This window comes from Nicotiana tabacum, chromosome 17 (assembly GCF_000715075.1).
Source record: "Nicotiana tabacum cultivar K326 chromosome 17, ASM71507v2, whole genome shotgun sequence".
In the NCBI taxonomy this organism is placed as follows: domain Eukaryota; kingdom Viridiplantae; phylum Streptophyta; class Magnoliopsida; order Solanales; family Solanaceae; genus Nicotiana; species Nicotiana tabacum.
In genome coordinates, this window is record NC_134096.1 from 6,292,894 (window position 1) to 6,435,814 (window position 142,921).

The 142,921-nt window shown below is 36.6% G+C and overlaps 12 protein-coding genes and 1 pseudogene across 23 annotated transcripts; 5 read left to right on the forward strand and 8 right to left on the reverse strand.

The window, feature by feature from the left end:
- The first annotated feature begins 12,136 nt into the window (after positions 1-12,136).
- Positions 12,137-13,131, forward strand: LOC142171671 (uncharacterized). The gene is made up of 3 exons (XM_075235358.1): positions 12,137-12,280; positions 12,392-12,601; positions 12,685-13,131. Exons 1-3 carry the CDS (start codon positions 12,137-12,139, stop codon positions 13,129-13,131), a joined length of 801 nt encoding a protein of 266 aa, XP_075091459.1.
- Positions 13,132-21,386: 8,255 nt separating this feature from the next.
- LOC107809402 (myosin-9-like) lies at positions 21,387-37,497 on the forward strand. Of its 4 annotated transcripts, XM_075233905.1 has the most exons (39): positions 21,387-21,734; positions 23,546-23,674; positions 24,429-24,572; positions 24,673-24,818; positions 24,901-25,057; positions 25,248-25,306; positions 25,410-25,569; positions 25,683-25,832; positions 25,917-26,053; positions 26,141-26,287; positions 26,377-26,478; positions 26,564-26,621; positions 26,706-26,807; positions 27,701-27,738; positions 27,865-27,991; positions 28,092-28,274; positions 28,408-28,539; positions 28,622-28,731; positions 28,868-28,928; positions 29,601-29,778; positions 29,883-30,088; positions 30,230-30,349; positions 30,943-31,041; positions 31,335-31,556; positions 31,682-31,821; positions 32,505-32,619; positions 32,695-32,724; positions 32,811-33,062; positions 33,164-33,319; positions 33,397-33,603; positions 33,709-33,855; positions 34,720-34,790; positions 34,895-34,994; positions 35,071-35,127; positions 35,856-35,912; positions 35,999-36,079; positions 36,386-36,468; positions 36,581-36,772; positions 37,186-37,497. In XM_075233905.1, exons 1-38 carry the CDS (start codon positions 21,732-21,734, stop codon positions 36,702-36,704), a joined length of 4,590 nt encoding a protein of 1,529 aa, XP_075090006.1. In that variant the 5' UTR covers positions 21,387-21,731; the 3' UTR covers positions 36,705-36,772; positions 37,186-37,497. The 4 variants fall into 4 exon arrangements, with proteins under 4 accessions (XP_075090006.1, XP_016489507.2, XP_016489508.2 ...); XM_016634021.2 differs by lacking the exon at positions 21,387-21,734 and having other exon boundaries at positions 23,540-23,674; XM_016634022.2 differs by lacking the exons at positions 21,387-21,734; positions 37,186-37,497 and adding an exon at positions 36,169-36,220 and having other exon boundaries at positions 23,540-23,674; positions 36,581-36,634.
- A 4,563-nt stretch (positions 37,498-42,060) lies between these two features.
- Positions 42,061-43,617, forward strand: LOC142171672 (protein FAR-RED ELONGATED HYPOCOTYL 3-like). Its single transcript, XM_075235359.1, has 4 exons — positions 42,061-42,251; positions 43,092-43,292; positions 43,356-43,414; positions 43,532-43,617. The coding sequence occupies exons 1-4, from the start codon at positions 42,061-42,063 to the stop codon at positions 43,615-43,617; spliced, it is 537 nt and encodes a 178-aa protein (XP_075091460.1).
- A 36-nt stretch (positions 43,618-43,653) lies between these two features.
- LOC142171673 (uncharacterized) lies at positions 43,654-44,271 on the forward strand. Its single transcript, XM_075235360.1, has 2 exons — positions 43,654-43,836; positions 43,921-44,271. The coding sequence occupies exons 1-2, from the start codon at positions 43,654-43,656 to the stop codon at positions 44,269-44,271; spliced, it is 534 nt and encodes a 177-aa protein (XP_075091461.1).
- Positions 44,272-47,063: 2,792 nt separating this feature from the next.
- On the reverse strand, positions 47,064-48,684 carry LOC142171378 (uncharacterized). The gene is made up of 4 exons (XM_075233742.1): positions 48,453-48,684; positions 48,125-48,361; positions 47,793-48,044; positions 47,064-47,697 (listed from the first exon to the last, which is right to left on the reverse strand). The coding sequence occupies exons 1-4, from the start codon at positions 48,532-48,534 to the stop codon at positions 47,507-47,509; spliced, it is 762 nt and encodes a 253-aa protein (XP_075089843.1). The 5' UTR covers positions 48,535-48,684; the 3' UTR covers positions 47,064-47,506.
- A 4,108-nt stretch (positions 48,685-52,792) lies between these two features.
- Positions 52,793-58,329, reverse strand: LOC107809396 (bet1-like SNARE 1-1). Its single transcript, XM_016634010.2, has 6 exons — positions 58,094-58,329; positions 57,842-57,921; positions 56,934-57,081; positions 53,238-53,294; positions 53,089-53,148; positions 52,793-53,002 (listed from the first exon to the last, which is right to left on the reverse strand). The coding sequence occupies exons 2-6, from the start codon at positions 57,853-57,855 to the stop codon at positions 52,913-52,915; spliced, it is 369 nt and encodes a 122-aa protein (XP_016489496.2). The 5' UTR covers positions 57,856-57,921; positions 58,094-58,329; the 3' UTR covers positions 52,793-52,912.
- Positions 58,330-59,567: 1,238 nt separating this feature from the next.
- On the reverse strand, positions 59,568-63,356 carry LOC107809404 (CDT1-like protein a, chloroplastic). The gene is made up of 7 exons (XM_016634026.2): positions 62,934-63,356; positions 62,147-62,266; positions 61,815-62,049; positions 60,692-61,426; positions 60,307-60,508; positions 60,121-60,211; positions 59,568-59,824 (listed from the first exon to the last, which is right to left on the reverse strand). Exons 1-7 carry the CDS (start codon positions 63,254-63,256, stop codon positions 59,767-59,769), a joined length of 1,764 nt encoding a protein of 587 aa, XP_016489512.2. The 5' UTR covers positions 63,257-63,356; the 3' UTR covers positions 59,568-59,766.
- Positions 63,357-63,812: 456 nt separating this feature from the next.
- Positions 63,813-67,695, reverse strand: LOC142171498 (CDT1-like protein a, chloroplastic). The gene is made up of 7 exons (XM_075233906.1): positions 67,286-67,695; positions 66,499-66,618; positions 66,167-66,401; positions 65,044-65,778; positions 64,658-64,859; positions 64,471-64,561; positions 63,813-64,170 (listed from the first exon to the last, which is right to left on the reverse strand). Exons 1-7 carry the CDS (start codon positions 67,606-67,608, stop codon positions 64,113-64,115), a joined length of 1,764 nt encoding a protein of 587 aa, XP_075090007.1. The 5' UTR covers positions 67,609-67,695; the 3' UTR covers positions 63,813-64,112.
- A 491-nt stretch (positions 67,696-68,186) lies between these two features.
- Positions 68,187-72,087, reverse strand: LOC107809403 (CDT1-like protein a, chloroplastic; annotated as a pseudogene).
- An 8,811-nt stretch (positions 72,088-80,898) lies between these two features.
- LOC107809398 (11S globulin seed storage protein 1-like) lies at positions 80,899-83,045 on the reverse strand. Its single transcript, XM_016634012.2, has 4 exons — positions 82,757-83,045; positions 82,390-82,541; positions 82,012-82,315; positions 80,899-81,469 (listed from the first exon to the last, which is right to left on the reverse strand). Exons 1-4 carry the CDS (start codon positions 82,988-82,990, stop codon positions 81,035-81,037), a joined length of 1,125 nt encoding a protein of 374 aa, XP_016489498.2. The 5' UTR covers positions 82,991-83,045; the 3' UTR covers positions 80,899-81,034.
- A 4,403-nt stretch (positions 83,046-87,448) lies between these two features.
- Positions 87,449-97,494, forward strand: LOC107809400 (putative E3 ubiquitin-protein ligase XBAT35). Of its 6 annotated transcripts, none has more exons than XM_075233909.1 (10): positions 87,449-87,725; positions 89,562-89,676; positions 90,949-91,029; positions 91,465-91,553; positions 92,256-92,347; positions 92,466-92,547; positions 93,992-94,094; positions 94,710-94,795; positions 95,859-96,856; positions 97,397-97,494. In XM_075233909.1, exons 1-9 carry the CDS (start codon positions 87,624-87,626, stop codon positions 96,822-96,824), a joined length of 1,716 nt encoding a protein of 571 aa, XP_075090010.1. In that variant the 5' UTR covers positions 87,449-87,623; the 3' UTR covers positions 96,825-96,856; positions 97,397-97,494. The 6 variants fall into 6 exon arrangements, with proteins under 6 accessions (XP_075090010.1, XP_075090009.1, XP_016489503.2 ...); XM_075233908.1 differs by lacking the exon at positions 97,397-97,494 and adding an exon at positions 96,987-97,261; XM_016634017.2 differs by lacking the exon at positions 97,397-97,494 and having other exon boundaries at positions 95,859-97,261.
- A 232-nt stretch (positions 97,495-97,726) lies between these two features.
- On the reverse strand, positions 97,727-111,181 carry LOC107809399 (putative lysine-specific demethylase JMJ16). Of its 4 annotated transcripts, none has more exons than XM_016634013.2 (10): positions 110,787-111,181; positions 108,354-108,418; positions 107,925-108,223; positions 103,409-103,480; positions 103,194-103,271; positions 102,411-102,884; positions 102,089-102,310; positions 101,686-101,844; positions 100,169-100,537; positions 97,727-98,554 (listed from the first exon to the last, which is right to left on the reverse strand). In XM_016634013.2, exons 3-10 carry the CDS (start codon positions 108,216-108,218, stop codon positions 97,868-97,870), a joined length of 2,355 nt encoding a protein of 784 aa, XP_016489499.2. In that variant the 5' UTR covers positions 108,219-108,223; positions 108,354-108,418; positions 110,787-111,181; the 3' UTR covers positions 97,727-97,867. The 4 variants fall into 4 exon arrangements, with proteins under 4 accessions (XP_016489499.2, XP_075090013.1, XP_016489500.2 ...); XM_075233912.1 differs by having other exon boundaries at positions 103,360-103,480; XM_016634014.2 differs by having other exon boundaries at positions 108,347-108,418.
- Positions 111,182-126,351: 15,170 nt separating this feature from the next.
- Positions 126,352-127,773, reverse strand: LOC142171674 (uncharacterized). The gene is made up of 2 exons (XM_075235361.1): positions 127,268-127,773; positions 126,352-126,496 (listed from the first exon to the last, which is right to left on the reverse strand). Exons 1-2 carry the CDS (start codon positions 127,771-127,773, stop codon positions 126,352-126,354), a joined length of 651 nt encoding a protein of 216 aa, XP_075091462.1.
- Positions 127,774-142,921: the final 15,148 nt, after the last annotated feature.

Sequence of the window (142,921 nt, forward strand, 5' to 3'; positions counted from 1 at the left end):
AATTTTTATCACCTTAATAAAAATTAAATCTCTCTCACTCAACTATGCTCCTAGTTTGAATCGATACACCATGTAGGCGAAATAAGACTAATGACTAGAAATCCTAGGAGAATATAAGTTTGATCCCATTGCTTCATTATTTGACGTCAATTCAATGCTTCACAAATTAAAGCATTTCAAGAAGTTTCTTTCTTGGATAGGGCGAAGCTAAAAGGTTCGGTATGAATTCGATCAAATTCTGTAATTTAATTCAAAATTTTATATTTGTATTAATAAATTCACTAAATATAGTCCTAAATTCGATTTACCTTTTTCTTTTAATCACCTGATATCCCTAACACAACTAACTCCACTAATTTGGATCAGAGCTGTCCATTAATTAAAGGGAGAACCTATATAATTTTCTCTCACATGGCTCGAAGTTGAAACCACTGCACTTTTATATGTGTCATATATAGTAATACTTCTTTAGTTAATCAACACATATAACATCTTGGATTATTTAATATGCTTTTATATTTATAGCTTTTGACCCTACTTTACCGATTTATTTTATAACAAACACTTCACAAACTATAGATACTTAATCTCTATTTTAAATCCTTGAGTTCAATTTGTATATGTTAATTTCGCTCAAAATAATACTCACTTATGTATTCGAATTTGTCTAACCCTCCATAGTACACAATCTTAAACAACAATTGCAACAAATAAATAAAGAATTAATTATAAGATAATGATATTATTAATTTTCAGTGCGTTATGAACAATTAGTACATTGGACATTCTTATTCCTCTCCATCTGCTTCTTAATTGATTGAAGCATGATGGTCGATACAGAATGTATACAAATGAATAAAACAATGAAATAAATATCCCATATTATATTGCACAATACTGTCAGTTAATATTATCTTCTCATGATGCCAATTTTTGTGGTTCTGCTGGATACCGACTATTTCCAATTAGCATAAATGTCGGGTAAGTCTGTCGATCAAGGCTCTAGAAGATGAAAAAAATTCACCTAATACTTTTTGTCTCTGTTGTGGATACTCGTTATTGGAAGGAGGACGTGGAAGAGGATAAGAAATTTCTTTACGACCTGCAAAGTTCCTTTCTGATATCTGACTTGTCACGACCGTAAAAGAGTTGGTGCCGGGATTTGATCTAGGAGGACGAACTGGACGCCATTGCAGAGATGGTAACAGAAGATGTTCTTCTTCATGTCGAAGTAATCGTACTGCTTCACTTATTTCCGTGCTTATAAACAGAGAAATTAGCAAGATTATACAGCCAAAAGTAGCAAAAATATTTTTGTTACTTTGTGTTGCCATGTTGATTTTAATTTGTTCAACAATTATAAGCTGGAAAAAGGAGGAGTACTATATGAATTTTGGTAATGAAAAAATGATGAGGTTTTTAGTGTATTTATACCCCTTTCATAACGTGTTGCTACGACTCTGATTCTTTCAAAAATGGCTATTTTCAATTTCGTGGTAGGGTTTTGACTGTTGACTACTGGGCATCATAAAGCAATTCAGAAATTGAATTGAATAAGTCTTATCGTGTAAAATAACAAAAAAAAATAATATTATAAATGAAGTAGTCATATGAGAGAGAAGCGACTCAAAAATTGACTTCCATAATATTGATTATGTCGTGTTGTTTCCGTGTGACCTATAGGTCTTGAGTTCGAGTCGTGGAATCAGTTATTGATACTTGCATCAAGGTAGGATGTCTACATCACACTCCTTTAGGGTACAGCCCTTTCATGAACCATGCGTGAACGCGAGATGCATACTTTGCACACCGGACTGCCCTTTCTTTATGAAAAGAAACTCAAGATGCGTTTGTTTATTATGGTAGAAAGCACTTCCCACTTCAATGATAATTATGTAGCATGAATATGGATTAGTCGAGGTCACAAAGCGGGTACTAGACAATAGTCAGGAAACCAAAAAAAAAAAAAAAGGAACTATTTGATAATTCGAATAAATTTTGTAATGTTTTTTCAGTTCAATCATGCTACCCAAGGCTACCCAATAAAAAGAAAAAGGCAGAACAAGACATTGTAACACATACTTCTGTTGTGATTTGAGATATTTTATAGATCTTTCTTCTTTCATATCTTGTCTAACAGAACCATATTGTAAGCTATAAATGGACATACTAGTGTCGCTTATGTGGTAATAACCTTTTTTCTATGTTGTGTAGATAAATTACCTTATGTTCTTTTAAATTTATGTTATTACTGCGGATGCATCCATTTAATTAGTATGTTTATACCACTCTTTATATAAACAAAGATTATAATAATGAAAATAAATAAAAAAACAAAGTAGATAACAATTTTCTTCTCTTGTATGTTTTTTTGTTGTTTATGTTTCATTATGTATTAATTGTGCGAATATTTGAAAAATATGAGAGGATAATGGTAGGACTATGGATTCATGATCCGATATGAAAATACGTTTCCTATATAAAAGATAGTACAAATAACAAGGGAAAATATTTGCCTGCCTGTACATAACGTATAATTTCGTTGCGTACATGTTAAAGAAACGTTTATGTAATATCTGAAATTATAAGAAATGTACGTTCCAAACTAAAATCTCGGAGGTATGTAACTAAAAGAATTAACCATCAGTTGCACGTTGGTAGGAAATAAATATTCGTCACGAACATCATATTTGAAATTGACTAGAACGTAACTATCCCGACTGAAACTTGTAATATTTCGTAATATATTAATTAGGTGTTTTCCAGCCCCATCCCCCACCCCCCACCCCCCCAAAAAAAACAAGAAAATGAAAATCATCAAAGGGCACATTATAGAGAAAACATTAACAAATTATTAATTAAGTTTACATACACTAAAATAACCGAGCAAAGAAATTTTTCTTTTTTACTTTTATACACTATCAGTCACTTAATAAAGTATATATATGTATTACTAACATGTAAGAGAAATAAGTTGTTGTTATAACATGTTATGTGTAAAAAGTATTCCTATTTTATATTGTCAGCATATATAAATTAAATCAAAGGACTCTCGATTAAAAACGTTGATAATTCCATTAATTCTCAATGTTAGACTTATTTTTCAATTTATTGGCACGCCAACTTCAAACTCATGCTTTAATTTCATATCCCTCGACTTTACAAGGAGGAGGAGCAATCATTTTCTTGCCGGCAAAGTTCATTTGGCCGACCATGCTTGGCGTTACGCCGCCATGTAAGCTTTTGTTGGTGGCGGGATTGGGTGACGGTGGCGAGATTGGACGCCATTGCAGTGACGGCAACAACAACATATGTACATTTCTCTTCCAAATTTGTCCTCCTCCTTCTTGATCATCAAGAAGATATCTAGTGGCTTCATATCTTGTGATGCTTGAAACAATAACTACTATTGCTAAAAGAATTCTAGGGCTTCTTTGAGGTCTCATATTGATTTTGCAACAAGCAATAACCAATCAAGAACTATAAACTAAGTTACAAAATAATGGATTTTGTGAAATAATATATTTGATTTTGCAAGCGGTTCAGTATAAATGAAAAAATTCAGAATAAATTAGAAGTCGGAACTTAGTGATATGAAAGGAGAGCTATATGATATGAAAAAAAGTATGAGAAAAGGATTGGATATTTATAATCATGGAGTTTGATTTGAGAGTTGTAAACCAGGATAACTTTTTGACATTTTTCATTCCTTAATTCTCCTTAAGGGCTTTGACTTTTGACTCAAAAAGTCTGAAACGGAACTTTATTGAAGAGAGAATTATTAGACAAACCGAAAGATATAATCGTGGAGTTATTAAACTGACATGCAACACGCCATGCACATGCTACGTCTATTTTAGGGTTTAGGAGAAAATAAAACTATACAAATTAAACATTAAATAAATAATCTTTTGTTACCATCAAGGCTTATATACTAATCTCGTGCTATCATTGTGATTTTCCGGCGAAAGAGGTTCTGATGAATCCACTACCGTCCTTCTACCTCTGCGGATAGTGGTATTGATGAGAATCGCACATACAATATAAAAGTATTTGATTTTCATTACCTTTTTTCCTTCTCCTTCACTGATCCTCCCATATAAGGGGAAAACAATTCTGATTGAATCTTCACCAAGAAGAAAACTATGCAATGGTTTAAATTGTGTATATATATTGATCATGTAAAATGATTTATATATTGATCACGTAATTACAAGTAAATCTTTATTATAAATATTAAAATTGTTAACCTCGTAAGAATTGTAGTAACGAACTTGCAATCATTAGTTAAACTACACTGGTAATGGAAAAAAATAGTGTATATAACCATAGGCGAATTTAGAATTTTAACTTTATGAGCTCGACCTTAAGGTTCTTAACACTAAATTTATTGTATATTTAACAAATTATACTTGTTTAAATTTTAGTAAATTTTTATATTTATATTATAATCTGTAGCAAATATATTGTGTTAAGATGAAGTTGTTACCTCGAAAGAGGTTCAAACAGATGGTGGTCGGCTCATATGAAACCACATATAGGATTTGAATACCAGAACTCGTGCTTGTGAACTTTTATTAAAACCATGTAGCCGTCCAATGAATTAATAGTGAATATTCCCTTTAGCAATTAAATAATTCATCCGTTCCAATTTATGTGAACTTATTTTGGTCTGTTTAAAAAAGAATGATCAATTTCTAAATTTGAAACAATTTAGCTTAAACTTTCAATTCTACCCTTAATGAGAAGTTTTTATAACCACACAAATACTCTGGACCCTTTTTTACTTGTTTAGGATTACAAATTCAAAAAAAAAAAAAATTAAATTCCGTGCCCAAGTCAAATAGGTTCAAACGGAACGGATGAGTACCAAAATTTATACTCTAAAGTGGAATAGTACTACCGGCCAAATATGTTTAGTAAGATTTGACTTTACCATAAATAGCAACAAAAACATTATATGTATGTCTTTACCAAATATACTTATTTCCCATAATTTGGGAGGTCAAAATACTCTCCTAATTCGAAAAGGACACACTGAGTCGCGTGCTAGAGTTGGTGCAACGCGCGACTTCTAGCATGCTCCCAGCTATTTCTTCTTCTTCTTCTTTGTTCTTTCGCGTGCCAGGACCAGTGCCAACCTCGTTGTTGTTATTATTATACATTCTGCTGCAGTTTGTTTAGATTACTTATTTAAATCGTAGCAGCTTGATCACACGGAGTCGGTATTCATTTATCCTGTTACTTTACGACTTTTATTATCTTAATAAGAAGTTAGTTCTTTTAACTTTTTTTTCCTTAAACTCTTAAGTCTGTGCAAATATCAGGTAAGAGTATGTTAAGTTTTTTTCTTACTTATTTTAGTGTATGTAATGATTCATATGAAGCACACCTACTCATCTACACTCTTATCATAACCATTTCACATGAGTACGTTAAGACAAATGAAGAATCTGCATATATATTGTTAGTCCCGCCAATATTGCTGTATTTGTAAATAATAATTCTGTAAAATATAAGTTATCGTAATGAAACAGTAATTAGTTCGAGCCCACTGAATTCACAGTGTTTCCTTAAGGAATTTAATCCCCTCCTAGTACCCAAGGTTATGGATTATTTCCTCCCAGGATAGAACGAATAACACACTGGTGTAGTGGTACCTCAAACCCCAGTGTTTCAGCGAACACAAAGTTCGGTAGCAAATCACACTTACAGTTGCTTTGTTTGAAGTTAAAACAATACAGTACGAAGGAGTAGAAACTCTGAAAATCGTATGGAAATGCTGAGAGGAAGGAGTGCAATGTATAGCCAAATCTGTTGAGCGATTTCAGTTTTGTGTCTTGTGTATTGTGTGTTGTGTGTGTCTTTCTTCAACAGCTGCTGCACATATATATAGCAGCCAGTGTTGTAGAAGAACAATCATCCACTCTCCATGGTGGAGCAAGCATTCATGGTGGGAAGAGCATTAGGCGGCTGCCAAATGGTCAAATATCCGTTATAAATGCGGATAATCTTACGTTAATATATCTGAATCCGAATCCGAATCTGAATCCGAAGCCGAAGCCGTAGCCGTAGCCGTAGCCGAAGCCGAGCCGAGCGAGCGACGACGACGACGACGCGAGGCTTGCTTTCTTCTTAACTCTTTAAGAGCTACAAGAAGAGCAATTATATATATACCCACCAAAAAAAATTTCCTCTTCCAATATGGGACAATGTCTCATTGTCAAGAGGGGGAAACTTAAAATTTACTCAAAAATTTCATTTTCCCTCCATTTTCCCATTCACCCTCATTTTAAGACTATTTCATCTTAAAAACAAAAAACCTCAACAATCCCCCACATGAATGGGGAATGGCTATATCACGGAAGTATGCATGGAAAAACTGTGTGATTTACAAGCAAGGATTAATCGCATCTGGATAAGTAGGTTTCCCTTTGAACTTTCCGTAGTAAACTTATGTCGGATATACTCGGTCAATCGGTAGATTTGATATCTTTGAACCGTCGATCTTTGGTGTATACCTAGACAACCATAATTCACACAATTAACCCTTAACCGTCTTTAGTTCTCATTGTTGTGTTCGTTTCAGCCATGAACACCGCCTGATTTCATAAGTGCGTAGAGAACTGACCTTACAAAGTTCTCATTGAAGCGGCTAACACTTCACACTTACATAGGTGATTCCTAAACGTGTCATCCTGTAGATACACTATTTGATATACCCCGTATCAAATTTAGAAATCATTAAAAAGCCTTAATGCATTATCCTTGGTACCGAACATTGTCTCATCACGAGAACGGACTAAAATTTTATTTAACAATGTTAAACCGTCATTAATGACTTTGTTTGATCTCCTTGAACCTAAATCTCCAGTCTTCTAGGTAAAGTTACCGCCACAATGACTTGTTCTCGGCCATAGCCCCATTCCCCTTGATGATTTCTCAACTACCTCTCTAGTTAGGCCTTTTGTAAGTGGATCCGACACATTATCACTTGACTTTACATAGTCAATCGTGATAATTCCTCTAGAGAGTAATTGCCTAACGGTTTTATGTCTTCGTCGTATATGACGAGATTTACCGTTATACATAATGCTCCCAGCCCTTCCAATTGCCGCTTGACTATCACAATGTATGCATATTGGTGCCAACGGTTTGGGCCAAAATGGAATGTCTTCCAAGAAATTCCGGAGCCATTCAGCTTCTTCACCGGCTTTATCTAAGGCTATGAATTCAGCCTCCATTGTAGAGCGGGCAATACATGTTTGTTTGGAAGACTTCCAAGATACCGCTCCTCCACCAATAATGAATACATATCCATTTGTGGACTTAGAATCAGTTGAACCGGTGATCTAATTTGCATCACAGTGTCCCTCAATCACCGCAGGAAATTTACTGTAGTGCAAGTCAAAGTTCTGGGTATGTTCTAAATATTCCAAAACTCGTTTCATTGCCATCCAATGAGATTGGCCTGGATTGCTCATATATCGAATCAATTTACTTATAGCACAAGCTATATCTGGTCGTGTACAATTCATGATATACATTAAGCATCCCAACACACGAGCATAATCCAATTGTGATATGCTTTGGCCTTTATTCTTTGCTAATGCAAGATTCACGTCAATTGGAGTCTTTGCAACTTTAAAGCCCAAGTGCTTGAATTTTTCAAGTACTGTCTTAATATAATGAGATTGTGACAATGCCAGACCTTGAGGAGTCTTATGGATCTTAATTCCCAGAATTAAATCAGCAACTCCCAAGTCTTTCATATCAAACTTGCTATTGAGCATACGCTTAGTAGCATTTATGTTGGCAATGTCATTACTCATTATCAGCATATCATCCATATATAGGAAAACAATGACTATGTGATTTGGAATATTTTTAATGTACACACATTTATCACATTCATTTATCTTAAAACTATTTGACAACATTGTTTGGTCAAATTTCGCATGCCATTGTTTGGGTGCTTGTTTTAGTCCGTAAAGAGACTTAACAAGTCTACATACCTTCTCTTCTTTACCTGAAACCACAAACCCTTCAGGTTGTTTCATGTAAATTTCTTCCTCCAACTCTCCATTTAAGAAGGCCGTTTTAACATCCATTTGATGAATTTCAAGACCATACACTACAGCTAATGCTACTAACATCTGTATTTGTGTTATTCTTATTATTCTGCAAACTAAAACCTTTGTGATTTTGTGTACTCCCATTTTGGAGAGTAAAGCCTTCGTGGCGTTTTGTTGGAGATTAAAATCTACGTGATTTTTACTCCAGTTTGAAAACGTGTTGTAAACGTTTGTTTGTGTCATTTTTTTTTCTCCAGAAAAAATGACGACTGAAAGCGAAAACCAAGTTGTTCCGATGGTGACTGCCAACGCATCGACAAGCCAAACACCGGCGTTGGCACTGGCAGAAAAACCCAAAAAAATTTCTGGGATTGATTTCAAGCGCTGGCAGCAGAAGATGTTCTTCTACTTAACTACGTTATATCTACAGAAGTTCATAAAGGAAGATGTTCCTGATCTGCCAGATAAAATTCCAGAGAATGAACGCTTTATCGTGATTGAAGCGTGGAAGCATTCTGATTTTTTATGCAAGAATTATATTCTTAGCGGATTGTATGATAATCTGTATAATGTATACAGTAGCATGGAGACGTCAAAAGAATTGTGGAATACGCTTGAAAAGAAATATAAAACTGAAGATGCCGGGATGAAGAAATTCGTTGCCGCAAAATTTTTGGACTACAAAATGGTAGATAGCAAGTCTGTTATTATCCAAGTTCAGGAATTGCAAGTGATTATTCATGATCTACTTGCTGAAGGTCTTGTCATCAATGAAGCATTCCAAGTAGCAGCAATGATTGAGAAGTTGCCTCCGTTGTGGAAGGACTTCAAAAATTATTTGAAACACAAACGAAAGGAAATGTCCCTTGAAGATCTCATTGTTCGGTTGAGAATCGAAGAGGACAATAAAGCTGCTGAAAGGAGAGGCCGTGGAAATTCAACAATAATGGGAGCAAATATTGTTGAAGATAACAAAAAGAGGAAGAAGGCTTCTGGTCCGAAATACAACCCAAGCAAGAAGCGGTTCAGTGGAAACTGCTACAACTGTGGGAAAATCGGACACAAATCTACGGAGTGTCGTGCTCCGAAGAAAGATAAGAAAAGGGGTCAAGCAAACATGGTAGTAAATCATGATGATGTTGATAACTTGTGTGTCATGCTTTCTGAAAATAACTTGGTGGGAAATCCTAAACTGTGGTGGTTTGATTCAGGAGCCACTCGCCATGTTTGTGCAATTAGAGAAGCTTTTGCTACTTATGCTCCTGCTGGACCCGGAGAGACAGTTTATATGGGAAATGCTTCAACAGCAAAAGTTGAAGGATATGGAAAGATATTTCTAAAAATGACTTCTGGTAAGGTCATGACTTTGAACAATGTCCGTCATGTTCCCGAAATGAGAAAGAATTTAGTCTCTACTAAGGAATTTAATCCCCTCCTAGTACCCAAGGTTATGGATTATTTCCTCTCAGGATAGAACGAATAACACACTGGTGTAGTGGTACCTCAAACCCCAGTGTTTCAGCGAACACAAAGTTCGGTAGCAAATCACACTTACAGTTGCTTTGTTTGAAGTTAAAACAATGCAGAACGAAGGAGTAGAAACTCAGAAAATCGTATGGAAATGCTGAGAGGAAGGAGTGCAATGTATAGCCAAATCTGTTGAGCGATTTCAGTTTTGTGTCTTGTGTGTTACTTTCTTCAACAGCTGCTGCACATATATATAGCAGCCAGTGTTGAAGAAAAACAATCGTCGCTTGTTTGTGGAGCAAGCACATTCATGGTGGGAAGAGCATTAGGCGGCTGCCAAATGGTCAATACACGGATTGGAAAATATCCGTTATAAATGCGGATAATCTTACGTTAATATTTACTATTAACAAATAAATTTGGTCCAAAATATTAATCAATCAATCGATCAAAATCCGAATCCGAAGCCGAAGCCGAAGCCGTAGCCGTAGCCGAAGCCGAGCCGAGCGAGCGATGACGACGACGGCGCGAGGCTTGCTTTCTTCTTAACTCTTTAAGAGATACAAGAAGAGCAATTATATATATACCCACCAAAAAAAATTTCCTCTTCCAATATGGGACAATGTCTCATTGTCAAGAGGGAAAAACTTAAAATTTTACTCAAAAATTTCATTTTCTCTCCATTTCCCATTCACCCTTATTTTAAGACTATTTCATCTTAAAAACAAAAAACCACACACATATATATATATATATATATATATATATATATGTGTGTGTGTGTGTGTGTGTGTGTATGTGTATTAAATATCTTTTCCACAGTTCCACCTATTTGGTGTTTCGCTATTAGCTAAGCAGTTTAAGTTTTATATTCTGAAAGTGTAAAAATAGCGGGAAAATGGTGTAAATTAAAAGTAACATGATATATATATGCACTCGAGTCTAAATTAATTTTCATATCGCAGTCGAAGATAGTTATATTAGTAGATCATCAGCTTAGAATTTTGATGGAGAAATAAAGTTAATAACTTAAGATCTTGCAATTCAAGGCATAACTCCATTAGATTTAGAGAGAACAATGGCATCGACATCAACAATGGTGGAGAACACACCGGCAACGAAATCATGGGCAGATCGAACGGAGGAAGAGGTAAGTGAATCGGAATTAATAGGAAAACAAAGCCATGCAAAAATACCAACAATAGGGGAAAATTGGAGTGGAATTGTAGGGAAAGGTGAATAGAGTGAAGGGTATATATGACCTTACCGGAAAGGGAAAGGAACAATTGAGGGGAAATGTGAAAATTACAATGGAAGACATAAAGGATGAGATAATCTACGGGAGATCTGCAGTAATTTGGTATGTCCTAGGGTCTAATCCACCGCAAACTGTTATGGAGGGCTACTTCAAAGAGTATGGGGATCATTGGAGATAGATAAAATAGCCCAGGTGAACAGAGGTGTGCTCATAGTAAGATTCCACTCACCGGAGAACAAGGAGAAGGTGGTGGAGGAAGGAATTAGAATGTTTGATAAAAAGCCAGTGGTGGCTAAACCATGGAGACCGGACATTATATTTGACAAGCAGGTGGTTGATAAAATTCCTGTGTGGATTAGACTGATGAATCTTGATATCAAATACTGGGGTCAAAATGCTCTAACAAAAATTGCAGGAATGGTAGGCAACCCACTGAAAGCGGACAGAGCAACAACACAAAAACAGAGGCTACAATTTGCAAGAATTTTGGTTAAAGTTGAACCAGATCAGAGATATGGTGATGTTTGAGAACGAATGTGGTGCGATCATTGAGCAAGAGGTTAGATATGAATGGAAACCAGTATTTTGTAAAGCATGTGGTAATTTTGGACATGATATTAGAGAATATAGGAAGTAACTAAAGCAGAACAAGGCAGGGGAGGAAATCAACAAAGAAACATGAAATAACAATACAAATGGCTACAAGGACAAGGAGAAACCAGAGGAACAACAACACAATGAAGCAAGGGACATTATCCTAATAGAAAACGGGAGTAACAATGACAAGCAGTAGGAAACACAAGGAAATAAGAACCAGGCAGGAAATAAAAAAAAACATGAAGCATGGCAAGTGGTACAAGGGAAGAAAACATGGAGAAGTCGAGGAAGCAATCACAACACCAACAGGATCAATGGAATGAATGAAAGGGAGGAGCAGTCTAAGGAAAGGTAGATGGAGCCACAAGGAAATGGTAACAAATCAGGGAAGGCTGGGGGCCTAAACCCCACCTCCCTAATGGATAGTATTGGGTTCTGGAACACCAGGGGTCTAAACAGGACAACCAAACAAAAGGAAGTGAATCTATTCCTTCAAAGACAGCATATTGGACTGTTTGGGCTCTTGGAAACAAAGATTAAGAGAGATAAGGCAAATAAAGCTGCTTTTAATCTTTGCACCGGGTGATCTTATACTACAAATCACTCTAAACATAATGCAGGAAGAATATGGATATTGTGGAGGCCTCAGGTCTTCACTATAAAAGTGAAAATGGTGACAAAATAACTCATTCATAGTATCATAACTCACAGTAGCACAGGAAAGAGGATTAATATGACAATGGTGTATGGATTCAATGACCCAACACTAAGGTCTGGCTTGTGGAGAGACATAAGGATGATAGCTAATCAAATGATAGGGGCATGGGAAATTATGGGAGACTTCAACTCTATACTTAGTCAAGAGGATAGAGTAGGGAGCAAGGTGACATATGCAGAAATAAAGGAGTTTAAGGAATATATGGAACAATGTGGACTTTAAGAACTGAAATCATCGGGGTGCTTTTATACATGGAGTAATAAACATGAAGGACAGGGTAGAGTGCTAAGTAGAATTGACAGGGTGATCACCAACAATGACTGGGTGAATAAATTTCCAGCATCTAAGGTTCATTATATGCCAGCAGGAGTATATGATCACAGTCCTGCAATGATCAAATGGGAGGGAATGGGTGCACTTAAGATGAGGATATTCAGATACTACAACATGTGGAGCATGGACAACTCCTTCATTGCAAGAGTGGAGGCGAGTTGGAGACAACCAATATAGGGGACAAACATGTTTAGAGTAGTGGGAAAACTAAACGGACTTAAAAAGTGTTGATAAAGTTAAACAAAGACAAGTTTGCAGAAGTAGAGAAACGAGAAGATGAAAGCATGAAGAAGTTGGTAGAATGCCAAGAGAAAATACAAAAAGATCCCAGGAATGAAACATTAGGCAAAGAGGAGAAGGAAGTGACAAAGCAATACATATACTGGAAGGAAGCAAAATTAAACAACTTGCAGAAAATGAGTAAAGTGCAATGGCTTAAATATGGAGACATGAACACAAGCTACTTCCACTCAGTGATCAAGGCAAAGAGAGCAGCAAGCAGAATATTCACAATCCAGAACATGCAAGGAGAAATAGTCCAATCAACAGATGCAGTAGTTGATGCTTTCAAGGAATTCTATACAAGTTTACCGGGCACTGACAAGCAGAACAAAGATCATGTGGCAAGCCACATAGTCAAAGAAGGACAGATTGTCTCAGAAGAACAAAGAAATCAGCGATAAGAGAATTTTCACAAAAGGAAGTTAAAGAAGCACTATGGGATATATAAGGGACAAAGGCACCAGGACCTGATCGGTATGGTATTCAATTCTTCAAGGATATCTGGAATATTGTAGGGGAAGATATCACTGCAGTTGTGCTGGAATTTTTCCAATCGGGGAAAATGCTCAAAGCTTTTAATAGTACAGTGATCACCTTCATACCAAAAACTTCTAATGCTGCAACAGTTGAAGATTATAGACCCATAGCATGTTGTAATGTGGTGTACAAGATAATCTCAAAGATGTTGTGTAACAGATTGAAAGTGGTGCTGCCAGACATCATCTCACAAAACCAAAGTGCCTTTGTGGCAGGGAGAACAATAGTGCAGAACATTCTGATTTGTCAAGATTTGGTCAGATTGTATAATAGGAAGCAAACTACTAAATGCTGCTTGATCAAGGTGGATTTGAAAAGGGCATATGATTATATTGAATAGAAGTTTGTGGAGGAAATGATGCATGCACTAAACTTCCCTAGTCTATTCATTAGGTGGATTATGGCATGTATCACAACAACCAGCTACAGCATAAATTTCAATGGAGGATGTCATGGAAAAATAAAGGGGAAAAGAGGACTAAGACATGAGGACCCAATATCCTCCTTACTGTTTGTGATTTGCATGGAATATTTTACGCGAATCATAGGGCATGTGGCTAAGCAGAAAGAGTTTACTTATCATACAAATGCAAAGAATTGAAGCTGACACACCTTTGTTTTACGAATGATATGATAATATTCAGCAAAGGAGAGTATGCATCAGTAATGCTCATGCTAAGGGGTCTCAAGTCATTCTCAAATGCATCTGGTATGACAGTTAATGTAAATATATCGAATATATTCTGTGCAGATATGAATGGAAAAGAGATAGAAGATATATGTGAGCTGACAGGATATAAGAAAGGGAAACTACTATTTAAGTACCTTGGAGTGCCTATATCCCCAAAGAAACTAAGTGTGGTAGATTGTGAAATGCTGATAGACAAGATACTGGTAAGGATAAAGGGATGGGGATCCAGAAACTTATCGTATGCATGGAGAACTCAATTGGTAAACACTGTGTTGCTGCACCTGCATTCATATTGGGCATCCATATTGCTTCTTCCAAAAAGGGTCATGAAAGATATTGTAGTTATATGCAGAAATTACCTATGAGATGGGAAAAGTGTCACGAACAAATCACCACTGGTAGCATGGGACCTAGTCTTCCAACCAAAAAGAGAGGGAGGATTAGGAATACAAGAATGTTTGGCCTGGAATGAAGCAGCTTTCGCAAAATACATATGGAATATAGAGAAAAAAATAATTTATTATGGGTTAAATGGGTAAATCACATATACATAAAGGGCAAGGATTGGTGGCAATACAATCCACCACAAGATAGTGTATGGTATTGGAAGAAGATATGTGATATCAAAACAGTTTTTGCTTCAGGCTTTGAACAAAAAGTGTGGAAGGGGAAAATGAATAGATACACAGTAAATGAAGGATACAAATGGAGAAGAGGAGCAGCACCTAGTGGCCATATGCACAATGGATTTGGAATAGATTAAATGTTTCAAAACACTGCTTTATAGGCTGGTTGATCATGAGATAGAGACTACTTACAAGAGACAGACTGCATATGATGGGAGTGAGCCAGGAGAGAACATGTCTACTATGTGGAATGCAGGATGAAACAGTACATCATCTGTACTTTGAGTGCCAGTTTTCCAGAAGATGCATCGAAGAACTATGCAGCTGGTTGGGAATAAAGCTAAAACAACCAGATATGCAGAGCATTTGGAGGAAAATAGGAAGATGTATAAAAGGGAGAATATGCCGAGGTTTTGTGACCTCAATCGTCACAACAATAATGTATAGAATATGGCGAGCAAGGAATGAAGCTCTATGGAATCAGAAAGTGCCAATGCCAACAAAGATGTGGAAAAGCATAAAAGAGGATAGCAAATACAGGCTGCAACTCATAGTGACTAACAGAAAGAATAGGATAGAAATAGAGTGGATCAATCATTTTATAGATAGGAAAAAGCAAAGACTATGCAAAAGTGTAGAACTAGAATTTAACTGGCAGACCTACCTAGTAGGGATGCTCAAGGAAGATACAGTTTTGGTGTTGAACTAGATAAAATAGCCTATAGATTATGGTAGGGATATACCACGTGTAAATAACTTTGTCTGGTAGGGATCAATAAAAAAAAATTCACCAAAAAAAAAAAGATCTTGTAATTCGCTAAAGTGATATTAGGAATGAGGTTATTCGCGACAAGGTCGGTGTGGCCCCCATTGAGGACAAGATGCGGGAAGCGAGACTTAGGTTGTTTGGACATGTGAGGAGGAGGAGCACTGATGCCCCGGTGAGTAGGTATGAGAGGTTGACATTGGAGGGCCTAAGAAGAGGTAGAGGTAGGCTGAAGAAGAAGTGGGGAGAGGTGATTAGGCAAGACATGACGCAGTTTCAGCTGACCGAGGACATGACCCTTCATAGAAAGGTGTGGAGGTCGAGGATTAGGGTAGTAGGGTAGGTGGTAGATTGTTCGTACCAGTAGGATTAGTACACACTCTCGCATTCTGTTGGTAGTAGGTTTCTATGACTACCCGTCATTTTCTTTCATTTTGGTCATCTTATTACCGTGTTGTTTCTATGTTGCTTTTACATAACTTTTTGGTGATGTCCCTCATTGTCTATCTTTTAATTAATGTGATGCTTATGTTTTCCTGATCCGAGGGTCTATTGGAAACAATATCTCTACCTTCACATGGTAGGGGTAAGGTATGCGTACACACTACCCTCCCATACCCTACGATGTGGGATAATACTGGGTATATTTTTGTTGTTGTTTGTATCTTTTCCACCAAAAAGAATTTGCTAAAGGGGTGTTTTCTATTTGTTTGAAAAATATTTTGGGGAAGCTTAGTTTGTTTAAAGCCTGACTGTTGACTCGAGGAGTTTTGAGAGAAATTGAATGAGTCATACAAGGGAAAAGAAAGAATGAGACAATTCACCATTTTTTAGCAAAAACTAATCCATCACTTTTTTACTCGTGAACTCGATGGGTTCTTTTCTAGGAAAATGATTTTGTATTGCAGCTCTCAAAAAAATAGCCGGAATATATATATGTACTTGAAAAAAGAAATTATAAATGATTTAGTTTGTTTTTATGAAATACTAGTATCTATGAACGTGCGTTGCACGTTAATAATGGCACGTGACGATTTAAACATTTATTTATATGAAGAACAATAAAATTTAATTAATGAGAGAAATTTTATGTATAATATTACAACAATCATCTAAATACCGAAAAATATTATTACATTAGCATAATACATGAATTTAAAATAAAAGGACATCATCAAAACTTACACAAATGATCAATTTGTCATGTTAGTTAGATAATTATATATTATAGTTTAAAAGTATTTAATGTGATGGTATCTTAACGAACACTTCTTTGTGGACAATATTTTTTGTGTATGTTTTCTCCTAATGCGTTGGTTGCTCTGCTTTAACCAGAACTCTTGTTGTCGATCTTTATATCCCTCTTGAAAGTTCAACATACAGTTGTTCGTGCAAGATAACATATTATGGTAAATATAGTCAAATATTTAAAATGTTTATCCTTATGCTATTTATTATATTTACAAAACATACTAAAAACTATTTTCATACAAATTTAAAAGGATATTCCTTAGTTTCGGAAGATAAAAGTTGAATTCAGGGATAAGAATATACTTAGAAGCATATTAACCAGTATCATAATTTTTGCATGTATGACGTTATTGTCAAAACTTTTATATACCATATGTGTGCTATTACATAACCTATTTGGTGTATCTAAGTTTTTCAGTAGCATGACATGCATATTTTTCTTCAAAATTAACTATATACAATGTAAGATCAATTTTAACTTAGTCTACTATAAATACGGTGACATTAACATAAGTAAGAAATAAGAAACTACAACAAACATATATGGTAGAAGGCCATTTGGTATTAAAGTATTTAAGTATTATTCTTGGTACTAATTATTAGTATTATTTTCTGCTAAGTCAAAAACTGAAAAATATTTTATTTTTACTATAAAATTTTGCAATCAACCTTTTATTTAGTTGATCAACATATTCATTTTTGTTAACTAAGATATCTTTTAAATTTTATCATGCGATTTGCACAAATTGCATTTTAATCTAATGATAGAAATATTTCTCATATTAAATGCACTACTATTACCATTGGGATTGAAAACCAAGTGTTCAGGAAGAACCAAATCATCTTTTATTGGATGCTCTTCTTCGTTTCCGACACGAAGCAAGAAGACATTGAATATTGGATTTGTTCTTACTTTATATTTCTTGTCAGTTGAATCTTTTTCGTTGAGGCTAGAAGTATAACTTTGGTAAGCTACCTTTTACAGTCTCTGCTTTTGTCGATTTTGGAACTACTGGTAGTACTTGACAAAATCACCTCTCAAACCATTAATTTTTCACCGAACGGTTCATTAATATCCAATATATCTCTAGACCTTGATGCAATTATTTCGATCGTTTGACACTTAACTATAAGTGCTTCATCCCATATTATCAATTTTGCTTTCCTTATAGATTTAGCACAATTGCGCTGCTTTGATATATTTGTGATAGTTATTTAAGTTGTTTGAAGAGGTATATCAAATCTAAAGTGGGTGGTCCCACAATAAAATCGTTGTTTGTACACCACTTGTTATTATTGCTAACAGTTTCATGCTTGTTGATATGATATTTGCAAGCAATGCATGACATAGAAATATTATTTCAATTCCGTCTGAAGCATCTACAAAGAATGATCCCGTTATACCAGAGTCGACTCTTTATAAAATAGTCTTGAAAACTTGTTCTTGTTTAGGATTTAGCTTTGATTGTGCTTCCTCAGACACTTGTATTACATTTTGATTCTTAATAATATATTAACTTTTTTACTTTGTGTTCTAACGCTCCTTTTATGGAATAAATTTATGTACCCGGAGATTTGTTTTAACTTGAATAAGAATTTTACTCATATGATGAATTCAAAAAATAATTGAATTGGATTCTCTTGCTAAATAATTAATTCACCGATTTAATTATTTGATTTTAACATAAAAAATAATTTATTCTATGTTGATTCAGATCTTAATATTAGTTCATCTCTTCTTTTGAATATTTAATCTTAATTATAATATTATCCACCATAAATTTTATTTTCAAAGAGTAAAAGATTGATATGACATTTAACTTTTAGATCTTTATGTTTATAGAATTATTAGTGGTATTGACTCTTACCAACCATTTTTTTCTTTTTCTCACAAATTTATATTCTTAAATATTTTCTTAATTGTTGTTTAATAATTGAGTATTTTTTAATATTACACAACAAATTGATAAAAAAATATATTATTTGAGTAGGAAAATAGTTCAAATATAATATAAAAATATATTATCGTGGGGATATTTTTTTCTCTCAATTTTAACTCTTTATGTATTCTATTTAATATTACTTTTATTTTTTCTTCGTATTGGACATTATGTAGTGATAATGTATTGCCAATACAGAGGATTCTTATAAAATTAATTTTATTAAACCTTCTTACATATTTTTAATAAGAATTTAATAGACAAAATTTTATTAATTTTAAAATTTTAAATATTAAAAATTAGCATAGAAGATATTGTAGTCCAAAAAATAGGTCATTGCAGTTATGTCCTTTCCCTATGAGTTCTTCCGTTTAATAGTTTAGGGCAATTTGATATATTAATATTATATTTATGCTTTTATAATAATATATGCTCTCATGTATCTTAATAGATTTTGACAATATAATACATTCTCAAATTAAATTAGTAATAGGACATTATAATACGTTTTTAAATTAAATTGGTAATAGGAATTTTATATGGATTAGACAACCCGAAAATAATTATACTAATAGGATTTCTAAAGCTAGTCATGTAGGATTCCTAACATGTAGTATTATGTCCTTAAACTAATAGGATTATAAGGCTAATATCTAGAATTCCGGTTATGTCCTTTTATTATGAGTTATTATGCTTAAAATTATAAGGTTATTTTTGTAAACCGACATTGTATTCATGCTTTTATAATAATATATATATTTGTATGTTATATATAAAAATATACAAAATTTATACACTTTTTTGGCTACCGAATGTATATAGTTTCAGTCGTAGGCTAAAAGTGATCTTTGCCCTTCTTTGTTAAGCCATGAAATTGAAGAGAAATTGTAGAATTGGATCGAAGAGAAAACCCCAATTGCCTAAGTCGGTGAGAGAGAAAACATATGAGACAATCGGGTAAATAAAATATGATCCATTAATTAAGAATAGAGTCAAGTGAATCTATTTATATGTACAAGTAAATGCGTCTAAAAGAGAAAGATTGTCGGACAAGGGCCAAATCCCTGAAGTACAAATAAAAGATGGCGCAATAGAAATAGGCCCAACTCTCATAAGCTCATCCCGCATCTGTGCTGAGTATTGAGTGTCTTATCATTCTTTTCTTCATAAATTACTCGTGAAGTCAGTTTTCTGCTCAATCAACCAAAAATTTCAGGCATTGACGAAGATTTTTCATATTTTTGGGGATCAAAATTCAATAGAAAGGTGAAAAAAGAAAGAAATATTTCATGTATAGAATAATGTCCTTATTTAAGGTAAGAATGAGGTACAAGAAGGTCATTTACATCCACCAACTATCTTACGGAGTTGTACATTTACATATCACTCATATATATCCACCAACTATTTTACCAAGATGTACATTTACATATCCGTAGGCATATAAATTTTATGAAAATTAAATTCATAAATTAATTTGGACTATATTTTAAATTCAAGATATATTAGTCTAAATAAATTTATTGGGCTAATATAATTGGACTAATGTATATAAGTCCAATATAGATGGACTTAATAAATTAATCCAAGTTCTTGGGCTACAAGTGATGAGCCCAATTCATTAAGCTCAAGATGCAATCTTCTTAGAGACCCAGTTTAGTGTCACGTGTCAAATGTCGTGGTATGCTAAGTTAAACGGAAGAGCCAATAGGATCATGCCACGTGTTAAAATGACAAGGCACACCAAGTCAAATTAAAAGGCCAATGAAATTGCGCCACATGTGCAAGTGACATGTTCTGGTCATTCAAATGCGGCCTTGGCACGCTTCAATGATTGGTCGAAAAGAGTTTGTTTTCATCACAACTATTCTCTTCCACAACTATAAATAGGAGTTTTTATAACTCAGAAAAAATAGCATAAGTCATAACAAGAAGTAGAAGAGAGCTCGTGGATCAAACGTTACAATTTCTCTACAAGCTTCAAGCATCAAACAATCAAGTTCAAGTCCAAGAAATCAAGCTCAAGCTTAAGAACGAAGAACAAATCAACATTCAAAGAGTACGAGTTCAAGTCAAAGTTCGTGCTAGTTGAATTCAAGATCATCGTTCGTGGCAACTTACATTGATTCAACATCAAGCTCAAAGACCCTATTGAAATGATTTACTATTGGAAAGAAGAATTAGAAGATTCATAGAGATTGTACACTACATTATTTGAAATCAAATACTATAATTGTTGTAATATTTTTTCCAATCTTAATTATTTTTATGACGCAAATTTATTACAATATTGTTCATACAATTCATAACCAACAAGCAGTTTGTCTTCCATTATAAGAAATGAAATTACGAAATTGTATTTTTGTTGTACATAATCTACATTTTAGTAGTTTTAATCTATTTAGAACGAAAAATACAAAACTCACACATGTGCTAGTGTTAATTCTAGTTAATAATTTTAGTTAAGAACTCTTGAGCTTGCTAGCCTAAGAAAGCCTGTCATTCTTTTTCTTCGACTTACCCTCGTCAACTACTTAATTATAAGAATCACAGACATAGTAAAGTGTCAGTGAAATTAAATTATCAATAAAAGTTTATATTAAAGTCACAATCATACCGATGCAGTAAACTCCCGATATGTGCGAGATTCGGGAAAGTGTCAGACCACAATGATATTATTAAGATCAAGTTCTATATATTCATGTTGCAAAAAAAAAATAAAAAAAAATTAATGTATATATAACTTCAATTCTTATTGCAATTGTGTGAGTGACAGTTATTTCACACTCTCGCGCCCCCGCCAACAACGTATACAAAGGACACATACACAACAATTACAGAACGAGAAGCAAAGAGCCACAAGAAATTCATAAAAAGCGGCGAAAGATTCAAACAACAATTCCTATTCCGCAGCATTGGGTTCTCGTCTCTAACAATGTCACATCCATTCAATCAGATCAACGTCAACCCATTCAATCAATTGATCGAACAATTGATGATCAACGGTCACAGACTTGAAAACAATTGCCGATTTGTTGATGTCTTTTGGGGGGGATTTCGTAACTCTGTTTTCCCCAAATTCTGGAATTTTACAACTCGGATTAGGGATTTGCTAATCTGTCAATGCCATGGATGTATAGACGAAGCATTGAATTTGATGTAGTCTGAGATTCCTCCTTGAATAGTAGAGATGGTATGTTAATTTTTCGATACTCGATTAACAGTGAACTGCATTGCTCTTTTCGTACTCTTTGTTCCTTTATTGAGCTGCTCTATTCTAGTTTATTTGGTACTATCACTATTGAGTTTAACTAATGTCCATCACTTAGGTAATTCATCTTATTTTCAAGATTATATATCTCACTTATAATGGAGGTTGGCTATAGATAATCTGTCGGTGTATATAAGAAACTCGTTACTATTTGGAAATGAAGGAGATTTGTTTACCACGACATTTTTAAACATTTTAAGAATATTTTGAATTATTAACTGTTGTGGCTTATATATTGTTTATGTAGTTTCTAGATATGTAAATATTGTAGTAGATAACTTGAAGAATCTATGTCAGAAATCACGCTGAAAATTAAGTAGTTTGACCCTTGTACTCTGAATCCCACACATAAAATGGAACAAAGGGAATATTTAAGATCATGGCATGTTTTCTCGAGTATTAATCTTTTCGTGAGTTATAGTGTGTTAATTTTTACTAGTTGAAATTTAAGGACTAGCGTTAGAGAACCCTAATCTATTTAAAAGACAAACATTTTGAGTATGGGAACGGGGTCGATATCGAGGATTCATACAGGGGATGCTGATTACTTTAGGTTTGAGACATAGTTGTTTGTTATTGTTTGTATACTGCTAATTGGTAAATGGTTTTATATTGGGTGGATATTGAGGATCCATATAGCCTAATCCTCACTAGTTTTGGTTCGAAACATAATTGTAGTTGTTTTTGTTATTGTTTTTATAGTACTACTAATTGGGAAATAGTTTATTCTTGCTGAATAACTTGCCAAAGTCATTGGCTCAATGCCCATGTATTTGCAAAAACTTCATGGGAACGTTAGATAATTTTGAGCTACATTAGGTAACTTAGAGGACCTCAATCCCTGATATGCAAAGACAAATTATTTAGTATTTGAATGAAAGGGCATGAATAAATTGGAATAGATGATTCATATAGCTGACCCCAACGAGTTTGAAATTGAGGTGTAGTTGATTTATGTAGCCACTAGTCAGGGATTGAGGAAGCATTGAGTGGAGTGTAATTTAAATTATGAAGAACAGAATTTTGAGTGTAGTAGTGAATTGAGGTGTTCAGGATAACTTACAGGACAAGTTTCAAACAAGGTGAAAAACTCAAAAATGTTTTTTCCAGATTAACATTTTATTAATTTTGTCTGAAAAGAGTGACAGAAATAGAAAGTTGGTGTCATTAGTTCGTTGAGTTGTATTTCCTTCTGTATAAGTCTGCACATCCGAATGGGTTGGGATTAGTTGGGGGTGGGGGAGCAAAAAATCAGGGAGAATCTCTTCTCCTTGTTCATTTACTTTAGTCTTCAGATATGTAGTCATCAACGAACTTCAGATACGGCAGTAGTTTCTTTTCTTATCTTTTTCGTCTTTGGAAAAAAGATATACAGGCGTAGTTATCCAGCAAACTAATTATAAGATGAACCTAATGAGAGCATATTTTCATGATGTTACAATCTCACAGTAGTATGGATATAGTGACTGATCAACAGGAAAATATGTGGTTTTATCCTTAACGGGATCCTCCAACACGTGAAGGAGCACTTTTTTCCCAGTGAAATGCTGGTCTGAAATTTTTAGCATCAACAGACACTTAATCTTTATAATGGAGCATGTGTTCCTATTCTTCAAGCCTCTATCGCTTGATAAGTAAATAACTATATTCTTTGTGTGCTGTTTTAAACAAAAGATAAAGAGAAGAATTTCTGCTTTTGGCTAAGTTCTGATGGAAAGGTAAACTGTATGCAGAGCACTCCAGTAAATATCATTGTAGGTTCTCATGTATGGATTGAGGATCAATCAGTTGCTTGGATTGATGGACAAGTGTCACAGATTAATGGACAGGATGTTCAGGTCCAGACATCTGATGGGAGGACGGTATGTCTTAGCTCTTTTACAGGGAACGGTATCTTATTCTTGCAGTTTCAGTTTACTTATTTGTCTTCCCATAGCAATTTCAATGTGTATTTTGGAATCCATTTAAGGAGATACTTAACTGACAAGCTGATTTTCTGACCGCTAACTGATTAATCTCTCTTTATTGACTTAGACGAATCTCGAGTGGGAAATCCATTGTCAAAACTGCAAATGAATGTATTCTGGATTATGAACTTCATAGTGTTATTCAAATACTTTCCAGTGCACAGGATCTTATTCACGAGTATCTCGACATTGTTTGTTTTAGAATTTAAGCATGATCTTGATTAGTAGTACAGCTTTGCATAGTTTGTGAGTTTAAGAGTGTTTGTCGCTTCCGCATTAGCTTAGAAGTTATATTATACTTCCTTGACAAGGGGAGTGCGAGGAGTATTGACATATATTTGAACTGTCTTTGCACTATATCCTTTCTTTCCACTTATTCTGGGGGAGTATTTGAACCAATATTTTGACATGCAGCAGTCTCAGCATCTGATAACCTTCTAGTGAAAGGCAGAAACATCATTGCTCTGATTTACGTCAATTTACTCTTTTTCTTTTTTCTTTTTTTGTTTAAGAATGCCTTAATAAAGTGCAGTCTAGTTTCCTCTTAATTTGTGTTGACACAAATTTCAATGCAAGAAACACACCTCTAAATTGGCAACGTCTTGGCTCGTAACAGTTTACATATATTTCCACTTTTCAATTCATCTAGGTTACAGCAAATTTATCAAAAATATATCCCAAAGATGAAGATGCTCCTGCTGGCGGAGTCGATGACATGACCAAGTTATCATATTTGCATGAGCCTGGCGTCTTGCAGAATTTGGCTGCAAGATATCAACTCAATGAAATCTATGTAAGTTTACGGTCCATATTCTGTAGATTGGTGAGAATGAATTGCTGCATCTAAGGGTGGTTCAATCATAATCTTGTATAATAATGTGACTTTATGACAGACTTATACTGGAAGTATTCTCATCGCCATCAATCCATTCCAAAGGCTGCCCCATCTATACGATCGCCACATGATGGAACAATACAAGGGAGCCCCGCTTGGCGAACTAAGTCCTCATGTCTTTGCTATTGCTGATGCCGCTTACAGGTACTCATGTGTTCAACTTCCATTCCACAAGATTTACCCTCAGAAAGTATACAATCATAACTGAGATATCAAAATGAATCAGGCAAATGATCAATGAAGGTAAAAGCAATTCTATATTGGTCAGTGGTGAAAGTGGGGCTGGTAAGACTGAAACTACTAAAATGCTTATGCAATACCTTGCTTATTTGGGTGGCCGTAAAGGCACTGAAGGGCGAACTGTCGAGCAGCAAGTTCTAGAGGTAAGTGGTATGATCTTGATGAGTTTAGCTTGTTTTAAACTCTTTACTCCTTAAACTTAGGTAGGTTAGCTAATGGCACACTTCACTTTTTAGGCTCAAGTCTTCAAGCTTAAGGGTCGTCTGTCGTTTTCTTAGAAGCCTTCTTTACTGGTTTTCTCATTCTTTTAGCTCTTTGTTGTTTTATCTCCAGTCAAATCCAGTACTTGAAGCATTTGGCAATGCCAAAACAGTTAGAAATAACAATTCAAGGTGAGATACTGTTTTGCTCATGCTTCCAATCAAGAAGTGACTCATTTAGTTGCTTTGGCATATGTTTTTTTCTTCTGAATGCTCATTACGTATGTTGTTACAGTCGTTTTGGTAAATTTGTGGAGATTCAGTTTGATAAAAGTGGAAGAATATCTGGTGCAGCGATTAGAACTTACCTCCTTGAAAGATCTCGTGTTTGCCAAGTTTCAGATCCTGAACGCAACTATCATTGTTTCTACCTTCTATGTGCAGCACCCCAGGAGGTAAATCAGATTTCATAGCTTCTCTCTTTGTTAATATCTTTCATCTCTTGGTGTAAATTTATTTGATAGTCATGATGTCCTTTTGAGTTTTGACAGTTTTCCTATCTTAACAGGAGGTTGAAAAGTATAAGTTGGAGAATCCTAAATCATTTCACTATCTTAATCAATCGAATTGCTACGAACTAGTTGGTGTAAGTGATGCTCAAGATTATCTTGCAACAAGGAGGGCCATGGATATTGTTGGCATTAGTGAGAAAGAGCAGGTAATGTCGTTGTTCATTTAGTTTGTGCTGCAACTTTTTATTTTGAATCAGAGTCTAAGAAGTTATTCCTTGTTTCTTTTTCAGGAAGCAATTTTTAGAGTAGTGGCTTCTGTTCTTCATCTTGGTAATATTAACTTTTCAAAGGGCCAAGAAATTGACTCATCAGTTTTAAAAGATGACAAATCTAATTTCCATCTTCAGACTGTTGCTGAGCTTCTGGCGTATGTTCTTGGACTTCAAATTTTACTTCTCTCTATTAATTTATTCTTTGTTCAAGAATGTTTGATGTGATTTAATTCTTCTATCAGGTGTGATCTTAATGATTTGGAAGATGCGCTATTGAAACGTGTAATGGTCACACCTGAAGAAGTTATAAAGAGAAGTCTTGATCCTAATGCTGCAGCAGTTAGTAGAGATGGGCTTGCTAAAACGATATATTCTCGCTTATTTGACTGGTATGATTCTATTATCTGGACCAGATTGTTAAATGTGGTTTCTTACTGATTATTTGACACTAAGGTGCATCGTTTTCTACTGTTTATAGGTTGGTGAACAAAATAAATAACTCGATTGGTCAAGATCCGAACTCAAAATCTCTTATTGGTGTTCTTGACATTTATGGTTTTGAAAGTTTTAAACTTAATAGGTATGCGTCAAATCGTTCTTGGACAGACAGGATAATTGTTAAATGTGGTGTTTTCTCATTGACTCATTTAACTTTTGTGTCCCAGTTTTGAACAATTCTGCATTAATTTCACAAATGAGAAGCTGCAGCAACATTTTAACCAGGTATTTCTTGTTGAAATTTTAGAGCATTTTCTGTCAATTTCATCTAAGCCAAAACTGAACTAGAGTGAAAAATTTGCATTTCAGCATGTGTTCAAGATGGAGCAGGAGGAATACACTAAAGAAGAGATTGATTGGAGCTACATAGAATTTGTGGACAATCAAGATGTTCTGGATCTTATTGAAAAGGTTTCCTCATTTAGTTAGCAGAAGAAGCTTTCCTTCATATGTACATGTATTTCTGTTTTTCTGAGTTCTACTTGTCATTTGTCTACAACACTAAAAGCAACTGGGCAAGGAGACTTGTGTAGTGAGTGGTCAGAATTTTCTTGGATCCTGACTTTCTAATACTCCCTTCGTTTCAATTATGGGGCGAGGTTTGACTGGCTAGGGAGTCTAAGAAAGAAAGAAAGACTTTTGGAACTTGTAGTTTTAAACATGCCATGAGATTTTTGTGGCCATAAAATCATGTCACTAAGGATACAATCGGAAGATTAAAGTTAAATTGTTTCAGGTAGCGTTCTTTTTGGAATGTTCTAATAAGGAAATAATGCCATATAAAATGGAATAGAGGTAGTACTAATTTGCATGCTTGTGTCTTGCACATAAATTTGGTGGTATAATAGGAAATCACTAGAATTTGTTCAAGTGATGCAACTCGACTTCTTAAAAGAGAATTTTTAATTATTTCATTTTTACTTATTGACACCGTTAGATCTTTTAGTTCCTTTGTCATGGTATTTCCTTTAAGTTAATGAGTTTTTGATTCATTTACTTGTATCACTACATTATCTTTAGTTTGCCGGTGGACTTCTTTATTTGGTTTATGTGTAATAGAACCTGTTTCGTTAAAGGAAACCAATACTATTAGGTTCCAATTAGATCCAAGTATGGTATTAGAAATTATAAAGTTAGTGGTGCAATGGAAGAAAAGAATAACTCCCGTAAATTCACCGTGCCTTTCTCAGCATTCACTGATTCTCTTGGTTCATCACTTTCCACTTTAAATAGCCTACCACTTTTTTTGTACTACACCATCTTGAAGTGGCATTTTGTAAATTGATTTATAATGCTTTTTGCAGAAACCTGGAGGTATCATCGCTCTTCTTGATGAAGCCTGGTAAGATGTATTAACACTTCATCTGTATCTATCATATATGAGTGTTATACTGCTATATGCGTTGCTCCCCTGCATTTAATGTCTGAATGATTGAATTGACATTCTCTTTGAAATGGAATCTTCCAGTATGTTCCCCAAGTCAACTCATGAAACATTCTCTCAGAAGCTTTATCAGACATTCAAGTCCCACAAACGATTTGTCAAACCAAAACTGTCTCGCACTGATTTTACCATTGCTCATTATGCTGGAGAGGTATGAGCTAGATTCTTTCAAATGTTCTTGTGTTGGCTATAGGGCATTACTAACAGTAAAGGTTTTGGTGTTGTAAGAGTTTCGCTTACTTTCTGTTCAGGTTCAATACCAGTCTGATCAATTTTTGGATAAGAACAAAGACTATGTTGTTCCTGAGCATCAAGATTTGTTAAGTGCTTCCAAATGCTCATTCGTAGCTGGCCTCTTCCCTCCTGTTGCTGAGGAGGCAACTAAATCATCAGCCAAATCGTCGAAGTTCTCATCCATCGGTTCTCGTTTTAAGGTAATTACTGACTTATTTACCTTTGATGGATTTTGGTGAACTGAGAATATTTTTCATCATAGCATAACAGGATTGCCGAACCCTTACTGCTTTAAGTAGGTGAAAACCTGATATTCTGATTAAACTGGTGCAGTTACAACTTACATCATTGATGGAAACTCTGAATTCTACGGAACCTCATTACATCAGATGTGTGAAGCCCAACAATCAATTGAAACCTGCAATTTTTGAGAATGTTAACATTTTGCAGCAACTGCGTTGTGGTGTGAGTAAAACCTTTGACATTTTTGGATGAAGAATTTCCTTTTGTACTCTTGAACTATATGCTTATATTTTGTTGCTCTCAGGGTGTTCTAGAAGCAATTAGAATTAGTTGTGCTGGTTACCCTACCCGTAAGACATTCTTTGAGTTTCTAAACCGATTTGGTCTTCTTGCTCCAGAGGTCTTGGAAGGACAGTAAGTACTGATTTTGAATTCCTACGCCAAAACAACCTGTTTTTAAAATATATAAAAAAAAAACTTTAATTCATGGCGTCTTGATTTCTTGATGGCGAAGTGACATGCTATCTTGATTTGACCTGCTTGTGGGCAGTGCCGATGAAAAAGTTGCATGCACAAAGATTCTGGAAAAGATGGGGCTCGCTGGTTCTCAGGTTAGTTAACAGTTTTCTTGCTTTTCTACAAAGCTCATTTTTTAGTTCTTTAACGTCACAATCGATAGCTTTACGTTATTCAGTTATGTGCATATATCTCTTTCTCGTCTAGCACTCTCTGTAGTTTTATACTTAAGTAGAAAATCAATGTAGTAGAACCCTCTTCAACTTGTTGATATGGCTCATCTCTTGTAACATATCTGTTATACTTAATTTGCAAGGTATAATCTCAGGTTGACCATTCTACATTGATTTACATTGTTCTCATTTTCAAGCAAGGAGCTAGGTTTTCCATTGCCAGTCTTTTTTCACCAAAAGAAAAGAAGATCATGTTTTTAATTTGAGAAGTCATTCATATCACGCTTATATCTAAACCATGGTTAATTTGTCTGTTATCTGCAACACTTTTATATCCGTTTTGTTTACGGACAGCTGGAGTGTAGGCTGGCATTGCTTACTATATCATTTTGTATGCTGAGGGCTAAGACTAGTACTATCCACTGTTCGCATGGTTAATATTGGTTCGTTGTTTGGGATAGTTCTCCACAATATTGTCATGTACAGTTTACATGCAGCATTCTTAAGGTTGATGCTCTTTTTTATTCAATGTAACATGATTTCCGAAATTTATGAATCAACTAATTTCTCAGAGAGGTCGGATCGGTTTTGCAGATCGGAAAAACGAAAGTTTTTCTCAGAGCTGGTCAGATGGCTGAGCTGGATGCACGCAGAGCACAGAAACTAGCCACTGCAGCTAAGACAATCCAAAGGAAAATTAGAACTCATATCGCTCGGAAATACTTTCTTGCTTTGCAGAAGGCTGCAATTTGCTTACAATCCTCATGCCGAGGTTTGTCTATCAGTATCTCTTGGCCCATGCTTTATAAGTGCAAAAACAAGTACCATGTAATTAGCTTACTGAGTTTTGTGTTCTCGCGTTATTATGTTCAACAGGAAGGCTTGCTTGCAAATTGTATGACAATATGAAAAGACAAGCTGCTTCTATCAGAATCCAGACAAAATTGCGCGGACACTTGGCCCGAAAGTCCTATACTAGACTCAAAATCAATGTCATTGCTCTTCAGACAGGAATTCGAGCGACAGCTGCACGAAAGGAATTCAGATATAAAAGACAAACCAAAGCAGCAATTATTATACAAGTTAGTTTACTTATGTTTTCTATTGATTCAGAAGGTTGACCATGCTTTTTGTTCTCTGCTATTACAACAACATCAGCAACAACTACGCCTCAGTCCCAAACAAGTTGGTGTTCTCTGCTGTTAACTAGAAAAAGTTTGCAGGCACATTGGCATGGACACAGAGCCTTTTCATACTACAAGAAACTCATAATTGCATCTATTGTAACACAATGCAGATGGAGGGGAAGGGTTGCAAAGAAAGAGCTTCGGAAACTAAAGATGGTAGGTTTAGGGTTGTTATCCCATTTATTCTGTATCACAATTTTACTTTCCTTTGACTTGCTCTGAGATGATGCTCTGTGACCTAACTAAAAATTTGCTAGCTAAGGCCTTTATTTAAGTGGTGGATAACAGAGGCGGAGCCAGAATTTTAACTTTATGAGTTCTGAATTTTAAAACGACGACTTCAAGTGCTAATAATTGGGTTCTAAATTTGATATTTGTACATATTTAATGAACTTCTTAACACAAACACATTGTTTGAGCAAAAGCTACTTGGTTCGGCCGAATCGGCATTCAGGCTTCTAGCTCCGCCCCTGGTGGATAATTTCACCTTTATTATTGTTATTTGCATAACAAAAGACTAAAGCTATTCTGCAGTATGATGGATCACTTAATCACTCCTCTGAACTTATAGTCCCCCTAATATTTTCAGCTAAGGAGTTGTCCTTCCACATGTCAAGAAGAATGTATCAGAATTGTTGTTTTCTATTTGATAGAGTAAATTCTATTTTGTGTCTATCACTATCTGATAGCCTGTCACTAATATTTCCTGTCACCTGTGGATTGTTAATACACATTTCCATTACCTTCAGGCTGCAAGAGAAACAGGTGCACTAAAAGAAGCAAAGGATAAGCTTGAAAAACAGGTTGAAGAACTTACATGGCGTCTGCAGTTGGAGAAACGTCTAAGGGTAATACACTTGCATTACATCGTGTATTTCCTTTTCCTTCTTGATATGTAAGAACAGTGGAGAATTAACCTGGATATCATCGGGGAACAAGATATTAATCAAAAGCTAAATATTCTTGCCACTTTTTGGATGTCGCTCGGACTCTCCGAAAATGTCACCAGGTGCATTTTGAGGATCTGGCACGGGTGTGGCATCATTTTGGAGAGTCCGTACAACACAGCTTTTTGGCTTGTGGATTATGATTAGTTTTCCATTTTTAGAAAAGGGACACTATTTGATGCATTATTTCACAGACGGACTTGGAAGAAGCAAAGGGCCAGGAAATAGCAAAGCTGAAGAATTCCTTGGAAGAAGTGCAAAGCAAAGTGGATCAAACCAATGCGCTGCTCGTCAAGGAACGTGAGGCTGCTCAGAAAGCAATTGAAGAAGCCACCTCAATCGTTGAAGAGAAGCCGGTTCTTGTCGAGGATACAGAAAAGATTGATGCTTTAAATGCAGAAGTGGAAAATTTAAAGGTAACGACACTGAACTCGTAAAGTTAACCCCGTGTGCTCTCAACATGACATTTCCCCCACCCTAGAACTAAGGAGAGACTGTACAGAATATGAGTGTAAATTCATCTTTTTCAACCTTTATATAGGTATTATTGCAATCGGAAAAGCAACGTGCTGATGATTCTGAGAGGAAATGGGCTGTAGCTCAAGAATCAAGTGAAGAAAAGCACAAGAAGTTGGAAGAAACTGAAAAAAAAGTACAACAACTTCAGGAATCAGTGAGCAGGTAACTACTCGAATAAATTGATAAATTGTTTTATTCCTTATCTACTTTAAGGATAGAGATTACCAACCTTTGAGACATTAAAATAACTAAAATACAGTAATGTCACAACCCAGCAGGGAGACCGTGACCGACACTAAGTAATGCTGGGTCATGATAAGTAACGGATTTCCTTTTTAAGAATCTACTTTTTCGAATGGGAATATCCTTCTGTTTGTTCTTCTAATTGATCTAAAGCTCAGATTCAAAGTCGAGACTAGTATCTGTGAAGAAGATTACCAAGTTTATCTTCCACCTCTTTCGTGTGAGGGAAAGTTCTTTATACAATATATATAAATAAACATGTACCCTCTCTCAGTTTAGGCTGTTAGATGAGACCGTTCACACACTCGGTTTCTTTGTTATATATGTACATACACCATTATGAATTGGTCCTGTGACTTGAAGGTTAATTGCTCAAGTTGTGCTTGGAAGTCAGTCAGTTAATGGTCCTCTTTCAGTGGTTAATGATTGTCATAGTCACCTCTGACCAATGTCGAGGAAATGATAGCTCTTGATCTAAACCTGCTTTGAACACCAAATATTGTCTATCAGTGATATCCTTGTACAACAAAATGTACATCTCGGAGAACCTTGGACATTTTCAGGATTTAATTGATGAAATGTTTTGCCCTTCTTACCAATAGGCTTGAAGAAAAGCTCACCAACTTAGAGTCGGAAAATAAAGTACTTCGCCAGCAGGCTCTGACAATGGCACAGAATAATAAATTGCTGTCTGGACGATCAAGATCGAGTATTCAGGTAATCCTGCAAACGTTGACTCATATTAGATGTTAAATCTATAACTTACTTTTCCATGTTCTATGATATTGGCAGAGGACCGAGAGCACAAGAAGTAGTAACATAGTAAGTCAAAGGCTTGCATATTAATTATCCTTTTAGTATATTGCTGACCTCTTGTTTTGGTTGACTAACAATTGAAATTTGTAAAGGATCTGCATAGCACTTCATTTTCAAGGGAAAGTTCCGAGGTTGAGGGAAGACCACAGAAATCACTTAATGATAAACAACAGGAGTATCAGGACTTGCTCATCCGGTGTATTGCACAGCACCTTGGCTTCTCTAAGGGCAGACCTGTTGCGGCCTGCATTATTTACAAGTGCCTTAGGCAGTGGCGATCGTTCGAAGTTGAGCGAACCAGTATCTTTGACAGGGTAATACAAACCATTGGCCAAGCTATTGAGGTCAGTGTTAATATAGTTAATACATTGTCATAGTGAAGGATGCAGATAAATAAAATAAAGGTTTATTTTCCACTTTAAAAACTAGTTTTTCTATATTGTAGACTCAGGACAACAATGATATGTTAGCCTATTGGCTATCCAATGCATCTACTTTGTTGCTTCTGCTGCAACGTACGTTGAAAGCTGGTGGTGCTGCTGGGATGACCCCACAGCACAGGCGATCGTCATCAGCCTCTTTATTTGGGAGAATGACACAGGTGAAAATAGTTCCATTTTTTACATTGATATTTATCATTTATGTATAACACTTTTTGCTGATAAAAGAATTTTTTAGAGCTTTCGTGGAACCCCTCAAGGTGTCAATCTTTCTCTCATTGATGGTGATTCGGCTGGTGGAGCAGATAGCTTGCGCCAAGTTGAAGCCAAATATCCTGCTTTATTGTTTAAACAGCAGCTAACAGCATATGTGGAAAAGATTTATGGAATGATCCGTGATAATCTTAAGAAAGAGATTTCTCCACTGCTGGGGTTGTGCATTCAGGTTCAAAGATATTACCTTAGATTTATCTAAATAGTTTAATTTAGTAGAGAACATTAGATGCTTGGTGTACTGAAACCTTTTTACATGTTTCAATGTATGGTTTAGGCACCAAGAATATCCAGAGCAGGTTTACTTAAAGGGACAACAGCACGTACACTTGCAAATGCTGCTGCTCAGGAAATTTTGATCGCTCACTGGCAAGGAATTGTCAAGAGCCTTGCTAACTTTTTGAACATATTGAAAGCCAATCATGTAAGAGCCACAGAAACATATTGCTGGGTTTATAACAGTGAGATTAATGGTATCTGATCTCTGCCCATCTGAATATTGGACTTCGGTGAACAGTAGAACAGGACAACAAAGAGAAGAAAATTGGAACCAAAAGCAGCTATAACGATAGGACTGAAGTGGTTTCGCAGGCAACTTTTGAGATTTATAGTTTTTACTTTGTTAAGGATGAATACTCAGTGTGCTCTGATCCTACTTAGATTACTAGTATCAATAGTTAATATCCTTGAGATTCTCGCTCCATAGTTCTTGTTGATTGAACTAAACTATACAAAATCCTAAGCTCCACTATCCTTTGCAATCCAACTTAGGTGATTTCGCGAAGCAATGGTCTTGGATAGCTCTCATCATTTCCTTCACCAAGTGACTAATATGATATAGGATTTGAGATGAATTCCATAACTTGATTCACAACTCACCTGCGGTTACTATTTTTATTTTAAATATATAGATAATCTGACAGATTACTGCTTTTTTTACTTGCTTTAGTGTGAAAGATATTATGGAACTCTGATCAGATTGATAAGCTGTCCGTTTAATATTGCTCTGCACTGTAGTTAATAAGAAGTTACTTTCATGTAATTTAAGTAATATATTCTAGATGAAGGAAGAATGACCGAACTCTTCTGAAACGCGTGGCCGTCTGTAAAGTAATGATGCATTGTGGCAGAACATTCTCTATCATAAATTAAGTCATACATATATGAAAAGAAGTGATATATTGGTTACCTCAAGATACGACTTTTAGACTTGGGGTAGATTCTGTCTTGCGAACAAGTACCTATTGGCTTTTTCGTAATTAGGGTTATTTTCTTTCTGGTATTTCAGGTGCCTCCATTTCTTGTACGCAAAGTATTTACTCAAGTCTTTTCTTTCATCAATGTCCAATTATTTAACAGGTTTGTTGTCAAGGGGCATCTCATAATCTTTTTTTACTTCAAGATTCAACTATCAACTAAACGTCTAAACCTTATATTTCTTTATTTGTGCCTCCTTGCTGTAGCCTTTTGCTGAGAAGAGAATGCTGTTCATTTAGCAACGGTGAGTATGTAAAAACTGGCTTGGCAGAACTGGAACACTGGTGCTACAAAGCAACTGATGAGGTACCTTGGTCTCCTGCCACTTGTTAAACATTATTCACCCACTCTTTTTTCTCACTGATGAAAGGAACTTGTTCAGTATGCAGGACTAGCTTGGGAGGAGCTCAAACATATAAGACAGGCAATTGGATTTTTGGTAATGCATCTTCTAATCTGGATTAAAGAGAAAATTGAATGTATAAACTGAAAGAGAGCAAAGGCAAAGGACACCGTTATCTAGTGCATATTTTTTGATAAAAAACAATAGCAAGATTTTGCCTAGTAATATAAAATAGAAGAAAATTAGTGGTAATGTTTGAGAAATACATTTGTGCCTCAAAGGGTTTACAAAGGAGTTCATAATGTCCAGGCTTCTCCTCCCATTGCCTTAAGGTTTTGGGTTTCGTTCTCTCTTCATCTATCGCTTTGGGCTTCTCTCTCAACTCAGCCCATCAGCTGCACTGGGCTTCTCTCTCTCTCTCACTCACTCTCAATTCAACCCATCGAGCAATAAAATCAGTCCACGTGTACACATTAGAACCAGATTACACATCCGGGAGGGTGTTAAAGCAAAACAGCTGCCCCTCATTGGTTGAGTAAAGGTTTCCAAAGGAACTTATAATGTCCTGGGTTAGTGCACCCATTGTGTTAAGGTTTTGGGTTGGATTTCAGATTCTTTCACAATTACAAATTTATGTCCTTGCCCTGTACTAACAGAAATCTCTTTTCATACTTATTGCTATGCAATATGATCATGATTGAAGATATGTGTCACAAAATTTGAGTGAACAAACCTAAAAACTGTAGTTCCAAAGAATTTGGAATGAGCCTTGTCCATATTTCATCAGCAGAAATCCTTAATTATGTTCCTTTTGACAATGCCAGGTCATACACCAGAAGCCAAAGAAGACATTGGATGAAATAAGTCACGATCTATGTCCTGTAAGTACTGGACAACTACATATTCCGAAGAGCTATATCTTGAGCCCATACGTTATCATTTTCATTAAGTTGTGAATTATGAACAGGTGCTTAGCATTCAACAACTTTACAGAATCAGCACAATGTATTGGGATGACAAATATGGCACACATAGCCTTTCGCCAGATGTAAGCCATAACTTATGTCCAGCAAATATTCTAGATGTTATTTTGGTACCAGATGGTCTATAATTTTGATGTTCCTTTGCGTCATGTAGTGCATATTGATTTTATGGCCATTCTCAAGTTAGATACAACAATTTTTCAATAGTATGTCCTCAATCCCTGCTTCACTAAGTATGAATTCATTATTTCTTGCTGGGATTGGCTTATGCAGCTTTGAACATTGTCTCCTGCTTCTTTAGTTGCCCCACATCTTCTTACTTTTGTCCTCTCCTAGCATATAATGAATAGAATTTATCAATTATTTGACAGGTTATTTCCAATATGCGTGTATTAATGACTGAAGACTCTAACAATGCAGTCAGCAATTCTTTTTTGCTTGATGATGATTCGAGGTTGGTTATGAGATTTTATTATCCTAAACTTTTGCCTCTTCCTTTCTGTGCACCACGTCCTGAGAATGAACTTTTCACTGATTGCTGATCACACTTGTTGATAATGGTGCAGCATACCGTTCTCAATTGATGACCTCTCTAAATCAATGGATCAGATTGATATTGCAGACATCGAACCACCCCCACTTATTCGAGAAAATTCAGGCTTCAGTTTCTTATTGCCACGTGCAGACTAATCGCCCTCAATAAGAATTCAGTCCTGGGAACTTGCAGCCCACGTCTTTGATTTGTGTGAGCTATGGAGGTGCGTATGGATGCGTTGATCAGGTCATACAATGTTCAATAAATGCAGAATAAACATCTCATGGATATATCTCTTATTGAAAATGAACCTTGATTTACATTTGCTTTGTGTGGAATTGAGTCTTTCAAACACAGTGGATAGCAGAGTTGGTCGATTCCTATGTAGATAATTGATTCTTTGAGGACATACCGTTCATGCTGAAATAGCTCGATTTATCTTGATTTTGGTTATACGAGTATCTCAGTTTAGACGTCCAGCTTCTTCTTTTTGTTCTTAACAATTGAATTTGTTCTACTAATGCCTGTTTTCTTTGTAACTACAGTATCTTTTCTATTTTTTCCCTTTTCTCTAAAGGAGCTTTCTATTTGGTGCATGACTTATTTTTCTTTGTGGACTTTTTAACTCTTTTTCAGGTTTAATTGAACAGCTAGTAAACTGCACAGAGCGGACGCGCCAATAATCATGTCCAACCATTGTACTATGAGGGGGCAGTGGAGAACAATACATACAGCTAATTTTTTTTGAAAAATATATATTAATTCTAAATTTGTATCCCCCACTACAAAGTAAGAGTGGATGCAGTGGTACTCTATACCACTAATTTTTAAAATCTTGGATTCGTCTCTGTGTGCAACCCTTGTTGTTTCTGTAAATTTGGGAGGACAACTTTTGGGAATTTCCCACACAAATCCATTAAGTGAAAGAGATCAATGCATTGCTTCAAATAGCAGTAAAATCTGTGAGCATATTTTTGCAACAAAATCACAAGAGTAATTTGGGATATATGTTGGTTTCGATGAAAAGGCTCGCGTAAACCCATTCTTCTTATACCTCAACGCCAATAATACAAGTGATTTGTTTTGTTTTATATGGTATTCAAGAACTTGTTTGTGTTCATTTTCGCGATTTGTGATGTGAATTCCGATTATTGTTTTCTCTCCAGATTTGAGGAGGTCCAAAGTAAAGAGGAAAAAGAAAGCAAGTTGTTTAGATTATTGATGATTTCATTATATAACATTAGCTCCTTATTCCTTAAGTTTTCACATATTTCTATGTCAATAGTTGTTTATCTGAGAGTGTTGTGAATTCATTAACGAAGTTAACTTAGTGTCAAATATTTAGTTCTCTCTAAACTCCAAAATATTTTAGACAAGAGTGGGTTGCTCTAGTGGTAAGCATCCCCCACTTCCAACCAAGAGGTTGTGAGTTCGAGTTACCCAAGAGCAAGGTGGGGAGTTCTTGGAGGGAGGGGGCCGAGTTTCTATCGGAAACAACCTCTTTACCCCAGGGTAGGGGTAAGGTCTGCGTACACACTACCCTTCTCAGACCCCACTAGTGGGATTATACTGGGTTGTTGTTGTTGTTGTTGTCGTCTCTAAACTCCAATTAATAGCTGCTATATTTTTATTCTTCCTTTTTCTTCTTTTCGTTGAACAACATATTATGGCATAGGTATAATTTTAAGTTATAAATTTGATTAGGAGTGGCAGGAATATATATTAGGCATTTGGTATTCAGAATTTGTTGACCCGACTAATTTGGATCCACACCGGATAAGTTCACTGAGGAGAGTAAATTGTTGCCCATCAAGACTATATACTGAGGAGAATATATATTCTCATTTTTCATGACTTGAACTCTAAATCTTTGGTTGTGGGGGATCTCAATAATTCTGCATACCCCTTGATGGTCAAATATTGACGTGTAACATCACATATTTTAAAATTTAGATATATCGACATATAAATGAAGTGCATTGTATTTTATCAAATTTGACTACATACATGAGAGATCTCATGTTTTCTATCATTATCTATGATATTGATAGCTTCATCTTTCTAGGCTAAATCTAGGCCAGAACATTTGTTTTCCTTCCTAGATTATAGTATATACAAACTATTCATTTTTTTGTGATAATATGCAATGAATGCATGAGTTATTCCTTTTTTTAAAAACAAAAGTACTTACAGATTTCGTATATTATAAATGATAAGTTCATACTTTGCTGATCGAACCCGTAACCCGCAAACCAGGACCGGCTCTAACAATAATAATTTCTTTCTATTATATTTCTTTCTTTCTCCAAGATTCCAACAAGCCAACAACTAGATATTTTGGAATCAAAGTCTTCAAACTTCTTGAATCAGTCAGTGGGTAATATCATTCTAACTTTCTCTAGTGTTATTTTCATTTGTTATTTATTATTTTATTAATTTTATTATGTACATATTGTTTAATTTTTTTTAAAATATAAATATGTCAACAAGAAAAAATGCATCTGGTTATTCAAAACCATCTTGGCACCAATAGCTAGATTCTAGGAGAATACATTTTAAATAAAAATATATATTATAACGTTCCTATAAATACTTAGGCCCATATTAAACTTTCGCCTTAGGCCTCACGTGTGTGGGCGATGTGCACAGATAGCCAGTAATAACACATGTATTTACTTTTAAGCCACTATTTTAAATGTATTTAGTCTTTAGCCACTGCTTTAATAAACTTTTACCCGCCCGGAAGAAAATACCCTTCTGCTATATAGAATTTCGCTGATACATACGCTCCTTATTCACGATCAGCAGCAGCTCAAACTTACGTGCAGAGAATTGTTGTGATCATCCAAAATTGCAGAAGCTTCTCTTCTGATTTTAAACTTTTTGTCTAAGTTCAGAATTCAACTTTCTCGTCCAAAATTCACCATAAAATTACAGTAAGTTCTAAAGTTTCAGATATCTCTATATGCTTTTGTGTGTTTATGTAGATTTTTATTTCGTTACTGAAGAATAAGATGCTAGGAATTTGATTTTTTTCTTTTTTGTATTGATAACGTTAAGGACATCGCGTCCTTAACTCTGTGATTGTTCTGTAAATATTGAGGACATAATGTTAAGGATTTGGTGTCCTTAACATGACTGTTATTCTAAAAAATATTAAGGATAAAGTGTCCTGTATTTTGCAACTTGTATTAATAAAGTTAAGGACACGATGTCCTTAACTTCATGACTGTTGTTCTAAATATTAAGGACATAGTGTCCTGTATTTGCAAATTGTATTAATAAAGTTAAGGACACAATGTCCTTAACTTTTTCACTGCACACATCAAAGTTAAGGACAGCTTGTCCTTAACTTTTACAATGCACACATCAAAGTTAAGGACAGCTTGTCCTTAACTTTTACAATGCACACATCGAAGTTAAGGACATCATGTCCTTAACTTTTACAATGCATACATCCAAGTTAAAGACACCATGTCCTTAACATTTGACTGCACACATCAAAGTTAAGGAGATAGTGTCTTGTTTTTACAACTTTTACTGATAAAGTTTAGGACATGATGTCCTTAACTTCATGACTACTGTGTAAAAATTAAGGATATAGTGTCCTGATTTTGCAACCTATACTAATAAAGTTTAGGACACCATGTCCTTAACATTTTCACTGCACACATCAAAGTTAAGGACAACTTGTCCTTAACTTTTTCACTGCACACATTAAAGTTAAGGACAACTTGTCCTTAACTTTTACAATGCATACATCAAAGTTAAGGACAACTTGTTCTTAACTTTTACAATGCACACATCGAAGTTAAGGACACCATGTCCTTAACATTTTGACTGCACACATCAAAGTTAAGGACATAGTGTCCTGTTTTTGCAACTTGTACTGATAAAGTTTAGGACATGATGTACTTAACTTCATGACTACTGTGTAAAAATTAAGGACATAGTGTCCTGTTTTTGCAACCTATACTAATAAAGTTTAGGACACCATGTCCTTAACATTTTTACTGCATACAGCAAAGTTAAGGACACAATGTCCTTAACTTTTTCGCTGCACACATCAAAGTTAAGGATTGCTTGTCCTTAACTTTTACAATGCACATATCCAAGTTAAGGACACCATGTCCTTAATATTTTGACTGCACACATCAAATTTAAGGACATAGTGTCCTGTTTTTGCAACTTGTACTGATAAAGTTTAGGACATGATGTCCTTAATTTCATGACTACTGTGTAAAAGTTAAGGACATAGTGTCCTATTTTTGCAACCTATACTAATAAAGTTTAGGACATGATGTCCTTAACTTTATGACTACTATGTAAATATTAAAGACATAGTGTCCTGTATTTGCAACTTGTATTGATAAAGTTTACGACATGATATCCTTAACTTCATGACTGTTGTTCTAAATATTAAGGACATAGTGTCCTGTGTTTTGCAACTTGTATTGATAAAGTTTAGGACATCTTGTCCTTAACTTCACGATTGTTGTATAAATATGTCCTGAATTTCTCATTTTCTTGACTTGCAGGATGGATACAATATGTATTATAGTTGCTTTTAATGGTAGATGGATTGCAGACTATAAGTATCTTGATCATCAAACAAATCTTGTTCTAGTACCTGAGGCAATTCGATTTGAAGATTTCATTAACCAGGTATTTGAAGTTATTGAATTGGACAGAGACAAGTTTGAAGCAATGATATGGTTTGATATCAATCTGGGAACAAGCAAGGGAATGCTTGTATCCAAAGATTTAGATCTTCACACATGTATAGAGTTACTAAAAAGTCATTCACTCTTCAAGGGCTGTCGTTTCATTGTTGATATTTCGGAAAGAGTTTTTGATTCTACAAGCACCTTTGAACATGTCAGTACAGAAACTCAACAAGACAATCAAGACAAATGCCAACAGATAATGGAAATAGATGTGGTTAAAGCTCAACCAATAACTGAAGAGGTGCTTCAAACATTTGATTCTATTCAAGTAGAAGGACAAAGCATTATAGAGATTGACAACGAACAAGTTTTGGGTATTCAAGTCTTAGAGAGTGCACCGGTAATAGAAGAAGTTGCTGAAAAAACCTTTACTAAACTAACTAGCCAAATCTCAAATTCGAAACAAAAAGAATCCCCAACTACGATATTAAGAGAAAATGCTTCGTTGGATAAAATAAAAGTGGGATCAATATTTGACAAAAAGAAGAGTATAATTAACTATTTTTCTAATATAGCAATTAAAGGACATTTTGAATTCAAGGTTGTTAGATCAAGCTCAACAAGATATTCGTTAAAATGCAATGATGATAGGTGTGGGTGGTGTGTGCGTACTTTCAGAATTAAAGATTCAACACTATTCAAGATAGTAAAGATTGAGAAAAATCATGACTGCTCAGTTAACACTATGAAAGCTGATCAAAGGCATGCAACTTCAAAGTTGATTAGTGGTTACATTATCGACAATCTTTGAGACCCAAGATTTGAAGTTACACCAGCCTTTGTCATGGCAGAAATGCAAAAAATGCATGGACTAAACATTGGTTATCACAAGGCGTGGCGTGCTATTCAACGTGCTTCAGCTTTAATAAGAGGAACTCCTGAAGAGAGTTATAAATTATTGTCTTCATACTTGTATATGATGAAAAGTAAAAATCCTGGAACATACACTAACATAAAGATAGACGACAACAACAGGTAAACAATCAAAAAGAGTTTATTAGTCTGTTTTATAAACCTTAGGACATGGTGTCCTTAACTTGGATGTGTGCAATGAAAAATTTAAGGATATTGTGTCCTTAACGTTGATGTGTGCAGTAAAAATGTTAAGGACATGGTGTCCTTAACTTTGATGTGTGCAGTGAAAATATTAAGGACATGGTGTCCTTAACTTGGATGTGTGCAGTGAAAAAGTTAAGGACATAATGTCCTTAACTTGGATGTGTGTAGTGAAAAACTTAAGGACATGGTGTCCTTAACTTTGATGTGTGCATTGTAAAAGTTAAGGACACAATGTCTTTAACTTTGCTGTGTGCAGTGAAGATATTAAGGACATGGTGTCCTTAACTTAGATGTGTGCAGTGAAAAAGTTAATGAGATGGTGTCCTTAACTTTGATGTGTGCAGTGAAAAAGTTAAGGACATGGTGTCCTTAACTTTGCTGTGTGCAGTGAAAAACTTAAGGACATAGTGTCCTTAACTTTGATGTGTGCAGTGAAAATATTAAGGACGTGGTGTCCTTAACTTTGATGTGTGCAATGAAAATGTTATGGACATGGTGTCCTTAACTTTAATGTGTGCATTGTAAAAGTTAAGGACATGGTGTCCTTAACTATGATGTGTGCATTCTAAAAGTTAAGGACAAGTTCTCCTTAACTTTGATGTGTGCATTCTAAAAGTTAAGGACAAGTTCTCCTTAATTTTGATATGTGCACTGAAAATGTTAAGGATATTGTGTCCTTAACTTTGATATGTGCAGTGAAAATATTAAGGATTTGGTGTCCTGTATTTTTAACCTTATGTTAAACTATATTTTCAGGTTTCTTTATATGTTTTATACATATGCATCATCAATAGCTGGTTGGAATCATTGTAGACCAGTGATTGCTGTTGATGCAACTTTTTTGAAGTCAAAATATCGTGGTGTTTTAATGATTTCAGTTTCAAAGGATGCAAATAACCAAATATTCTCACTAGCCTTTGGAATTGTAGAATCTGAAAATAACAATTCCTATGAGTGGTACTTTAGTGAGCTTCACAATGCAATTGGGAGCCGTGACAATTTAATTTTTTTATCATGCAGGCATCAATCTATTACACATGGCATTGCAAAGGTATATCCTGAAAGCCACCATGGGATTTGTATCTATCATTTAGAGCAGAACCTAAAGCGAAGGAAAGTGAAAAGTGAGGTCATAAAACTTTTTTAAAGTGCTGCAAGAGTATATAGGCGCAAAGAATTTGATTTATACATGTCAGATATAGCAAAAGTTGATAAGAAGACTTTTGACTACTTGATGGAAGAACCACCGGAAAGGTGGGCACGTTCTTGTAGTCCACGATGAAGATATGACATGCTCACAACAAACACAGTTGAGTCAATGAATTCTGTGCTATTAGAAGCAAGGGAGTTGCCTATATTAAGAATGATGGATTTCATCCAAGTGAAGCTACAACGTTGGTTTTATGAAAGAAGAAATGAAGCAGAAGGAACTTTTTATGACGTTTCTTGTTGGGTAGAAGAGGAATTGAAGAAAAAGATAGATTTAGCTTTTACTTTAAATGTAAGTATTATGTTCTTACTTTAGCTTATTATTTTAATGATAATTTAACATAATGTACTAACTTATAGTTTTTCAACTTTGAAGGTCTTCCCTGTTGATTCATGGCGTTCTAGAGTTGAGGAAGAAGGAATTACTTTCTTGGTGGACTTAAACAAAAGAACATGTGATTGTTTTCAGTTTCAATTTGATGAATTGCCATGTATACATGCAATTGCAGCTATCGAGAAGAGAAACATCAAGAAGTCTAATTTCTGCTCGGACTGGTACTTAAAGGAATCTTGGCTGAAAACATATGAAAGACAAATACATCCTGTAGGAAATACGGATTCTTGGATTGTACCAGAGAGTGTTAAGTCACAAATTATTAAACCTCCAGATTTCAAAGTCCCACCAGGTAGAAGGCAGAATAAAAGGCATATTAATCATCAAAAATAACATTCAAATATGGTCGTTGCAGAAGAATTAGTCATAATAGAACATCATGTATATATTCTCCGGCAGTCCATCCATTTTCAAGGAAGCATAGAGAATAATAGATATATCCACTTATGTTTATCTACTCTTTTAAGTTTTTGCTATAAATTGGATTCATTTAGATTGTTTTTATTTGAGCAAGTAAACATTAGCAGATGGTTATATAAAAGATGTCCTGAATTTTCAGAGTTTCTTTGCACTTACTTGCTCTTTGTTTCTTTTTCTTTTCTTTTTCTGGGAGTTTAATTTACCTTTGTCGGACCAATTATTGTTTATGGGATTTTATTCTTGTCATAAGTAAAAAAGAAAGTCCTTTTCTTTATATAATTTGACGCCTGCAACTTGCTACATCTTTATTTTTAAAATGAGATTGGTACAAGTAAAACTTAAGGATATAATCTTTTACAAGTCCTGAAAATTTCAAGTATGAATCTAATATTAAGGACATAAATTTCTAAAATGTTCTTAACTTCTGTATTATTATCTAGATTTCCAGAAGTTCAGGACATTTCAGAAAAATATGTCCTGAATATTATTTTCATCCTTCAACAAATCAGGACATTTATGAACATAATGTCCTGAAGTTCTACAACAATCAATGTATCTTTTGCTATATCTCTGCAGATTTAATAAAAAACTGGCAATTTAAAATGGACAAATCAGTAGTTATAAAATTGACATCTGCAGCTTGCTAAACACAACTTGCTACATCTTATTTTTAAAATGAGATTGGTACAAGTAGACTTCAGGACATAATTTTTTGAAACGTCCTGAACATTTGAAGTATGAATCTAATATATAGGACATAAATTTCTAAAATGTCCTTAACTTCTGGAAATCTCAGTTTATTGTCTATATTCCAAAAGTTTAGCACATTTAAAAAAATATGTCTTGAATATTATTTTCATCCTTCAACAAATAAGGATGTAGTTAACAGATTCTGAAGTTCTACAATAATCAATGTGTGTTGCTTTGAATTTCTAAAAACTTCAAGACAATTTAATCAAAGATTGGCCCTTTAAAACAGTGAAAAATGGACAAATCAATAGTTAACAGAAAGAAAGAAATTAATAACACGATGCCTTCATATTACTGCTAAAACTGTAATTTAGCATAGCTGTGACCAAAAAATTATGCTATGCAAACAAAATAAAGTGCCTTGTGACAATTTACAGGATATTTCAGAATTCATATGGATTCTTTACAATAATTTTATACCAATTTCACTACAGCTGACTTTCTTTACAACTACACTACAGCTCTTTTGGGCAGGAAGTTTCATTTTTACTATCATAGTCATCGCCGGCATTTTCTGGTGGTGTATCATAACCAGAATTTCTTTTCCACTCTCCATGTGCCCAAAGATTTGCTTCAAGTTCTTTTCTGAAGTTTGATATGTCCTCAGGTTGAAATTTCTCCACATCCTTTCCCCAACAACTCCACATACTTGATTAGGAATGCACCACAATCAGTCCTAAGAAAAATATGGAGTCAATTAAACAATATCTTTAATAAAATAAATCTAAAGTACATATAAATTCTATAGCAAATGACAACACGTACGATCCAGTTTGGTGTGGTGATCTTTGCCACTGAATATCAAATTTGTTGAATGCATTTCCAAAGGACTTGTGATTTTTCTCAAACTGTGAGAACTTTAGCAAGTGGGGGATCATGCGTGCATACATTTCAATGTGTTTCATTCCTTGCTCATATGGCTCACTATATATGGAATCGTACACATCAATCTTTCTCTCATTCAAGTCCAATACCCCCAAAAGAAAATGTGTCACAATATCATTATCTTCTGAAGGAAGCCGACATGGAAAAAAGATTTTGTCAACCTCTGTCCAAGCAATTCCACATCTATGATTGTCACCCCACACATATGGTGTGAGAACCAACTGATTATCATCACACCAAAACAAATCTAAAGCATCTTCATTGAAATCCTTATACACAATTAGCATATAGTTATCAAAAAGTATATATGTAGTTGTGCAACGAAAAGGATGGGCGCAAGGGTGGTAGCATTCCTTCTTTCTCAAATAATACAGGGCAATATCAATATGCTTCATAAAAAGGCAAAAAAAGAAAAAAAAATTCATCAGTCATAAATAAATAATAAACAATAAATTAAGAAGAAAGAAAACAAATGCCTTGTGAATTATCAAACCTTATCATCAAGTACAAAGCTACTATCTGCAAGCTCAAGGAAGAACATTTTTCTACTGATTTTTTTATGGTACAATTTATATGGATTCTTTCTCATACCATTATCCTCAGCATATATATCAGTTTGTCCCCTGAAAATTTTGAAAATATCAAAGTTAGAAAGTTTATAAGTTAGTTCTCAATTCCTAATTAAGGACTCTTGGTCCTGAAGTTAGAGTTGCAAATTCAAAAGTTAAGGACAGGATGTCCTTAACTTACATTTACAAGTTCAAAAGTTAAGGACACTTGGTCCTGAACTTAGACTTACTAGCTCATAAATTAAAGGACAATTAGTCATGAACTTAGAGTAACAAGCGCATAAGTTAAGGACAATTGGTCCTGAACTTAGAGTGGAAGTTCAAAAATTAAGGACACTTAGTCCTGAAGTTAGAGTTGCAAATTCAAAAGTTAAGGACATGTAGTCCTTAACTTACAGTTACAAGTTCAAAAATTAAGGACAAATGTAAGCAATTAAGAAATAATGAATACATTTAGGGACTTACACTTTTTTGCGACCTTTCCATTTCTCCTTGCCCAACCACCCAATGAATTTCTTCAATAAGTTTTTATCATCTTTGGCATAATGAAAAATACATGTACGAGTATATTTTGATTTTATCCAGCATGTGTACTTAGGAGTATTTTCATTGTGTGCCATCGATGTTCCTCTTTTTATTTTCTGTTCAAAAGGAGATTTCAATTGCCAACTAAGCTTCTTATTCCTTTTCCCTCGACCAAGCTCTTCTTCAACATTTCCTTCAACCTCCATAGACAAACCCTCATCAATGCTCATTTGTGTAGTCGAAGGAGTAGGAGTAAGAATAGCAAATGATGGACCATCAAAATCAATACTATCTCTCTTCCTTTTCCTAGTATATTGGTTAACGACTTCATTTTTGTTTTGCTCTGCAAGCAACACTACATATACATTAGTTTGCTGCAAGTCGTCAATTCTATGAATTGTCAAATGAAGAGACAAAAACTAAGGACATAATTTTTGAAATGTCCTGACAATTTGAATTATGAATACAATATTAAGGACACAATCAATACTTGTGTTGGCCACGCTGCCTTCTTGTATTTCTTTAACAGACAATAGTGTTGACATATTGCTTGCATTTTTTTTATCTTGCAACTGTTCTCCATGTTCTTCGATTGCAAGTTCACAAGATTCTGCAAAATATTTACAGGAGCTAACACAATTAGTACTTGTTACTAATCTTTTATTAAAACAAACATGTATAAGATGAAAAAAAACTCCGTCTAACCTTTTGCAACTGTCAAGATCATGCCAGTTAAATCATTATCTTGACTAGCATTTTTTTGACTTCCAATATTGTCTGTAAGAGAGAGAGGTGTAGAGATATCATACGTTCCTTCTATACATTTGCAAACAATATCACTTATGCTTGTTCCTTGGGTATTTTCTATGTCTTGAGATTGTCCTCCACTTCTCTCTTTTGAAATTTCATCATCATGATAGTCCACTCCATCTTCTTTCCTTGCAGTTTCAAAAGATTCTGTAACATTTACAATTAATACTTGTTACTAATAGTTTACTAAAACTAACATTCAACATGTCATGAAAATTCCATCTAACCTTGATTGGCATCATTTTGATTTCCAAATTTCTCTTTAAGTGAGAGAGGTGTAGATAGATCATATATTTTTTCAACACATTTGCATACAATCTCACTTATACTTGTTCCCAATGGATTTTCTAAATCCTGAGATTGCACTCCAGATTTACAAATTATGTCTGTTACACTTGTCTCTTTTGGATTGTCCTGGTCTTGACATTCCATTTCATCTTGAACTTGCACTCCATCAAAAGATTCTACACACATTTGTAATCACAAAAAAGTTTATATGTATTATGCTATTGAATATAAATTTCAATGATAACAAATTCAAAAACTGTATCTAACCTTTCCCAATTTCGATGTCAATATCAGTTTCATCTTCTAGATGTGCATCTCTATAATCGCGCATCTCTATAATCGCTTTCATAATGATCTTCTACATGCACATCTATATCATCACATTGATAATCAACTGCATCTTTGCTAATTGGAACACTAGGTTCTCTCTCTATGGTCCTTTCATGAGGTTTGTCAAGAAGCTTCAATAAAGTATCAATCTTTGATCCTAGGTTTTTCTTTAAAAACTGTGAGATAGTATTTAAAATAAGAATCAGAAAGTTAGCTGCTTATAAGTTAAGGACATGTAGTCCTGAACTTAGAGCTACAAGTTAAAAAGTTAAGGACAGGTAGTCCTGAACTTAGAGTTACAAGTTAAAAAGTTAAGGACATGTAGTCCTGAACTTAGAGCTACAAGTTAAAAAGTTAAGGACAGGTAGTCCTGAACTTAGAGTTACAAGTTAAAAAGTTAAGGACATGTAGTCCTGAACTTAGAGCTACAAGTTAAAAAGTTAAGGACAGGTAGTCCTGAACTTAGAGTTACAAGTTAAAAAGTTAAGGACATGTAGTCCTGAACTTAGAGTTACAAGTTCAAAAGTTAAGAATATGAAGTCCTAAACTGAGAGTTACAAGCTCAAAAATTAAGGACATAGTGTCCTTAACTTAGAGTTACAAACACAGAAATTAAGGATATTACCTTGATGTCATTTTGAATCCTTTTTTCTGATAAAGCTATTTTTTTTATGTATTCTAGTACATTCTACCTCCATATCCTTTTTGAACTTCTCCGATAATCTCTGAATCAAAAACCATAAAAACAAAAAAGTCTCTTAAGCAAAAATAAGCAAATAAAAAACTAATGGTATTCAAAGACAGAAAACCTACGTTAACAATTTCCTTAAGCAAGACTTCATCAAATTGTGTTGAAGGCATTGAACTTTGATCTTGAGACAATGGCACATGCACACTAGTGGGCTTCGCATCTACTTCAGAAGAAAGAAATGGTACCATCTCGAGCAACTGATACAACTATTATATAAGGAAAAAAACGTAAGTATTCAGAACTAAAACACATAAACAAAAAAATAGCTAGTAATCTTGTTAGCTTACTTTTTTATTATGGAAGTACTTTTTACATAGGGTGTCATAATGTGGAGATTTCCTATCTGAATAACATAGCATCCGGGGGAACCCACATTCTCTGACGTTCACAAATTATTTTTCTTGAAAAATTGGGAATACTTTCATAATCCAAACACAGAAGGCGAAAGGGAAGCCAAGTATAGTATAACTGTCCTTCTCTTTATCTTTATCTTTCTCTTTCTCTTTCTCATTCTCTGAAGTATTTTGTTTGGGCTTCAAGCAGCTCTTCAATGATTTTAGTAACTTTTCATAACAAAGAGAGCCCCAATTGAAAGAAGAGCAGAGGTTATCGTCATCTACGATTTTCATTACCCGCTCAGACACATTTCGATTCTTGCGCTTCCCCATCAACACAGATTCAACAAAATAAATTGTTGCCAACTTCACTGCATCGTCATGGCTGCCTATAAATGATGCAGTTGTACCATATGGGTGACTAGTAATAAAATGCCACAAATCGCCTAACTCGATTCTATCCTTTCCAAGGAAGTAGACTTTCGAAAGCCTATTCTCTCTTTCACCCAAAACTTTGAAGTCCACTGAAGAAGAACATTTCAACCCAGTAATTATCTGGAACGCTTCACGTGTAAACTTCACTTCATGATCAAAAACCTTGAATGTCATTGAATGCGAGTCATTGCTTATAATTTCTGAAAGCAACACACAATGAATAAGTCTACCACATAACTTCACACCTTGTAATCGGAAAAAGTTTCCGAAAACACCATCCCTCAACTTCTTCCATTGCGTGTTCGACAAGAAATTTTTTATTGTTTCCTTATACTGAAAATCTCTTTTCCAATAGCTCATCAAATTACGCCAATCATCAAACTCGAAAATACGATCTCCTTCCATTAGCACACTACAAAGAAGGAAATAGAACGTAAACATTAGGACTATTTTTCTGAAATGTCCTTAATATTTAAACTAAAAAACTAAAATCCATGACCTAAGTAGATGCATCTTTAATAGAAGAACAGTAAACTAAACTTAGCTTACAAATTCTTAGGACTATTTTTCTGAAATGTCCTTAATATTTAAACTAAAAAACTAAAATCCAGGACCTAAGTAGATGCATCTTTAATAGAAGAACAATAAACTAAAATTAGCTTACAAATTCTTAGGACTATTTTTCTGAAATGTCCTTAATATTTAAACTAAAAATCTAAAATCCAAGACCTAATTAGATGCATCTTTAATAGAAGCACAATTAACTAAAATTAGCTTACAAATTCTTAGGACTATTTTTCTAAAATGTCCTTAATATTTAAACTAAAAAACTAAAATTCAGGACCTAATTAGATGCATCTTTAATAGAAGCACAATTAACTAAAATTAGCTTACAAATTCGTAGGACTATTTTTCTGAAATGTCCTTAATATTTAAACTAAAAAACTAAAATCCAGGACCTAAGTAGATGCATCTTTAATAGAAGAACAATAAACTAAAATTAGCTTACAAATTCTTAGGACTATTTTTCTGAAATGTCCTTAATATTTAAACTAAAAATCTAAAATCCAAGACCTAATTAGATGCATCTTTAATAGAAGCGCAATTAACTAAAATTAGCTTACAAATTCGTAGGACTATTTTTCTGAAATGTTCTTAATATTTAAACTAAAAAACTAAAATCCAGGACCTAATTAGATGCATCTTTAATAGAAGCACAATTAATTAAAATTCCTAAACACAGCTAGCTTACAAATTCTTAGGACTATTTTTCTGAAATGTCCTTACATAATCAATATATTGATTGAACCACAAATACATTTCAATACCAAAAGGTTCTCAATAACTTTCTCACAAAAATCTGCACCTTATTCCTCAACGAATCAAATTATAATCATTATTTTGGACATCTCACACATACTTGATGACAAATACAGCATTGATCACGATTAGAGATATACAAAAAGAAAAATGCACAAAAGCAGAATCGAAAACATACCAGTACGTTGGTTCGCTGCAGAGAAGATGACAAATGAGAAAAGATTAAGTTGGACAAAGTATACGCAGAAAATTTTTGTGGGCTGGGCAGGAGCGATATTGAGGGAACGAAATTTTGGCTCTGAACTTCAATCGAGAGAAGAGAGTTGCATGCAGAAACGATATTGAGGGAGCGAAATTTTGCCTATAAATTTTTGGCTCTGAACTTAAATTAGAGAAGCGTATAAAGGAAGGGTTTGGGAATAAAAAAAATAGAAGAAAGGGTAAAAATGTCTTTTCATATTAATTTTAATAGAGTATCGACTATTTTTGCTCAACATTAGAATTGGTGGATAAAAAATAAATACCACCTTATTTAGTGGCTACCACACGCCATAATTACCACGTGCGCTTGAGCCGCCCCCGCCGCAAACTATAATGTTAGTGTTAAGCTGTTAAGTGTTCAGCGTCAATTTATCTTGAGTTGCAGGTTTAACTCTTGACTCGGCCTTGACTCAAATAATTTTACACTATAAGTGAAAATCATATACCATCTGGCTACCTGTAAGTGATTTTTGAATAACCTACACGACAAAATAGATAGTTATTTATAGCTAATTCCTTAAAAGAGATTTTTACACGGATAATCTTTTATTTAATAATATTCTCACTAATGATATTACTTTTTGTATATTAAATAACATTTTTTTATAAACAATTAATATAACATGTTTTAAATTTATATTTCTTTAAATTCACAATTAAATACACATTATACCATGCATATAAGTAAACACAATCATTTAGATATGCAATAATGGATAATGCATATAAATTTAGACAAATATTACAGTTGTATAATAATAAATCAAAATCCTTAATTTACACACACACATATGATAGAGTCAAATATTACACGAACGCAAGAACCACCTGTTTCTCATACTAGAACAGTTTTAAAAACATCATTTGGAAATTCGAGTTATGTAATTATTACACTCAACAATAAACTAACAGAGATTGTTTCAGTAAACGGAACTTCATCAACTTCCTTCTCAAAACTGTTAGATACAACAATAATTTGCATTCTCTATCAATTTATGTGTATGATCTCTAAATAGTATAGGCTTACACTGATTTTCCCCTCGGTATATTCAAAGATGCACCTCGTAAGGTTCTGGGTTCGAGTCACGCTGGAGGAGAAGTGTGAAAACACTATAGATCCTCCTAATTTGGGATGGGTTTAAAAAAAAAAAACATAATCAAATTTTACCCTCAATGAAACACTTTTACACAGCTAGACAAAGTCAAGACTTTTTTACAGTGAGACAGTAATGTTGACATCAGAATCTCAGCCAAGCATCTTTCAATCCAGAACATATATCTGTTCACATTACTAATTACCTAGTGAGATAGTATACCACCAAAAACAGAACCACAAATGAGGCCACGAGCGTGAACATCCTTCGGCTTGATTTTGTCTCTAATACCTGAAAATCATGGAAACGGCTCAAACCAGCAACACATTTCATCAAGCCAAAATGAAACAAATGTCATCTACAGTAAATAACGATACCATCTTAAATTTATCCATTGTTCCAGCTAAAACACCCCTTGAAGAATCCATATCATTGCCCTGAATAGGCAAACCAGAAAAACTTGTATAATAATCATACTACAAAAGGATAAAGAATAAGATAAGTTACTTTATTAAGCTAAGCTGACCATTCTATCGAGCATCCGGTTATGAGTCTCCACCTCCTCATGTATATCACCTGTCAACTGTTGGTATAAAGCATTATCAGGATTCAGGACTAAAAGAGTAAGTTTCACTAAGTTCAATATCTCATTATCGACTTCAATAGCGAGTTGTTTCACTTGATGTACACAATAACTCATTTAGAATGACAATAGCAGCAGGAAAACGAAAACTAAAAAGACTCAAATACTTAAGTTGCACCAGAAGAGAAGAACAGATTTTCTCTAACCTATTGAACAATCACCAAAAATTACACATTCTCAAGATAACTCGATGGAGAAATCAGGAACCTCTTAGTGCCAGCTTTTAAAGATTCGCGTGATTATCTTTATTTTCTTTCTGAGTAATTACACAAAAAAGAACGACTTCTAAGAGAATGTGCTCAAGGTGACAAATTCTAGGATCTTATAGAAGAATTTCTACACATGGTATAATCAAATTTTCCCAGTGGTGATCTTGAGAGAGCAAGATCCTCGACACCCAAAAGCATCAGTCATTATGATGAACAAAAATATAAAGAGGAAAGTGTGTGTATATGCATTTACAAATACAGTTGTCAGTTAAGTAAAGCAACAGCCTCCAGTTATCTCATCTCAAATAGTTGGCTTCCTAAGCTTTGCACCATTGAAGCCTCAATCAACCCTTGACACCCATGACCAAGGGTGTATACTTCAGTGAGGACTGTTAGTCCCGCCAATATTGCTGTATTTGTAAATAATAATTCAGGGAAATATAAGTTATCGTAATGAAACAGTAATTAATTCGAGCCCACTGAATTCACAGTGTTTCCTTAAGGAATTTAATCCCCTCCTAGTACCCAAGGTTATGGATTATTTCCTCCCAGGATAGAACGAATCACACACTGGTGTAGCGGTACTTCAAACCCCAGTGTTTCAGCGAACACAAAGTTCGGTAGCAAATCACACTTACAGTTACTTTGTTTGAAGTTAAAACAATGCAGAACAAAGGAGTAGAAACTCAGAAAATCGTATGGAAATGCTGAGAGGAAGGAGTGCAATGTATAGCCAAAGTTGAGCGTTTTCAGTTTGGTGTTTTTTTTTCTTCAACAGCTGCTGCACATATTTATAGCAGTCAGCTTTGAAGATGAACGACCCTCCACCCTCCATGGTGGAGCATGCACTAGCTTGTTTGTGGAGCAAGCACTTGGCCATGGTGGGAAGAGCATTAGGCGGCTGCTATTGCAGCTGGTGGTCAATACACGAATTGGAACATATCCGTTACAAATGCGGATAATCTTACGTTAATATTTACTATTAACAAATAAATTTGACCAAATCCAAATCCGAATCTGAAGCCGAAGCCGAGCAGAGCAGAGCGAGCGACGACGGCGGCGGCGCGATGCTTGCTTTCTTCTTTAACTCTTTAAGAGCTACAAGAAGAGCAATTATATATATACCCACCAAAAATCTTTTCCTCTTCCAATATGGGACAATGTCTCATTGTCAAGAGGGGGAAACTTAAAATTTTACTCAAAAATTTCATTTTCCCTCCATTTCCCATTCACCCTCATTTTAAGACTATTTCATCTTAAATAACAAAAACCTCAACAATCCCCCACATGAATGGGGAATGGCTATATCACGGAAGTATGCATGGAAAAGCTGTGTGATTTGCAAGCAAGGATTAATCGCATCTGGATAAGTAGGTTTCCCTTTGAACTTTCCATAGTGAACTTATGTCGGATATACTCGGTCAATCGGTAGATTTGATATCTTTGAACCGTCGATCTTTGGTGTATACCTAGACAAACATAAGTCACACAATCAACCCTTAACCGTCTTTGGTTCTCATTGTTGTGTTCGTTTCAGCCATGAACACCGCCTGGTTTCATAAGTGCGTAGAGAACTGGTCTTACAAAGTTCTCCTTGAAGCGGCTAACACTTCACACTTACATAGGTGATTCCTAAACGTGTCATCCTGTAGATACACTATTTGATATACCCCGTATCAAATTTAGAAATCATTAAAAAGCCTTAATGCTTTATCCTTGGTACTGAACATTGTCTCATCACGAGAACGGACTAAAATTTTATTTGACAATGTTGAACCGTCATTAATGACTTTGTTTGATCTCCTTGAACCTAGATCTTGGGATCTCCAGTCTTCTAGGTAGAGTTACCGCCACAATGACTTGTTCTCGGCCATAGCCCCATTCCCCTTGATGATTTCTCAACTACCTCTCTAGTTAGGCCTTTTGTAAGTGGATCTGACACATTATCACTTGACTTTACATAGTCAATCGTGATAATTCCTCTAGAGAGTAATTGCCTAACGGTTTTATGTCTTCGTCGTATATGACGAGATTTACCGTTATACATAACGCTCCCAGCCCTTCCAATTGCCGCTTGACTATCACAATGTATGCATATTGGTGCCAACGGTTTGGGCCAAAATGGAATGTCTTCCAAGAAATTCCGGAGCCATTCAGCTTCTTCACCGGCTTTATCTAAGGCTATGAATTCAGCCTCCATTGTAGAGCGGGCAATACATGTTTGTTTGGACGACTTCCAAGATACCGCTCTCCTCCACCAATAGTGAATACATATCCACTCGTGGACTTAGAATCAGTTGAACCGGTGATCCAATTTGCATCACAGTATCCCTCAATCACCGCAGGGAATTTACTGTAGTGCAAGTCAAAGTTCTGGGTATGTTCTAAATATCCCAAAACTCATTTCATTGCCATCCAATGAGATTGGCCTGGATTGCTCGTATATCGACTCAGTTTACTTATAGCACAAGCTATATCTGGTCGTGTACAATTCATGATATACATTAAGCATCCCAACACACGAGCATAATCCAATTGTGATATGCTTTGGCCTTTATTCTTTGCTAATGCAAGATTCACGTCAATTGGAGTCTTTGCAACTTTAAAGCCCAAGTGCTTGAATTTTTCAAGTACTGTCTTAATATAATGAGATTGTGACAATGCCAGACCTTGAGTAGTCTTATGGATCTTAATTCCCAGAATTAAATCAGCAACTCCCAAGTCTTTCATATCAAACTTGCTATTGAGCATACGCTTAGTAGCATTTATGTTGGCAATGTCATTACTCATTATAAGCATATCATCCACATATAGGCAAACAATGACTATGTGATTTGGAATATTTTTAATGTACACACATTTATCACATTCATTTATCTTAAAACCATTTGACAACATTGTTTGGAGCATGCACTAGCTTGTTTGTGGAGCAAGCACTTGGCCATGGTGGGAAGAGCATTAGGCGGCTGCTATCACAAATCCGAAGCCAAAGCCGAAGCCGAGCCGAGCGAGCGACGACGACGACGGCGCGAGGCTTGCTTTCTTCTTAACTCTTTAAGAGCTACAAGAAGAGCAATTATATATATACCCACCAAAAATCTTTTCCTCTTCCAATATGGGACAATGTCTCATTGTCAAGAGGGAAAAACTTAAAATTTTACTCAAAAAATTTTATTTTCCCTCCATTTCTCATTCACCCTCATTTTAAGACTATTTCATCTTAAATAACAAAAACCTCAACAAGGACAACCGAGGAAGTTCTGTATTGCAACTTAACCCATAAACATTGACCATATAAAGAAACATTGATCATATAAAAACTCAAATGCTGGCTGAAAAAACTAAGAGCTTTCAGGTATGCAAAACTTACTCTTTTGAGCATATTAACTCTATCTTGAAACCCATCTATTGCCCTCTCATTCTCGTGTTCATCAATTTCGCGCGAATCATATGATGAAGAAGCCCTAATACCACCTTCCTCAATTCCATCAAATAGAGCAGCTCTACTGCTACGTTCCCTGAATTCAAGGATTATCAATGAATTCCGAGAAAGCTGGATGCAAAGAAGATTAAACTACACATCACAAAAGCGGTTTCGATAGTAAGAAGGTTTCCCACCCTCACATCCATATAAGGAACAGGCACAGAGGACAGGAGCAAGGTAAAGTTAAAGGTAAAAAACTGGCCCGACCGACAAGGCCAATATGACATAGGAGAGGGGCTAGTTTATGCTGTGGACAAATGTCAAGGTACAATACTAAAATTGGATCAACCCTGAACCGCATATTTACATCTCATACCATTTAAAAAGAGATGTAAATATGTTGTAAAATTGAGTCGAGAGTCTTCGAAAACAGCCTTTCTATCTTGACAAGATAGGGTTAAGGTCCGCGTATACACTACCCTCCTCATACCCCACTTTAGAATTGCACTACGTGTGTTGTTATTGTTGTACCATTTAAAAAGAGGAAAAGGCGGGGTGATAAAAAGCCCCCACACACAAACAGGAATTCGCTCATAATACTAAAAATTTGCATCCATTTAAGGGCTCTAGAACATAGTATTTCAGAAATTCGGGGTTGAATGAGTGATAGCTAGCACCAATAGGAGTAGAAAAAGCTAAACCAACCTAATATTATATTATGACACATTCTAAAATCTAAGGCTCTTTTCCACCTCGAGAAACTAGCAAGTTTGAGCGCTATTATGATCTATAATGCACGAAACAATCAATAAAAAAAGCACATAAATAGGGTTAAAACTAGACGGTTCACAAACCTTCGCGAATTCATATCAATCTATTCAAGTTGAAACTCCGGCTGATATGAATTTTTTCCGGCGAATCAGAAGCTGCGAATCTGTAAGTTTATCGCAATAATTGATCACTAATTTTGCAATTAAAATTCAATGAAAAATGAACGATCAATTGAAAATTCGTGAATTTTAAATTCCTAGGTTGTGGAGGTAACAGATCAATTAAAAATTTGCGTGCTAATCACGAAAATGACAAAATCCGGCCGGAATATATACCTGGAGCTGAACGACAAACGCCGGAGAAGAAGAAGCTGATACAGTTCCAGTACTTCGCGAAGGGCAGTGAATGACTGAAAGGGAAAAAAAAATAACTGACGTTCTTTCCTTTCTCTTTTTTTAAAATCTTTTTGTTGATAAATTAGTTGAAACAATATTTGTTTCACGAGAAATTCCTATAAAAAAATTCAATACCATTTGAAATTGCTCAGTTTTTTTATCTGTTAATCCTTTAGTTTTTGTATATTCTGGTAATTAGCAAATCCTCTTGTATTTCCCTTGCCATTAAGGAAGCTTCAATACAAAATGGGTGAACTTGACGTCGACAAACAACAAAATTTAAATTTATCCCTCAGCATTTGACTATGAATTAAGTGTATCAAGTCACCTAATGATGTTATTTGAAATCATTTGGCTTAAGCTTAAAGAATTTTTTTTGAAAATCCTTTTGAATTTTACTACTAATTCATACGAGTTACCGTAGTTAGGGGTGTTCATGTTCGATTTGGATCAGTTTTTTTCCTAAAAAAAAACCAAATCAAGTAAGTCGGTTTTTTAAATATTGGATCAAACCAAACCAATTAAGTCAATTTTTTATCGATTCAGTTTATGTTGTGTTTTTTCGGGGTTTTCGGTTATTTATCATTTTTTTCTTAAAATGAGACATACACTACCAAACATATTCTGGCGACTACATTTTCAGCGTAATACTAGAACACTATCAAACCAATTGCTCTTTGACAAATATATCATTTACCAAGATATATCGATGATAATTGAATCAAATAGTGATGAATAATTTAATGACTCAATTAAAAATAATTTATTTTTAACATGAAATAGAGTCTTGTACATAGCATAAGAAAACTACCAATCAAACTAAAATGTAAAAGTAAAGAACTAGATTATTATAATAGCAAAGAACTAGACTAAAAGTACAAACTATTAAAATGCAACATACGATTTTAGAAACTTTGTATAAAAATATACATATATATATAGGTATAATAATAAATTTTAAATAACTAAATTTTAAATAGCTACTTCAATAGTCGGTTTGGTTCGACTTTTTCGATTGAAACCAAAATAAAACCAAATTTGATCGATTTTTAAATTCAAATCCAAAACCAAACCAAACCAAACCAAAAAAGTATCGTTTTTCTTGGTTGGTTTGATTCGATTTTTCAGGTTTTATGAACACCACTAATCGTAGTAACGGTGTTATCACAAATTCCTTATTATTATGATCATTTCAAATTTATTATTTTAATAAACCATAAAGCTAAGGCAGATTAAGGTTGTTATAACTCCAACGAAAAATGAGAAAATTAAAGGATTAAAATACCCCGATGATACAATTTAGTCGAGGGAAAAAAATATCAACAATGACAATATAGAAGTCACAAAAATCTACATTAAGAGTATTATTACCAAATTCTATTCCAAAGTAGAAGCATCATGGCTATATACAGGATAACAAAAAGGCCATTTTAACTCTATATTGCTGGCTAAACCAGTTAAAATGGCATTAAACTGTTCTAAACAGCAGCTTTGCAGCCAAATTCTGCAGAGTAGGTCAATGTATTGCAATAATCTAGTTAAACAAACTATCATTTACAAGCTCAACTTGAAAAACTCGGGCCGAATTCAAATTCCCTTGCACCTTGCTTCTCTCACTTTGCTTCAGCTATTCTTGTGCGTATTGATTTAGCATTTGATTCCTCGCTAACACTGCAACGAAAACAAAAAATAATGACATCAAGCTTCTAAGAATTACAAGACAGCATATAATACTTAAAAGGGTCGTCAAGCATAAACTTGATCGCTTCAACGTTTAAGGTTCTTAACACCGATTATATTGTACTTTTGAAATTATGGTTCGGATTTTTAACATGTCTTGAAATTTTAGTTTTATGTCACGCCCACAAACACATCCACCTCTTATCAAAGCCTCTTTTCAACCAAGAATGATGTGTGTGCGTGTTTGGTGGGGGGGAGGGGTAAGCCAAGGAAGAACCAAAGCTTACCACAAGAGAAGATCCCCACTAGATGCCACCTTTTCATGGATCCATTCAGGAGCTATTTTTAGCAATAACCGGAGTTGCTCTTCAACTTCTCCTGCAAAGAAAGAAGACAAAGGTTTCAAGTCAAAAGCAACTTCAAAATGTCAAAGCACTCCAAGTTTTTAAACGATTATCAACCACCAGACTTACTTCTATCAGTAATCTCTAGATGGCTTGAAAGTATTTTGTGCATAAGCTCCTCTTTAGTAATCACAGAACGTTTAATTGATTGAAATAGGAAGTAAATCATGTCGAAGAACTTAGGTAAGCTCGAAATCACTTTCTTGCGCCATTTCGCTTGGGATATAGCTGGATCTTTCTCCTCTAATTGCTTTTGCTCCTTTTCTCTGATCTGCAGATCCATGAAACATTTAGCCGCTAACCTTTAGAAGTAGACCAAGAAATATAGATTTCCTAATTTCTCAGTTCAATGGATCAATTTTTTTAATTTAATGATGCCATGCAAAATTAGTCAAAATTATATACTATCAACAAGGAAATGGTGTCTTGGAAGAAAAGTTCTTTCGTGTCTTACCGATTGCAGAAGATTCTCAGGAAGAATGTCAAAGATTTCATCATCTGTTGACGATTCTCTACTAGCAATGACTTCAGTAACTTTTGAACTCTTCACAGGAGTATCAAAGGTCAATGACCTAATACGAGGAGGGCGCCTAACTAGCTTTTGTGGTGATTCAGTTAATTCTCCATCCGGACTCATATAACATCTCTTGGTAGGTTGGAGCACAGGTGTAGAAGTCATCAATTTTGCTGGTGTAGATGTATGTTTTGCTGGAGTTTCGTCAGCACTTAATAAAGACGAACCGTCTCCACCCTTCATGTTTTTTAATGGAGTTGTGGGTAAAGGAGATGGTGGTAAAGTACCGGAAGAAAGAACCCCTCGTTCCGAGAATTTTGCTCTGCTAGTTTGTGTCGAAAGCAATTTGGAAGGAGTTTTATCGGCAGATGTAGAGGTGTGTCTCTCAGCGGAATTTTTGGCAATCTGGGGTTCTGAGACTGGACGAAGTGAAGAACGAGGAACTGTTTGAAGTTGCTCGGTATCTTCTGCTTTAGCAATAGATGCTCGATGAGAAAACGATTTCCTGAAAGATTGAGACAGGTGAGATGCAGCTGCTGCCTGCTTCTGCATTGAAGCAATCAGTGTCTCTCCCATTAACTGTGAGACTGCAGGTCGTGTTGATGAGTTTGTTAAGAGATCTTGCTTTGACTCACCGAATGCTCCGGGTAATGCTTCCTCAGGAATGTCATCTCCCTGAATTCAGAAATAGCATTTGTTAAGAACACTAGTTTTGTAGAGAAAGCAAAACATCTAAATATCACTTATTCTTTTCACCTTCTTTTGGAGGAATTCAGGGAGCAAAAGATACAAGGCAGTAAAGGGATATCGCAACACTAGTTTTGTTAATAACACAGAGGATTATTGGTACGCTTTGAATCAACATTGTCTCACAGAGCTCGCTTAACATTTAAAACAATGCTGATGGTTTCAACACAACATAGATTTTTAAATCTATAAATACTAAATACACGAAACACGTCACTTGGGCCTACAGGATAATAAAGAATGTACTCTCAACATATCATTGCAAAGAAATTTCTCGATTGTCAAAACTTGCACAAGTTAAAAATCTCTATCTTACCTCAGGATGGGATTTAAAGAAATCCAAAAGCCGAGCGCGGAAGACTTTCTCCAGTTGTACAGTGTCACTAGTGGATTTCAGCTTTTCATCAACTTTAACTGCATTAGCATTTAATGTAATATGAAGATCAGGCTTCATACAGTATGTGCGTTCGTCATGCACAAGGATCTTCTTGATCTCAATAGCCTCGGGTAAAAGAAACTTCAGCTGTGCTAAGTGATTGTAAGTAAACCTCCTGCACATTTAACACATAGCCACAGAATTAGGGAATTAGCAATAATTGATAGAGGAAATCATCAACAAAAATGTATTCAAAATATTCATTTGCTTACCTATCTGTTAGACACTCCACTTTGGTACTAATATTTGCAAATGTCGTCAAAGAACCCTTCAATCGCAGCAACCGAATCGAACTATTCAAGCTTCTGAAGAATTCTTCCAACAACTCATACCTACACAAACACACTAATGTTAAAAACCAAAAAACAGAAAACATTGGAAAATCCAACAACAACAACAACAAACCCAGTATAATCACACAAGTAGGGTCTGGGAGGGTAGTGTGCACGCAGACCTTATCTCTACCTGGTGAAGGTAGAAAGGCTGTTTTTAATAGAAACTCAGCTCAGCAAAGGTGAGAAAAAAGACATTGGAAAATCCCAGCTTTGAAAATCTGAAAACAAGGACAGATGGAACTTTATGCCAGCAATCTAGGCGCACCGTTAAACTTGCAACTACGCCTCAATTCAAACTAGTTGGGGCCAACTCGAACTATATATAGTTACAAAATTTTAAATATCTATAAATGTGCTTTTGCATATATACTGGAAAGCCAAAAATATAAAACACATCCTGGAAATTTATCCACTGCCTTCAACTCGAATTATATATCAACCTAGAAATTTCAGCTTCTGAATTTCGATTAATACAAAGGCCGGTGCATTTTAGCTTCACCAGATTCAACTAAACCCATGTATATATTAGTAAATTTTACAAAAATTCAACAAATATCTCATTCTGATTATTGCGTGTAATCCTAATCAATATACACTAATTTAAAATTCTGGATCCGTCTCTGTCCAATAACACATTAATATAGCGTATATAAAAAAAACTTACTTTTCTGGTAGCTTTACTGGGTCTACAACCTTCTGTGCTTTAACTGCCGGGGACTTCCCGGAGCTCAATGAGGCATCAGCCTGTGTAATCGGGTGGGTCGGGTCGAGTTTCCGGAGCTTCTGGGCGGCCTCTCGGACTTCTTTTAAAGAAAGCGCGGCACTCCGATTCCGAGTCCGGCGAGGAGGAATGATGGGCTTCTCAGGGGTTTTCGAGCTCCATGGATCAAGAGATGGAGCCCCGGAGACAACCGGGTCGGATCCCATTTGCAGTTTCTTCTTTGACTTGAATGTACCCAAGAGTGATGAAGAATCAGCAGACTCCATTAATGAGAAATAGAAAAAAAATAAAAACAATTTGTAAAAACAAATGAAAAACTGATGAGAAATTGTTAGAGCTTAGAAGGGAAAGTTGAAGAGATTGACGATGTACGGCGTGAGGAACTATATATTGAGTAGGATTTATTTTTTGGCGGGATTGCTGACGTGGCTACAATGCCAGGGTAGAATTGGCGCCAATTCCCGGGAAAGCTGAGGTGGAGGCTGATGTGTTTACTGTGCCAGGTCAGATTTAGCGCCAAATTTTCTTAACGGAAAAGGGACGTGGGCCGTGCTTTGTGTTCTTTGGATTGTTATAATTGGTTATGGACCGTTACAATTCTTTTCTTATTTTTTCCCCTTTTAAGTAACAATCTTTTTTCTTTCTTTTTATATTGGTTTTAGTTAGTTTTACTAAACAAAATAATACCTCCAAAAATTGTGGTGGGAAAGATAGATTCCTCTATCTATAATCAAAGGTCCGAATATGAATTTTGAGAACAAAATCGTGACAGGGAACAATTTGCAGAAAACCAGAATTAGTCGGAAACCGGCAGCATGCACGGAACGCCAGAAAGAAGTAAGTATTATTACCAAAATTCTCATTACAAAAGAGAAGCATCATTGCTATATACAGGATAAGGGTCCAAAATAAGAAAATGAGACAATGTCTTCACTAACTATCAAGTCGCTTTAGCTCTATATTGCTGGTTAAGCCAGTTAAATAATCTGTACTGAATAGCAACTTTGCGGCCAAATGGTGCAGAGTCTGGTCAATTTAGTGCAACAATCTAGTTATAACTATCATATTTACAACTCAAGTTGGAAAACTCAGGTCTAATTTAATTTCCCTTGCCCTCGCTTCTCACTTTGCTTCAGCTATTCTTGTGCGTATTGATTCGGCATTTGATACCTTGCTAACGCTGCAATGAAACAGAAATAATGGCATCAAGCCCCTATTGAAGACAGTATATAATACTTAAAAGGGCCATCAAGCACAAAGGCAGATTCAAAATTTAAACTCGATCAGTTCAACGTCTAAGGTACCTAGCTTTAATTATATTGTGCTTTTATAATTATGGGTTCGGATTTTTTTAACGTTTCTTGAAATGTTGGTGATTTGTCACACACAAACACATCCTCCTCATGTCAAGCAAGAATGATGTGTGTGTTTTTTTTGTGGGGGGAAGGGGGGTAACGCCAAGGAAGAACCAAAAGCTTACCATAAGAGAAGATCCCCACTAATTGCCAGCTTTTCATGGATCCATTCAGGAGCAATTTCTTGCAATAACCGGAGTTGCTCTTCAACTTCTCCTGCAAAGAGAGAAGACAAAGGTTTCAAGTCAGAAGCAACTTCAAAATGTCAAAGCACTCCCAAGTTTTTAAATGATTATCGACCACCAGACTTACTTCTATCAGCAATCTCTAAATGGCTTGAAAGTACTTTGTGCATAATCTCCTCTTTAGTAATCACGGAACGTTTAATTGATTGAAACAGGAAGTAAATCATGTCGAAGAACTTCGGTAAGCTCGAAATCATTTTCTTGTGCCATTTCGCTTGGGATATAGCTGGATCTTGCTCCTCTAATGCATTTAGCTCCTTTTCTCTGATCTGCAGATCCATGAAACGTTTAGCCACTAAATTTTTGGAGTAGACCAAGAAATATAGATTTCCTAATTTCTCAGTTCAATGGATCTTTTTTTTTTAAATTTAATGATGTCATGCAAAATTAGTCAAAATAATATACTATCAGCAAGGAAATGGTGTCTTGGAAGAAAGTTCTTTCATGTCTTACCGATTGCAGAAGATTCTCAGGAAGAATGTCAAAGATTTCATCATCTGTTGACGATTCTCTACTATTGATGACTTCAGTTACTTTTGAACTCTTCACAGGAGTATCAAAGGTCAATGACCTAATACGAGGAGGGCGCCTAACTAGCTTTTGTGGTGATTCAGTTAACTCTCCATCCGGACTCATATAACATCTCTTGGTAGGTTGGAGCACAGGTGTAGAAGTCATCAATTTTGCTGGTGTAGATGAATGTTTTGCTGGAGTTTCTTCAGTACTTAATAAAGACGAACCATCTCCACCCTTCATGTTTTTTAATGGAGTTGTGGGTAAAGGAGATGGTGGTAAAGTACCGGAAGAAAGAACCCCTCGTTCCGAGAATTTTGCTCTGCTAGTTTGTGTCGAAAGCAATTTGGAAGGAGTTTTATCGGCAGATGTAGAGGTGTGTCTCTCAGCGGAATTTTTGGCAATCTGGGGTTCTGAGACTGGACGAAGTGAAGAACGAGGAACTGTTTGAAGTTGCTCGGTATCTTCTGCTTTAGCAATAGATGCTCGATGAGAAAACGATTTCCTGAAAGATTGAGACAGGTGAGATGCAGCTGCTGCCTGCTTCTGCATTGAAGCAATCAGTGTCTCTCCCATTAACTGTGAGACTGCAGGTCGTGTTGATGAGTTTGTTAAGAGATCTTGCTTTGACTCACCGAATGCTCCGGGTAATGCTTCCTCAGGAATGTCATCTCCCTGAATTCAGAAATAGCATTTGTTAAGAACACTAGTTTTGTAGAGAAAGCAAAACATCTAAATATCACTTATTCTTTTCACCTTCTTTTGGAGGAATTCAGGGAGCAAAAGATACAAGGCAGTAAAGGGATATCGCAACACTAGTTTTGTTAATAACACAGAGGATTATTGGTACGCTTTGAATCAACATTGTCTCACAGAGCTCGCTTAACATTTAAAACAATGCTGATGGTTTCAACACAACATAGATTTTTAAATCTATAAATACTAAATACACGAAACACGTCACTTGGGCCTACAGGATAATAAAGAATGTACTCTCAACATATCATTGCAAAGAAATTTCTCGATTGTCAAAACTTGCACAAGTTAAAAATCTCTATCTTACCTCAGGATGGGATTTAAAGAAATCCAAAAGCCGAGCGCGGAAGACTTTCTCCAGTTGTACAGTGTCACTAGTGGATTTCAGCTTTTCATCAACTTTAACTGCATTAGCATTTAATGTAATATGAAGATCAGGCTTCATACAGTATGTGCGTTCGTCATGCACAAGGATCTTCTTGATCTCAATAGCCTCGGGTAAAAGAAACTTCAGCTGTGCTAAGTGATTGTAAGTAAACCTCCTGCACATTTAACACATAGCCACAGAATTAGGGAATTAGCAATAATTGATAGAGGAAATCATCAACAAAAATGTATTCAAAATATTCATTTGCTTACCTATCTGTTAGACACTCCACTTTGGTACTAATATTTGCAAATGTCGTCAAAGAACCCTTCAATCGCAGCAACCGAATCGAACTATTCAAGCTTCTGAAGAATTCTTCCAACAACTCATACCTACACAAACACACTAATGTTAAAAACCAAAAAACAGAAAACATTGGAAAATCCAACAACAACAACAACAAACCCAGTATAATCACACAAGTAGGGTCTGGGAGGGTAGTGTGCACGCAGACCTTATCTCTACCTGGTGAAGGTAGAAAGGCTGTTTTTAATAGAAACTCAGCTCAGCAAAGGTGAGAAAAAAGACATTGGAAAATCCCAGCTTTGAAAATCTGAAAACAAGGACAGATGGAACTTTATGCCAGCAATCTAGGCGCACCGTTAAACTTGCAACTACGCCTCAATTCAAACTAGTTGGGGCCAACTCGAACTATATATAGTTACAAAATTTTAAATATCTATAAATGTGCTTTTGCATATATACTGGAAAGCCAAAAATATAAAACACATCCTGGAAATTTATCCACTGCCTTCAACTCGAATTATATATCAACCTAGAAATTTCAGCTTCTGAATTTCGATTAATACAAAGGCCGGTGCATTTTAGCTTCACCAGATTCAACTAAACCCATGTATATATTAGTAAATTTTACAAAAATTCAACAAATATCTCATTCTGATTATTGCGTGTAATCCTAATCAATATACACTAATTTAAAATTCTGGATCCGTCTCTGTCCAATAACACATTAATATAGCGTATATAAAAAAAACTTACTTTTCTGGTAGCTTTACTGGGTCTACAACCTTCTGTGCTTTAACTGCCGGGGACTTCCCGGAGCTCAATGAGGCATCAGCCTGTGTAATCGGGTGGGTCGGGTCGAGTTTCCGGAGCTTCTGGGCGGCCTCTCGGACTTCTTTTAAAGAAAGCGCGGCACTCCGATTCCGAGTCCGGCGAGGAGGAATGATGGGCTTCTCAGGGGTTTTCGAGCTCCATGGATCAAGAGATGGAGCCCCGGAGACAACCGGGTCGGATCCCATTTGCAGTTTCTTCTTTGACTTGAATGTACCCAAGAGTGATGAAGAATCAGCAGACTCCATTAATGAGAAATAGAAAAAAAATAAAAACAATTTGTAAAAACAAATGAAAAACTGATGAGAAATTGTTAGAGCTTAGAAGGGAAAGTTGAAGAGATTGACGATGTACGGCGTGAGGAACTATATATTGAGTAGGATTTATTTTTTGGCGGGATTGCTGACGTGGCTACAATGCCAGGGTAGAATTGGCGCCAATTCCCGGGAAAGCTGAGGTGGAGGCTGATGTGTTTACTGTGCCAGGTCAGATTTAGCGCCAAATTTTCTTAACGGAAAAGGGACGTGGGCCGTGCTTTGTGTTCTTTGGATTGTTATAATTGGTTATGGACCGTTACAATTCTTTTCTTATTTTTTCCCCTTTTAAGTAACAATCTTTTTTCTTTCTTTTTATATTGGTTTTAGTTAGTTTTACTAAACAAAATAATACCTCCAAAAATTGTGGTGGGAAAGATAGATTCCTCTATCTATAATCAAAGGTCCGAATATGAATTTTGAGAACAAAATCGTGACAGGGAACAATTTGCAGAAAACCAGAATTAGTCGGAAACCGGCAGCATGCACGGAACGCCAGAAAGAAGTAAGTATTATTACCAAAATTCTCATTACAAAAGAGAAGCATCATTGCTATATACAGGATAAGGGTCCAAAATAAGAAAATGAGACAATGTCTTCACTAACTATCAAGTCGCTTTAGCTCTATATTGCTGGTTAAGCCAGTTAAATAATCTGTACTGAATAGCAACTTTGCGGCCAAATGGTGCAGAGTCTGGTCAATTTAGTGCAACAATCTAGTTATAACTATCATATTTACAACTCAAGTTGGAAAACTCAGGTCTAATTTAATTTCCCTTGCCCTCGCTTCTCACTTTGCTTCAGCTATTCTTGTGCGTATTGATTCGGCATTTGATACCTTGCTAACGCTGCAATGAAACAGAAATAATGGCATCAAGCCCCTATTGAAGACAGTATATAATACTTAAAAGGGCCATCAAGCACAAAGGCAGATTCAAAATTTAAACTCGATCAGTTCAACGTCTAAGGTACCTAGCTTTAATTATATTGTGCTTTTATAATTATGGGTTCGGATTTTTTTAACGTTTCTTGAAATGTTGGTGATTTGTCACACACAAACACATCCTCCTCATGTCAAGCAAGAATGATGTGTGTGTTTTTTTTGTGGGGGGAAGGGGGGTAACGCCAAGGAAGAACCAAAAGCTTACCATAAGAGAAGATCCCCACTAATTGCCAGCTTTTCATGGATCCATTCAGGAGCAATTTCTTGCAATAACCGGAGTTGCTCTTCAACTTCTCCTGCAAAGAGAGAAGACAAAGGTTTCAAGTCAGAAGCAACTTCAAAATGTCAAAGCACTCCCAAGTTTTTAAATGATTATCGACCACCAGACTTACTTCTATCAGCAATCTCTAAATGGCTTGAAAGTACTTTGTGCATAATCTCCTCTTTAGTAATCACGGAACGTTTAATTGATTGAAACAGGAAGTAAATCATGTCGAAGAACTTCGGTAAGCTCGAAATCATTTTCTTGTGCCATTTCGCTTGGGATATAGCTGGATCTTGCTCCTCTAATGCATTTAGCTCCTTTTCTCTGATCTGCAGATCCATGAAACGTTTAGCCACTAAATTTTTGGAGTAGACCAAGAAATATAGATTTCCTAATTTCTCAGTTCAATGGATCTTTTTTTTTTAAATTTAATGATGTCATGCAAAATTAGTCAAAATAATATACTATCAGCAAGGAAATGGTGTCTTGGAAGAAAGTTCTTTCATGTCTTACCGATTGCAGAAGATTCTCAGGAAGAATGTCAAAGATTTCATCATCTGTTGACGATTCTCTACTATTGATGACTTCAGTTACTTTTGAACTCTTCACAGGAGTATCAAAGGTCAATGACCTAATACGAGGAGGGCGCCTAACTAGCTTTTGTGGTGATTCAGTTAACTCTCCATCCGGACTCATATAACATCTCTTGGTAGGTTGGAGCACAGGTGTAGAAGTCATCAATTTTGCTGGTGTAGATGAATGTTTTGCTGGAGTTTCTTCAGTACTTAATAAAGACGAACCATCTCCACCCTTCATGTTTTTTAATGGAGTTGTGGGTAAAGGAGATGGTGGTAAAGTACCGGAAGAAAGAACCCCTCGTTCCGAGAATTTTGCTCTGCTAGTTTGTGTCGAAAGCAATTTGGAAGGAGTTTTATCGGCAGATGTAGAGGTGTGTCTCTCAGCGGAATTTTTGGCAATCTGGGGTTCTGAGACTGGACGAAGTGAAGAACGAGGAACTGTTTGAAGTTGCTCGGTATCTTCTGCTTTAGCAATAGATGCTCGATGAGAAAACGATTTCCTGAAAGATTGAGACAGGTGAGATGCAGCTGCTGCCTGCTTCTGCATTGAAGCAATCAGTGTCTCTCCCATTAACTGTGAGACTGCAGGTCGTGTTGATGAGTTTGTTAAGAGATCTTGCTTTGACTCACCGAATGCTCCGGGTAATGCTTCCTCAGGAATGTCATCTCCCTGAATTCAGAAATAGCATTTGTTAAGAACACTAGTTTTGTAGAGAAAGCAAAACATCTAAATATCACTTATTCTTTTCACCTTCTTTTGGAGGAATTCAGGGAGCAAAAGATACAAGGCAGTAAAGGGATATCGCAACACTAGTTTTGTTAATAACACAGAGGATTATTGGTACGCTTTGAATCAACATTGTCTCACAGAGCTCGCTTAACATTTAAAACAATGCTGATGGTTTCAACACAACATAGATTTTTAAATCTATAAATACTAAATACACGAAACACGTCACTTGGGCCTACAGGATAATAAAGAATGTACTCTCAACATATCATTGCAAAGAAATTTCTCGATTGTCAAAACTTGCACAAGTTAAAAATCTCTATCTTACCTCAGGATGGGATTTAAAGAAATCCAAAAGCCGAGCGCGGAAGACTTTCTCCAGTTGTACAGTGTCACTAGTGGATTTCAGCTTTTCATCAACTTTAACTGCATTAGCATTTAATGTAATATGAAGATCAGGCTTCATACAGTATGTGCAGTTCGTCATGCACAAGGATCTTCTTGATCTCAATAGCCTCGGGTAAAAGAAACTTCAGCTGTGCTAAGTGATTGTAAGTAAACCTCCTGCACATTTAACACATAGCCACAGAATTAGGGAATTAGCAATAATTGATAGAGGAAATCATCAACAAAAATGTATTCAAAATATTCATTTGCTTACCTATCTGTTAGACACTCCACTTTGGTACTAATATTTGCAAATGTCGTCAAAGAACCCTTCAATCGCAGCAACCGAATCGAACTATTCAAGCTTCTGAAGAATTCTTCCAACAACTCATACCTACACAAACACACTAATGTTAAAAACCAAAAAACAGAAAACATTGGAAAATCCAACAACAACAACAACAAACCCAGTATAATTTAGGCCAGTAATAAGCGCCCCATTAAACTTGCAACTACGCCTCAATTCAAACTAGTTGGGGTCAACTCGAACTATATATAGTTAGAAAATTTTCAATCTGTAAATGTGCTTTTGTATGTATACTGGAAAACCAAAAATACATCCTGGAAATTTATCCACTGTCTTCAATTCGAACTATATATCAACCTAAAAATTTCAGCTTCTGAATTTCGATTAATCGAATGTGCAGCCCCAGGTATTATTTCACACCGTTCCGTATATAAGCCTCTTCAAACCCGGCTTATTGCCATTGATTCGGTGATTGGGTACAGACTAGACCAGTAAAACAGCAGTGGCCACAGATATGATCTACATCTCAATTTATTAAACAAGTTGGAGTCCACTCAAATATATATTTCTGGAATTTTTTAATATATTTGTATATATACATACAAAGGCCGGCGCATTCTAGCTTTCACCAGATTCAACAGAATCCTATGTATATTTTAGTAAAATTTACAAAAATTCAATAAATATATCATTCTGATTATTGGATGTAATCATCATCAATATACACTAAGTTAAAATTCTAGATCTGTCTCTATCCAATAACACATAATATAATGTACATAATGCAACACCCAAAAATAAAATAAAAATAATAAAAAACCTACTTTTCTGGTAGCTTTACTGGGTCTACAGCCTTCTTTGCTTTAACTGCCGGGGACTTCCCCGAGCTCAATGAGGCATCAGCCTGTGTAATCGGGTGGGTCGGGTCGCGTTTCCGGAGCTTCTGGGCGGCCTCTCGGACTTCTTTTAAAGAAAGCGCGGCACTCCGATTCCGAGTCCGGCGAGGAGGAATGATGGGCTTCTCGGGAGTTTTCGAGCTCCATGGATCAAGAGATGGAGCCCCGGAGACAACCGGGTCGGATCCCATTTGAAGTTTCTTCTTTGACTTGAATGTACCCAAGATCGAAGAAGCTTCACTAGACTCCATTGAAGAGAAAACTGAAAAAAATTAAAATTAAAAGCAATTTGCTTAAGCAAATGAAAGTTGAAGAGGCCGAAGATGACGGCGTGGGGTATACTATATATATAGTAGGAATGTTTTTTGGCGGGATTGCTGACGTGGCTACAATGCCAGGTAGGAATTGGCGCCAATTCCCGGGAAAGCTGAGGTGGAGGATGATGTGTCTACCTTACCAGGTCAGATTTAGCGCCAAATTTCGTTAACGGGAAAAGGCCCGTGGGCCGTATTTAGTGAACCTTAGATTGTTGTAATTTGGATAATATGGACCGTTGCAATTCTTTTTCTTTATTTATCTTTTTTAATAAAATAATTTTTTTTGTTTGAAGCTAGAGTTATTGTTTATTAAGCAATTAAATATTTTGTAATTGGAAATAAATGAAAGAACGGTCTTTGAATTATAAAGTTTTTTTTATGTATGAAGTAGAGTTATAGATTATTTTTTAAAAATAAATCAAAGACCGTTCTTTTCATTCATTTGTAAATACAATTGATTGAGCACGACGGAATAAAGGTCGAAGCTCGAGGGCAAAAGGGGGTAAATACTTGTATGGTGAGCAAGGATAGTATTTTTTTTTTTAAATCCCTCCTAATTAGGAGGATCTATAGTGTTTCTACACTTCTCTTCTAGCGTGACTCGAACTCAAGACCTAACGGTTGTTGGTGGAGTTGCTTTACCAACTGAGCAAGGATTGTATAACGATGTTTTATACATGTAGCTAAATCAAAATAATAATCCTATCAAAATCTAACTACGTTTATAATTGGTATAGACTAAAATAAGAAAGAATGAAAAAATATGGCTTCCGACTTATAAATCGAAATTGCTAAATGCGAATTATAGATCGCATTTCTACATGCGAATTATAAATCTCTCATTCCCCAATAAGATTTATAAATCGCATTTCTCATCCAATGTAAAAGAGTCAACTTTTGTCATCCAATGTGGGTGATTAACTGTGAAGGTCAAAGTTGTTGCTTTACGTCTTATTCTGTAGCGATTCCCGAACGGGAAAAGCCATGAAAATGAACTAAGAAAGCAAGGAAAAGAAAACAAAGAAAACAAGAAGATAAAATTTGATTTTTCATTCAACATAGCTGGAAATGGACGAGTATAAAGGAATATAAAGAAAGCAGAAATAACTTCCTAACAAACTAGACACGTGGATGCTAATTACACTTCTACCTTGAGGAATTCAACAACAAATAACTAAGGATTCAATTTAACAATAAGTAAACTAATGATCTGAGAATTGTAATTAATTATACCTCAGATACTAAACCTATAAAGAAAAGTATTTATCTTCAAAACCACAATACGTCTCCACCGTTACATATTCATCTGATTGTTGCTAACATAAATCCATTTTTCTTTGATGATTATCAATACACGCATTTAATGTTTCTATTAAGATTGGTATCATTTGGCCAATCTGAATTCTCAATTCCAATCAACATATAACTTATAAGTAACAAAATGATAAAGAAAGGTGATGTTTACTGAAAAATTGCCAGTTTTTGGGGGTATTTGAATGAATTAGAGCAGAATGGATACAATTATTCAGAGATAGTCATCCCAATTTAATCAACAGGATACTTCAACACCAGAGATTACCACAAGACCACATAGCCTAGTAGGCTAAACCACTTATTTAGCTTATGGATTATGTCATTATTGTTACTCTTTGAGTTTTAATGATGACACTCTCGAAAGTAGAAATTACTCATATGATTCAAATTTGTGCAAGAAAATAGGAAGGAAAGAAATCAAGGCAAGACAAGAGGAGCTGGCTCGTTTAGATTCAAGAAATCAAGACAAGAGGAAGAGCAAACTAAAGTATGAGATACGAGATTATATGACAAATCAACGGAGCTTCAATCAGAGATCATAGATATTCGATGGAGCTTTAATCAGACAACTCAGTAGATGGAAGATCGAGTGATCAACTCTCAATCAACTAACTATCCGAAAATCTCTCCTGAAGATATGGCAAACATAAGGAAGGAAAGCGAGTTTGACATATGAATCCAGTCCATATCCAATGACTGGATTCAGAGGCATCCCTTGGGTCAAATCTCTTAGAATATATCTTGCCTCAATTAATGGATATCTTTCGAATCTCGCTGGCAAATAATGAAGATATTGGTGACAACAATAACTCAAGACCTGCCTATATGAATAACTCATAATAGTAGAGACGACTATATAACTTTAATATACAAGGTTCTACATTTTTCTAGTTCTTAGTTAAAATATTGTATTATTGAGTTTACTTGTGTCATAAAAGCTAGAAAGAGATAGAATACAGTCAAGAGGTTTGTCAAGTACTTGTGGAACATTCGACTTTACATCGTTGGCGGTGAACAAAAGAAAAACCACGACTATTGTAACAAGTTATTTTTGAAGAACTAAGAGAACCCTTGTGATCCAAGGGAACTGGATGTAGGTACCATACTGGTACACGAACCATAAAACTCTATGCCTCATTTATTTATTTTTGCATAATTATTCGTCATTATTATCCTGCTCTAACTCGGTGTTTGCGGGAAAAAAAGTTGACTAATATTAAAATTAGTCAACTAAATTATTTTGGGCACAATTCGTTCCTCCCCTATTGTGCTTCAACTACTAAGATATCTAGGAAGAACAACTATCATATATCAAACCATGTGAGTTATGACCACCTGACACCTGTCTCCAACCTATAAGTCATACCTACAAGCTTTTTCAGTCCTCACCGAGCCAACATCATACCAACAAGCTGCAACTGATCAGAATTGGGTACATGTAATAGAGCAAGAAATCAAAGCTCATGAAGATAACAATACCTAGGAAGTAGTGGATCTACCTTCAGATAAACAGGGTGTTGGATAAAAATGGGTCTATAAGATCAAATATAAAGCCAATAGTGAAGTAGAAAGGCTAAGTTAGTAACAAAATGATACACTCAACAAGAGGGTTTGGATTACCATGATACATTCTCTCCTGCGGCGAAAATAATGACTGTCTATATGAATAATGCCTTATTGCAGGGTGACTTATTTGAAGAAGTATACATATAGCTTCCACAGGGATTCCACAGTCAGGGGGAGTCCAAAGTATGCAGACTGTTAAAGTTGGCATATGCAATGCTTGAAGTTGGCTTTGTTCAGAGATTCTTTATTCACCAAGAAGAATGTAGCAAATATTGTAATAATGTTTTGTGTATGTGGATGACCTTCTAATATCAAGAAGTAACAGCAAACTGATAGAAGAAGCAAAAGACAGACTGCACAAAAACTTTAAAACGAAGGATCTAGGAGAACTTAGAAACTTTGCAATGTATAATAACAGGACAGTTCCTGTTGTGTAGAAGTGGTTTAGTTTCCCTTTTAGTTTGTATAATGTAACTCAATATCATATATATGGACTCAGAAATTAAAAAAGCTTATATGGTTAGTGTTTATCTCCATGGAAATTTATCAGTTTATGCATTTGAAAAGAAAAATGAAAATGCAAAATTGATTTATAGACTAAGGGTATCCCGATGCACAAAGTGATAGAATTTAAGGGTCCACCAAACTATATAGAGAACCAGGTTCTATATTAGTTCCCACAAAACACACGCACACTGCAGCAGGTAAATGACACAAAGAAATTTTATGTGAAAAACTCCCAACTCACGGGATTAAAAACCACGACCTACCCTTGTAGGATTTCAACATCACTATTGAGCAAACTTTAGATTACAACCTATTGTAACCTAGGAATTAACCTCTTAATCCTTCACTAACTTGTAACAACTCTATTACAAGCCACTTTGTAATAACTCTATTACAGAGACTTACAACTCGACTAACTCTAACCAAGACACAAACACAAGGGTTTATGATTTTACAAAGATTTCCTACACATTGCTTCTAACTAAGCTAAGTAGGAATTACAAGTAAAGTGCTTTAACAAAGGTGCAACACAACTAGGTACATGTAATGACTCAATATATGAAACTGGTCATTCGTTATGTTGTTCTTTGTTCTTGATGCTCTTGAGAATCACTCGCAAGATTGGCACAAACTTGAGAGAAAAAATGCTTCTTGGATTCTTGAATGTGCAAGTGTTTTGTTTTACCTTTGTTTGATGTAAATAACTCATTTGTGACATCACTTGAATGATGTAAGCAAGTTAGGTGAAGGGCATTCCCCATAAAGTTGACTGATGCACTGTTTTTGCACTATTGCGTGTGCAGGTAGCAACTTTACAGTTATGGGGAGTTGACTTGTACAGTCACCACGGGAACTGGTGGCCATGTGTTCCTCTGTTGTTCCTTTGACTCTAAAGAGTTGAACCACGTCCCCGAACTGAGACTTGTTGTTCTTTAAGTACTTGAGGATGTGTAATAGGTTCCTTATCTGGTTCTTATCAATAAGTTTGTTAGATCATCAAAACATAACAGGGATACATATAATGCCTTGTCAAGTTTAAACACGTGCTCGGGATGCTCATGGCACTCGAAACCAGGCAGTTGCTTGACGAAAACTTCTTCTTTCATAAAGCCATTCAGAAATACACTTTTGACATCCATTTGAAACAATTTGAATTCCATATGAGATGCAAAGGCAATAAGGATTCTGATGGCCTCCATTCGAGCAATTGGAGTAAAAGTTTCATCATAGTCAATTCCTTCTTCTTGATTGTACCCTTGAAATACTAACCTTGCCGTTTTTCTTGTGGTGTTTCCAAACTCATCAAGTTTATTTCTAAATACCCGCCTGGTTCCTATGACAATTCTATCAGCAGGTCGAGGAACCAGGTGCCATACACTATCCTCTCAAATTGATGAAGCTCATCTTGCATAATCGTAATCTAGTCAGCATCTTTCAATGCTTCTTTGATGTTTTTTAGGCTTGAAGGAGGATCTGACTTACTTTACTTTTACACATGCGTCGCACACCTTGTGATCCTTGAAGCTTGAGTTGGGCAAGCTACGAACCAGGTCCTTCTTAACCAACTTGTTTAGCAACATAAAGCTTGCATGACCCAATCTTCGGTGCCATAGTTCAGCATCATCATCTACAGCACTCAGACAACTGAGATCTCCATTTTGTAGAGATTCAAAGTTAGCAACATAGATATTTTTGTATCTTTTGGCCACCAAGACCACCTCACCAGTCACAAGGTTTGTGACCGTGCATATTTTTGACACAAATTCTACCTTGTTTCCCTTGTCATAAATTTGGGAGACACTTAACAAGTTGTACTTCTACCCATTCACGTAGTCCACATTTTTAATTGAGTGAGAAAGAGATTTTCCAATTCTTCCAACTCCTAAAGTGTATCCCTTTTTGCCGTTTTCAAAGGATACACTTCCTCCTTGCAGAGCTTTGAGTGAAAGGAAATCATTTGTGCTTCCAGTCATGTGCTTCGGGTAGCCACTATCCATGTACCATCTTTGGCTGCTTCCTTTCACTGCTCCTGCACCAGAGAATCAAGGATTAGACTTAGGAACCCAAACAAGTTTGGGTCCCTTGTAATGAGGAAACGGGTAAATCAAGGTTCTTTTTGTCCAAGCAGGCAATACACATTTGTTATATGAGGGAGCAGTTTTTTTTTGCAATAGTTACTTTTTCAGCAAAAACTTTATTTTTCTGTTGGGACTAGAATATGACTTTACATGTTTCCTTGAAATGTCTAGTGTTACCACAGTGAGTGCAGAACCAGTTATCAGGAACAGTAATGTACTTGTTGTGTGGGTTGTAAGGGGTTATTTTGTTTTTTGGAATCCGATTCCCTGCATGTTCCCCCACTGTTCGTATATATAGCAGTGATTGCATCAGAGGACTTGGTCCACTTAAGAGATTTTTCTAGGTTACTCTTCACTCTGCCTAGATCTTCCTGAAGTTTTCTGTTTTTCTCAAGCTCAGCACACAGACTAAATTTTACTGATTTTAGCTCATTTTCAAGCCTAAGGTGTGCCTCACTCGCAACTTCCTTTCTCTTTTGAGTGTTCATAAGCCTACTTTCCCTTCTTAGTTTCTCAATTGTTTCCTTTAGGTCTACAACTACTACCAATAGGTCATCTCTCTCATGCTCTATGTTTGCAATTCTCTCAGTCAAAATATCATTTTCCCTTTTTAAACTCTTAATGGTCTTTCTTAGATCAACCGCAACCACCACTAGATCATCTCTCTCATGTTCTATTTCTCCTAGTTCCGTGGTTAATACATTTTTATCATTAATGAGACTGTGATAAGCATTAATTAAAATATTAGCCAAAGATATAAGCTTCTTTTGAGAATAGGATTTCAGATTTCTTTGAACATCCAGAAAGTTTACCTCATCTTCATTGTCATCTTCCTCATCCTCATCTGATTTAGCCATTAGAGAAAATATGGAATCATATTCAGCTGCTTCACTTTCTACTGCCATCATGGAGCTGTCACCTTGATCATCATCATCTCCAGATTTGTTGGAGGAGTCTCCCTATACAGCAAGATCATGTTTCACAACATTGTCAGCGACATCTTTTCTCTTGAACTTTTTGTCAGGAACCTGGTTCCTTTTGGCTGCTTTGTCTGTGTTGTGTTTGTACTGATCTTGCTTAAGCAGGGGCAATCCTTTATGAAATGTCCTGGTTTCCCACACTTATGACATAGGTCATAGCCTTTTGTCTTGTTAGAGTTGCCTCTTTTTGGAATACCTCCATTTCTGCGAACCATTTTCTGAAATCTCTTTGTCAGGTAAGCCATGTCAGCATCCTCACCACTTGTGTCATTTTTGTATGTCTTGAGGACCAAGTTATTCTCCCTTTGGGGCTCTCTTCTCTCGTTGTCCTTCTTCTTCTTCTTCTTCTTCTTCTTCTTCTTCTTCATTTCATACATTTTCAGATTACCAATGAGTTCATCAATGGTCAGCTTCTGTAAATCTTTTGCCTCTATGATGGCGTTTACCTTGCTTTCCCAGGAACCAGGTAATACACTAAGTATTTTCCTGACAAGTTTGTTCTTGGGAATGATTTCTCCCAGTGAGTGAATCTCATTGATGATAGAGGTGAAGCGAGTGTACATGTCCTGAATGGACTCGTCGTCCTTGATTCTGAAGAGCTCATACTCAGTTGTCAACATGTCGATCTTCGACTGCTTGACTTGAGTTGTCCCTTCGTGTGCTATTTGAAGAGCTTCCTAGATCTCCTTAGCACTCTGACAAGATGAGATGCGGTTGTATTCATCTGGTCCGATGCCGCAGACAAGAATCTTTTTTGCCCTGAAATTCTTCTCAATAGCCTTTCTGGCAGCATCGTTGTACTCTTTTCTCGTTTTTTGGGATTGTAGTTGTTCCCTCATCAACTGTTTTCATGGGAACAAAGGGCCCGTCACAGATTACATCAAACAACTCTGAGTCCTCAGCCATGATGAATCATACATTCTTGTTTTCCACCAACCATAATATTGGACATTGAATCTAGGTGGTCTGTACGTTGATTATCCTTCCTCGAAGTTTGGTGGAGCAACCATGAGGATCCTTTCTAGGTGTTAACCTGATAAAAAGAACCTGCTCTGATACCAATTGATAGAATTTAAGGGTCCATCAAACTATATAGAGAACTAGGTTCTTTATTAGTTCCCACAGAATACACGCACACTACAGTAGGTAAATGACACAAAGAAGTTTTACGTGAAAAACTCTCAGCTCACAGGATTAAAAACTACGACCTACCCTTGTAGGATTTTAACTTCACTACTGAGCAAACTTTAGATTACAACCTATTGTAACCTAGTAATTAACCTCTTAATCCCTCACTAACTTGTAACAACTATATTACAAGCCACTTTGTAATAACTCTATTACAAAGACTTACAACTCGACTAACTCTAGCCAAGACACAAATACAAGGGTTTATGATTTTACAAAGATTTTCTATATAATGCTTCTAACTAAGCTAAGTAGAAATTACAAGTAAAATAATTTAACAAATGTGCAACACAACTAGGGATATGTAATGACTCAATATATGAAACTGGTCCTTCGTTATGTTGTTCTTTGTTCTTGATGCCCTTGAGAATCACTTGCAAGATTGGCACAAACTTGAGAGAGAAAATGCTTCTTGGATTCTTGAATGTGCAAGTGTTTTGTTTTACCTTTGCTTGATGTAAATAACTCACTTGAATGATGTAAGCAAGTTAGGTAAAGGGCATTCCCCATAAAGTTGACTGCTGCACTGTTTTTGTATTATTGCGTGTGCAGACAATAACTTTACAACTGTGGGGAGTTGACTTGTACAGTCACCCACGAGAACTGGTGACCATCTGTTCCCTCTGTTGTTCCTTTGACTCTGAAGAGTTGAACCACGCCCCCGAACTGAGACTCGTTGTTCTTTAAGTACTTGAGGATGTGTAATAGGTTTCTTATCTAGTTCTTATCAATAAGTTTCTTAGATCATCAAAACATAACTGAGATACATATAACCTATCACAAAGCATCTTGCGTTCACGTAGGGTCCGGGGAAGGGGCATATCCCAAGGCGTGTAATGTAGACAGCCTACCCTAACGCAAGTATTAGTGATTGCTTTCACGGTTCGAACTCTTTACCGTTGCTCCAAGTCTCTTGTATCATCCAAGATTATACCGGAGAAAAATAAAGACCTTCAAACTAACTATAGTTTATTTATAATGCTTGAATCTTAAAGAAAAGTAAAACCTATGGAGTTCTTGTTACGGAGTGCTTTATCCCCCAATGTGAAAATTTCAAGCGCGAATTCGGATTAGTAGGATCCTAATGAGGTACTGAATCCTAATAAGGTACTGGACACCGGGTTAAAAATCAAAAAAGAAGAAAACTAAGAAAGATGCACAATCAAGATTTCAAAGTACTTGAACAACATTCTTTTCATTCAGAAATTTATTCTTCATTTGCCCTCTTTCTCAATTACAGAAACATGCCGCAATTACATATTATTGCATCTGCGAACATAATTCCTCAAGTCCTCTTCTTATTATCAAGCAATACTAGTAGTATTAGTCTCATCAACCAGACCAATTACTCTCTCATAGGAACGCGGCGATCTTCTATTAGAACTGAAAATGAGCGTTTCGTCCCTGTTAAACTTAAGCCTCCGCGCTTCATCCCTCGATATCTGATAAGCATTGGCAATGACATCCAAGGGAAGCCCCCGAATGGCCGAGGTACGGCCACTCAGGGTGTTGATCATGGCATTGTCATTAGTGTTGAATGCTATCCATTCACATCCTTCATTTCCTGCTTGTTTTACAACTGCATAGTTCTGTGGCACTACTAAACATTGTCCTTCGCGAACTTGATCATCTAGCACTGCTCTTCCTCTGTGATCTACTATCTGAATTCTTGATTCCCCTCTCGTTATGTAGATTATGCTGTGTGCATTCTTATACCAATGTGGTGCCATCATCGAATTCTGCTCATTTTTAAGCCGGAAATTTAGTAACTTTAGAGAACATAATTGAGATTACAGAAAATAGCGAAAGCTTGAGGCGTGCAGTGACACGTTTCTAAAAGAGTTTAAGTTCTACGCACTGATGCTATTGCATGAAAATTTCAGAAGACAACACATTTACTATTTGCACTTGTATACAAAGTTCATAATCCAACACATTTACTAGTTGTACTAGTTAAATTGGTCTCTTTATTTATTCTAAAGTTACCAATATTCATTCAGATGCCATATGATAGTTAGCAGATTTTTTGTTGTCACTTCAATATAACTATAGAACTTAGACTACTACTAATAGTTTATTTTTTATTGGATTTAATTGTATTCACGATGAAAAGTTTTTTTACACTATCAGTGTAGTTTAACATGCAATAGTTACCGTATTTATTAAAATGTGACTAATCAATGCTTATCGTAGAATATACCTATAATTACCTCACGAGTGATGTGATTGCGTAAATATATAAAAAAAGTCAGTACATAGAACTTAAGCGGAAATGACTTACTCTGTAGAGAACTCCCCTAGCGGCACTGAGTCTGAGGAAGCTAAGAATGGGCAGAGTGAAACTATTGACAGTGCTTAAACGTCCTGCACGCGGGTTGTATATATCAGCACGAGAGGGATTGTCAATGTTTTCTCTAACCTTAGCAGTACAAATTGTCTCTTCAATTCCATTAGTCATAGGACCACGACCATATTGTCCTTGTTCTTCTTGTGAAAAAGGTGGCCTAATTACTCTAAGCCTTTCTTGAACACTAACAATGTGACCTCTCATGTCATCTTGTCCTTGTAGCCTCCTCGCCATTTCCCTAGAAACAACAGATGCAGATTCAGAATCTAAACATAATCGATGAATTTAACATTTAAGGTTCTAAGCACTGACCTACCAACACCAAATGCTTCTGATAGAATTTCTATGTCAAAGCCATTGAAAACATTGCCTGATCGAAATTGCTCCCTTCGCATAGTGCTGCCACCATACTGGCTCCCTTGTTGTTGTTGTCCTTGTTGCGGGTTTCCAGCAATAAAGAACCTCTGCATATAGTGAACATTCAAATATATTATGTAAAGACAATTTCAATAAGTAATCGACCACTTCAATTTTGATTGTATATTGGGTAACAATACGATTAAATAAATACATAATTTTATATGTGATTAGACAACTAAAAATCAGACAATGACAATGATAGAGCGGTCTGTGATTGAGTGATAAATTGATCGTGCTAAGAATAATTCTCTTAACGTACCCGAGAGGTTTGATCCAATTGATTGGCATTGTTAGAGGCATCTTCAAGAACAACAAGAACAACCTCTTCATTTCCTTCATTATATAGCCAATGTGCAGCACCTGCAGGAAATGCCATAATATCACCCTGCCTAAATTGTTCAATCTTTTGATGGCGATCTTGAAATCTTCTGCCTCTAATTCTCTGTTGAGTTTGTTGAGAGGATTGGAATGTCTCGGGGCAACCCGAGTTCATGATCCCATAAAATCCTCGGCCTGTTTACATACAATAAGATCATTTTGTAAACTGTTTGAACCTAAATTAAAGTAATAATATTGTCATATAAAAATGAAACAGAACAAATATTATATATAGGTTAGTATAGAGTTTGATGGATATATAAGAATTTTTAAAATCCCATTTAATAACATATATCAATATATATTTGAAAAATAATAAATAAAATAAATTAGACGAACAACTTCATGTGACTTATGCTGATGCACCTGTGTCGGTCCACCGTTAGATCCTCTACTATTTTTGGAGGATCTGACATGCAAAGTCTGAACAACATAGCACGTGACACAAGAGGAGACATAGACCTATTTGCTATTGACATAATTACCAAATATTTCAAAATCAATTGAAGTTTTAATTAATTAGCACCTTGAACAACATAGGCAAGCAGTGGAGAATTAGTATAAGAAGGCAAGAGAAGGCCTCTGGACTGAATAACATGGCGAAATAGTGAAACTCCAGCACATTGAAATTGCTGATTATTTGTGTCAAAAAACTCAGTAACTCCAGCTTCTGCTTGCATTCTAAAAGATGGCTCTTGTGGATTGAGTCTGTTAATTTGACACTGGCCTTGTTGCTGTTGGTACCTATTGGAAATTTAAATAAAATGCGAACAATTAAAGACGGGTCCAGGATTTGAAGTTTATTGGTTTTTATAACAATCTCAATTTAATATACAATAATAATTGAGGCCACTGTCAAGGCATCATGCGTTCATGCAGGGTCCGGGGAAGGGCCGCACCCTAAGGGGTGTGATGTAGACTGTCTACCCTAATGCAAGCATTAGTGGCCGCTTCTACGGTTTGAATCCGTGTCCTATAGGTCATACGGAAACAACTTTATCATTGCTCCAACGCTCCCCTTCATGTCAAACATTTATTGATATTTAATAAATTTCTTAAAATATACATTGCGTCCGAGCAAAAACTGCTAAATTCATGTAAACCCGTATTTACATGCTAGTTCCGCCTCTGTGAACACAATACAAATAAAGGCAAAGAGATCAGTAGAGAAAAAGCTGAAAACTGGCTTGATTTTATCATAAAATTCAGAAAAATTCCTCAACTACTAGCACTACTTGAGCATGTACTCTGCTGATTTGCAAAAATAGTCATTTTTATGGCCATAGTTAGCAACCTTTTCAAAATTAGATCAATGGCTTGAAGTTGGAATGTGGCCACCTGGTCTGAAGTTTAAAATTCAAAACAAACATTCAAACCACAGTTTGAGCAGGAATTCTGCTGATTTTCACAAATAGCCACTTTTATGTCCTTGTACTTACAAAACTAGACCAGTGGTCGGAAGTTTGAATGTGGTCCCTTGAAGTTTAAAATTCTAAACTGATATTCGGATTACTGTCTAATTTGTTTTTTAAAAAAGTGGACAACTTTTAAATACAAGACTACAAAAGTGACCACCTAATGTAAATAACATCCTTATAATTTTGACTAGAGAATTGTGAAAAATAGGAACTATTTTAACAAGAAAAAAGAACAGGTATTATTCAACAGTACCTTTGCTGAGCAAAGTTACCATGCAAAAGCAAAAGGAAACTCAAGAAAAAAGAAAACCATGTAGTGGCCATGATTATAAAATGTTAGCAGATAAAAGCAGAAAAATAAGAAGAAGAAGAAGAAAGAAGTATTATTGAACTGATGGGAAGTGAAGATCAAGTAGGAAATGAAGGTTATTTATAGTACAGAGGATTAGTTTTAAAGATTGACACATTGCAAAAAATATGTAAAACAAAGTTTTGTGCCATTTTGCACTTTGCATGGCTAGCCAAACCATTCTGCTTTACACATAATAAGTTTAAATTTTTTCATGCATGTTTTCTTTCAGTCTTCATTGTATAAGTGGCTTCATTTGTCTGGAGAATAGTACATGGTTATGCAGGGGAAGGTTTTGTTTCTATCTGATGTTTTTATTTAGGAGTTCCTGTATTTGTAGTCCATTATATTATCATTTCAACAACTGAAGTAATTCCAAAAAGAAATAATAATAATTAAAAAAAACAAGAAACCCATCACTAAAATAAATTAGTTTAGCTTCCGTGATTAGGGCAATCCGATGCACAAAATATCTTGTGTTCACGCAGGGTCCAAGACCGCACTTCAAGAAAGTGTGATGTAAGCGACCTATCCTGATGCAAGTATTAGTGGCTGATTCCACGGCTCGAACCTGCAATCTATAAGTCATACAGAGACAACTTGACCATTGCTCCAAAGCTTCTCTTCAACTTCTGTGATTAATATTGTACTAAATTTTTACAGTATCAAATTGAGATACGTGTTTTACATTAATTAATAATGCGTATGGTCTTAATTTTATAACTTTAAAGATGTTGTAGATAATTCTAATAAGAGTCTAAGCTCTATGTACAAATGATATAAAAAATATTTACACAATCATTATTCTAAGAATAATACTCCATGCGGTCCACAATAAGTGACCAAATGAAATTAAACTATTTAAGCAAATTTTTTAAATATTAAAATCAAATCAAACTAATTAATTCGTTTTTTTTGTCCGTTTGGATTATGTCGACTTTTGTCCATTATTTTTTGTATCGGCTTTGTGTCTTGTGTTAAGAGTACATTTCCTGCAGAGGCATTACTAAATTATTTTTGGTCATTTTAAAATGATCGAACTAATTATGGCTTGTTAGTCAGAAAATAAACTTGATCGAAAAATCCATTAAATCTGGCCGGAGAGCTAAGTAAGCATGTCAAAGCATATCAAAATATTTTGAAAATATTGTTTTTTTTATGGAATAGGATCAGTTTTTGAGAAAAAGTTTGAATTTTTCTTCAAGTTAATTCTAAAAACGGATTTAGGACAATTTTTGGATGAAAACACAACTTCAACTTCCAAAAATATTTTTTAACATAACTTCAAAGCTCTTTTTTCAAGTTTCAACCAAATCTATATCCAAACGTTGGCGTACTCACTTGTTAAAACACATTTTTATAAACTTCAAGTTTATTAATACTTGTCAAATAACTCGATCTAGAGGCCCAAATATTATATAAATAGAGTTTAAGTTATACGTATGGATAGAGTAAAGAATTTTCACACTATGAATATAGTTTAATATGTGATAGTAAATTAGTTACGTTACTATTTGCATCATTTATTGATTAATTCTTATATCAAGGGATGACTCACGCATGCTCAAGTTTATTTTTATTTTTTTGCGCTGACAGTATCATTCGCACAATGGGTCATCATCACGCTTGGTTGAAAAGCTAGTGGTGCGAAGGTACATCCGCTGGATTATGACTGAACGCATCTAAGTCAGAACCCGAGCTCCCTCTATCCTAGTTTATGTGTCATACTTTTATTTTTAGTCTGTTCTCAAAAGAATGACATACATCGTTATTTAGAAGGAATTTGAATTTAAACTTGCTATTTATTCTTATTGAGATGATTTACAGCGACACAAATTTTTATAAATTGGGATAGAAGGAGTAACTTTTTGTCCATTACCTTATTACTTGAAATCGTGGGAAAGAGGAAGAGCTGGCCAGTTGGGTGAGGTTGGGGGATTCTAACAGTAACAGAGCCAGGAATTTTACAAACAATAGTCAAAATTTAATACATATTTATAAAAAAGAAGAAGAAATTATTTACCTATATATAGTATAATTTTTTATATACCCAATTTAATATTTCAATCAAGGGTGTTTAATTGAATGTGGCTATGCCACTGGATTCTAAGGGGACGAAGAAGAAAGGTGGGGAGGGAGAGATGGATGGAGGTGGGGTTGGGGTTGGGAGTGTAGAAATTAGGCATTTTCTTTTTGGGTTAAATCAATTAGCTAAATACTTTTATAAGTAATTTATATTTTTTTAAACGCAATCTTTTTTTTAATAATTAATTTTCATCCAAATGCCGCATGTCTTAGTTTAATACGTCACTTTGTCATATCATTCAGGAGTGTATTTTTGGCACATTTGCTTAGGCTCGATAAAAATACTTGATTCTTGGACAAGTTATATATTTGGCCGATCGGCCAAAAATAATTACATTCGCTAGCAAATATAAAATAATATGCATTGATTATGTATAGAATATAGATGTTCTATCCATAACTTAATTCTTGATAGTCGATCAGTTATTATTTTATTGGTTATCGATTAACTCTTATGAGCTATCAAGGATGACACATACATTTTCAAGTTTAACTTTTATGTACCGATGACGAAAAATATTTACTCAATCACGTCTTTTGTTAGGAATTAAAAAAAAAATCTTTTGATAAATATTAATTGTTGCATAAAAATAATAATTAACTTGGCATCACAAATTAAAATTCATTGATAGTGATAATAATAATAATAATATATAAGTTAAATTTAAATACAATATTAAAATGAGTGTATATAAGCTAAAGTAAGTAATAAACACTATCCACTCTCTTTCTCTCCTACACGTGGATGTTTCCTCCCTTTCTGAGAGCCTCAAGAATTCTCTTTGAACAAACCTGTTTGGTTCAGTAGTAAGCTGTTCAAATTAAGCCACGTGTATACTAATAACAACTCATAAATCTTTCTTATTTGAAAGTGTGATTTATTTAGCATTTGATAAATGGGGCAACAGCAATCCAAAGATGACTTACTGTATCAACAAGTCATTGAAGGAAACATTGAAGCTATCAAAGCTATTCACAACAATGGTGCAAGTCTTGAGGTATATAAATTCAATCATTTACCATAATTTACTTGGAATATTTAACTATTTATCGACGCCCTTTTTGGTATATTTGAAAAAAGATTCAGTTTTTTGGAGATGCTATAAGTAATTCTTTCACTGGTTTCAAGTCTCGAGGTATACATACCCTTCTTGGTAAATATGAAAAAGATTCAATTTTTAGAAGATGCCATATTAAGTGGGCGATTGGACATAAGAATTGTGAAATTCTTGAAAAAGTGAAAAAAAATTCAATTTAAAATGATATTTGAAAATTAGAGTTGTTTGGACTTGGGACATGAATACACTTTGGAGCTGTTTTTGAATTTTTACGAGTGATTTGACGCGAAAATTATGAAAAGCAGCTTTTTGAATTTTTTAAATTTTCGAAAAATTCCGAAAATCAACTTCAAAGTGAAATTTGAAACATTCATAGCCAAACACTTATTTTGAAAAAATGTGAAAAAATTTCGGAAAAAAGCTAATTTTTTTTATGGTCAAACGGCCACTAAGTTTTGTCACTGGTAAAAGTTTTAAGGTAGTACAAAGAGCGAATATCCTAAAAAAACCCTAAGGCCTAAACTATCACGTTTTTGTTAGTTGCCTACTTAAACTATCCGGTGTCCCCAAAACCCTCCTTAACTATATACACCTATATATTAAAAAACCCTTGTCGATTTTTTAGTGGTGAGTGTGATACAGACTTCTATTTACTCAGCCTAATCTGATATATCAATTTAATTAATAATAAAAACAATTAAATGGGTAAATGTTTGGGGGTTAAAAAATCAAAGAAAGAGGGTGAAGGGATAAACACATGGTCATTTGTAAGAAAAAAAAAACTCTTCTATCTCCTCCGATAATGGCTACACCATGTCTCAATCGTGATCTTCACCATTATACTTCGACTAAACATTGGATTTTTTTCATTAACCTTCATTTTTCACCGGGAATTAGTTTAATACAAGATTTGGGATAAAAAATTAGGGTTTGGTTGAAAGAAAAAGACCTAAATGAAGAACAACAACAACGACCCAGTAAAATCCCACTAGTGGGGTTTGGGGAGGGTAGTGTGTACGTAGACCCTACCCCTACCCTGAAAGAGTAGAGAGACTGTTTCCGAAAGACCCTCGGCTCAAGAAGACCTAAATGAAGAAGAAAGATAATTTTAGAAGAAACAAGAAAAGAAAAAAAATTCAGATGAAACCCATAAGAATAAAAAAAAAGAAAAAAATGAAGAAGGCTAGAATACAAAGAAAATAGAGGGAAAATACAAAAATTAAATTTTTTAAAGAGGGTGACAGTAATTAACCATTAGAAATAGTCAATTGGGGTCATTTTTATGTATAATTTCATCTCCCACGCGTCTTTTGGCGAGTTACCTTACATATTTCATTAAAAAGTCGACGATTTTTTTTTTTATATATATAGGGGATAAAGTTAAGGGGGTTTTAGGGACACCGGATAGTTTAAATATGTAACTGACAAAAACATGATAGTTTAGGGAGGTTTTAGGGTATTCACTCTATTACAAATGTAGCCAATTTACTTGAATAATTTAACTTTTTATCAACACCCATTTTGGCGAACATAAAGAGATGACTTTTGGAGGTTATATGCGAGGATTTTCATTAAGAGATGTCAAAATTTAAAGAAGTAAATACACGAATAAGTCAAGGACACTCAATACATAGTATATATACATAAGAAAGTGATTTTTACCTATAATAGTGTAATTATCCGACGAATGGGTGCCTTGGAACTATGTGGCTCCGTCACTCGTTATATGAGTAATTTGTATGTACTAATTGTAGTTTTGTGGCCCCATTGAATCAGTGGATCGACAAAGAAGGAAAGACGCCATTGATTGTAGCGTGCATGAAGCCGAATGGCTTGAATGTTGCAAAAGCTTTACTTGAGCTTGGTGCTAATGTCAATGCTTACCGGCCAGGTATGCTTTTCTCTGCTAATCCTAATCGTATAATTTTTAGAGTCTTCACCAGAGACGGTCCCGGGATTTTAAGTAAGAAGGTTTGAAGTGCCACAACCAGGAGCGGATTTAGTGGGGCGGAGGGGTTCACCCGAATCCTCTTCGCCGAAAATTTACACTGTACATATAATGCAAAATTCATTTTGTGCCCAAAAGAATAGCTTAGTGGTCAAGGGGGTTCAAAACCTTTGTGAGGTTGCTAGTTCAATTCTCAGTGGTCACAACAACAACAACAACATCAACAACGTACCTAGTATTATCCCACACCGTGGGGTCTGGGGAGGGTAATGTGTACGCAAACTTAACCCCTACCTTGTGAGGATAGAAAGGTTGTTTCCAATAGACCCTCGGCTTAGGAAAGTATAAGCACCACATTAATGAAAATATAGACAAGAAGGGACAGTACCAAAAATCCATATAAAAACAGAATAATAACAACAAGACGGTAATGCGATCAACAATGGAAGAAAACAACGGTTAGTCATAAAAAAACCTACTACCAACAGAAAGCAAGACTGCGTGTCAATACTACTGTTACGAACACTTTAGACTACCTACTCTACTACCCTAATCCTCGACCTCCATACCTTCCTATCAAGGGTCATGTCCTCGGTTAGCTGAAGTTGCGCCATGTCTTAGCTAATCACCTCTCCCCACCTCTTCTTTGGTCTACCTCTACCTCTCCGTAGGCCCTCCAATGTCAGTGGTCACAGTCCCTTTTAATTTTTTAATCCCTTAACGGAAATCTTGCCTCCGCCACTGACCACGGCCCTCACTACTTCGTGGTAATTGGTGTGCACTAGCCACTAAGTATAAATGTATAGTTTGAAAAAATTTCAAATAGATATATATAGTTCAAGGCCCTGCTCTCACTGCTAAAGCTCTACATTTGCACCGCCAATCATTTCTTACAAGCTCAGCATATTTTCTTATTTAGAGAATTTAGTTAATATAGGATTAAGAAGCTGTTTTGCGCTAAGCTTGGGACTTACAATTTCGCGCTAATGGAATCTCGCCATATTTGTCAATTATCCGATGAAATCAATTAATATAGGATTAGAGAATATAGTTAATATAGGATTAAGAAGCTATCTTGCGCTAAGCTTGAGAGTTACAACTTCGCGTTAATGGAATCTCACCATATTTGTCAATTATCCGGTGAAGTCAATTAGTTATGTGGCATGATAATTGTGATAATCAAATCCACATTCTAACTCCTAATTTTGTTTTCAGGATATCATGCTGGAACTGCATTACAACATGCAGCTAAGAGAGGTTTGGATGATACTGTTCGATTACTTCTTTCCTATGGAGGTACATATTTATGGTTTTGCAAAGTGAATATCCTTTCTCCTTTTGCTCGGTAGATGTTTCCCAAACTGCTTCTGGATGATTCAGTATCATTTCTACTAGTTTTTGGTGAAGTGTGTAACTATCTCATCTAAAAGCTTAAACTGTTAGAGAGAACACACTTTTATTTACTTAATTATGTCTTCAACATGCCCCCTCACGTTCGGGCTTGATTCTTTTTTATGAGACAAGCATGTGAAAATTCTTTTTGACATTGGGTGACGGTGACATTCGAACGTAGGACCTCATCCTGCTTTGATACCATGTTGAAGTGTGTGATCATCTCATCTAAACTTACGTGGTTAGAGATAACACATTTTTATTTACTTAATTATGTCTGCAACAGTTTTCAACTACTCTAATGTATTGATCTAATTTACAATTAAATTTTTGCACTAGCAAATCCCTTGATCAAGAATGATGGTTGCCAAACTCCACTCGAAGTTGCTCGGGCAAAGGGTTTTAGCAATGTTGTTCGTACTATTGAGGTATAATACTTGGTATTAGTCTCACGCTTTAATTACATTAACATTGAATTCACATGATTATTTTATTTTTCTTGTCCTCTTCTTAACTTTGACTGTGTGATGTACTTTACAAAGAAGAGAGAAAAACAAAAGCATCTAAAGTTTTTCACAAAACTAGCGAAAGCGTTCTTCAAACTCACGTTAGAAGAATGTAAGATGAAAATAAACCTCACCCACACGTTCTTTAATCCCACAAGATTGCAAGAAGCGTTAATAAAGGAAGACCAGTGAAATAAAAGTAAATCACGTTTTTGAAGCAAGAGCTTAGGAAAACTAATCACCAATGTTTATTTTCAGCATATTGAGCCCTTTAAATAGCCCTTACAATGAGTAAAATTGATAAGGTTAAGGAAAACTAATCCTATTAAACTAGAATAAGAATAAGGCTAAGAAAATCAGTCCTAACTAAAATAGGTAAAAGAATTCTAGTAAGAATGGGATAACAACTAACAATCCTTGACTAGAACTACAAATATAATGGTACTAAAACAAGAATTAAATTACTAGGAAATAAGAAATAACAAATCCTAATCTTTAAGGAAAAGAAATCCTAATCTTGAATGGATTCTTGGCTTCTTGAATTTCTTGGATCCTTGGCCTTCTTGATCTTGCATCACTGTTTGTTTGCAAATTCATTGATTCTGGTTTTGCTTTCACTTTTAGAGACAAATCTGCATTTTCTCGGGCTGGATGAGGGAGTTCTATGGTCCAGGGTTTCTTGAAGCTTTAGCTCCTCAATTGTTATCTAGAAAGATGTCAGTATGATTCTCACTTATTTTTTCTATAATTGCCCCTTGTTTTTGCTTTGAATTCATTATAATGCTGTAAGTTTCAAAACTTTTCATGCTTGCTGACCAATGATTAGAACTGCAGTTGGGTTGTAGTAATACCTTGCGGTATAGCTGATCCTACGAAGCCTATTAAATTGGAGCTGGCGATTTACTCATCCTTAGAGGTAAATAACTCATTATTGGCCAACATTAGTTCTTTACAAATTCCATTTGCAATATTGCTAGGTACCTCGCGTTGAGTTTGTAGTTGTACCATTTTTCTGAAAATTGTCAAGAACTCACCATAATATATATATCAGGCTAGGATATGAGGTTATCGCTGTGAATGATTTAACGAGCTATACGCAATACTAGAGGAGTAGACATAGCTCTTGTTATGAAAAACTCGGACCTAAATGTATGTACATTGTGTCTTTGTACAGTTTGAGCAGAATCTATATATGAGCCAGCATGCCATTTTTACATAACCAAGAATGTAAAACCTGTGTTTCTATCATCTTGTCACTTTATCATGCTGTTGTTACTGCTTGTTGTATCTACTTCTCTTTTATTTTCCCTTGAGCCGGGAGTCTATCGGAAACAACCTCTCTACTTTCACAAGGTAGGGGTAAGGTCTGCCTATACTCTACCCTTCCCAGAACCACTTTGTGGGATTACACTGAGTTTGTTGTTGTTGTTTGTTCTATTTCTTTTCCGGGAAAAAATAATGAACTTGGGACTTCCATCCTAAGCTAAATCATAACTAAATAGAACTTCAAGTGAATTCAGAATGATTTTACTGAGTTCTAAACCGTGCAGTATTGGTCTTCGGAGATTTTTTGGTTATTTAAAAAAAGATCTCTACTATCTTTTTTCAACGAGGTAATAGTTTCATTGACTTGTTGGGACAGACTCCTAATGTATAAGTGGAAAACCAAGAGTGGAGAATTTAACAGAAGTGCGATTCTCCATAAACGGAAGTGTGATTCTCTACAAATAGCACCCAATCTTCAGTACTACATGGAATGTCATAGGTGCACAAATATTTACAGAATTCGAGGACCCCCTCATTTCTACAGAAGAGCCATTTACCCCTTAAAAAGCCCTCCTATTTTCTTTTCTCCAGATTGTTCTCATATGATCCTCAGTTGTGTGGATAAGCCTCTCGCAGTTAGCCAAATAAAGCAATAAGCATTCCTGATGCGCTAGGCGTTATACTGAGTAGAAAGTAACGGTATTCTCCTTCCTCAGTATATTATGTGGCCGAGTTACATTAACTGAAAAGAAGTCCATTTCCCCGTTCATACCACTTCAAAAGTGCTCTGATTCAGTCGGTGAAATCTTCTGCTTATACAATAGTGCATTCAGGTTTTGAAATTTTCCGACTCCCCAATCCTGCAAATTTCTCCTAAACCTCAAGTGCCAAAGTTCTCCTTCCTATATACAGTGTTCTCTCCATGCTCAAATATGCTTGATTAGTACTTCAATGAAGCAACTATTACTACTATTACTACTACTATGCTCCATCCTGAACTAGCTAGAGCCAGCTGACAATTCAATGAAGTGTTCGTGATTTTCTTCTCTTCTATTAAATTGGCGGATTTCCTGAAATTGTGTTTTGATGAACAGGATGCCCAGCCTCGTAATGTTATCGCCTTATGGAAGGCTAACGTTGAAGAGATAAGGTGGCAACAACCAGATCCTGTGCTGACTATATTTGACAAGTCCAGTAGTAATACTCTTTTTCTGAAATTCTGTTCTATAGTTGATCTTGTTAGATGGAGAATTAAGAAAAAGCCTTTTCCTCTTATCCACATTTATCAATGAACCGTCAATTGACATGCCTCAAGAGAAATTCCTCTACAAGGCTAAGCTTTTGGGACATTCTTTTTATTGGTTTGAGCTACTTATGTGCTTACTGCTTCGAGAAAATGACAAAAATGCTCCCTTATGTTTGAGGATAGGTTTAAAGTTGTCCTTTAAGTATGCACTGAGCAGTTTTGGTCCTTTAAATTTGTCAAAAGTTAACATTTTGGTCTCCGCAAATATTTAATGAACTAGTTTTATTTAAGGGACTGGAATTAATATGTAGATATCATGCTCAGGAATAGATGAAGCTGCATATTAGTAGTAAAATTTAAAGGTTTCAGAATTCTGTTGCAAAAAGCAAATTCTCATTTGCTCTTTCTACTAAATGTTAAAATATAGATTGTGATTGTTATCTCCTAGAGAAACTTTTCGTAATTGCGACCAAAAAATTGACTTAGTTTTATGTTATTTCATCTACAAAACTCCTTTTTGGATAAGCGTTTATAGTAGTTCTTTCATTTTGCTTTTTTCACATCAGATACTCGATATAAGTTTACATCAATGAGCGATTCTGAGCAGCAGCAGCTTCAATTATTACTCAAAGCATGTAATGCTGCAACTGAGGTAATTACCACCTCCAAACTGAAATCATACTTTTTACCAATCTGTATCTGTTGCTTGTATCCCTGACTCAAAAAATAATTGAGTAAAACTATCCAGTATTTATTCATCAGATGAGTTTGTACGATGCATATATATTACCTAACCTAATGCAAGCATTAATAGTTGCTTCCAGGGTTCGAACCCGTGACCTATAGATCACACGGGTATGAAATACGGGTATAAGATGACTACGGGTATAGAATACCAACTATGAACTGACAAAAGTGTTGCGTTTTTTGTGTCCCAAGTCAGCTGTAACTTAAAAGCCGGAATATTGTGGGTTAGTTAGATAAATGGTATTCTTGAATCATAGATTTGATGCTTTTTGAAACTGAATGAAACAGTGGCCAGCTAAATATCTAACATGGTATTGTGCAAAAAATCCTATGTTGCACGGACTCTTCAAAATACTGTCGCATCCCTTGTCGGATTCTCCAAAAATACACTGTTTTTGGAGAATCCGACACGCACCCGGAGACATTTTTGAAGAGTCCGAGCAACATAGGTAACATCAGCTGAATTTTCTTTAAACATAGTATTCATCTCTTGTAAGGTTCCTTTTCCTGAGGTGCTATGCATGTTCTTCTATTTATTTTAGGGAAACCCAAATTTATCCCTCCACTATACGAAATATCTTGGTTTTACCATCCGGTTATACCTTGCTGTTAGTAAATCGTCTTGTGTTTGCTTGAAACTTTAATGGAGCTCCAACATGGACTGGGTGGATTCCACGTGTCAAAACACTGCGAGAAAGATCCAAATTTACCCCTGTAATTGTGACTATGGTTTAAAATACCCTCCGCTGTACTTCAGGTTGGAGCTCTTTTAGGGGGTCAAGGAAAAATACGAGACGATTTAGGCAAGGGTATGAATGACCGGCTGACCGCAAAGTGTAACGGAGGGTAAAATTACGATATTTCGTATAGTAAAGAGGTACTTTTGATCCTTCTCCATTTATTTTATGATACACTAAGAGGATAGAGCAGAACCACCTCTGGGGCTTGACTGCATATTAGCATTTCAGGTTCTGCCTCCCCGTTTATCACAAAATAGCCAAACTACAGTGCAACAATCTGAAAATGCTGCAGAAGCAATGGAATTAGCAATTGGAATCAATGCTTCTATTCATACTGCTAAAGAAAATAATGTTCTCCCTCATCATGGACAAAGCTCTGGTGTAAAAAATGAAAATGATTGGTGTAATACCACAGATGATTCTGCTCACAACGGATGGGGTTCACTTGTTAGAGCCCAGCCTACATCTGAGATTACTTACCGTGGGTGGACGGATGACCAAATGAAGGTTCAAGAAAATGGATGGGGAAGTACTGCAGATGTATCCCGTCAAAGACGACAGCACTCGCTTCCTAGATCGACCTCTTCTGAACTAAGCTGCAGTGGATGGAACGATAAGCCTGCTGTAGAAGAGTACAATGGCTGGGCCGTGCCCCAACCTCGGCCGGGACATAGAGATGCCTCCGCCGAAATTCATTATCAAGGATGGGGAAAAACTGCAAAGGACAGCGTACTGCCTTCATTAAGCAACACAACATCCTCAGGAGTCAGTAGCTGTGAAACGATGGACAAGACAAACAATGCACCTGAATATACGCCCATTAACAATCTTGTTGAAAATACTGAAACTCAAGAGGGCAATTCTACTTTTGATTTTGTGGCCCCTTCAGCTCCACCAGTTCCAGAAGAGGTTGTACATGAAGAGGTGGTTCATTATCCGGTTATAGATCTTAGCCCGTTGAACTTGTCGATTCCTCCTGGAGAGCAAGCAGCTTCTGTTACAACTGAAAGGGAAAATAAACATGAGCCTGCATTGTGTATAATATGCTGGGAAGCTTCTGTTGAAGGAGCTTGTGTACCTTGTGGTCACATGATTGGCTGCATGCAGTGTTTGAACCAGATTAATTCCAAGAAAGGCGAGTGCCCTGTTTGTCGAGTAAAGATTGACCAGGTTATAAAGCTCTACAGTGTTTGAGGTATAGATATTGTTTCCTGCCTATGAGCAAGGTTAGAACCCTGTGAATTTTAAGTGCCAGTTTGAATACCATACTTGCTATAAAAGTTTCATTTTTGGGTTGGGAAAACACATAAGTTACACTTGTCCCAAAAAGTTATTTACACACTCTTAACTTTACAGAGGAGGAGAAGATGCCCGCCATGATAATATTGATGGTGTATTATTGCCCGGCAGTAGAGGAGACTGCCTCCCCCCCCCCAAAACAACGGAGATATCCGTGTTGAATTGTTATTATGTCAGTGTCGTATTAGTACTCCCAGTCTCAGTGTAAAGTATAAGAAACTTAAAATATGTATTAGGCCTAAGGAGTCGAAAGTGATTTCAACAATTTATTTCATATGAAATGGTTATGATTTTATTTAAGTTAGTATTCTATATTAGTTATTTAATGTGTATATCAGGGATTTCAATTGCACTGTACATGTTTTTGCCAAAGGCTTGTCCCACCTCTTGAAGGGAAAGTCGACAATACTTGCTGAGTTATGTCGGTTGCCCGTTCCTTCTGGCTTCCTCTTCCTTACCTGTTTCAGGATGAGGTATAGCATGTCATGAGCAGACGAGCTAGTTCGACTTTTGCTCTCCAGTATATTATGGTGAAGCTCCATTTTATGTTCGTGATAGCATTGTATCTTACACATAGGACATGTTTGAAAGAAATATTGCATATATTTTATTTTCATTATTTATATAAGGAACCTCCTAAACTTGTTCGGACGACTTCAGGTGGTATTTATAATAAAAAATGCATTAAATATGTTGCAAACTCGGTAACCAACACATGCTATGGGTACCAAGGGTGCCACCAAAAGACATGGCTTTTTCTTACCAAGTGATAGACAATGCTGAATATACAACAATTATACATGAATCAAAGTGCCAAGATTGAGTTGAAAGAGTCATTTAGCAGAACTCAAGCTTAGTAGTCGTACAAATTTACAGCAGAGAACCAACTTACAACAACGTATTAACGCACCACTAATGCTCATTTCAGTTTGTGGTTACTAATTCTCGTCATCACTAAGAATAATCACACTTCTCTTAGTAGACGAAGACTCCAGTGCAAGATGCTTCTTGAGAACTGTATTGGAAGAGGAGGTCATAATATTTTTACCAACAGTAGCATGCTGTGAAATTTTTGGGAATAAAACTTCAATCTTATCATTAATAATTCCTTTTGATTGTGGCCGATGACTCAATCCATCCCACGAACCAGATACCCGATTCAAATTATTTGTTCTAGCACTTGGACCAACTGAAGGAATAGACACCTCTTCTTTCCTATCCTGTTCAATATCCAATGACTGTCCGGACTCTGATTTCACCTTCATTCCATCCTTGCTGGAATCTTTAGAGATGTCGGACACAGGCAATCCAAGTTTTTCTTTTGCCCACTTATGAACTGCACTTACCTTCCCATCCAAAGCTTCAACCATGATGCTCAACTCATCTATTTTGTACCGTATAAGCAAATACTTCTCACTCCATGCACAAGAACATAGCTGCTTGGCATGAAGAAGACAAGTATATTTATATGGAGAACATTTACAGCCAATGGCGGAAAGGTATAGATCATAGTAGCATATAGGGCACTCCCGTTTGACTGTCGCACAAAAGTCATCCTCCATCTTTTGCGATTCAAGAGAAGCACACATATATTTGCGTCTTCTCACTTCAGTGGCAAACCGTGACTATACCAATATAGAAATAATCCAAAATTACTTCCAATAGAAATGAAACAATAATCATTTTCTACATGAATATATTTCTAGACAATATACTAGTCAGTAATGATTGCTCACACACTAGAAACAGAAGCTAAGTCTCAACCTCCGGAACAAGGAAATTGAGCTGCTCATGGAACATGCATACCAAAAAGGGAGAACTACAAAAGAGCCCAGTTAATTTTTCCTAGTAACATCTGAAGCATGACTTAATGTTGAACGTGCCTTTGAAATGCTCAACCCGAAGGTCAGAAGTCTGTAAGACATCTTTTACCTTGATAAAAATAAGTTCTAAGGACTAAAGAAGGGAAAACAGTCGCGGATGATACCAAAATCAGAAACATAATGTAACAAGGAAAGGAAGAAACGACAATGTCTTGATTCATAGAATAGGGATAATTACATTTTTGGGCCCCCCTAAAATATAATAGCCAGCAAATGTATATGTTTTGTATATTAAGTATAAATATACATATAAGTTACATAAAATTTAAATAAATATTACATAGCTAGTTTCAAGTACCTTGGGTCTATTATCCAAGGAAATGGGGAGATTGATGAGGATGTTACTCATCGGATTGGAGCGGGGTGGATGAAATGGAGACTCGTATCCGGTGTTTATGTGATAAGAATGTGCCACCTAAACTTAAGGTTAAGTTTTACAGAGTGGTTGTCAGACCTATCATATTGTACGGAGTAGAGTGTTGGCCAGTCAAGAACTCTCATGTCCAGAAGATGAAGGTACCGGAAATGAGGATGTGATAGATGTACGGACATACCATGATTGATAAGATTAGAAATGAAGATATTCGGGACAAGGTAGGAGTAGCCTCGGTGGAGTGCAAGGTGCGAGAAGCGAGGCTTAGGTGGTTTGGGCATGTGCAGAGGAGAAGCACAGATGCTCCAGTGAGGAGGTGCAGGAGGTTGGCCTTGGGTGGTCTGAAGAGGGGTAGAGGTAGGCCAAAGAAGTACTGGGAGAGGTTATTAGGGAGGACTTGGCGTTGCTTCAGCTCACTAAGGACATGACCCTTGATAGAAAGGTGTAGAGGTTGAGGATTATGGTAGAAGGTTAATAGGTAGTCGAGTGTGCGTCTTTCCCATATCGATAGTAGTAGTTAGTCATCCTTGTATTTCGGTTATTGAGAGCCTTGATTACTACATGTTTTCTTAATATATTGTTGTTGATAATGCTTGTTCTCTTACTATCCTGTTATAGTTAATGCTTGTTTTCTTATTATCTTGTTGTTGGTATTGCTTGTTGTTACTGCTTTCTTTTTCTTTCTTTGAGCTGGGGTCTTTCGGATCAAAGTAGGGGTAAGGTCTGCATACATACTACCCTCCCCAGACCTCGTGGAATTATACTGAGTTTGTTGTTGTTGTTGTTGTTTACATAATTTATAATTAGTGTATATATTTTGTATATTTGGGCTAGCGCCCGTAATTATTATTGGCGGAGGGGATAAAAATGAAAAAATCCCTAATAAATAAGCAGAAAGCCTGTTAAAATTGAAGTTCAAGAATTTGGAAGGGCTCCTTATAGGCTTATATAAATAGTGAAGTCATGAATAATAGAGGGCTTACCTTAAGTGCTTTTGTCAAAATCCCAGTGCTCCGACAAACTGCTCTCCATTTTAAATAATCAAAAGATTTCTTGTGTAGCAGCGGAAGTTCCGCTAAAGCCCTAATTCCTTCTGTGGCTGCTTCAAACAACAGCTTATCATAGGAGATTGATGTCTTTCTGCCCTGCTCAGAATACAGTTCTACAGCATTCTGGCCGTGTGGTAACCAGTCAAAGGGAGCAAAATTTACTGCTTCGGAACAATTAAAGCCGCTATCAACATGTGCATGGTATGCTCCAGGGAGAATGAGAACAAATTCCTTTGGATTTTGCACACAACGATAAACAGGTATTCCCTCTGAAGTCAATATAGAAGGAGAAAACTGAAAGGCCTGCATTTTGGATATGAAGATTGATTGATCAAATGGGAGGTAATAAACAAACCTTTCATATATGATAGTTCATCTCTTCTGAAACGAAAAAGAAATTTTAGACAGTCCTTATCAAACTTAAATCATATACTCCCCCGTCTCAATTTATATGGCACTTTTTCCTTTTTCCTTTCCGTCTCAATCCTGAAAAGGTTGTCACACCTTTCCTAATTTAGAAACAATTTATCTTTAGAATTCCTACTTTACCCTTAATGAATTGATTTATAGGCACGCAAATATTTATGGTTTGTTTCAAACCATAAGTATTAACAGTCTTCCTTTCTTTATTAAACTCCGTGCAGAGTCAAACGGCACAACATAAATTAAGACGGAGAGAATAAATGATTAATAACACCATAAAAAGATTCAGGGAATACATGTCACAAAATAGAATGCTAAGAAGGATCGAGTCTTGTTAGAAACATACACATTAAGCACTAACCAAAATATGTCCTTAAGGTTGAAAATCTCAAAATATTATGCTCAACTTCTTCTGGATAACTTTCGACTAACCAAAGACTACTGCCCAGGGGCAGATTTAGGGGGCGGAAGGGTGTTCACTCGAATCCCCTTCGCCGAAAAATTACAATGTATATGTAAGGCAAAATTTATTTTTTACCTCTATATATTATGTTTTGAATCCCCATGACACAGCCCAAAAGCATAGCTTAGTGGTCAAGGGAGTTCAAAATCTTTGTAAGGTCATTGATTCTATTCCCACTAGGCCACTTTTTCCTTTTTTTTTTTGAACCCCCTTGGCGGTATTCCTGCCTCCTCCACTGCTACTGCCCCACACATACTCATTCAAACCCACAAAAAATAAGAGAAATCAAAGCAGCCAAAGTCATCATGCTTGCAATATAAATTACCAAGAGGATTATTATTCCATAATTGCACCAAATACTTCCCTTTTTTTTTTGAAAAGGTAAAGAAATACTTCCGAATTTCTTTAATGGGCACTTTTATTTTTTTTTCTGGCTATAGAAATAGGAGAGGGCAGTTTATTGGTAAAATTGAAAAAGGAACCAAGTCAACATGCATCCCTCTCTTTCTAACAAGCCTTTCCTTCTCAAAATAATGAAAAATAATTTCACGGATTTGAAACTCACAATGTTTTGAAGCAAACAAGGATGCGCTGACAACTGCGGCAGATGCTTCTTGACAGCTTCCTCAAACTTGCAACGATAACTCCCGGGAACCCCATAAAATATTTTCGGGGCACCAAATTGCATGTAAGATAGTAAATACAAGTGGTGCTCCTCAATTCTCTATTGCAATTTGCAAGATGGAAAAAAGCAGAAAATATTGGCAATTAATCAACATAATAAAATAGGTAATGCTAATTGCTAACAAATAGACCAATGCTCATTAATACTTTCGGCTTCCAAGAGATACCGCCCAAGAACGATGATGCCCCTTACCAAAAAACAAAGATGAGATAGAATATGCCCAAGAATAATTTGGATTATAGGAATAAATGTCATTGCTTAATAAAAAAACTCTAACTCTTACCCATAGATTTGATGAGAAACACATTCCAATGGAGAGGCGAGGAAGCAAAATAGAGGAACTCTCACAACTTCCAAAACGGAGAAGAGAATCTTGAAGCTTAGGGGTATTATTCAAGTTCCAACCTGATTCTACATATTGTGGACGACGACGACTAGTTACATCCCATTCATGTGGGAAACCGCTTTCAGTTGCTTTAATTTCCGCACTAGTTCCCTGGAGAACCTAACAAACCAAATTGACGACGAAAAATAGGAAACAATGATTAAGGGAAAATAGTTTTGACGGATCCCTAGAAAAGATAATTGCAGTTCCAGAGAAAAACCTCAATTTCTTCAGTTGGATTCTCAATAATCCTCCAGTATTCCCCTTCGATATCCTGAATTGATGGTTCTGACGCCGTAATCTGATCTTCCTTGACAAAGTACTGCTTCTTGAAATGATCAGCGTAATGCTTGAAATATTTCAGCATTAGCTTTGGCCCATTTTCAAATTCAAAGTGTTCATTACAGCAGCCAAATTCTTTACGTTCAATGCCGTGTCCAAAATCTGACTTCCTACTTAGGATTTTCTGCTGTTTATTATTCGTCCTTGTACAGGCTGCCTCAAGCCTTTTCTTGAAAAACAGATTCTGGAGGTCACTAGTGCGCTGGATATGGGTGTTGACTCCATATACCGTGCTCGGTTCTTCAATGCGGCTAGGTGGTTTCCAGGAAGAGGGAGGAACGATACGACATATTCCATAGTGCTTGATATGTGGAAGGATGCTCGCTACATACTTCAGAGTATCTTCAAATTCCTAAAATAAGATTTAACATCATGAAAGAAGAGTCTGTCAGGATATTAAGATGTAATAGAGGGCATATATGACCAGAGGCGGACCAAGATTTTAACTTGATGGATTCAATCTTCATGTTTTTACCATTGAACTTATTACAAAACTAATATTAAGGGTTCAAAATATTGTATTTATTGAATTTTGGTGAAATTTTACATATATAACTAAATCCCGTTTAAGTTACTGGGTTCAGTTGAACCCTTAGTTGGGTAGCTACATCTTCCCCTGCATATACCAGGCTGAAAGAGAGATGGGACTGTCAAGGAATACCTCTTCACTAGGATGGAATACAGGAGCCTCTTCAAGTGAAGGTATGCGTGCCAATTCTGGACGACATCTTGCAATAACCTTTGAAAAAGCACACCAGAAACATCATAAGCTCAATGGAAACAATAAAAAAATACGATCCAAATTAACTTTTGGGTAGAGAACATACAATCCTTGCCTTGAAACCAAGCATTATACAATATTAAGGAAGAAGGAACCTTTTGGCAGTTGTGGCAGCTGGAACATCCTCGAATCACTCCTTTGGGAAGAAAAGCACTTGAAGACAAACTCTGCAAAAATAAATCGAAACCCAGAAACAATGAAATCACCAAACCACTATTTCTCACTAGCAGCACTACATGCCAACAATTACAGTCTATATTGCTCGGACTCGGGTGATCGTATCCAATCCGGGTGTTAATCTAGAGGTTGGATGCTTCATCACATAAGTTTACGATTTGAGGGTATGGACCCGAATGATACAGGTGCTCGGATACAACCAGTACATGTATATCACGAACTATAAAGTATATATTTTGATTAGTTAATTACCAATATTTTATTCATAAGTTGACCGTCTCTCTCTCTCTCTCTCTCTCTCTCTCTCTCTCTCTCTCTCTCTCTCTCTCTCTCTCTCTATATATATATATATATATATATATATATATATATATATATATATATACATAAAAAATTTATTAGGTCTAATCCATACAAAATTTGGATTAAATTCAATTGGGTTAAATAATTAATTTGGGCTTTACAGGTTAAATTAGTTCATTTTATTATTTTCTAGCGCAAGATTCATTTCATCTTAAAGCCCAGACTAATGCCATGTGTCAAGTGACATGGCATATCTAGTCAAACTGCAAGCCAAAAAGATGACGCCACGTGTTAAATGATGTGACAATCCAAGTCAAAAAGCAAGAACCAACCACAGGTCGCCAAGTGGCTAAAATGACATGGGCCAATCAGAATCAAGCAAGAGAGTTCATATGTAGCTGGACTGTCCATCCTCTACAACTATAAATAGAAGGGTTACATAACTCTCAGGACATGGAGAGTTGGAGAAGAACACTCCGCAATTGGTGAAAGCATCCACAAATAGAGAGATCAATCATAAAGTGCATAGTTCTTCAACAAAGGAGTGATCAATGGAGTTCTTCCCGGAGATCAACCCATAACAACAAAGTGTTGCTCGGCGTTCTTGGAGATTAAATACATCACAAGAAGGTCTGCATCGTCCTACATTCGAGAAAGACGTTTCTCAAGCCCTCAAATCACGGAGAATTTTAGAGAAGAGAATCAAGGGATACATAAAATTGTACTCACAAATATTTATCAATAAAATCTCTTTTTCTTCATATTGTTTTTGTTGCAGTTTATTTTCCGTACTACGAAAATTTGTTGCGAACAAATTTTGGCTCGCCCAGTGGGACCAAATCTGCCCTTCATCTCTTCTCTCAAGGTGAAAAGAATGTGGTGTCTTCTTTGCTGGTACTTCAAGCCTCGTCTACGACGATCTTGTAAATCTACGCCCCGACAAACCTTGAAGTAAGGGGCATTTGTAGACATTAAAATTTTATCGTATCAAATCCATATGAAATTTGGGCAAAATCCTAAATTTAAGATACTATAAGTAGAGTCCATCGAGGTTTTCGTGGAGGCTACTCTATCTGAAACCCTAACTTGGAGGCTACTCTACCTGAAACCCTAGCTTGGAGAATACTCTACCCAAAATCCTAGCTACACCTATAAAAAGGGACCACATATTCCCTTTGAAAGCATCTCGAAATTCCATAAAAATACATGGAATATTTACAAAGAGATCAAAGACATCAAATATTGTCTTTCTCAAAGTGGTCGAAGTGATCAACGGATGTTCTTCCTTTTCATGGAGATCAAATACATCCTAAGGAAGTTCGCATCATCCTACGTTCGAGAAATACGCTGGTTAAGCCCTCGAATTACGGAGAACGATCTAGAGAGAAGAATCAAGGGAACAAACAGAATTGTATCCGCATCATTTTATCAATAAAATTATATTTTTTTCATATTTATATTGTGGTTGCAATTTATTTTGTATCACAAATAATTTGTTGCAAACATATATATATATATATATATATATATATATATATATATATATATATATATATATATATAAAATTAACATAAACCCAAAAATCAAACCAAATACCCAATCAATCTATACTTCTCTGTCATAGAATGTAGTCAAAGTACCCAAGATAAGTTGACCAAATCCGGTATAGATCCCACGGCCACAGCCAGCCACACCCATGTTGTGTCGACACGGGGGTGGCGAGGATTTTGAAAAGTCCGTGCTACATAGATTACAGTACATAAGCCCTTAACCTTTATCCAAGTGATGCCGGAGACAATCAAATGGAGAAGAGAATACACGTGGAAAAGAAGAAAAGAAGATTATCAACAACAACGACCCAGTAAAATCCCACAAAGTGTGGTCTGGGAAGAAGAGCAAGATTATCCTTGACCAATAATCAAACCAACCTTGCCAGGATATATGTTTTTATAAAGCCCATTGGCACTGTTAGAGTGTCACACATTGATTGGGGAAATTGGTTGTCCCCTTACATGGTCTCGGATAATACTTACCTAATGAGCTAACTTTTGAAGTTGAGTTAGGTTCAAAGTTCAATTTTCTTAACATGGTATTGAAGTCAGACTCATCTTGTTGTTGTATTTCCCACTATTGGGCCCCATATTATGTTGTCCACGCTCCAAATAACCAGATTGAGCACAAACAAGAATGTTACTATGCCACATGGGTTGAGGAAATGGGTTGTCTCGTTGGTGTTGGACGATTTTCATCCCATTAACTTGCTTTTTGAGATTGAGTTAGGCCCAAAGTCCATTTTCTCAATGGATATGTCATTTAGGACTGGTTAGTTACTCTCATTTCAGAATCAGAGAGAGCCTTATACCTTCATGGTGTAAGCTTTTGAGGAATATGTTCGCCGGATAGTATGGGTGAAAAGGCCTTAATATCCAGAGTCACTAGGATTCAGATCTAAGGCTAGGGCCAAGTATATACGCTTCTTCATTTCTACTTACATATACTAGTTCCTTTATTGACAAGTAAAGGAGCAAAAAATTTCATCGTTGGCCCTTCCCTTGTACAGTGAGGGGCAAAGAGCATTAGTGTGCACCAAGATGATGCCAAGGGCTAATAGGCACAAATGCTCGGTACAGATCGCCCAATAAAATCTATCAAGCTATTTACAAATAAAGGATACTTTTCTTTACACCAAAAGTTTACGTAAACGACAAGGGAGCTTTTGAGCTTCCAAAATGGTCTTTCAACCCCTTTAGCCATCCTCTTGAATTTTTACTCTCAGTCATCAAAAAAATGCATAGAGGTGCTATTCCCCAAAACTTTCTTCCTTTTTTCTTATTTTGCTTAAGTTCCACATCGCAAGGGCATCTGTGACTATTAGGGGTAGCATCGATGATATTTACACATGGAATACACCAAACTCCAACTCGCCTGCCTTGTGAAAATGAAGATAATATATTACTAGAACCCCCACCCACCCCCACCCATTTTTCTGGCACATACAACACCAACCCACGATTATACAAACCTCCACCTTCCCAAATTGCGCACCGTAATGATAGTGCCTCGTGCAGCACACTATGCAAAGAATACCACCTTTTGTTTTTGTCTACCAAACATTTCTCCATATAGGTTTTGTTCCTCCTCTATCATCCAGACACTTATAGCAAGATTTCACTGTGAAGCATTCACATTTAACTCCTGGACACCATCCTATCCTGTCCTTCCTATAGCACTGGGCCATAAATCTCTTCAACAAGATTCTTCATTTCGCACCCAAGGTTGTGCCCAGTGGTCAATGAAGTGGGTTGAGAACCTGAGATCTCAAGTTCAAATCCCAATGGAGGCAAAAACACTAGGTGATTTCTTCTCACTTATCCAAGCCTTAGTGGATAGAGTTACATGGTACCTGTTGCTGGTGGGAGGTAGCAGACATCCCGTAAAATTAGTCGAGGTGGCTCGGACACCACGGTTATCAGAAAAAAAGATTCTCTATTTCTTCCTATTGCAAACCACCTGCCAGTTAACACAATGTTCTTGTTCAAAAAACACAAGGATGCTTATGGTCAACAGGAATAACCCTCAGCAGCCAGTATAGCACAAAAATAGTGTCCCTAGATGTATCTCTCACCAGAGTCCAGATATGTTTATCTCATCCTCTCCAACCAGAGGCACCAGCTATGGTCCTTGCTCTTCTTTTCCTGCCTTTACAATAAGAACCGCAAGGGGAAATCTAGCGAGACCTTTTCTTTTACAGCAATATAGATATTAAAAAGCTACACATAGTCAATACAGTTTGATTAATTAACACTCCCTCCGTCACAGTATATGTGGCACCATTTGACTTGACACGGAGATTAAAAAAGAAAAGAAGATTTTGAACTTTGTGGTCTAAAATAAGCTTTAAACATTTGTGTGGCTAGAAATCATCTCATTAAGGATAAAATAGGGATTTTAAAGTTAAATTATTTCTAAATATAGAAAAGTGTCTTTCTTTTTGGGACAGGCTAAAGAGGAAAGAGTGTCACATACATTTAGGACAGCCGGAGTAGAAATCTATGGTTAATTTTTCGATACTGGAGATGGAAATAAAAAGTATATTCATGAGAAATTTTATGAAAATCTTCCTAAATGACCTTATCAGCTTCAAATTCAGAATCGTCTTCAATGTGATCAACATGATCATCAAGAATCCAAGGCCTATGCCTAACGGAACTCTTAAGCTTTCCTGTGCTAATAATTGTTGAAGTAGCAGCAACCTGGCTAGGACATTGCGCAAACTCACTCCCAAGAGCCACAGAATTACAGGCTTCTTCACTATTTTTCACCTTCTTTAATGTGAATGACATTAGCGATTCAAAACCGGGTGGAACTGAAAACTTGTGACCATCGTCACTTTCACCATTCGATCTTGTGCGCTTGGCCCCCATTAGCACTAAAACAAAAGAGAAAGTATTAGTGGACACGGAATGTGGCATGGACATATTTTGCCTTTTAACACTAAGGAAGAAAATAACCAAATATAGGCATACTTCATCAATGTCCATATAAGTAGTACCTCTTACCTTCACCTTTATATCTCTGTCAAGTACAATCAGACATCCATCTGTTAAAACTTCAGAACTGAGATCTGCAACAAGAGAACACAGATAAGTAGGTAATTACTATCCATTAGCCAAATATGACATTACCACAACAACAACAACAAAAAACCCGGTGTAATCCCACAAAGTAGGGTCTGGAGCGTAGAGTGCACACAAACCTTAGCCAAATACGACATTATAAGATTAAATAATCTGTATAAGATACAAAAGACTAAGTAACCGAAAATGAATTTGGTTGTGACTGTATTGTAAGGTCAATAAAAGTGGGTGTAGTACATTCTAACCAAATTCTTCATAAACTTGTTTTTTTGTATGTAAGGTCTATAATAGGCACAAATTTATACATATCCAAATCCAAGGGCAAGTGCAGGGCTGTTTAACGTAAATGGTTGGACACTCTCTTCGTATAACATCTTAGCTTGGTCAATCTATCAAACACTCCTAGCAAGTTCCAGTCGAATGGGATAACAAAGATAGAATATTTACGATGGATCAAATAGAAAATCACTCGTGGTTATAAAAAGCCCTCTATCTCCTAGCAAATGCAATTTACAGACCCGACATCTCTCTCCTTCAATAATGCCTTCACTTCACTTCAAGAAACTATTTTCCTTTTCTCAGAAAAATAATCAATCAATCAACTACATCTTAATCATAGTCCAATTAAAGTCAGCTATATGAATCCTGTGTATCCTTTTTGCTCTGTTCGGATCCATTTCATTCTTTGATACTAAATTCCCAAAAAGAACAAGTCTCTGAAAGCATCAAAACTAGCACAAAACAATTCATATTTCAGCACCATGACAAAGATCAAATAGAAATACACACATATCCACACATCTATTGTCTATACGTGAAAAATCGAACCTTGAATCAAATATTGCAACTGTAAGTAAGACATGTATGAAGCAGTATAAGAATGAAAATATGCTGAAGTACCTATAAATTAGACCGCAAAAAGGTGATGGTAGTTTTGCAGTTACAGGGTCTTAAGATTCTAATTAAAGTAAGCTATATGAATCCTATGTATCCATTTTGCTCGATTCGGGTAATTTCATTATCCATTACTCCCTTTGTCCCCATTTGTGTGGCACACTTTTCTCTGTCCAAAAAAGAATGATACATTTCTATATTTAAAAATAATTAAACTTTAAACTTCACAATCTACCCTTAATGAGATGATTTATAGTCACACAAATAACTATAACTTGTTTTAGTTTTCAAAGTTTTTCTATCTTTCTTAAACTCCGCGCCTTGTCAAACACCGCCACATAAATTGTGACGGGGAGTACTAAGTTCCCAAAAAGAAACAACCCCGTCTCATATTTGAGCACCATGACAAAGGAGAGATAGAAATACACACACATCACACGTCTATTGTGTGAAAAATTAAATCTTCAGTTGCAAGTTTTGGTTCAAGCATTGACATTCTAAAAATTTAAATTTAACCTTCTCATTTTACTGCAAATATCTATAACTTGCTTCAAAATCCACCTTTCTTTCTTAAACTTCGTGTCATGTCAAACACTACCACATAAAATTGGATAGAAAGAGTACTAAATTCCCAAAAATCAACAATCCCCTTTCATATTTTAGCACAATTACAAAGAATAAATGGAAATCACACATATCACGCATTTATTGTGTGAAACAGCCTCTTGCAGTAATGCAGGGTAAGGCTGCGTACGATAGACCCTTGTGGTCCGGTCCTTCCCCGGACCCCGCGCATAGCGGGAGCTTAGTGCACCGGGCTGCCTTTTTTATTGTGTGAAAAATTGAAACACCAAAACTTGCAACTGTAACTAAAAACATCAATATTCTAAAAATGTAATTCTAAACTTCTCATTTTACCGCAAATATCTATAAGTTGTTGTAGACCACAAGTTTCAAAAAAAACGTACTTTCTTAAGCATAGTGCCCTGTCAAACATAGCCACATAAAATTGGACGGAAAGAGTACTAAATCCCCAACAAATAAAATAATAATCTCATTTACCATTTCAGCGCAATTACAAAGAACAAATAGAAATGCGCACATATCACATCTATTGTGTGAAAAATTGAAACTTGAACCAAAACTTGCAACTGTAACTAAAAACATCGACATTCTAAAATTTTAATTCTAAACTATAGACCACAAGTTTGAAAAACCGCCTTTCTTTAGTAAGCTAAGTGCCTTGTCAAACATGGCCACATAAAATTGGATGGAAAGAGTACTAAATACCCAAAAACCAAAAAATCCCATTTCACATTTCAGCACGATTACAAAGAACAAATAGGAATACACACATCACACATCTATTGTGTGAAAAATTGAAACTTGAAATCAAACTTGCAACTGTAACTATTAAGACATTTACAAAGCAGTATGAAAATGAAAATGCGTTGCAAGTACCTAGAAATTAGACGGTAGAATTGATGGTAGTTTTGCATCAAAAGATTCTCCCAATTTTTTTATTTGACTGGAAAAGAATGTGTTAGCAGAAGTTGCATTGAAAATGGAGAAAAAAGTTTGTCCAGTGAAGAAAACCCAAAACCCTAGAGCTTAGATAAAACTTGAAGGAATCAACTATGGGGGATTTTTGTCTGCCGTTTAATTGTATGTGCAACCTAAATGTCTCGAGTTGGAATCGCACAGGTAATATGCCAATTCTTCAAATATGGATTTGATGATGTTAGGTTGTCTGTCTCCAACTTCAAAACTTCTATACGTGCTGAGTATAAAGTTAGATTTTGAGACGATTACAGTTCAAACTTCAAACAGCGGTTGATTCCACCACTCACATATGGAGACAACTTAGTGGGCGTTTGGACATATAAATTGTAAAATTCCAAAAAACAAAAAACAAAAAAAGTGAAAATAGTATTTGAAAATTAGAGTTATTTTTGAAATTTTGTGACTAATCTGAGTGAAAATTTTGAAAAATAATTTTTGAAATTTTTAAAATTTCGAAAAATTCCAAAATACATTTTCAAGTGAAAATTGAAAATTTTATGAACAAACCTTGTTCGGAAAAAAGTGATTTTTTTTTATAAAAAAAGGAAAAAATTTCTTATGTCCAAGAGGGCTCTTAGACATCAGTATGGGATTAAATTTTTATATCATCAATCAAATATGATATAAATTTAATTCTAGTTTTAATACAGAATATCCCACGGATATTTGCATTAGGTGGTTTGTCTACCTTACACCCCCTTAGATTGCAACCCTTTCACGGATTCTAGGTATCGGGCTACCCTTTACACTTTAAAAAATAGAGAAATTTTCATAAATCAAGGTAAAATATAAGGGTGTATACAACATGTATCGAATACAATCAAAGTGAAATAAAGAAAAATAAAATGTTCTTTTTGAGAGGCGAACTCAAAACCTCTGCTAACTAAGCGGACACTCTAACCAACTAAAGCTACGAGAGCTTGTTGCTCTCTTATTTCAGTTCAAAATAATAATCTTTTATTTTATGGATTTGCTATAAAATTCAAATAGCTACAGATGATAAATTTGTTGAAAGTATAGTTATGAATGATAAATACAATATATATGTTTGATGTGTCCAGTAATTTTCCCAAAGAGAATTGCACAAAAATATAGTCTTGTTTACCCGTAAAACGATACATTTAAATTTATACGTGGCTTCTAGACAAGTGAATTAATTTGATCCTGAAATAATAAAATAATTGAAGAATTATGCAATACTTAGCCTTGAGATGGAGACGAAATAACAATTTCGAAAATAGGGTTTTCGGGCATAACAACAATGAAATAAAAAAGCAAGAAGATAAAATTGTATTAAGCTTTGAATAGAATGTTGCACGAGTTTATCCGGAAATTCCCCTCTACAATGATAATTGAGCTCATTATTTATAGCTACGTATAGGGAAGGAGGTCCTAGGATCGTGCCCCTCTTTAATGTCAATTATGAGGGTCATTGATGAAGATGTAACAGTGAACATAAATGCCAAATTTTCTGTAACGGACAATCGTTCTTAATGTCACGGAATATTCTCTATTAAATGCTACCGGGTGAAGAGTATTCATCACATTTTTATGAGCGTTATTCTTTCCGGTGACAAACATAACAATTGTCTTCGGTCTTGGCCATCCCGTCGTCTTGGGTTCCATGTGTCCCTCTTTTGGGCGGCCACATGTCATAGCATATTTTACCCTATACAGATAGCCCCCTGCTTTTCCGGTGACATAACTTTGTGTTATCGAGAAGTTGGTACAAATACTCTTTTGGCGGGAATTACTATAACTCCCTCTGAAGGCTTCTGACGGTTGATTAGACCCACATCTCTCCATATTTAATGCCCCGAACATTCGTCATCCCACGATTCATCACAACTTTTGCCAATTCTCGAGGTAATTATGGCCATGAATTTAGCCGCCAAAACTTTTACTTATACGCATCAACCTTCTCATCTATACTTCATAATTTTACAAGCTTCTCTTCTTCAACTTGCATCCTGCTCTTCATATTTTCTCTAATTATCTTCAAGCAAAAACCTTTTCTTTCTTCCATACAATGGCTTCTTCCTCAAAGCGTACCAGTTTTTCAAAGAACAAGAACAAGGTCGAGGATTCTGCTTCTCCATCAGTGGGCTCCATCATCCCTAGAAGCCTTGTTACTACAAAAGACTTTGAAGAGAAATATCCTACTACTAACTCTCGTACATGGGCCATCAGTAACTATCATTCTTCCATCCATCCTTCTAGCATTCCTACTGTGAAGGAAGACTGCCTCTGTCATGATTTGGACATTATTGCTCCTGATCTATCGGAGCAAGTGACCCTACCCAATGAGGGTTTTACATATTTTTACATGTATCTCTTTACTTTGGGTGCGTTCTCTTTGAGTAAAGAGCTTGACTCCGTTATTGCGGAATTTTCCCTCCACTACAGGTATTTTTGGCACAAGTAAGTCCTTATGTGTAGAGGACAGTTACTTGCCTTCGGCGTTTCTGCCAGGATACGGAAGAAGAGCTAACTTTAGCTCATATGATGAATCTCTATTCACCTAAGATCTTCCGCGGAGGAATGATAAACCTCTGCAAGGGTGGACACCATGCTCTGTTGTCTAGCATAGGTGACGATAACGACCGTAGATGGATGGAACGGTTCGTTGCAGTTGCCACCAACGATATCATTTCGACAACGGCTTCATCCTTCCGGCCACTTGGAATCGCACTCGTAACCTCTTTGTTTCATATTTCTTTTATTAAATATTCTTCTATACCAGTATTGATCCTCAATCCTTCGTCTGTTTCAGCAACCAGATGGATCACACCGGCGGTTGAAGGTTTGGGCCGGTAGGTCCAGAAGATCTTGGATGTTACGACGCCTGAAAATACAGGTGGAAGGCCAAAACTCATGGTAATTCAAACTCACTGTGTTTCAATTTTTCATGTGAAGAACTTAATTTATCCCTTCTACCTTGTCTATGAAATCAGGTCTACCTGTGGGCTTTGTTGTTGTCCCCGAGGAGGACATCTTGGCTGATCCTGCTGATGTAGCGAGGCTGCTTCAAGAGGTGCTTACTCGAACAGGTATCTCCAGGCTTGTTTCGGGTACAAGTGTATCATTACGGAGTCCCCGGCCGGAGGACAAACAACCAAAAAGAAGACGCTCCTCCGCGGCAGGGGAAAAGAATAAGAGGGCGAAGACTGCTGCCCCCGAGTCATCTCCGGTAGTGATAATGATTGGCCCTCATTTCGGGACGGTCGTAAACACCGTGATAATCGATGATGATGAAGAAGCTAGTGATGAGGGAGCTTTTCTACATAAAAGACGATAATACTCATCATCTCAATAGGATGCTCGACCCGTTGAGATTGTTACACCAATCGAGGACGATATTTTGACACTTTGGGGAGAGTTTGATTTGGTAGATAATGCCAACTCACGTCTTTGGGCCCCAATTGTTGTGCCCGGTGCTGTGGGGCTGAGTATCGGGTCGCTGCCGTCTTTGGTTAGCGAGCATCCAATAACCAACACTGCATTTGATGTAGTTGCTTCTCACTCTTCAACCCCATCAGCTTCATCTCCACCTTTGCATACACCAGCAACTGCTTCATCCGCATCTATTCTTCCACCAGCAGCTGCCACATCACCTCCACCGGCCATACTTGGTCATGAAGGAAGTGTTACTCTTCCCCAGTCCTCAGTTCATGGGAATTTGGGGCAAAATTATGCTCCCCCCTTCGGAGATCTGCAAGGGAGGAGGAATGTTACTCTTTCGGGCTCCACTTGATGCAACTTGCTATCCCGGCCGGTGGAGCTTGATAATTACCTGAAGCCTTTGGATTTACAGAAGGATTGGGAAAAGATTCATGCTCTATCGGGAGAGTGCTTGTTGAATAACACCATGCACAAAGCCGCAACAGTATATTCTTTACTTATTTTGTTATTTCTACTATTTTTGTATAAACACATCCTAAGTTTGTTTTTCTCACTTTATAGTCCAACTTTCTTGCTTTCGAGGGCCTTCAAAGGTTGATTAGGGAAAAAGAGGAACTTACCTCCGAGCGGGATCAACTTTTGGTTGAACGGGACCAGCCGTTATTCGCCTCTCAAAATTGGAAATAAGGTTGTCGAGGTTGTTGTGTTGGAAACTCGTTTGCAGCAAAGTGAGCAGGAAGTGGAGACCCTTAGCCAAGATATTGCCCCGTTGAGGGTCTAATTTGAAGAGGCTAGGGCCAAATGGGTTGAAGTCCATAATGCCATTCTTGATGCATCTGATTGTGAGGCTGCCTCTGCTGAAGATTGAACAACTTAGAGGCAGCCTTGAATTCCAAGGTTGAAGAACTTGTTGCTGCAGAGGTGAAATATGCCTAGCTGGAGGAGAATGACAAGAGGACCATTGAGCATAATAATATTTTCAGCTCTACTGTTCGTGAGCTCGATGTTAGCCTCAAGTCCGTTAGATGCGCCCGGGAAAACCTTTCTGCCGAAGTCACCCAACTCAAAGAAGAACGCAAGCGTCGAGCGGTTTCCCTCATTGTAGAGAAAACTTACGCTATGTACAGCACGAGGAGGAAAACCTTGGAAGAGGCCAAAGCTGGTATCATTGATTTTGATGCTGAAATTGCTAAGGCCCGTGAGCTTGAGTTAGCTACTAAAAGTGGTCTCCCAACGAGGTCTGATGCTCCTGGTCCTTCTAGTTCCGGTTTCGAGTTTTCGAAAACTGAAAAAGAATCGGAGGATGATAATGCTAAAGGCCAAACTGGTGAAGATCAAAATGTTGAACCATCGATGGATCCATCTACTTCTCCCGGGGACGCGGACACCATTCTTCCTACGGGTTCTGGAGATACTGCAGTTTAGCTTTTCTTTTTCTTTTTCTTTTTCCAATTCTTGTATCTGTGCCGTTTTGGCATGTTATTGTAAATAGAAACATCGTTTTGCTCAAGTTTTTGTTTGAGTCTTTCTTTCGTTTGAATACTAATGCAAGTCTTTAAACTTTGCATTTTCTTCCTTTTACTTAAGAGTTTTGCGCAAATTTTTCTGTTTGTGTCTTATTATGTAAAGCCTTGGGTGTATTTTCCCCGAAAGTATTTTGATTCCAGGCATAAATTCTTCTAAAATCAACCTTTTAACGTGAGGGTTTTTATAAGAGAGGGCCCTCTTATGTTTACGGTGCTCTTGAAGAGGATGTCTCCTGTTCATTACGTCACTAGCATTTGAAGTACTTGTTTTACTTTCAAATGACAAAGTTAATTTATCGTTCAGACAAGAAACATGATAAAAACAAAAGGATTTCATTTCACTTTATTTCTTCTATTTTCAAAAAGTACATAAGCATTTGCTATGCTGAAAAGAAATTACCATTACTTGTGGCTAATTTGTACAACTTGTTTCTACGAGGTTGTCCGCGCAGTCCCTGATCCTTATGATACAATTATGTTTTCGATTTTTATTTCCCGATTGACGTGGCTTGTCATTGAATCTTCATATCATCCCCCCCTCCAGTGTTCGAATACGAAGAATGCGAATTAAAACACTGAAAGTCTTGTATCTTCGAGGATTCCACCAATGAATTGCTAGATAATCCTTAACTTGGTAACCTACTTTACTTTCCCTCAGGAATTTATGCTATCGAGCGAAGGACCATCTAACAATCCTCTAGTAGTTTGCGCTCATGAACAGTCGGGTAACCTTTGCTCAATAGCAAACTTAACTTCCCGGTGGGAATTTGCCATAGAGCAAAAGATTATCTAACCGTCTCTGAATGGATCTTTGATTATGTGCCTTGCTATTAAAGGTCTTATTGTTGCTGTCTTCGTAGTATGATTTTTGCTGTTGCCTCATTAAAAACCTTGACAGAAAAATCCAAGTGGGACAAAAACTGAACAAAGGGAAAAAGAGTGCAGTTACATACTTTCCGCTCGGATAATGTTCATCAACAATAATATCTTATGAGGTGCGCCACGTTCCAGTTGTTGGGCAACTTTTATCCATTTTGGTTCTCCAATTCTTATGAACCTTTTCTGGTGACAGCTGAAACCCGGTAGGGGCCTTCCACGTTGGGCCTAACTTCCCTGTGTTGGGCTCCCGGGTTTTTTGAGTTACTTTCCTTAGGATCGAGTCTCCTACTTTGAAATAATGGAGATTAGATCTTCGATTATAATACTGCTTCATTCTCTGCTTTTGGGCTGCCATTCTTATATGAGCCAAGTCCCTGCGCTCATCATTTAGCTCCAAGTTGACTAACAGTGCTTCGTTGTTTGATTCTTCTTCTACTTGGAAATATCTCAAGGTAGGTTCCCCTACTTCTATAGAGATTAAAGCTTTTGCACCGTACACAAGGAAAAATGGAGTTTCTCTTATGCTCGATTTGGTCGTTGTTCGGTATGCCTATAGAACTCCGGATAATTCCTCGGGCCAATTACCTTTTGCCGCTTCCAACCTTTTCTTGAGGGTTTGAATAATTACTTTGTTCGTTGACTCCGCTTGGTCGTTTGCGCTCGGATGATAGGGTGGAGATGTGATCCTCTTTATTTTTAAATCTTCGAGGAACTTTGTAACTTTTGCTTTGATAAATTGTGGCCCATTATCGCATGCTATCTCTTTTGGTATTCCGAACCTGCAAATTATATTTTCCTACAAGAAATCCACCACTTAGCTCTTGTCGATCTTCTGATAAGGACCTGCTTCCACCCACTTAGAAAAATAGTCACTCAAAGTCGAAAGAAATCTTACCTTTTCGGGAGCCGGCGGTAGTGGTCCGACGATGTCCATCCCCCATATCATGAACGACCACCAGGACAAAATTGAATGTAAGTGCTCTGCCGATTGATGCACCAGTGGTGCATAGCGTTGGCACTTATCACATTTTCGTACAAAGTCTTTGGCACCTTGTTCCATGCGGGGCCAATAATATCATGCCCCTACCAATTTCAGCACTAAGAAATCTGCGTCCGAATGATTACTGCATATCCCTTTTTGAACCTCTCTCATGACATAGTTAGCTTCAGATGCCCCTAAGCATTGGTACAGCTGGCCTTGGAAAGATTTTCTATACAATTGGTTTATCTTGAAACTATATCGCGCTGCTTTGGCTCGCAGCGCACGGGATGCTTTGGGTTCTTCGGGTAGCTTTCCGTGCTCGAGATAATAGATGACTTCATTTCTCCAGTCCTAGATAAAATTAGTCGCATTTACCTCATAATAAACATTTGTATCCAGGACTGAGTTCATCAGTTGTACTACCATCCCGGATTCCGATCCCTTTATTCCCGTCGATGATCCAAGGTTATCCAATGTGTCTTCTTCTACATTATCTTCCCTCGGGATATGAATAATCGACCACTCCCCAAATCGCGCTAACAGAGCATGTACCTTTACCACGTATTGTTTTATGCGCTCCTTTTTGTTTTTGAAGATCCCGTAGACCTGATTTACCACCAGTTGTGAGTCACATTTGATTTCGATGACCTCGTAGTCAAGTCCCCGGGCCAATTCGATCCTTGCAATCAAAGCTTCATACTTTGCTTCATTGTAAGATAAAGAGAATGTTCTAATGGCTTGTCTTAGGGTTTCCCCCGAAGGCGTGATTAAGACTGTACCAAGACCGGGCCTTTTTATGTTGGAAGCTCCGTATGTAAATAAGCTCCAAACCTCTGATATTGATTCCGACACCATTACTACCTCCTTGGTTGCCAGAGGTAGTAATCTTGGACTGAAATCGGCCACGAAGTCAGCCAAGACTTGCTGCTTAATTGCAGTCCTTGGTTTATATTCTATGTCAAACTCACTCATTTCGATGGCCCATTTGTCCAATCTACCCGAGAGCTCGGGTTTATGGAGGGTGTTTCGCAAAGGGAAAGTGGTCACCACGGCTATCGGGTGGCATTGGAAGTAGGGCCTCAGCTTCCAAGTGGAGACTACGAGAGCTAAGGCCAGTTTCTCCAAATATGGGTAGCGAGTTTCTGCTCCCGTTAAAATTTTACTAACATAATAAGTGGGAGATTGCATTCCTTCGTCCTCACGGACTAAAACCGCACTTACCGCGACTTTCGAGACCGCGAGGTAGACTAACAACGTTTCACCTTCTTTGGGTTTTAAAAACAATGGAGGGCTTGGCAAGTACTTTATCAAATCACTCAAAGCCTACTAGCACTCCGGGATCCATTCGAAATTATTTTTCTTTTTGAGCAGTGTGAAGAAACAATGACATTTTTTTGATGATCGAGAAATGAACTTGCTCAAAGCTGCCAATCTCCCCGTGAGTCTTTGGACTTCCTTCACGTTTGACAGTTGGTCCGGGATGTCTTCTATGGCCTTAATCTTATCGGGGTTTACCTCAATTCCCCTTAGGATGCCAAAAGTTTCTTGTGGATGTTTAAGGTGATCACCTGCTTTCAAATACTTAACGAGCATATCGTCTATATAAACTTCCATAGTTTTTCCTATTTGATTTTCAAACATCCTTTTCACGAGCTGTTGATAAGTGGCTCTGGCGTTTTTCAACCCGAAAGGCATCACATTGTAGCAATATGTACCGAAATTCGTTATAAACGAAGTCTTTTCCTGATCCCATGGGTTCATCTTAATTTGTTTGTACCCGAAATAAGTATCAAGGAAACTTATTAACTCGTGCCCGGTCGTGGCATCAATCTTTTGATCGATGTTTGGCAGTGGAAATTAGTCCTTTGGACATGCCTTATTAAGATCTTTATAATCTACACACATGCAAAATTTATTGTTCTTCTTACGAACTACTACTATATTGGCTAACAAGTCTGGATATTTTACCTCTCGGATCGAACCGATATTAAGTAAGTCGGTTACCTCTTCTTTGATGAATTTATTCCTGGCTTCGACAATATGGAGTTTCTTTTGTCTTACCGGAGGTATGGTAGGATCCAAACTTAACTTATGTACGGCTACCTCTGTCGGGATACCTGTCATATCCTCATGCGACCATGCAAAACAATCAGCATTAGATTTAAGGAATTTAATAAAGTCAGACCTGAGCTTCCGGTGCAGTCCTGTCTCCAAGTGGAACTTCCTTTCTAGGAATTCTTCGAACAATGCAACATGCTCAAGCTCTTATGTTGTGGATTTCGTTGCATCCGTCTCTTCTGGAACCTGAAAATATCTCGGCACCTGATAATATTTCGATGCCTTTGCCTCCGGGCTAACTTCATCTAGTTCGGGAGAAGGTGCCAGTTCCTGTAATTGCTATGCCGTGTGCTCCTTTCCTTTGCTACTGGAGACAAAAATTGCATTTACTCCATTGCCGCCGGTTGGTCACCCCTTATCTGCTTAATTGTTTCAGGTGTTGGAAACTTCAGTAATTGATGATATGTTGATGGTACAACTTTCATCTCGTGCAACCATGGCCTTCCTAAAATGACGTTATATCCCATATCACCATCTACCACTTTGAAGAGAGTTGTTTTTATTACTCCTTTAGCGTTTTTAAGTAATAAAATTTCTCCTCGGGTTGTCCCGCTCGCAAGGTTGAATCTGGCGAGGAACTTAGTGGCCGGAATAATGCTTTCGGTGAGTTTAGCTTGCTCCAATATTCTTCATTGTATGATATTAACGGAACTTCCTGGATCCATTAGAACACGTTTAATATTTAAATCTAGCACATTTAAAGAAATTACTGTCACACCTCCCCTTTTTCCAATTTAAGTGATATTAATCGAAATGAGATTTATTATATTTTAAAGAGTCTCCACTTGGGATAAAATTTGGTGTCCCAAGTCACCGGTTTATTTTAAACCCCAAATCGAGAAAATTTGACTATGTTTTACGGTCCGCGAATACAGAAGACCGGGTAAGGAATTCTGTTAACCCGAGAGAAGGTGTGAGGCACTCTCGAATTTCATGGTTTTAGCACGGTCGCTTTAATCATACCTGGCTTAATTAAATTATTTAATTATTCATTTTAGAACCTATGTACATTTACCTTTTTACCGTTTTTAATTGCTTGATTATTCATAATTATGAAATTATCTTGAAACGAATCACGCGTACGTGTATTCATTTTGTTTGGTGTGTCAAGAATCATGTCACGCGTACGTATACATAATTAATAACACTTTATTATTATTAAGATTGCTCGGTCAAAGTCGCGCGAACGCGTACCTTGGTTTTAATTTTGAAAATCGTAATTATGTCATGCGAACGTATACATAACTATGATTATTTGATCAACTAAGAACATGCCCAAAGCATCATAGTGCATTTATGAATTAGAATATTAATCACAGATGGATTAGTTTAACTCATATCTTACTATCATTAAACTCAAATCACTATCACGTCTTATTAGTGTAACAAGCTATAATTTTTAAGGCAACTTCTGTATCACAGTATGGTTTTAATAAATTAATCTATTCTCTTATATTAACAAACTATAATCTCCAAACATGTATCCTTCTGTTACTACTCATTATCTTTACATTTCATCTAACAAACAAAAGTAAAGCAAAATATACTAAGCTGGGAATTAATTACACCTATTCAAGATAAACCCATTCACGTTAAGAACAAAATGTATTTGAATATAAAATCTAATTCAATGACCAACCAGGAAAATTCGAATAGGCCATTTAAGTACTCAACGTCAATAGTACCAATAACACCATAAGAGAGGTAAACAAATCAATTCACATGTAAAACACAAAAGGGTGGGAAAATATTGGCAAAGAGGCAATGAATCAGTCAAAAGTATTCATCAAACTGGCAACTTTGTCGAAACAGAATGAAATCTAAAACAAGAAATGGAACCTTTAAGAGATTGTTTAGCCGGAGTCTGTTCCAATACTTGATTCAATACAAAACCTCCAAAGTGAACTGTGTAACAACAAAGAATAGGGTCGATATTGAACCAATGACGGGAAACGAACAAATCCTCGAACCCGACCTCGACTTTTAACCAACAGAAAACTCTACTTCAACCAAAATTTTAGCTATTGGGCTATTTTGTGGTGGTTTGGTGCTGATTTTGTGGCTGCCCAGTGTTGGTTTTGGGTGAGATTTAATTTGCTTTCTTTATCCCTTCCGTTCTCAATTTTCACGTTATTTCTTCTTATTCAAAGATACCCCCCCCCTCTTTTTCTTCGTGAGTTTTTCCTTTTATAAAGAAGAACAATGGTAGTTATCAAGTCTTGTGCCAAGGAGTTGAAGTGAAGATGTGGGATTGAGGTTCAAAAAAGAATTGAGACGTAAGGTGTGGGCTGGAGTAGATTGACGTGAAGGGGAAGGGAATTAGGGAGTTAGTTATATTTTTCTCTTTGTGAGAGCAAATTAGGTGAATATGGAGGTGTATATGAGAGTCATGGGGTGAGTGGAATCTCTTTTAAGTTAAAGTTTATTACTAAACTTTTGGCAAAGTTACGTGAACTTAATTGCTTCTTCTTCTTTCTTTCTTTTTTTCTTTTTTGTTTTCTTTTAGAACTAAAATTCAATTAAAATATTTATACAAAAATATTAATTAACTATGTCTGACTATAAAACAATATAATATATATATATATATATATATATATATATATATATATATATATATATAATTTAATTACACTAAAACAAATACCACAACTTATTCAAATTCTAATTAAAAGAAACCATTTATTTTTGTAAATTTTTTTTCTCTCTTTACAAATGGAAATAAAATTTGTACTACAAGCATGTGAATATTTTTGTATATTTGTTTTTAATTAATTTTTTTTAAAAAAAACTAAAACCTATTAAGAGTAAGATAAAAGTTTAAAATATTAAGATTAGACCTTAAAGAAATATTTACACTAAAATAGTATAAAATTCGGGTGTGGTAAAAAATTAGTTGTTCACAACATGCCCCTCTTTGCTTGGAAACATGAAGAGTTTTCAAGCAAAGAAAATGAACAAGGTGACTAATTTTTGACCTCACTATTATTTAAAAAAGAAAAGAAGATAAAAGAAAAGATGTGACCGAGCCTTGATTTTAGGCAGCCTACATATCCCGGGTTATAAGGGAATCAGGTCACGTGTAGTTCCAATGAAAAAAGAGTGACGGAGTACGCTTAGATAGAGAGCCGAGTGAAGTTCCGTCGAGGTTCCGATCCGCGGTTCCTACTATTACATCAAAATGAAAAAAAAATTACATACTCTTGAAATCTAAAAGTTACAAAATTCCTATCTAAATGCCATATGGAATCTTGTCTTGATTCTTGACTTGCTTCCCCATTGACTTTAGACTGAAACTTGAAGCTCTCGGTGTAACAGACTATGAAATATTCTCATAGGCTTGTTTCTTGATCAGTTGATGAGAAGATGGATCTTGAGACCCTATGTCTCTGCATGCATTACGCCAAAGCTGGTTGTGGCTGGTATTGAGATCAAATGTTCCACTTTCTCTGGCAAGAGCTGAAATCTTATTTTTGCACATCCAATTCGTGCTTTACAGAAAAACCTACAAGTCATCACGAACAAACAAAACAAACAAAACTTTTCTGCCCCAGTTTGCACTAGGAAATTTTTTTGAGTTATTGAAAATATATAAAACTATCTTTGCTATTGCACAATAAAGTATTCAAAAAGACACGAGTTTCTTCCCTCCTTTTTTTTGATAATAGGGGATGTCGTACCCTATGTTAATAAGATGGATGGAAGCCAAGGGATGTAGTATGCTGGCAATAAGATGAGGCTCGTGGCGCTCTCAGATGCTACTAGGGAATGTCGTACCCTGTGTTGACACTAAAATGTAACCAGGGGATGTAGTACCCTGTGCTTGGAAATAAGATGAGGTTCGTGTCTCTCTGAGATGCTACTAGGGAATATCGTACCCTATATTGGCAAAACGTAATGCAACCAGGGGATGTAATACCCTGTGTTGGCAATAAGATGAGGCTCGTGGTACTCTAAGATGCTACTAGGGAATGTCGTACCCTATGTTGGCACTAAAATATAACCAGGGGATGTAGTACCCTGTGTTTGGCAATAAGATGAGGTCCGTGGCTCTCTGAGATGCTACTAGGGAATGTCGTACCCTATGTTGGCACTAAAATACAACCAGGGGATGTAGTACCCTGTGTTTGGCAGTAAGATGAGGCTCGTGGCACTCAGAGATGCTACTAGGAAATGTCGTACCCTATGTTAGCAATGAAAAATGCAACCAGGGGATGTAGTACTATGTGTTGGCAATAAGGTGAGGCTCGTAGCCCTCGGGATGCTATTAGGGAATGTCGTACCCTATGTTTGCAATAAAAATGAGGCTCGTAGCACTCTAAGATGCTACTAGGGAATGCCGTACCCTATGTAGGCAGAAAGTAATACAATCAGGGGATGTAGTAACCTATGTTGGTGATAAGATGAGGCTCGTGGCGCTTTGGAATGCTACTAGGGAATGTCGTATCCTACGTAGGCAAAACATAATGCGAGCAGGGGATGTAGTACCCTGTGTTATAAATAAAATGAGGCTCGTGGTACTCTGGGATGCTACTAGGGAATGGCGTACCCTATGTAGGCAATAAATAATGCAACCAGGGGATGCAGTACCCTATATTGAAGATAGGGTATTGATTCCCTATAATGAAACTAAAAATAACATGATTACATGTATATTAGGAAAAAATCAAGGATTTGAGAACTTCACTTGGTGGTGTTCGTCTTTTCACGAACTGTTTCCTAAAATTGTTATGTTCCTATTCTAAACAAAGAAAGATTTGTTAGTTTTAAAATGGTGGTCAGTTTGTGGCCTTGATTTCTTGGGCGACTTGACCTTACGTCTATTACACTTGTTAGAAAAACTGACTCCGTCGATGATTGTACAAGTTGCCGGGAGATTCTGTCTTTTCTTTCTAGAGATCTTCTTTCTCAACATCAAAACCTAACCATTTTGCGCCTGTCACCATTTGTGTTCATGGTGCAAACAACCTTGCTTCCCAAAAATCCTTTAACTGAGTAACTTTTGTTGACCCTTGGAACATTGTTCAGTCCTTCCAGCCTTTTTTTCGTCAAGGAAAATCACAGATGGCTTTATGCCTTTTCCTATACGGTTTATGCCCAGCAATCTTTGCTTTATATAACGGGGAGACTGTACCTAATTTTGTGGCCTTTTCTTTGCTTTGCTTTGACAAAATTAGACTGAAAGGGACTCAAGAAAGTAATGCGAAAGAAAACAAGAAAGTGAACTAACAAGTTTTACAACTTAATCAAGAAGTGTCCCTTTCAGGGGAAAATTAAAAATAAGAAAGGACTTATCTGGAGGAATATGCTGACTTCAATGAACATGACATGCACTTTGGACTGGATGCCCGATCCGTTTGAACCGTCTAATTCTCGAAATCTGTTGTAAACTTCACTTTGAAACTGAGTTCTTTGTCTTAACCATGCTTGTGCCAAGATATATGAAGACCTAAATCGATCAATGATGCCCTTTGTAGGTTTTCACCAATTGACCTCTGTCATTTGTCTTTATCTCAACTCACCATTGCCTTATAGTGCCCGTGAGGGTTTTTCAGCAATAAGACTCTCTCATTTATTTTTCTCTCTTTACAATAACTGAGGCATCACCCGAAGTATACTGACTTAGCATTCTCGAAAGTTGATCAGAAGATCTTAGCAGGGAAAGGTAAAAAGAAATATTCAACTGAATTACAACTTTTGGAACCATTTTGATGGAACAACCATCGAAAATAAAATAAAACCATGCCCCAGTTTATTTGAATACTGGGGTTATGTGGATTTTTATTTTGGTGTGACCGAACCCCAGAGTGAGGCTGCCTACGTATCCTTTCGGAATTAGGTCAGACGTAGTTCAATTAACATGAACTTGTTTTGATGATTTTTTTTATTTTTTATTTTTTATTTTTTAAAGTACATTGGTTCCAAAAGAGGGAAAAACAAAGAAATATAAACAAGGCTTCAAAGGGATAACTAGGGTTGACCAGTGTTTGGATAGCGAGAATGATAGCCTTTCGTCATCCCAACCTAAAAATGCTAAATATAAGAATGCCCCAACATAGCCATGTCATACATAGTATCTCTTGACCGCATCTGCGTTGACGGATATATCAGTCACCTTTCCTTCTATATCTACCAAGTGTAGAGCTCCTTTTGACAATACTTTCTTGACGAGGTAAGGACCTTGCCAATTTGGGGCGAACTTTCCTTTTGCTTCTTCCTGGTGCGGAAAGATACGTTTCAAAACAAGTTGTCCTACCTCAAATTGTCTTGGGCACACTTTCTTATTGTAAGTGCGTGCCATTCTTTGTTGGTATAACTGACCAAAACAAACTGCCGCCAAACGCTTTTCATCAATCAAATTCAACTGTTCTAATCGGGACTTCACCCATTCAGTGTCCTCAATCCCTACTTCAACAATGATTCGGAGAAAGGGAATCTCAATTTCAGCAGGTATGACCGCTTCAGTTCCATAAACCAATAAGTAGGGCGTTGCGCCAATTGATGTACGGACAGTTGTCCGGTATCCCAAAAGAGCAAAAGGTATTTTCTAGTGCCATTATCTAGACCCTTGGATCATCTTCCTAAGAATCTTCTTGATGTTCTTATTCGCAGCTTCAACAGCTCCATTAGCTTTGGGACGGTAAGGAGTAGAATTGCGATGCTCAATTTTAAATTGTTCACATACCTCCTTCATCAGATGACTATTCAAATTACCAGCATTATCCGTGATAATGATTTTTGGAATACCGAAACGATAAATGATGTTGGAGTGAACAAAGTCTACTACAGCTTTCTTGGTAACTTCTTTCAATGTAATAGCTTCCACCCATTTGGTGAAGTAATCAATTGCAACCAAGATGAATCTGTGCCCATTTGAAGCTTTTGGCTCGATTGGGCCAATGACGTCCATTCCCCAAGAAACAAAAAGCCAAGGAGCTGACATAGGATACAACTCTGAAGGAGGCGAGTGAATTAAATCACTGTGAATCTGACACTGGTGGCACTTGCGAACAAAACGAAAGCAATCTTGTTCCATAGTAAACCAATAATATCCTGCCCGAAGGATTTTCTTTGCTAGAACATATCCATTCATGTGCGGACCACAAACTTCCGAATGCACCTCATTCATAATCATTTCAGCTTCTTTGGCATCCACACATCTCAACAAATTCAAATCCAGAGTTCTTTTGTATAGGATTTCCCCACTCAAAAAGAAACCATTATAGAGTCACCTAATAGTTCTCTTTTGATCCCTATTAGCATGTTCCGGATATTCTCTTGTTTTCAGAAACTGTTTAATATCACGATACCATGGTTCACCATCTGGTTCTGCTTCAATTGTATTGCAATAACCATGTTGATACCGAATTTGAATTTCTAATGGATCAATGTGAGTATTACCCGGATATGGAAGCATTGAGGCTAGGGTGGCCAAGGCATCAGCTAATTCATTGTGAAACCTGGGAATGTACCTGAATTCGATGGACTTGAACCTTTTGCTAAGATCCTCCACACATTTTCTATATGGAATGAGCTTGATGTCTCGAGTCTCCCAATCACCTTGAGCCTGCCGAATAAGCAAATCTAAATCTCCCATCACCAACAGTTCATGCACATTTAGATTTATTGCCATGTTCAGACCCATGATGCAAGATTCATATTCTGCTGTGTTGTTTGTACAGAAAAAATAAAGTCGCGCCGTAGCAGGGTAATGTTGCCCAGTAGGTGATACTAGAATTGTCCCAATCCCTACGCCTTTGATGTTGACAGCCCCATCAAAGTATAGTTTCCAAATTTGACTGTCATCCTGTACTACTTCTTCAACTAAATTAACCTCTTCATCTGGGAAATATGTGTTCAAAGATTCATACTCAACATCAACCGGTTTTTCTGCTAGATGATCAGCCAAAGCTTGTGCCTTCATGACAGTGCGAGTGACATAAACAATATCAAACTCTGTGAGCAAAGTTGTTGGCATCGTCTTCTGAAAGATGTACTTCAGGGGATCCATTCGGGATATGAGGTAAGTTGTATCGGCCAAAAGATAATGCCTAAGCTTCTGGGCGACCCAGGTTAAGGCGCAACATGTCCTTTCCAAAAGAGTGTATTTGGCCTCATAAGTGGTGAGCTTTTTGCTCAAATAATATATTGCTTATTTCCTTTTGCCTGTGGCATCATGTTGACCCAGAACACAACCAAAGGAACTATCCATTACTGACAGATATAAAAATAGAGGCCTATCAGGTTCTGGCAGGACCAAAACAGGGGAATTTGACAAATATTCCTTGATCTTATCAAAAGCTCCTCGGCACTCATCTGTCCACTTGATAGCAGCGTTCTTTTTCAACAACTTAAAAATAGGCTCACATGTGGTTGTAAGCTGCGAGATGAACCTGCTAATGTAATTCAACCTCCCGAGTAAACTCATGACTTCTGTTTTGTTCTTCGGGGGAGGAAGCTCTCGAATGGTCTTTCTCTTGGAGGGATCTAACTCAATGCCTCTTCGATTAACTATAAAACCCAAAAGCTTCCCAGAAGGAACTCCAAATGCACATTTGGCTGGATTGAGTTTGAGATTGTACCTTCGTAGCCTTTCAAAGAATTTTTCAAGTCTTGCACATGGTAAGCTTGTGTTCTCGACTTAATGATCACATCATCAACGTACACTTCAATCTCTTTATGCATCATGTCATCGAATATGGTAGTCATGGCTCTCATGTAAGTTGCCCCTGCATTCTTCAAACCGAATGGAATGACCCTATAACAATAAGTTCCCCATGGAGTTGTGAAGGCGGTCTTTTCTGCATCTTCTTTATCCATCAGAATTTGGTGATATCCGGCATAACAATACACAAAGGATTGGATTTCATGTTTAGCACAATTATCAACAAGGATATGAATGTTGGGTAAGGGAAAGTTGTCCTTTGGACTTGCTTTGTTTAAATCCCTATAGTCAACACAAACTCTGATTTTCCCATCCTTTTTTGGCATTGGCACAACATTTGCTAACCATGTAGTGTATCGGACGACTCTGATCACAGTTGCACTTAGTTGCTTCATGATTTCTTCTTTAATCTTATCACTTATGTCTGTCTTAAACTTCCTTTGTTTTTGCTGGATTGGTGGAAAATTAGGATGTGTGGGAAGCTTATGGACCACTAGATCGGCACTCAAACCCGACATGTCATCATACGACCAAGCAAATACATCTCTGTACTCGAACAAAACTTGAATTATGGCATCTATCGTCTTTTGTTCAGTATGAATGCTTATTTTTGTTTCTCTGGTTTCTTCAGGACTTCCCAGGTTAATTGCCTCAGTTTCATTTAAGTTAGGCTTAGGCTTATTCTCAAATTGATCCAATTCCCTTTTTATTTCTCTAAAAGCCTCATCTTCATCATACTCAACTTCTTGATTCATTATTTCGAGATTAAACAGCTTTTTAAGATCTGGGCATGAATTCCGCGTGCATGTCATGTATTTAAAGCCAGCATTATCGAAACTGAAAATGATAAGAAATTAACAAATATTAGGGAAATAAAAAGATAGAATTTTACTACGAAAATGGAACTTCATTTCATTGAATTTGAAATGATAGAAGGGTTAACATCACAACAAAGCAATTAAACTAAAATATCTGGATTACAACCCTTAAAATAATCCAAATATAGAAAGAACAACATAACAGGCTACCAAGACTCCTTCCTGATGGGAAGAGGAGTTGCTTCCTAGTTGCTGAGCGAGGTATCTGGACCAATCAGTTGAACAGTTGCACGGCTAGGGCCCTCCCCAACTTGAACCATATTGATCTCATAGAACATCTCCTTGAGACCCTGGCAAACTTCGTCAATGTCATCCTGAGTAGAAGGATTTTGGACTTCTTCAAATTGTGGCTTGACAAAAGAGTAGGCAATGTGAGGGATTGGTTTGGACAGATTCCAACCATTCTTTTTGCGGGCCTTGGCTCTGTCTATGTCAGCTGATGTTGGTTTAAAGCCCAAGCCAAAGGTATTTTTCTTCGAAAATGGAGCAATGGGGTTCACAATTCCTTGTAGAGAGGATCCCAATCCTTTTCCTGGTTCATAGCCGTTCCTCAACATCAGCGAAGCTACCATCATAGATGTGGCTGAAAGACGGGGATGCAGAATTGGTTTTCCTTCTTCCACTTGGTCCACCTCAATCACCTCAAATGCTTGATATATGATAGATTCGCATCCTTCCTTGGCCTCGATATATGGAATGGATGGATCTTTATAGACGGATGAGTCGTCCTCCCCGTGAATAATAATTTCTTGCCCGTCACACTCGAATTTGACCATTTGATGTAGGGTGGATGGTACAGCTCTGGCCATATGGATCCACGGCCTTCCCAAAAGAAAATTATAGGAAGTTTTCATATCTAACACTTGAAAGACAATGTTAAAATCAACCGGGCCGATTGTCATGGTGAGTTCGATTTCCCCAATAGTGTCTCTTTTTGAACCATCAAAAGCTCTGATGGTGACATTACTGGTTCGAATTCTATTAGTGTCAATGTTCAGCTGTTGTAGAGTAGAAAGAGGACACATATCTACACTTGAGCCTCCGTCAATCATGACTCCTTTTACGTAGTGCCCTTCACATTTGACCATAAGATGCAAAGCTCTATTGTGGCCAGCCCCATCCTCAGGCAAATCATCATCGCTGAAAGTAATTCTATTTACTTCAAAGAATCTTTCAGCCATTGTTTCTAGCTGATTCACCGTTGTCTTTTCTGAGACATATGCCTCGTTCAAAGTTTTGATCAACACACGACAATGCTCTTCTGAATGCAAAAGCAGAGATAACAAAGATATCTGAGCAGGAGTTTTCCTTAGTTGATCAATGATTGAGTAGTCTTGCAATTTTATCTTCTTAAAGAATTCCTCCGCTTCTTTTTCTGCAATGGGTTCTTTCACTGGCAAATGACTTTCCCTGGCTTGCTTACTCAATTCCTCTGGTGAATAACACCTTCCAGAGCGGGTCAAGCCCCCCATTTTAACTGTTTTTTCAACTATCTCTTTTCCTTTGTATGCCATGACAGTCTTGTTATAATTCCAGGGAATAACTTTTGTGTTTGTCACTAGGAGTTGGGCAATAAGTTGGATCACGACTGGCTCTGTTATATTCCTCAAACCATTATTCGGAATGATCTTTTGAATACCCCCGGGGATGTAAAGTTTTGGATCACCCAATTGAACCTCAACCTTTTTTGTGCTTCCAGGAACATAGAGAATCGTTTTTTCATAATATGCCAAGTTCAAACTAGAATTCGCACCTTTCACCATCAATGGTGCCAATTGCGGCGGGCTCACTATCACTTTTGGTTCTGGCCCTATGGTTCTAACAACCATCTCTGTCTTGCCAGACTGCTTATAATCCCGATCATCACAAATCATCCCAATAAAATGTGTATTATCATGAGTTGGGAGCAGATTGTTTGTGATATTAGGAGTATCCTCATTGTTTGTTACCACAATTGCCTTTGCTTCAATCAAATTTTCAATGGCTTTCTTTAATGTCCAACAGTTTTCAGTACTATGCCCTTGGGTGTTAGAGTGATACTCACATCTTGCATTTGAGTCAAAACCTTTTGAATTTGGATTCACATAACGTGGCATAATAGGTTCAATCAACTTCAACTGCATCAACTTTCGAAATAGGCTTGTATACGATTCTCCAATTGGGGTGAACTCTTTCTTTGGCTCCTGTTCTCTCACATATTCTTGTCGGGGACGAGGATTATATGGTGCCTGAAAATTCGGCCGGAGTTGACGGGAGCCTTGTGGAATCGGTGCCCGCCATTGTTGGTGATTAGGAGGCCTAGCATAAGCCTGAGCATTAAACACTGTGTATTGTTGCAGGGGAACTGAGTATCGGGGACCTTGAGGCAGATAATAATATTGAAGAGAATTGGATAGTCCTTGTTGGAATTGCACGTAAGAAGGATTTATTCCTCTTTGAACTCCCCCGAACCCAGATGCCATCATGGATCCTTCCTCCTTCTTTTTTTGATTTTCGAAACTGCCTGACCCGCTTTGAATTGCTTGTGTGGTCACCTTAAGGGCTGCCTGACTCACAATTTTGCCCGACTTCATGCCATTCTCAATTATTTCACCAATCTTAATCGCCTCAGCGAAAGGTTTACCAATGGCGGCCAACATGTAGTGGAGGTAATCAGGATCCTGACCTTGGAGAAAATAGTCAATCATTTCTGCCTCTTTCATTGGTGGTTTGACCCTAGCAGCCTGCTCTCTCCACTTGATTGCATATTCTCTGAAGCTTTCTGTTGGTTTCGTCTTTATGTTGACGAAAGAGGAGCGGTCTGGCACTATATCAATGTTGTACTGAAACTGTTGGACAAAATCTTGAGCCATGTCATTCCAAACGTGCCAGTGAGAGATGTCTTGATCTATGAACCACTCTGAAGCAATTCCTGTCAAACTTTCCCCAAAATAAGCCATGAGCAATTCTTCTTTGCCTCCCACTCCCCTTAATTGGTTACAATACCTCTTCAAATGGGCAACAGGATCACCATGCCCATCATACTCGTCAAACTTGGGGGCCTTGAAGCCGGGTGGAAAATGAACATGGGGAAACATGCATAGATCGTTAAACAAAACACTTTTGTAGCCCCCCAAACCCTGTATGTTTCTCATGGTTTGTTCCAAGCTCTTCATTTTTCTGGTCATTTCCTCTTGTTCCATATTCTTTTCGTGCTTTTCGATCTCAATTGGGAACACGTTATAAGGAGTATGCTTGTATGAATCTGGAACCTTTAAAGTCAGTTCTGGAGAGTAATGTTGGGCATCATGAGCATCCAGTTGTTGATCATTATTGGACTTTTGAGTTGCCAGAGCTGGTTGAGGGACAGTGAAAGTATGGACAATGGGTATAGTAGGTGGGTCATTTCTGAGAGGTACGATTGGAGGACGTGGAATGGAGGTACTGGGGATAGTGGGAAGGTTAATGCTCGGACTGAATCCAGGTTGGTACAATGGGTTACTTGTTATGGAGATGGGCACTTGAGTGGCAACTGACACATTATGAAGATTATCCGAAGGCCCTATGGGTAGTGAGGGCGGTGCTTGTCCATTCACCCAAGCTTGGTACATCTCTGCCAATTGTTGCTTCAACACTCTTACTTCTTCAACCAGTCCTGAACCTTGTTCAACCAATTGTCCATGGACATCATTATCTGACTCATTCTCACTGTTGTTTGCCATTCTACTTTTTTCTTTTGATCTCGTGTTGTAAGGGTGAGTCGCCAGTTTAAACCACAAACCAACCACCTATGTTTTACTTTATCTTTTAAAATGACAAACAACAAACGTGTTAGAGTTAGGCATTTTGCAGATATTAATCACACATTATATGTCATGCACCTAATTCCATTTTCATTTCTAAAATGATCTTGGAAGGCTTTATGTTTCATCCCGGCTTATTGATTTATTGGTTTATTTTCATCTTGAATTTAACGTTTTTTTTTTCGTTTTTTTATAGATTAATTATGGTTATGATCGCATCCGATGAGGATTGCCTACGTATCATGACGCCGCATGAATCAGACCATTACGTAGTTCAGGGGAAAACAATAATAGTAGTTTTTTTTTTAACAAAATGAAATAATACATTAACAGAAAGGACATTACATTGAAAATGACTTACCAGACTCTGACAAGACTAAAAGACAGCGATTTTAAAGATTCAACAATGACTCAAACTAAAACATAACTACTACATGAAAAGTTCTAAAACTATGACTATAATTCAACTCCGCAATCTTCTGGCTTTCAAACACTGGAACATCTGCTCATGGTGAGGCTTGCCCTGGTTGACCCCCTAATGTACGGTACATCCTTTCTAACTCTGCTGCAAGATGACGGGCAAAAGTAGGTGCATGCTCCAAAAACTTCTCATAATCCATCCCTTGGCAGTTCACATAACTTTGAGCGGTATAAACAACCAATTATGGACTTGCTCTTTGAAGTACTGGAAATTCTGGTCTCGATCTTGTAACTGCTGCTGGCGAGTGGTGGCTATCTCCCTTATGTGGCCCTCACGATCTAAGGCTGACTCCAACTGAGCCCGAAGTCTAGCCTGCTCGAGTCTCGCCTGAGCCATCTCCCTATCAAAATCTGCATGCTGGTATTCTCTATTGTACCTTCTCATTTCTTCCAACTGTGCATGGAGCTGAGCTTCTGAACATACCCAATGGGCTTTCTTTCTCTCGAATTGAGCCCTCTCTTCTTCAAATTTTGTTACTTGGCGATCCTTACTTGATTCGGCCTTCTCATTTAGCTGTACGATCTTTTCATTGGCTTTGTCCAATGACTTTTCAGTCTTTGCCAAGAGGGAATCATAATCTTGCACTTTTTCCATCAGATTGGCAATGGTTCTCTGGTCTTTCCAACTTCTCACTGGCACTTCAGAGGCTTTCTTCATCTGTTGAAGTTGAGCACGAAGGGCTTCATTTTTGCGGATCAGACTCTTCTTTTCCCCTTCGGCTTCTTGTTCTTGCAAGTCTTTCTCAAAATTGAGGTTTCTCAGCCTTTCTTCTAAGGCATGAATAGTTGTTTTGTATCCCTTTTCCCGTTCACCCCAGGCCAACCATTCTTGGATTTTATCATCAAAGGCTTGAACATGCGGCCTTTTTGTGGGCCTTTTGGGCTCTGGCACATCATCCACACGAGACCTCTTCCCAAAACATATAGCATAATCCGGATCTACCTCACCTCTCGCAGGAGCTGGCACCTGAGTATCATCTTTCAAGTAGCAACAACCATTCCAAATTTGCTGGATTAAAGCTTCGGGGAGTGGGGCTTCGGGGTGTAGCTCAATCACTTACACACTCAAATCTTCATCCTTAAGTACTACTTGGTACCTTCCTAGCTGTCTTAGAACTCTGTGTGGCGCATACGACTGGACACTTCTCAAACCCAACAACAGCAAATAACTTTTTAGGGCCGACATGTGTATCACCTCTCTTACCGGGAGTCATCCCAAAGTCCACTCAATTTGACTTGCATTTAAAGATCTTAGGTGGGATATCTAGGCTTCCACCCCTTCTGGAGAGTTGTAATCTTTTACTCTTTCTTCATAACTCTCAATGAAATTGTCCTTGCTCGGACCATAGCTCATGAACTTGGGGTGATGTCGGAGATGCTCAATCAACCACATTTGTAACAAAATATTGCACCTTTCGAAGAATTTTTCCCCGAACTTGCACAAAGTCAACGCCCGATAAATGTCTGATAGAATGATCGGGGCAAGAGTGTGATGTTCTTTGGTAGTGAGGACCTGTACAACCCTGGCTATGCGGGTATCAATTGTTCGCTCCTCATTTGGGAAGACCATAATTCCCAGAAACGCCACTATGAAGGCGAAGCGACGATGAATCTGCCATGTGTCTTCATAATATCTGTAAGGTCTCCCAAGTGCTTGGTGAACAATTTCTGACCATCTTCTCCTAAATCATACCACCACATCTGAAGCTGAAGTGGAGCCTCGTCTAAAACTGTGAATGGTGTGTTCTGGACAGTGCTCATTTTGTACCTGTGGGTGGTTAAGGTTAGGGTTGACACTAGTCTCAAAAGACAGAACCAATGCACTCATTTTGCAAAATAATCTTTTGTAATAACTCAATTTTAAGAAAAATCAACAAGAAGGGGGGCTATTTTTGCAATTGTGACTGAAGAAAGGGTGGCTATTTTTGCAACTATGGCCCCTTCTTACTTTCAAGGATATATTTAGGGCCGGGGGAAGGGCATTATGGTCAAAGTGATTCCCAATTGACATACACGTCCGTTCTTGCGAGAACAACCCTTCAATAATTTTGAAGATGTTCTAAGGCTATTCTGACAGGAACGATTTGGGATTAACCGAAGATGGGTCTGCTTATTTGTTTTTTTGATTAAAAAAAAATACTAGACACATTTTTTTTTATAGTTATTTTATAAAAATGGGGCCGAACCCTATGAAAGTTGCCTACGTATCTCACATTCGGTGAGAATCAGACCTGCGCAGTTCGTAAATATTTCAGGAATAGGATGCCACTTTTTTTTGTTGAAAAATTCGAGTTTTTTTTTTGTGGGTAAATACTGAGATTTTCGTAAATCGGGTAAATTTTCTCCCTCATATTTTCTTCTTTCTGGTTTTTCCTCAATATTTTTATATTTTTATTTTTATTTTTAGAAACCGGTCAACATGCACAAATCAAATCAAACGTAATGCACAAGTAGCACATAAGATGCATCAGGATGGTCATGTAATTCCCGGGTACACCTGTCCTAGACGGACCCAACCCCTGTGTTGAGTCCCCAAAGTCAAATGCACATGATGCAAGCAAACGTTCCTACTAGGGATCCGACATGAGGCTATGTTATTTTAGGTTTAAATCCTAAGGGGAGTGTTTTAGACCTGGCTTACCCAAGCGGACAGCTCGAGCCGAGGTGGGGGTAACGTATCGGGAGCACGAAAGTCTACCCGGCCTAGTTACTGACCCAGCCTCGTTCTAATTGGTATGGCTTCTAACAAAAAAGTGGGCCACACGCACGTGTGCACCATAAATTCAGAAGACTCAGAAGGGAGGCGTAAGAAGACAATTTAATACATTTCAAATAGTATCAAAGCGGTAAATAAGAAACAATTAGCACATTAGGCCCACAAATACAATAATATCATACAATCAATAAAGCCAAGTATAAATCACATTACAAGCTCAAACTCTGAACCCTGAACCAAAAGTTCTGGGTTCTTTTCCCCAGCAGAGTCGCCAGAGCTGTCACACCTCCCCTTTTCCCTTAGGGGATAGGAAGTTTTTCTAATTTAAGTGACATTAATCGAAATGAAATTTATTATATTTTAAAGAGTCACCACTTGGGATAAAATTTGGTGTCCCAAGTCAGCGGTTTATTTTAAACCCCAAATTGAGGAAATTTGACTCTATTTTACGATCCGCGAACATAGAAGACCGGGTAAGGAATTATGTTAACCCGAGAGAAGGTGTGAGGCACTCTCAAATTCCGTGGTTTTAGCACGGTCGCTTTAATCATACCTAACTTAATTAAATTGTTTAATTATTCATTTTAGAACCTATGTATATTTACCTTTTTACCGTTTTTAATTGCTTGATTATTCGTCATTATGAAACTATCTTGAAACGAATCAGGCTTACGTGTATTCGTTTTGTTTGGTGTGTGAAGAATCATGTCACGCGTACGTATACATAATTAATAACACTTTATTATTATTAAGATTGCTCGGTCAAAGTCGCGCGAACGCGTACCTTGATTTTAATTTTGGAAATCGTAATTATGTCACGCGAACGTATACATAACTATGATTATTTGATCAACTAAGAACATGCCTAAAGCATCATAGTGCATTTATGAATTATAATATTAATCACAGATGGATTCATTTGACTCATATATTACTATCATTAAACTCAAATCACTATCACGTCTTATTAGTGTAATAAGCTATAATTTTTAAGGCAACTTCTATATCACAGTATGGTTTTAATAAATTAATCTATTCTCCTAGAAGCGCTAATAATCTCCAAATATGTTATTTCGTATTTGATTCGGGCAACTCCCGTCCCATCTTTTCACGAATAAACTGATTCTCTGCTTAACAAACTATAATCTCCAAACATGTATCCTTCTGTTACTACTCATTATCTTTACATTTCATCTAACAAACAAAAGTAAAGCAAAATATACTAAGCTAGGAATTAATTACACCTATTCAAGATAAACCCATTCACGTTAAGAACAAAATGTATTTGAATATAAAATCTAATTCAATGACCAACCAGGAAAATTCGAATAGGCCATTTAAGTACTCAACGTCAATAGTACCAATAACACCATAAGAGAGGTAAACAAATCAATTCACATGTAAAACACAAAAGGGTGGGAAAATATTGGCAAAGAGGCAATGAATCAGTCAAAAGTATTCATCAAACTGGCAACTTTGTCGAAACAGAATGAAATCTAAAACAAGAAATGGAACCTTTAAGAGATTGTTTAGCCGGAGTCTGTTCCAATACTTGATTCAATACAAAACCTCCAAAGTGAACTGTGTAACAACAAAGAATAGGGTCGATATTGAACCAATGACGGGAAACGAATAAATCCTCGAACCCGACCTCGACTTTTAACCAACAGAAAACTCGACTTCAACCAAAATTTTAGCTATTGGGCTGTTTTGTGGTGGTTTGGTGCTGATTTTGTGGCTGCCCAGTGTTGGTTTTGGGTGAGATTTAATTTGCTTTCTTTATCCCTTCCGTTCTCACTTTTCACGTTATTTCTTCTTATTCAAAGATCTCCCCCCCTCTTTTTCTTCGTGAGTTTTTCCTTTTATAAAGAAGAACAATGGTAGTTATCAAGTCTTGTGCCAAGGAATTGAAGTGAAGATGTGGGATTGAGGTTCAGAAAAGAATTGAGACGTGAGGTGTGGGCTAGCGTAGATTGACGTGAAGGGGAAGGGAATTAGGGAGTTAGTTATATTTTTCTCTTTGTGAGAGCAAATTAGGTGAATATGGAGGTGTATATGAGAGTCATGGGGTGAGTGGAATCTCTTTTAAGTTAAAGTTTATTACTAAACTTTTGGCAAAGTTACGTGAACTTAATTGCTTCCTCTTCTTTCTTTTTTTTCTTTTTTTCTTTTTCTTTTTTTCTTTTATAACTAAAATTCAATTAAAATATTTAACAAAAATATTAATTAACTATGTCTGACTAACTACAATAATATATATATATATATATAATTTAATTACACGAAAACAAATACCACATCTTATTCAAATTCTAATTAAAAGAAACCATTTATTTTTGTAAATTTTCTTTTTCTCTTTACAAATGGAAATAAAATTTGTACTACAAGCATGTGAATATTTTTGTAGATTTGTTTTTAATTAATTAATTTTTTTTCTTTTAAAACTAAAACCTATTAAGAGTAAGATAAAAGTTTAAAATATTAAGATTAGACCTTAAAGAAATATTTATACTAAAATAGTATAAAATTCGGGTGTGATAAAAAATTAGTTGTTCATAATTATAGTGCGTCATTGTGTGGTAGCAGCAATCCATCTGCATCCTCCTCCGTAAAAGTGATATCGTCTTTCCGGAGTCTTTTGCTATGAGTTATTGATACTTTCGTCATTTTTGCTGCCGAAAAGGTGACCCCGTTGATCTCGTTTCCTCCAAAGATCATATTGATCATTTGGCGCATATGATCTTCTCCTTCTTTCGAGGATTTCGCTTTGTCCCGATTACGACCATAATTGTTCTTAGCCCAGCCACTCAAGAATTCTCTGAAGTGACCTTTCTTCAATAATGTTGCCACTTCTTGCTTGAGGTGTCGGCAGTCTCGTATCCGGTGGCCATTCGTCCCATGGTATTCACACCATAAGTTGGGATCCTTCTGGCTGGGATCATATCTCATTGGTTTTGGGAACCGTGCTTCTTTGATGTTTCTGATGGTTGACATCAACTCCACTATACTGACGTTGAAGTTGTATTCCGATAACTTAGGGTAAGAAGGATCTCGTGACCCTAACGCTTCTTTATCCTGCAGTGATCTATTATTCCAACCGCGATCAATACTTCTATCAATGACGAACCTGTCCACTGTCCGGAAGCCTCTGCCGCAGTCTTCGGTCCGTTCATAGGGCAAAAATCGACCCCTTGAAGTCTGTATGTCCATTAGGGTTGCTTATCGGGCATATTGGGCGGTTATTTACTCTTAACGGTTTGGCTTATCGGTTATCGGATTTTAAATGTATTAATTCGCTAGCCACCCGATAAGATATCGAGCGGATTGGTATCGGTTTAGCTCTTATCAGGTGGTTTATCGGATTGTTTGCTGACCGTTGTGACTCAAAATAAAATTCCTATGCTCAGCAGACTACATTCCCGTCTATAGAATATGGCACCTAAGAAGAGAGCTAAATAGAAGAAATATAGAGCTACACTCCAGAGTATTTCCCAGTAGAATCATCTCTCGGGATGAGCCTATTAACAACTTATAACTATCAGAAGAAATAGAATAGAACACTGGGTATACCACATGACATCAAAATTATCTAATAGTAACTAACTGGAATAGTAAATTATAACTAAATGTCTAATAGTAAATTAGTAATAGATAGAGTACTGGAAGTAGAAGAAGGGTTTTTGATTATTTAATATATATATGGATAAAAATAAATTTAATATATATATATTCTTAACGGGTTAACGGATTATCCGTTAAGAAAATTGAATAATCCGTCCCCAAACCGATAAGCCGTTAATAAAAAAATTTCAATCCATTTCCCGTCCGTTAAACCGTTAAACCGATACCAATAAGCCATTAAGCTTCGGTTTCGGTTTGATTTTCGATTTCGGTTCGGTTTTGAACACCCCTAATGTCCATGTCGTAATCGTCTTTTGATTTTTCTCTATTCTTCTCCCGTCCTTTGGTCGACGATGGAAAATCAACCTGATCATCTTCGATCCTTATCTTTGACTCGTACCGGTTGTGGACATCCGCCCAAGTCGTTGCTTGAAACTCAAGCAGGCTTTCCTTCAGTTTTCGGGAAGCGTTTGAACTTCTCGGATTCAATCCCTTGGTGAATGCTTCAGCCTCCCATTCATCCGGGACAGCTGGGAGCAACATTTTCTCCTTCTAGAATCGGTAACTCGGACTCTCCTTGCGCAATCCTGAATATGTCGTCCTTTCAGGCCTGTACTTTTCTGGCCTCGGCATGAGCCTTGATGAAAGAGTTTGCGGGCATCTCAAAGGAGTCTATGGAATGCTACGGTAACAGTGAATACCACGTCAAGGCTCCCCTCGTGAGAGTTTCTCCAAAACTTTTCACCAAAACAGATTCAATTTTATGAGGAGCTAAATCATTTCCTTTCACCGCCGTTGTGTAAGTGGTAACGTGCTCCTGAGGGTCTGAAGTTCCGTCATACTTTGGCACATCGGACATTTTGAACCGCTTCAGGAATAATTCTAGTGCCATACTTGGCTTGTATGGCAATTGAGTATACTTTTTTGAGTCTCGACCTTTCAGCACTGGTGGCGCGCCCAGGATTTGGTCCATGCGGTCATTCATTTCCCTCATAAACCGTAAAAGTTCATTCTTGAAAGGATCGTTCTCATTATTTAGGCTGGATCCACTCCCCCCAGTCCGACCAGAGCCAATTTCGCCTCTAGGAGTGTTGTTGTCGACCCTATGCGTTGTTTAATTCGCGGGAGCATTGGGAGGAATCAGATCTCGTCTATTCGCATTATTCGAAGCCCCCGACAGTGTCTGTTTCAACTCCGTCATAACCTTATCATGTCGCGTGAGGTGGTCTAGAATGATCACATGTTGCTCTTGCAAGACCTTTACCGCGTTAACTACATGTTCCTCCTCAGCATCATCGGGAGTTATCTCTCAAACATGTCGAGGATACTGCATGTCATGCATCGGTGTGGCGCCATTCCCCTCATTGTGGATGTCACTGATTGAGTCCTCGAAATGAGGTTGGTCCTCTCGAATCTTGGGATTGTGCGTGTTGTTAACAACGTTATCTGCCATTTGTTATGATTTTTTCTAGGACAAAATAATCAAAACATGTTAGTAACAAAGACAAGGATCAATTTAATCGCACGGCTGTCTAGGCCCCACGGTGGGCGCCAAACTATTTACCCGTAAAATAGTACAGTTGAATTTATACGTGGTTTCTAGACAAGTGAATTAATTTGATCCTGAAATAATAAAATAATTGAAGAATTATGCAATACTTAGTCTTGAGATGGAGACGAAATAACAGAAATAACAGTTCCGAAAATAGAGTTTCTGGGCACAACAACAACGAAATCAAAAAGCAAGAAGATAAAATTGTATTAAGCTTCGAATAGAATGTTGCACGAGTTTGTCCAAAAATTCCACTATACAAAGATAATTGAGCTCACTATTTACAACTACGTCTAGGGAAGGAGGTCCTGGGATCGTTCCCCTCTTTAATGTCAATTATGATGGTCATTGATGAAGATATAACAGTGAACATAAAATGCCAAATTTCCTGTAACGAGCAATTGTTCTTAATGCCACGGAATATTTTTTATTAAATGCTACCGGGTGAGGAGTATTCATCACATATTTATGAGCGTTATTCTTTCCGGTGACAAATAGAACAGTTGTCTTCGATATTTTCCATCCCTGTCTTGGGTTCCACGTGTCCCTCCTTTGGGCGTCCACGCATCATAGAATATTTTACCCTATACAAGTCTAACATACTATATTGCACCTAGTAGTCATATTTTTAAGTTTCCAGTTGCAAGTCCATTATTTTTTATAATATTGTTTATATACCCGATATACGATATTACACACTTATTATAATACTATATATGTCACGACCCAAAATTCACTATAGGTCGTGATGGCGCTTAACACTGTTGTCAGGCAAGCCAGCAGTGATTTATCAATTTAATTACTCCTTTTTAGTATTTTGAAATCATAATTTTTCTTAATTGAACAATATAAAATAGGATTTACAAAGTAAATGAAAATATTTAGACAAACCACATTAATGAATAACCTGAAGGAACCCCCAAAACCTGGTGTCACAAGTGCATGAGCATCAACTAGGAAATATAATAAAATACAACATCTGTCTGGAATACAAATTAGACAGGAGAATATAAATAACTCTGATGGAGACTCTGCAGGCTGCGGGTCGTAACATGAAATGTAGCTCACGGTAAAGTCCCCGCAATAGCCGCGTCTCTGCGCCCAAAAGACCACCAGACATGTATGTACCTGCACGAATAGTGCAGCAAGTGTAGCATGAGTACGTAAGTCAATGCGTGCCCAGTAAGTATCTAGCCTAACCCCATATAAGTTGTGACGGGGGGTCGACATCAACACTTACTAGCGGTCCAATAAGACAGATGCAATAGAGGTAAACATGTGTGAGACATAGTAAATAAGCGAAATAGCAAGTATAATATATGTGGTACAATCCTCCTCTCAACAATAACTCAAACTCTTAGCTAGTAGCTACCTCCTCAATCGGAGTATATATATAATGGACCTTACTAGATAGGTCGTCACAGTTCAATCA

Coding starts and splice junctions, on each gene's coding strand:
- LOC142171498 (XM_075233906.1), bottom strand. CDS start 67,608: ATGGAGTCTGCTGATTCTTCATCACTCTTGGGTACATTCAAGTCAAAG. Junction 66,619..67,285: donor CCAGTAAAGCTACCAGAAAA/GTAAGTTTTTTT, acceptor GTGTTTGTGTAG/GTATGAGTTGTTGGAAGAAT. Junction 64,562..64,657: donor TTTAGAGATTGCTGATAGAA/GTAAGTCTGGTG, acceptor CTCTCTTTGCAG/GAGAAGTTGAAGAGCAACTC.
- LOC142171674 (XM_075235361.1), bottom strand. CDS start 127,773: ATGCCAACAACTTTGCTCACAGAGTTTGATATTGTTTATGTCACTCGC. Junction 126,497..127,267: donor TTCAAGTCCATCGAATTCAG/GTACATTCCCAG, acceptor TAATTTGAATAG/TCATCTGATGAAGGAGGTAT.
- LOC142171378 (XM_075233742.1), bottom strand. CDS start 48,534: ATGAAAGCGATTATAGAGATGCGCGATTATAGAGATGCACATCTAGAA. Junction 48,362..48,452: donor TGACATCGAAATTGGGAAAG/GTTAGATACAGT, acceptor AAATGTGTGTAG/AATCTTTTGATGGAGTGCAA. Junction 47,698..47,792: donor GATCTTGACAGTTGCAAAAG/GTTAGACGGAGT, acceptor AATATTTTGCAG/AATCTTGTGAACTTGCAATC.
- LOC107809402 (XM_016634021.2), top strand. CDS start 23,540: ATGCAGAGCACTCCAGTAAATATCATTGTAGGTTCTCATGTATGGATT. Junction 25,833..25,916: donor GCATTAGTGAGAAAGAGCAG/GTAATGTCGTTG, acceptor TTTCTTTTTCAG/GAAGCAATTTTTAGAGTAGT. Junction 33,063..33,163: donor CCATTGGCCAAGCTATTGAG/GTCAGTGTTAAT, acceptor TCTATATTGTAG/ACTCAGGACAACAATGATAT.
- LOC107809399 (XM_016634013.2), bottom strand. CDS start 108,218: ATGGGGGCCAAGCGCACAAGATCGAATGGTGAAAGTGACGATGGTCAC. Junction 102,311..102,410: donor ATCCAACTGAAGAAATTGAG/GTTTTTCTCTGG, acceptor TTGGTTTGTTAG/GTTCTCCAGGGAACTAGTGC. Junction 100,538..101,685: donor CTTGTTTGCTTCAAAACATT/GTGAGTTTCAAA, acceptor TCCAAAATGCAG/GCCTTTCAGTTTTCTCCTTC.
- LOC107809396 (XM_016634010.2), bottom strand. Junction 53,295..56,933: donor GAGTTAATATGCTCAAAAGA/GTAAGTTTTGCA, acceptor TTATACCAACAG/TTGACAGGTGATATACATGA. Junction 53,149..53,237: donor ACCGGATGCTCGATAGAATG/GTCAGCTTAGCT, acceptor TTGCCTATTCAG/GGCAATGATATGGATTCTTC.
- LOC142171673 (XM_075235360.1), top strand. CDS start 43,654: ATGAATTCTGTGCTATTAGAAGCAAGGGAGTTGCCTATATTAAGAATG. Junction 43,837..43,920: donor ATTTAGCTTTTACTTTAAAT/GTAAGTATTATG, acceptor TCAACTTTGAAG/GTCTTCCCTGTTGATTCATG.
- LOC142171672 (XM_075235359.1), top strand. CDS start 42,061: ATGGCAGAAATGCAAAAAATGCATGGACTAAACATTGGTTATCACAAG. Junction 42,252..43,091: donor AAGATAGACGACAACAACAG/GTAAACAATCAA, acceptor CTATATTTTCAG/GTTTCTTTATATGTTTTATA. Junction 43,415..43,531: donor TGAAAGCCACCATGGGATTT/GTATCTATCATT, acceptor TATACATGTCAG/ATATAGCAAAAGTTGATAAG.
- LOC107809398 (XM_016634012.2), bottom strand. CDS start 82,990: ATGAACTCGGGTTGCCCCGAGACATTCCAATCCTCTCAACAAACTCAA. Junction 82,316..82,389: donor GAAGCATTTGGTGTTGGTAG/GTCAGTGCTTAG, acceptor TGTTGTTTCTAG/GGAAATGGCGAGGAGGCTAC. Junction 81,470..82,011: donor CTAGGGGAGTTCTCTACAGA/GTAAGTCATTTC, acceptor AAAAATGAGCAG/AATTCGATGATGGCACCACA.
- LOC142171671 (XM_075235358.1), top strand. CDS start 12,137: ATGGTGTATGGATTCAATGACCCAACACTAAGGTCTGGCTTGTGGAGA. Junction 12,281..12,391: donor AGGATAGAGTAGGGAGCAAG/GTGACATATGCA, acceptor CATGAAGGACAG/GGTAGAGTGCTAAGTAGAAT. Junction 12,602..12,684: donor CCTTCATTGCAAGAGTGGAG/GCGAGTTGGAGA, acceptor GTGTTGATAAAG/TTAAACAAAGACAAGTTTGC.
- LOC107809404 (XM_016634026.2), bottom strand. CDS start 63,256: ATGGAGTCTGCTGATTCTTCATCACTCTTGGGTACATTCAAGTCAAAG. Junction 62,050..62,146: donor GTGGAGTGTCTAACAGATAG/GTAAGCAAATGA, acceptor TTAAATGTGCAG/GAGGTTTACTTACAATCACT. Junction 60,212..60,306: donor TCTAGAGATTACTGATAGAA/GTAAGTCTGGTG, acceptor CTTTCTTTGCAG/GAGAAGTTGAAGAGCAACTC.
- LOC107809400 (XM_075233909.1), top strand. CDS start 87,624: ATGGGGCAACAGCAATCCAAAGATGACTTACTGTATCAACAAGTCATT. Junction 89,677..90,948: donor TGTCAATGCTTACCGGCCAG/GTATGCTTTTCT, acceptor TTTTGTTTTCAG/GATATCATGCTGGAACTGCA. Junction 92,348..92,465: donor CAATTGTTATCTAGAAAGAT/GTCAGTATGATT, acceptor TTAGAACTGCAG/TTGGGTTGTAGTAATACCTT.